Below are 121,896 nucleotides of genomic sequence, written 5' to 3' on the forward strand. Positions count from 1 at the left end.
AGAAACTGTTTGGTGCTTAAATAATATGAACATACATGAAACCTGAGAGACTAGCATATGAAGTGTGTTAGCATTAGCACATCTCTTAGAAATGGCCCTGAGGCAGAATCAAGAGCTGTCCTTCATCAGACCAACGACAAAATATGACTCAAGGCACAATGAAGGTCGTGTGATGAGTCAGAAGGAACTCGTAGGTTCATCTTGACTTCAGAATTATCTATATAAAAAAAAACCTGTTTAGCCAATAGCTTTGAAAGTGGTGTTTCTCCAACACTTGATGTTAATAATTTTTTCAAAATGGCTGCCACCAGGTCCACTTCCTGCATAAAATGTCCCATGATCCTCCAGCTCTCTTCATGCAGCCAGACCACAGGGAAATCTCACCGGATTCCAGCGCTGCTCAGCTGAGTCTCCTAACCAAGTTTAATATTTGATGAAATTAGTTCTGCTCACTGCTTCTGATCTCGTCCGTCTGCTGAACGACTCCCAGCGATAAAATGCAACCTGAATCTTCCTTTGCAGTTAAAGGTTTGTAATGAGTGACAATTTAAAGCTACTTGCAAAGAAAATGTGACCTTTAGAGAATATGGATCGCAGCTGCAGCATCATTCCTGTGTGGATCATTAGTTATTATAAACATATTCATCCTACAACTTTCACAAGATGCAGCCTGTGAAAATGTACTGAGTTAGACACCAGACATGAAACAGCGAGTGTGTGTTTGTATCCACATGATGTTTGTGTGAGAGGAGCGAACATCTGAACAAATGAGCTTTAACTTCCACAGTTTATACATATTCTGCTAAAATAAGAAACACTGAAGACAAAATACATTTAAATTACACCCACACCTTTCCACAGCTACAACAAAATCTGCCTTTCAAAATCTGCACTAACTTAAAATGAAATAAAATAAAAATGTGAGTCTCTATGTTTAAATATAAAAGAACAATGTGAGTTACTGAAAGAGCTCCTCTATAAACACAGGAAGGAGTCTTGAGATTCAGACTAACTGTGTTGTATCCAGGTAGAGGACGTCTTCATCTGTTTCTCACTAGACTTTAATAAATCAGAACTGTCACGGTCCAAACTCAGGTTTCAGGATGAGCGAGAGTTGTAAAAGCCTGATGTTTATTTGGAACTGATTGATTTAGTGTCTCTGAGTGGGACCGAGCTCCGTCCTGCTGCTGTTAACGGCCTTGTTATTGTACATTAGATGAGAGCCATGCCTCAGATCTGTGGAGCAGAGCGGGAACAATGTGCGGTGAACATGTGTTTGGATTGGAGTCCGGTGATTGATGCTCTGTGAGATTTACATACCAACACTTAGAAAGGTTGAACTGCACTGACGACGGCTCTGGAGGACATGGTCAGTGTTACTGCTGTTACTGAGAGACTTAAAGTGTGCAAGAAGCTGAGTTCAAGAAGAAATGCCGTGTTGTTCCAGGAGTGAAGTCCACTTTCTGTATTGTGAGAAAATATCAAATTTCGTCAATGTCAACTTTTTACTTTGCAGCCCCCTTCATGAATTTACTTTTTTTTTTTTTTTGACACTTTTTGAATTACATACTATTATCTTGTTAAAATGGAAACATGCTGATGTTTGCCACGTTTATTGTCTCAGGTTAGCTTAGTAGCCTGTTAGCCTGTGTGTTCACAAAGTGACATTTGTACCTGATGATCAAGCTAATTAGAGGAGTTAAAGGGTAACTCCATCATATTTACACATTCAAGTGTGTTTACAGTTCTTGTGGAGATCTACTGCATATTTACAGTATACAGTCTTTTTGTGGCTCCAGAGGAAGCTGCATGTCATCTGATAAATTGCCTCCAGTGAAGTCACTCAGTGTTTACCTTGCATTGTGAGTAATTAGCATTTCCCTTAGCTAACTCTGCTGGATTTATTACAAACATAAAAACAAATGATCAAATCCAGAGCACAACCAGAACTATCATCTTTTTAATCCATGCATTCTTCTTCCTTTTAATATCTGGGGCCTACATTAACCACAATGCACCCTAGCCACTGAGTGACATCACTGGAGAGAATTTATCAGATTACATGCAGCTTTCTGCAGCAAAGGAAAGTGTGCATTTGATTTACCAACTCTTTGTTGTGGCAGAGAGCGAAATGTGGCTGAATTTGGATCTATATGCTTCGTGTGTGGACACTGTCATGATTCAGTCACTTCCTGTTTCATTTTGTAGGTTTTCTCCTTGGAGCGTCATGTTGTGCTTTAGACTTCCTGCCTTTGTCTTTTTGCTGCCCTTTATCCTGTTTTTCATAGTTTTTCAAGTTGATAACTGTTTGTTGGTTCGTCTCCCTCACACCTTTTCCCCACTCCTGATTGGCTCTTCATCTCATCCTGGTCACTTCTTAGTTTAATTTCATGGCTCTGAGCTTTATGTTATTAAAACTCTCTTTTCTTTTCTTTTCGTTTCATTGTCCATTTTTCACGTGACACCCAGACATTAGTTCACATGTTCACGAATCCTACAGATTATATTTGGGGACTATTTCACCAACTGCACTGAGACGATGGTTGGATTTCTGTGTATTCAGCAAACATTTGAATAGAATTTGAAACGTCTTACTTCAGCTCGATGGACATGTTAAACCGCTGTAACAAGCCACACTCTATTTCACAACGTTCTCGCATTATTCTTGATGTAAACCATCACATCACAAGTCGGAGTCCACGATGTTGAGATGAAATTTTAATATCCTCTCCACTGTTGCCTCATTCCTCACACCACAGAAATAACATGCTGGATGCTCTCAGCCCTCACTGGTGGCAGACAGAAGCAATGTGCTGTCATCACAGTGCTCTGAGAGCCTCTTACAGTCAGGCTACATACAATCTGAAAAGAAAAAAAATCATAACAAAGATGTAGTGCAGAGCGGTGTTCTGGGTCCTGGAGCACATTTGCATCTTCTTACCACAATCTTGATCAACATTTATGATCTCAGGATTTAGACGCGCGACTAACTATTTTGTCAGTCTTCCAAACTTGTAACTTTGAGGTTTGTTTGTTTGGTTTCAATCAGCGAGACATCTCTGCAGAAATATGCATAACATGTGGTGTGAACGCTCCAAATAACCCACAGATGAAGAACAGAGAGGAAAAGCTGCTGAGAAAAGATTAACTAGTTCAGCCCTGCGGCTCAGTCTGCAGTACAACACACATCATCATCCTATAAACACAATAAACACACATCCGCCACAACTGATGACCTCAAACACAACGTTTATGTTGATAAAACTAACACAAATACACAAAAACTGCTAATCTAATAAGTTGAGGTGACCACAGTTCATAGAAAGAATTTACATGGCAGGCATTGGGCCAGGGCCCGATTAGTCAACTGAGTAACATAAACCAACACCTCTACCTCAAAGAAACACAAACCAATGTTTAGGGGACACAAAACTAGATATTAAGATGCAAACAACAGAGACACAAAATGAGTTCAGACACAAATTACCAGCATAAAATATGCATAAAATTACCCCCAGGAGACACAAGGCAGCTACAAAGAGACACGAGACAGCTACAAAGAGACACAAGACAGCTACAAAGTGATACAAGACAGCTACAAATTGACACAAGACAGCTGCAAAGAGACACAAGACAGCTACAAAGTGACACAAGACAGCTACAAAGTGACACAAGACAGACAGCTACAAAGTGACACAAGACAGCTACAAAATGATACAAGACAGCTACAGAGTGATACAAGACAGCTACAAAGACACACAAGACAGCTACAAAGTGATACAAGACAGCTACAAAGACACACAAGACAGCTACAAAGTGATACAAGACAGCTACAAAGTGACACAAGACAGCTGCAAAGAGACACAAGACAGCTACAAAGTGATACAAGACAGCTACATAGTGATACAAGACAGCTACAAAGAGACACAAGACAGCTACAAAGTGACACAAGACAGCTACAAGGAGACACAAAACTGTCACAAATGGACACAAAAGGAATACAAACATACACAGACTATCACAAAGCGACACAGAACAACTACAAACAGATAAATAACAACAGTGAAACAAAACTAACACAAGGAGACACAAGACAACCAAAAACAGACAGAAAACAGCTAGAAGACAGAAAACAGCTACAAAACACAGGAGACACACAACTATCACATAAAACCACAAAACCACTTCAGAGAGACACAACACGACAAAGAGACGCTAAACTATCACAGATAGATTAAAATAACTGTAAGGAAAAACACAAACACAAAGGACCTACAAGAAGTCTGCACAACATCATGACACCATCGCAAAGAGACACAAACCTAAACTATCAATGTGTGTCTTCAGTCGAGGTGCGCTCATACAAAGGAGGGCTGGAGGACGGTGGACACCTCTTGTCTCATAATCCGTCCATGAATAATCCCCGTGATGAAATAACATCAGCAGCAGAATGATTGTTGTCGTCAAGTTGATCCAGATCATGTAAAATGAATTTAACGGTGATGATGTGGTGTTCTCAGAGCTTCATTGAACTTCACACTATGACACAGTTGTTATGAAGTCTTCTGTTTATGAGTGGGCAGCGAGCAGTTTACATTCCAGAGACGCTGCCCGAGAACAGAACCTGAGCAAGTCTCACAGCCCAGCAAAGTGTCCAAACATCATCTCAATTAGCTGGAGAAGACGTCTGCTCCGTGCCACAGAGGGGCCTGCAGGCGGGGGCGGAGGCCAGGATGGACGCTGATCGCTATCAAAAGGCCTTCCTGTCTATGAAATCCTGCTTGAATATCTATACTCATAATGGTTGTAGGTATCACAGCTACATCCAAACGCCATCACGTGGAGCGATCACACACAGAAGTCATACACATTCTCTCTTTACATTTTCAGTCTTCTTCATTTGGTCTCTGGAGAGATTTCAGTTTTATCAAGGGCATCTTCTTTATTTACTGATGAGGGATCTGGGATTGAGGAAGCAACAAAGTAGTTCAGTTAAACACGTCTTTCCTCAGGTCTTTCCTGAGGTCTGGATCTGGTCAAAGTTTGGTATCAGGTTGTTATTTATCAGAAGAGCGTTTACAGTTTTCAGTAAGAGTCAGGCAGCCGGCCAAGACAATCATCTCTTTAGATGATGCTAAACAAACAAGACACAGCATGTTAAAGAGCTTTAGGCTGGTTATATATTGGATATACTGAACTTGTTTGCGCAGACAACCAGCGCATCATTAGAGTAGTAGTTCATGCACTTGTCACTGTATACGACCCATGTTACTGCGTTAAGTGCTGACTGACCCTTTAACATTCCCATACTGCAGACGAGTGGTGTTCATTTCTGAAAATGTGCACAACAAGCACTCCAAACGGACGCAGGATAGGCAAAGTTACCATCATGCGTACATGCAAACACTTAGTTGAATATATCTTTGGACTACGAGGTGTTGGCAGACACGTTGACACTGCCTTGATTGTCCGTACCAAAGACAGGCTAGCTGCTTCATAAAAAACATAAATAAAAATGTAATGATGAATATCATATTCTTTTCCTGCCCCAAGTCATCCTCTTGTAAACAAACTACATTTATTTTTACTCTTATTGTTACTGAACAAAATGTACTGTGTGTGTCTTTAAGCTCAAACAGGTGTTAAGTGAATTTCTTCCAACCTGCATCGTTTATACCGATGTTAACCAGCTTGCAGTCGTCTTTCAACTTTTTAAATTTTTGTATTTCTCAGTCTTTTTTGATCGGACAGTTTCAGAGATGACAGGAAACAGGATGGGGGGACGACGACACAGCAAAGGGCCCCAGACTGGGACTCGAACCCATTTTCTGAGTGCAACACCACTGTCCTGAACACAGATCCCGGGTCTGTCACAGTTTGTCAGACGTAATCTAGCTGCTGACTACAAACACAAGTCACAACAACGTGATGAGTTGAAGTGAACACGTATGTGATGCTGTGATCCTTCTCTCACTGAAGCAACATAGTGCAGAAACAAGTGAAGGGGGGGGGGGGCGGATAAAGAAGATAAAATATTAACATAATGATGCTTTAACATTTCCTTCTGTTGTAATGATAACAATAAGACATGTGACAGTGTGGACTGAGGGGAAACATGCTGCTGATAGTCACAGTAACACATCCTGCAGATACTCCGGGGTCATGTGGAGAAGAAACTTCTTTTACCAGAACTTCTTTAAATAACCTGAAGATTTAATGTTTAATTCTGCTGCACAGTTGTATGAGCAGGCACCAGCCCTCCTCTGGGTAATTACCCTCTTTTCTGCGATTATCTGGTGTTCCTTGTGTTCCCACCCACTTGACGTCCCCTTGAGGAGCTGGCAGCAGACTTTCAGATCCCACCGTCCTCTGTCGGCTGGGAATCTGCTGCCCTTTGGTTTAAATAGCATAACCCTCTGTGTCCCATATTCCATACACAAACAGGAAGTGAGGACCTTATTGCCGAGGGAGGATGTTGTGAAAGTGTTTATTTCTCAACCAGTTAACAGTTGTTTTACATTTCACCTCCAAAATATTAAGAAATCTGCTGGTTTATTGTGTTCGTTTAGCCGCTTCACATAATAACAACCTTATTCACTTCTCATGGCTCCATGTGTAAGGAATGTGCTCAGAGAGGGTTTTTTCACATGTTTTTCCCATGTTGAGGAAAATCTCTGTGGAGTTTCTTTTTTATCTGCTTGTCTCACTTCATGAGAAAATGACTGTTTAAATGGTTCCAGTGGGTCGTTTCTTCAGCACTTCCTCTTGTTAGGAATGCTTAGAGTGGGAGTGTTTCAGCCTAATAGGAAATACTTTGATTTAAGTCTGTTTCTACGAGTTATAAGATCCAGAGCAAGATCATCTCCGTCCTGTCGTTTATCCAAAATCCCAAGAAAAAGTGTGTGAGAAAGACAGAAACCGGCAGACTGCTTGAAGGAGATATTTTTGCAAACATTATTTCACACACAATCTCACAGTAGTTTTCCCCGATCTGGCAGATGTGTCGGAACATTTTTGAGCTCACAGTTTTGTTTTCTGCTTTGTATGAAACAATAAACACAGTCGCTGCTGGCACGCACTCTGTTGTCACTGTAGGAAACATAACAGTCCTGTGATGGAGGAGTGGTGGAGGCATTGAACTGGGGTTACTGTGTTCAACAAATGTTAGGAAGGCAGATGACACAACAGATTTGAGCCTTGAAGTTGTGATGGAGCCGAACAATGATTAAGGCTGATGTGCAACACACAAACACAGCCTGCTTTCAATCGATGGTTTACATCATCACTGAGAAATCTCATTCAAAGGCCTCTGCAGCTGAGCTGTGAACTGATTCTTAAAGTGCATCAGTCAGAGGCTTGATATAGATGAAGTCAGATATAGTCAGTGGTTCACATCTGGACCAGGAGATGATGGAGAGAGGAACGTTTGTTCCAGCTGCTGTGTTTGTTATGACTCATCAATATGGTGTCGTTGGTATCTCAAGCTAAAGAATAGTAATACACACACTTTGTCTTGTGTCATGAACATTTTGCCAAGTTTACACGTGTCCGTTCCTTTACTGGATTGTAAAAGTATTTTTCACAACAGATGTTTTGACATGTTATAGCAGGAGATGCAAGCAGCAGTGAAGTGTAAGCAGCGGTCAGCAAAGATCTTAATCAATTAGTTGATTTAATGTCAGTTATTGTTGAGTGGAGCGAATGGGGAAAGGGTGGAGTTGGGTGGGGTGGTGGGTAGTGGGAGAAATTGTAAAATGAAGTTATGACAAAGTGATGTCATTGTATGTTTCATATATCCTGCAATGTTGTCGTAATAAAAAATGAATGACAAAAAAAAATCAGTCAGTGGCAGGTGATTGTGACCTGTAGTTTTCCCAGTAAACACACTGCACTCTTCAGCTGTTGCAGTCCCTCCTGACTGGCCGGCTGCTGCCCCTAAGCCACTCTTACTCTGCGATTCCACTGGATGCTTGTCCGCATGCAGATGCATCGTGGGCTCGGCATCCGCCAAAATAGAAGTCCAGCCTATCTGCTCCAAATGGGTCCGGACTGCTGGAGCTGGGACGGAGCAGCTACGCAGCGCAGCGGACCCGGTGGAAGTACTTACATATACTAGAGGGAAACCTATCAGCTCCACTGCTGTGACGGAGCGGAGTCAGACTCGAGATGTATCTGGTGGAATCAAGGGGCTAGCTGCCGGAGAGTCTATAGGCTAGAGAGTGGATGTCACCTCCACCAGCAACAGAGACACACAAGCGCACATATATAAATGTCTAAGGTTGCCAACATGCAACCGTAACTCAGCCTTTATTTAAGGACAAATTTTGTCATATTTACAGAAAATTGTAGAAAAGAGTTTGACAGCAGTGTGTTTTGTGCTAACTGGGTTAGCCGCTAAACAAGGATGTTTCTGCTGCAGTGTACATTTATCAGCTCAGCGCCTGTAAACTGTGAGCGCTGCACATTGTTACTCATGAAATCCAACTACCTCATGTCTCATGCACATGACAAAACACCTAGAATTATCATAATGCCAACAGAAACAAACAACATCCCTGCTAAAATAAACAGGAGAGACCAGCACCAAAACACACCATATGCTGGTCTTGCCAGTGGCTTTTCACCAGCAAGACCAGCATATGTTGTGTTTTGGTGCTGGTTTTGATGCTGGTCTACGTTGGTTTTTTCTGCAGGTATGGCTATCGTCAGTACCCACCAAGCCCTAAGGAGGAGAGCCAGGCTTTGAGGCCACTTTACGTAGTGGCCAGACTGTATTATTACATCGCCATGTGATGCACTGGACCCTTTTTCCAAAGGCTAGCATTCAGAAAGAAGCAGCTGTAACATGGTGGAAATGTTTTTTTTTAAAACTGTCACAACCCTCAAGAAATGACTTATTCCAGTGTCATAATATGAGCCACTCAGTCTGATAAAATAGTGAAATTCTAGAAGAGCTGCAAGATTAACTAATTTTATTCCTATTCAAGTTAGCCAGGCGCCAAACCAGAAGTTGTCTCCTCGGTTAAAAGATTCTCTGCGGTTGTTGTAAAATATTAACTGAACTGCTAATGAAACAACTCACTTTCAGCATCATCTATTAAAAATATGTCTCTTGTGAAAACACCCTCTAAATAAGCACATCTTCAACAGAGCTGATGGAAAATGGCAGCTGTGAAACTGCGTTGGAGTGCAGCTGTGACATCAAACGAGAGCAATGCATTAAATTGTTATTTATGTGGCCTGCTGGAATAACTGTGTCCACTGGCCGCTTCCACCAAACTCTGACACTGACTGCTGTGAAGTGCTTTGACACAAGTGACATCAGATTACATTTACATAAACTTCATACCAATGAAACAAAAGCAGCGGTATGTGTGATGCATATATCTGCGTTCAGTATATGAAGGCTGATGGATTTCCAGCAGACGTGGGAGCTCCTCTGCCCTCCTTCTGTCCTTGTCCGCTCTCACAGCAGGTGTGACAATGTCTGACAAGTGTTAGGAAAAAAAAGGCAACAGATAAAATGTGGCAACCAAATGGATAACTGGTGCTATCACCGGCTAATAGAGCATTATAGATATTATTGGTTTAAACCTCAATAAAATCCCTCAGATGAAGAATTCCGGTTTTGTCTTCACAAAGCTTCTGCGGCTGAAAGGCATGGCTACATGCATGTCCTCAATTAGCTTTAATGTATTCATGAAGAGGGCTATTTATTGGACAAAGTATTCACGAAACGTCACAAATGCGCCCCGCGCCTCCCTCGCTCAGTGTGTGGGTGAAAAGGCTTCAAAGTTTCCTAGGACCTCCAAATGGATGTTTGGCTGTACCACAGAGGACACGGAGAACACAAGCTAAGTGCTTCAGCAGCGGGTGATGCTAACGCGGCAGGACAGGCTCAGTGTGGCGTGAAGCAGAAGAGTGCTGTGCGAGGTGACTTATGGGACAATGGGGCCGCTTTTCACAAATAAAACATGAGGCTTATCCAGAGCCTCTGAGCTGTACAGTCTCGGTTTCTGTCAGGTGTTTGTGGGCAGGAAGAGAGCGGGGAAAATCTGATTTAATGCTTCTGAATGGTTCGGATTATCTGGTGGACACAATAAAGGGTAATTCAGTGAAATATATTGTGTAGTTAAGGCAACATGCAGAATCCTGTTAACTCATTTAAATCCAGTTTTCCACTTTGATTTCCTCTGAAGCAGCTTTAATGGTGTTAAAACCTTTTTCTTCCACATAATAGGACTGAATCTTTTCTGCTTCAGCTTCTGATTGAAGCTTCATTTGTGCATCTAATGACTACTTTTTTTATGGCTTTGTTATATAATCAAAATATTCTATATATCCTCTGCATTATTTTATACACAATCCTCCCCAGTTTTGTCCAACATATTAATATCTCAAGGAACGGTGGGATCTGGACTCGAATTTTAAATAAAGTTCTGTGGTTTTGAAGCAATATGGCCTTTAAATAATATCATGATAATATTTAGTTATATCACGATGTAACATGTGTATCAATATTTTGGCATCTTCTTTCAACACAATTCGATTTTTTCAAAATATATTTTCCTCAGAACTTAAAATGCAATTTCATCAAACAGTTTTTTTTGCCATATAAAGTAATGTATTTTCATACACACATACACAGTTTTTAATTGTATGAAACAATTACAAAGTGCTCTCTCTCAGTGATAAATTTTATGAGAAGGCTGTTATATGGCACTATGCGTTACCAACACAATCAAATATCCCAGTGTGTTTGACCAATTACCTGGAGATCAATATTGTAACATGGCTATTAGTGCTTCTACAAAATATGAACAAAATTAGATTGTTGGTAGATTATCATCAGTATCGTGAATAAAGTGACTAAAAGGGTAAAGTCAAGTATTAGAACAAGTAGTCAGAATCACTATACTGTAATGAGCCTTTAAAACCAGGAAACAACAACTATGACATCACAACACAACCAAAAGCCTCATATCACGATAACAATATATTATCAATATATTCACCAGCCCTAGTTTAAACAGCTTGAGAGCACAACATGATGATGAAGATGTTAAAATGTTATTTTATTGATATTGTCTTAAAACATAAACAGTAAAACATGTGAATGCAGGAGAATTAAAAGTAACAGATCACTGGATACGACCCTGATTATGGAGAGCATCGCTTATTAATCTGACATTTTAGAAATGAATAATACTTTTCAATATAAGTAGATTAATTAGGACTCGTTATGGTACAAGGTGAATCTAATGGTCCACAAGCTGATCACCACCCTTCGAACTTCAAACAGCATTCTGGGACATTATTTCCCTCTGATGACGGCTTGTTTATTAAGTTATGGAAATATATCCAATACATATTTCTTAGTTTGTATTCTTACCTTATTAATATTGTAATATTATCTCTATATATTCTTATTCTTTACCAGTGCACCTTTAAGGGGTCAAAAGTCAAAGACAGCACGCTAAACAATAGTATTGAACACAACAGCTTACTGTACTGGCACCATTCAGTCCATCTTTGAGGCCTGTGGGAGCAGCTGTGATGTTAAAGCTGCAGACAGACAACGAGCAGGTCCATGAAAACAGCCCGATCAATTAATGAGAGACCTAAAAGGCCTTGACGTTCTGAAGCAACCTGAAAAGAAAAATTTCTATTGATCATTTCAACTGTACAAACCTAAGGTCTCTTATGCAAGGCCTCTCTGTCGACATTGGGAGCGAAGAGGCCGAAGAGTTTAGCGTTCATTTCAAAATCCAACCAGAGAGACGTATGAATAAGACATTCTGTAGTTCATGTGGTGCATCCACCGAGCTATCTTTGGTTGTGGAGATGGCAGTGACATCTTTGGGCCTAAAAGCTTCAGAACTCCAGTGAGTCATTTCTGCTTTTTAACCGTTCGCCTGCATCACGTTTCACAGCCACTGATTCTTTTAAAGGAATTCTGGTATTTTTAGACGTCTGCATTAAAGAGTTGTGGGAAGAAGCACAGAGTGATGACATGTCACCAGACAAATGCACCAAGAAGGATTTTTCAGGCTGCTAAGATGACAGTTTTAATGACCTACTAAATGATCCGATAAGTCTGAATAAAGTGGCAAAATAAAGAATGTGAACATCTCTACATATGTTGTTCTCAGACAAAGAGAACAAGCTGTTTTAGTTCTGAACAAACCTTCAAAAAAAAGTCTCACATAGTTATGTAGCAAAGGAGCTGGACAAAATCATTGTCCCTGTATCAATAATAATATCTAGGGTAAAATGTAGCACATATTGATAATCAAACACATATTAACAGTAAACTGTGCTGAACTGTTTCACTGTGTTTTATTGTTTATGATTTCAAGCACAAAAACAAACCCTCAGACACAGAAATGTAGATTACCAGATAAAACTAAATCATTCAGAAATCAATAGACAGTATTGAATGACATCCCGTCCCTACAAAGCAGAGAGCCGCAGCTTTACGATCACAGTACGAACATGACTGTTGAGTATGAAGACGGAGGCCTGCTGTGCATTAAGACCTGCTGCACAGACTGAAGTGGCTGTATGTGCTGAATACATTAATGAACACTCAACAGCACAGTCAATATTTCATAGGCAGGAGTGAAATGACAAACAGAGCGTAATATAGGTCCGCAAGACTCAAGTATGGCACGGCTTCAGACTGAAGGCAGATCGCTGCCCATCGACTGTGATCTGCCTTATGAGTGGAAGATAATCAGATGAATCTTTATTGATCATGTGATGGGGAAATGTACGTGTTGTGTCAATGTGTACCTTCCTCTCAATTCAGCTGCAGTCTGAACTTTATCATCCTGCAACATAAAACACAGCAAATATAAAGAACATATCAGAGAAATATGCAGCATCATTGGTATTTCATATAATTCCATATAGAAATCTACTCCAATTAGTCCAAATCTGAAAGAAAAGCAGGTTAATGTTCATTTGAGAAGCTTTTTTTTTAATGACCATAATGATTCATGGTTATTAAAACAGTAAGAGGCTGTGGATTCATCTGATCGACTTCAGTTTCATCTCTCGTCACATTTCATGTACAGAATTCTGGTGACTGTGTAAACGTACAATAAGGGTTTTAATGTAAATGAATGAATGTGAGTCTCTCTGTATATATACTGTATATGTCCCGTTGGGTTCAGTGTGTGCAGACACACAGTGAAAACAGTCCAGCTTCACTATTTTTAGACCACATCAGTGAAGGAGTACAGCGGGAACACGTCCGTCCTCCTAGGCCTCCCCCTCCTCGCCCCGTGGGCCTGATTGTGTTTCTATACAAAGTCAGGAAACTGTCTGGCCTCTGAGAGCTGCGCTGCCTTGTTGTGAGGAAACGCACTGCGGGCTGGGCTCATGTCCAGGGCCGAGCCTCAGAACACAACACGGGCCGCTTCTCCACCCACGGCACTGTTACATCAGCCTGGGACCAGACCAGCAACACACGCAGGAATCATTTACTGTTACATTATTATTCATATAGATTTATGTTGATAATGTCAGAATCAGAACCACTGGCATAAAATCACATCACATGATAGTAATTTTATGTTCTCTGAAGCTCTCTTCTGTGTGTGTGTGTGTGTGTGTGTGTGTGTGTGTGTGTGAGGGTTACATCACAATTAGCTGTTAATAATCAGGCTGAAATTCAAATAGCTGCACAAAACTAATACTAATAATTATGAATTATTATTTTACTAATTCTTTTCATATTTTACTCACCAGAATATTTAGTTTGTTTGTTTTTAACTTCATTTCTTCTGTTTACGTACATTTTTGTTGTTTTTATTTAAATGTTAACGTCTGTCTGCTCGTCTGTGCGAGGATAATTCAGCCCTGATGTGAATATCATCACTTCATATAATCAATGGTATCATTTATCATGTATTATTATAATGTATTATTATCATTATTATTATTATTATTATTATTATTATCATTATTATTAACATTATTATTATCATTATTATTGTGGTTGTTATTATTATTGAGCCTGACAGATATATCAGTTGGCCTATCACTGATATTTCTGTTGGTCTAAGAAAGAAATCGATGCCTGGGCTGATTTATAATTATTCGATTTCAAATAAAGATTACTGTTTTATTTCACTGATGTCCTTTTAGATTATAGAGAATAAGGCTTATTGTTGAAATGTAAAATATCCTGCCTCTGTTCTGTAAGAGAAGAAGGATATTTTCAGCTGAGCTCTGATTCTTATCACTGACTCTTGCTGTTGTCTGAAGTCATCAGGTCACATCTCTGCAGACCCTCACGCCGCGGACACACACTGTTAGGCTCCTCCCCTCTGGTCGGCGTTACAGACCGCTGTCATTTTAGTCTATATTAAATTAAGCTAAATTAACAACAGTTAATCCTTGTTTGGGTACACATAAAGTTGATCTATAATATTATTACCTGTGATAAAATGTGCCACAAAAATTAAACTTCCTTCTTTAAACAGGCCTTACATGCTTTGGGTTAGAAGTAGAAATTCTGATCAGAAGACAAAGATCTTCACTTACTGACAACAACTCAGTTTATACTGGTTTACCTTGCATATATGTGGCGGACCCTGCCACCTCTCTAGCTTCAAACAGTGTTCTGGGACATTACTGTCCTCTGAGAACAGCTGCTTCATTCCCTGATCGACAAAATACATTTTTTTTGTATTGTTACATCATTTATATTTTAAAATCTCTTCTCCAAAAAACTACGAAGTGCCCTTTAACGACTGGAAAACCATTTAAAAAGTTAAAATAAAACAAAGCTCGTTTTATTCATTTGTTCCTGTTGTTGTTTAGTTTACAGTGACAGCGAACATGTAGCATAAAACAACATATTAAATGCTTTAAATGATTAATAACAATAATTTGATTTACATTGTAATGTAATATAAAGTGTAGAGTAACTGAGAGAAGTTATCATTGGCTCCCCGGCGACGGAGGGGCCGGGCCGGGCCGGGCCGGGCCGGGCCTCCTGCAACAGCTGAGGCGGATCTGCAGCTTGATTACGGCTCACAGCGAACTGCGACATAATTGATGACCTAATTGAAAAGCAGGGAGGAGGAGGGGTGGTGGTCTAACTCAGAGAGAGAGAAAGAGAGAGAGAGAGAGAGAGGGAGAGAGAGAGAGACGCTCCAATGAGAAAAGTTTACTTGTCTTTGCGCACACTACGCCGCAGTGAGAGGTTGATGTGAGCGCAGAGGCTTTCTGTTTTTACGCGCACTTCTTTTCCCCCCATCTTTCACCCTCACACACGGAGCACATCCACCTCTCACCTTTAGTTTAGCGGCGTGTCTGTGTTTCTTTCCTTTTCCTTTTCCTCCCTTTTATGAATGATTCTCTCTCGCAGCAGCCAAACGAAGATATCCTCGGATACCTCGCCGCCTTCGCCCGCCGCGCCACGACCTCACCGCCTCGGCACATCTTCTCCGCTCAAGTTCAAGAAGCGCCACCAGGACTTTCACTGCAGCTTCAGACGCACTTGGGGGAAATATCACTCCACGAAGAAAGACTTGATCCTGTGTGCAGCCGCAGCCGCCGAGGCCACCGTCGACATGAGTCTGAAAACTGACGCAGAGCCAAACAACAACGTTTCCATCGAGGAGGAGGTGAGTCGAGCAAAAGTTTGGTTCGTCCGCAGCACCGGACCGTGACCCGCTCAGACACAGCGTGCCTCCTGCCGCAGACTCGGACCTTCATCAGTCTCTGACTTTAGTCTGCGGGGTGAATTATCATCAGCCTCTCAGAGAAACTGAAGCGGTTTATAAAGAATGAGGAAGAAAGTGAGCGAGTCAAAGTCTGCGATTATCTTCACAAATGTTTGCTTTCAGTGACGTCTCTCTTTTTCTTTTACTGATTAAATGTGTGAGCAGGTGTGAAATAACTGACAAAGAGCCACTGAAACAATCAATTAATCTGATAACGTGTTTCTCTCGTGTTTGAATACTGAAGGCCTAAACGTCACGTTTGTTTCTGAGAACAAAGCTCGTGATATTTGTTGGATAAAAAAAAAAAAAAAAACCCCGCAGCAGTATAATTCACAATATTAAATAAAAAAGGATACGTTTTTTAAATGAGTGAAATCAGCATTTTAAAAAAGGAGAATGTGAATTAAATATTTTGCGCCTTTTTTTTATTTTATTTTTTTTTTTTTGATGTGTTTTGCCTCAGCTGCTCAGTGTATTGTTTGCATTCAGGATGATGCTCTCAGAGCTGCAGGTCTCAGTGAGGCTGCAGGTCATCATGACAGGACAGATTCAGGATCTGTCCTTATTTGTAATTTCCAGTTCTAAATAACTCCACATTTTTAACTGGACCTGATTTAATTGGAGTTGAGTGTTTTCCAGCTGCCACTCTTCAGTGCTGTGTGGCCGGCTGCATTTCCTCTGTAATGACTCCTTATGGAGACACACTGAGGGGAGTGCCGGCCTTTTGTTGGTCCTCCTTTGTTCCCAGTGTCTTACAACACAGCAGCGGGAGGCCACTTGACTTCTCTTTGCCTAATTTGCTCTTGTCTTTTCTTCTCGTAATTACGGGGCAAAGATTAAACAAACAGGCCAAAATGCTTTTCAAGAGCTCTGTTAAATCATCAAGAAAAAGTCTTTCCTTGAAACCCACTGAATGTAAACTGATGCATTAAAGATTGTATTAAATCATCAGGTGGACAGATTAATACATCTCCATTGAGTGTGTGTCCTGCTGAGCCAGCCTTCAATATCTCCATGTCCTGGCTTGTAAAGGGCTGAGAATTGCTGCTGTGCGGCACCTGAAAAATGCCGGAGGGCCGGCAGGGTTGGAGCCGCGGGTCACAGGAAGGAAATGGCGTCACGCTGTGCACTGTTGTCCAGTGCTGTTCGTCTGGCAGCCCCATTGTACTGAGGGCCTCCCCACCGGCTGGGAACTAATGGGCCCCGCACACTTTATTTCCCGGCCACGCTGATCTGTACACAGCACTGGCCCAGTGTCTGCTCAAGGCGAGTTCAAGGGTCCTTGAAGGCAATGCAGGGGCCTCCAGCAGAATCCAGAGCCTCTTATGTTCCCTCTGTAGCTCCTCACATGTTGCAGGAGTGATGGATGTCGCCAACTTACTGTTTTTAATCAAATGGTTTTGTTCAGATGAGATAATGAGACATATTAAATCCTGAGGGGATTATTTTGGAATCAGTTTGGGCAAGCGGTCATGTGTTTGAGTCCTGAGAGCCTAAAGCATAGGTGCCCAACCTGATGATCGGCCCAGCTGAGGAGTCGTGGGGTGGTTGAAATGGATTTTTATTGTTGAGGTGTGAGAACGGGGTCCCTCTGGTGAGCGACTTGTTCAGAAACGTTTAAATCTGAGGCACTCAAGAGGATGATGAGTGAAAAAGTAAACATTAATATCTGATGTCCAATGGATCGTAACAGTACAGACATGCCTGCTGGTTTCGGCTGTGGAGGTCTTCATCAGGCCGAGAACAGAATGATTTCTATTGGATTCTTTTAGAGTTTTCATCTTTGCTTGATTACGTAATGGATAGATTGGACCTCTTGTCGTGCCTCTAACTTATTCAGATGAAAAGAAAGCGCTGGTTGGGTGAAGCTGCTCAAACGTTAACTAATGAGGGCTTTCAAGAAGACACGGGCTGCGTTCCAAATCGCATATTCTTCTCGCGTTAAATACGTACAGCAGCCCTCACAGAGGACGTGCTGCCGTGTGAAGTGTACGTTCAATTAGGACACAGCTTCATCAGAACCATGCTCCTCCAAATGTGACTTAACTCGTAGATCCATCAGTCAGTAGCACTATATTAAAAGTGGAAATTAAATGTTTAAACTGTCATTTCTCTGAGCTCTTGGTTCTGCAGTCATTGTCACTCGTCTCTGCTGCACAGAGGAGTTTGGATCAGAAAAGCATTCACATTGCAAAATATGAGGAGCTGCAGCAGGACATCCTGCACATGACCGGCTACATATTGAGGTTACAGAATCTGTTTCTGACACATGGAATGGTTTGATAGGATCGGGATTGAAACGCAGCATTAATTTACAAACTAAAAATAAGGCTGTGCATCAGCGGTGTAAAGGGTTAAACCTCCAGCAGTGTGCATGACGGATTCTAGACTCAGTTCATATGTCCGACTCAAGACACACAGAACCAGACCTGCAATGATGTATGGATCCCAAACTTTTTTTTATTAAACTCAGAGTAACCCACTTGTATTATCAAAATGTTGTGATTCCAGCTTCATGAATGTGAATATTGTTTGGGTTCTTTATTCTTCCGACAGTAAGGCGTTTGTCTCTGTTGTGGACAGAGTGGTAGATTTTTTTTTTTTTTTCACATTTCATAGACCGAACAAATAATTAGTTATCAATTTAAATGTAACAGATGTGTTGTCTTCTGTCACATTTAGATCCTTTTCATCGTAAACTTTAACAAATGAAACCCATGTTCTGTTTGATCTTCTTATATCTCAGTACTTGATGCTGTGAGTTTAAACTGCACATACAGTTTTATGCTCTTAATCCATCAGTGTGGTGTTATTAAGGAGGAATGAGAGGTTGGGACCAGAGCCAACATCCATCTGTGCACATGTATGAACACTGTGCAGGTCTCAGGTCTCCTCACATGATGCTCGTCCTTCAGGAGAAAGACGAGGCTCCACATGAGAAAACCTCTGTCACCTCCAACAGACCAAACGTAGCTTCTTCTCTGTGTTTGTAGGTACGAACACTGTTTGTCAGTGGTCTTCCAGTTGATATCAAACCGCGGGAACTTTACCTCCTCTTCAGACCCTTTAAGGTGAGTTGACACCACACACATATAATTTAATGTTGATCAGGATGAAAAAAACTGAGCGGTAGAATATTGTTTATCCTCACAAGTGACTGGCTTTCTGTCTTTTATCAATTTATAATGATTCTTAGTTTATTTTTATTTGTTTATCCTTTATTTATGCCGGGGGTCTTTGTGATTTTTGTAATTTTAATCCTCTGTTGATCGGGCTGGGTTCCTACCTCGATGCTTTCATGGCACAGACGATATTTCCTCGATAATAATGAGAAACATCTTGTCATTCCAAACCAACTGTCAGTATTTAAGAAGTCACTGTTGCCCTCTGAGACGAGGCCCCCCACAAGTGCGAGTAAAATCTTGTTTAAAGAAAAATGGATTTCATAAAATTGGTCTAAAATGTATTCATGGTGTCCTAGCCCTATATATTCATTATTGGGATAATATTGAGAATCCAGATTCATGACTCGCACTTAAAAACTAATTCAAAGGTACTTAATGTGTGATAGTTGTGGGACAATCAAGTTTCAAGCCACTTCAAATGGTGACAACATTTTATTAAGTGTTCCTGTATTTTTGCAGTATTTTCCTCACAGATTTGTTAACCTAAATAAAACCCTGATAATTCCCTTACTTCAAAGCTCCAGAAGGAACTTTGATATCCAGGACAGTAGTGGTGGTTTCTACTGTTTAACCCATAAAATATAATGTCAACAGCAGAATGATCTGAAGAAACATTTCCTCCTGCTTTTATTTACCTGGCTAATAATACTACTCACTGTAACTCCAGGTCACATGTAGACACAGGCTCTTCTGGTCTGCACGTAGAACTGCTGGCAGAGAAAGCTAAATGATGGACATATAGAGGCCTCAGTATTCAACTGAGACTATTTCATGACTAGTAATCTTCTTTTAGATTAAATGTCTTGGCTGTTTCACAAACAAAAAATGTTTTTACCCTTTAACCAAAGTTTCCTTGTTGCCTAAATCCAGCTACAGCATGGATGTGAAGTGAAAGATTTTCTGTTTAATAGTCTGATGTTTCATTCAGTTAAACGAGGTGCCAACAGTAAAGATGGGTGTGCTAAAAGGCCAAATCTGAGTATTTTTCAACCATTTCATGAGCTATGCTGCATCAAAAGTGTTTTTAAAGTGAAGATCTGCACACAAAAGAAACATTTTATCAAAGTAACGAAGAGACTAAGTGATGTCACTTCCTGTAGCATTTGATGCTTCAGTCCTCACAGTATGCAGTTTAATAAGCGCTCCTTGTTCCTGTAGTTGAATCAAACGTTCCCCAGCGATGGACATCAAGATATTTGCATATATGGAAATGAGGCCACATTATTGTTTGTCCGTCACTGTTTTTCCGACGGGCTCCAGTTCCATAAACACCCCTCCCACCCGTGTCCTAACTAACCAAATTGGAAGTGGTATCCCTCACACATGGATGATCTTCTGGAATGTGTAAATGAGTAGCCCTTGCGATTGGCCAACCAACCCTCTCTGACCCAGCTCGCCCACCGTGTAGGGAAATCTTTATTTCCTCTTGTAACATTGGGAGATTGTGAAACCACTAAAATGTGTTGTTTTCTTAAGTCATTGTAATTCTGTGACTTTGGGCCTTTTGCTCCTGCAGTAGGTAAACACAGCAGAGAGCGTGGGAATGGTTCTGATCCATTAAAGGTTTACCTTCAGCTCTGATCCAAATGAAACCTTTTTCTCTACAAGAGGAACCTTTAATATTTTCTATATTCTACCTTGTGTTTTTCTACCTTGTATTACTGAAGCTAAATCTGGAGCGGATTGTTTCTACAGATTTATCACAACCAGTGAAAGTTGTTTAATTTTCCATGGTTGTAAATCAGGATCAGGAGCGATCCCATCTATCAATACTCTGCTCAGCCCAATTTCCCCTTCGTTTCTCAGGAATTTGCTCATGCTTTAACCAACACTTGTGCTGTTTTTAACTCAGAACCGCTGGCTTTATTTGGGAGTCATGCTCAATCTCTGCTCAATCTCACATATCTGATAACATGTGCTTTCCCCTTTCATACTAAACATGGTCTTCATTTTACCATAACAGCAGTAAGAACAACACTGTCACAGGATCTGTGATGGCAGCTCAGAGCGAAGGCGCACACAAGCAGGTTTCTCTTATAGCGAGAAGTGTTCATGCTTGACTTCCTGCATGTGACTCCTGGGTGGATAATTGGCTATCTTTTTTCCCTGCAGGGTTATGAAGGGTCACTGATTAAGTTAACATCAAAACAGGTGAGATGGCTTCCATCAGTGGAAGAAACTGCTTTAATGCTAAACTGAAATACTAAACAGATGAGCAGGCAGTGTTGTGTTAACTTCAACATAAAGGATGAAGACAGTTAACCTCAAAACCTGAACCAACATCTTCTCTCCCACTTGTACTTCTGTTCATCCATCGACACTGTTTCAGTGTGAGTTGCAGAATTTTGGAGCGATCAGTCGTAGAGATGTCTGCCTTCTGTTGAATATAATGGAACTAGACGGCACTCAGTTTGTGGTGCTCAGCTCTCCAAAAAAATACATTTAAAACATCAGCAGCAGTTTGTCTTCCCAGAAATCACGACCCGGTTACTCGGATGATCCACAGACGATGTTGTGAACAGTTTAATGTTGGCGCTGTTTCCTTTCTGCTGAATTGTTGCCACAAACCACCTCACCAGGCAGAAGGTGCTGTGCATCCACTCATGGACGAGACGCGAAGAGCACCAGGCTTCAAGCCAACTTTAACAGTGGTTAAACCATGTGATTACTGTCCCATGATGCATTGGGGCCTGGACTTTTTTCCCATGAGCTTTGTCGTGGATAAACCCACACGAAATGACCTCATCACTTCTGCTATTGTGTCCAGAATTGAATTGGAAAATCCATGCAGACATTAATTGTGTCCATTGAGGCTGTGCTATAAAGTTGGCTAGCTTAGTAAGTAGAGCTGCAGCTTGCCATTATTTTTATCGTTAGCTGATAAAACCAGAACATATTCATGAGACCAGAACATATTCACACTTATTTAAAAAATGAATTATTTATCTATAAGTGACTCAGAGATTGATAGTCAAAGTAATTGACAATTTTGATAGCTGATAATTGATTAATCGTTGCATCTTGTTGGTTAGCTTAGTTAGCATAGTTAGCCTCTCAACCATGAACTGGTGCATGTTTCCTTCTGCATGTGGAAAACTGCCCAACAGAAGGGCTGTGGATCATCTTTAAGGAACTGGTTCAGGATTTCTGATGAGATTGCTGTTGAGTTTTTCAAAATGTTTTTTTGTGCATCACAAGCTGAATGTGATCGAGTTCCATTATATTGGAGAGAAGGCAGAAGGTGGATGGATGATGTCACTATAGGTGAGAGGAAAGATGTGTTTTCTGGTGAACTGTCCCTTTTTAAAGAGTAAAGGATGGCCTCTCCTATATTCCTGGTGCTATATTGTGGTATGGTGATAAGATTTTCTACCATAGCATGAATATAATGATAATTAGATAATGTAATATTTGACAAAGTGAAGATGTCCTCTGTCATGACGGTGTTTCTTCCCTTTTGCCTTCCAGCCTGTCGGGTTTGTAACCTTTGACAGTCGGTCCGGAGCTGAAGCTGCCAAAAATGCACTAAATGTAAGCACTGCCTGTTTTTATGAATTCATTTCCTATCTTTGAGTTTGTTGCTGTTCGATTTCCCCCTTTTTTTTATTCTTCTTTTTAAATACTTTGTATTTGTTGTAACCTTTGCTGAAACATAAAAAAAAATGATTGGGAGTTTAAAAACATTCTTCTTTCCCTCAAAATTTCTCCAAGCCAACCCATTGTGTCTTTTATAATTCAATGGCAGGGCCATTTTTGGAAAGAGGCCAGAATCCCGTAGCCTTACGGTAGTTTACTTTGACCTTGATACACATCCCTTCTTAGTCTGGTTTAGCTTTTCTTATGTTGCATATCACTGCTTTACTGTAATACTTGTTCTCTAGCCACATGTTGTAGTGTTATTTGGACACATCTTCAGTAGTTAACCTCTTATTTTGTCACCCAGTAGCCCACATTGGCAGTATCTAACACTTCTCTCTCATAGCCTATAGCCTTCCTTATGAGCATCACCTCTTAGACACACCTGCAGTCACACACACAGACACACACATACACCAAAATACTACTCACCTGCATGTGGGCACAACGCTTAGGGCACAAGAACACAAGCAGGGTTAAACCACCTCAAAGGAGTTACACTCATAAGTCTCATCATCGGCCCTTTTCCTCATCTCCCTCTCCTCCTGGCTCTCGCGGCTCCTCCTCCAGTTGCTGTGCTCTTGATTTTGTCATGAGGAAAAAGAGATGCAAGTGTGTTGAGATTTCAGGAGTGTATCCTTCAGTCTGCCCTGCTTTTGTTTATGTTAGTGAAGCAGTCAGGTGGAGAAGGGTGTATCCCACAGGAGGACAGAGGTGTTTATCTCAAGGGAAGCTTGAAGGATACATCCTGAGTATCGAAACATGGCTTTAGGAAAGGAGGCCGTGTGAGACTACTGAGCTACAGCCCCTAAAACTCAGCCCACCTCCCTTACGATACTATGTCCCCCTCCTCCCCTCCTCCGTCTCTTCCCCCAGGGTATCCGTTTTGACCCCGAAAGTCCCCAGACCCTGCGCTTAGAGTTTGCTAAAGCCAACACGAAGATGGCAAAGAGTAAGCTGATGGCCACACCGAACCCCACAAATATCCACCCTGCTCTAGGAGCACACTTCATTGCACGGGACCCATGTAAGTTGTACGGCTGCACCACTCTAGGCTCTCTCATCCACTCTCACCTTGGCCTCTCGCCTTCTTTTTTAAAACTGTCTAAGGATGTTGTGGCATTGAAGACAAATGGGCAGGGGTTAAAAAACAGTGTCTAACCAACAGGACTAACTCACCTCCACATGCATGTGTCATCTCGACTCTAAAGACGGCCGCTTTGCTTCTGTCCAGCTGGGAAATCCTACTCGCATAGGGTTCAGTCAGCAGCCGTTTCTCTGCTCTCTCACCTGCTGCATTCATTAGTTTTGGACAGGTGATGGTTCACGACAGGGTTGAATGCATTCAGACCAGATTTCACCTGGAAATGGTGCGTTTAAGCAAAAACTGTTGGAGCTGCTAGCTTAATAACTGTACCTTGTGTCAATCATGCAGCATATCAATCATTGTTTTTGTTTTTTTCTATTAATTAAAAAAACTTCTTGCTAACTTGTCTATACACACCTGACGGTGAGATGTCGTGACCAAAGATGGAGGATTTATTATTCCATAGCTCTAAGATTTGTTATTAAACATAATGTTTTCCTTTGAACTGTGAGAAACGTCACTGTTGGCGACAACATTTTTGTCTCTTTTGTCTGAACTGTGTGGCTCTACCAGCTGCAGTCTGACATCATCAGTGAAACGGCGTGCTGCACTTGTTTTTGGTCATTTCGTTTTTTGGCCGATCGCAAAATAACTTTTACCAAGCAATAATTTTTGTGATTGAACGTATCATTGGTGAATGTTGAGTTCACAATGTAATGACACCATTAATGTTAAGATTGACTCCATATGAACTTCACTTTCATTGTGTCTATAGAGACAATGAAGGCTGACTGTGGATCCACGCAATAATCTGCTTTCACGTCTGTCACAGACTAAATGAGTAAGGTTTTCTGCTGCATTGTGGGTAGTTGTTAATCTAAGAGATCAGATAAACAAGAATATAGCTTGTACAGTATCCTAACTGACAGTTCCACTGCTCTCACACTGACTGGGCACTGGAGCCTTGGAGTCTGTCCAATCAGATTGAACTGTTTAAAGGGAAGGAGGCAACTCGGTCCTGAACCAGGAGCGAATGTGTCTCCGTCTGTTTGGGGTAGAATTGAAGAAGAAATCTGGTCTGACTGCACCTTCTTGTTAAGGTTAACCATGTTAAGGTTGTAAAAGCTAATTGTTTTGACGGTACCAGTTATTCCTACACTAGAATCTGACTGGCGGTAAACTAAAAGCCACATTATGTCGACACGAAGCAGATTCTGTCTGCAGCATGTTTAATGACAGTTTCTTTCTTGTTTCAAACTGTCAGCCTGTTTACTGATTTGATTACATGATACATGTTCAAGGGTAGGTAAGTCAGCCTCTTGTGTCCTCCCACCCTGTACTTCCCCAGATGATCTGACAGGGGCAGCACTGATCCCAGCATCTCCGGATGCCTGGACTCCTTACCCCCTGTACACCACGGAGCTGACCCCAGGCCTCCCTCACGCTGCCTTCACTTACCCAGCGGCCGCTGCCGCTGCTGCAGCCCTCCACGCCCAGGTGAGGGACCAACCGGTGTGTTTCAACTTCTATTGTATTTCTAGTTCACTATCCTCTAGTTTACGACCAGCTTTGACAGTACTTTGAACCTTTGTGGACACACAGACTGAATGCCAGCACACAGCTACGCTTCTGCACGGCTGCCAGTAAATGCATGATTTGTGTTGAAGTGTGCAGGTGATTTCATCCTGCTCAGTTTGTCCCTCACAGCTACAAATAAGTTTATTCTTGAGGGGCAAATAAAGGATAGACTGAGACTGCAGTGATGCATCATTAAACTAGATAACATGGTGCACTCTCAGGTATCACAGTACAGTACAAAGGCCTGCTAAAGTCCTCCAGATATCAAGATTCAAGTTGCTGTTGGCGGCACAACGTGTGCCCGTTCTTAATATTATAAGTAACAGAATCTGAGTAAAATCCTGAGTTATGTTGTAATAAAAAGATTTGTCATTTAGAAATGGAAAATATCCCGACTGCTGCCATCAGTGAAGTAAAGTGTGCATTCTTTGATGTGGTGTAACCTTACTCTTCACTTAACCCTGAATCCCTCTCTGTGGTTGTCATCTGGCTGTTTCTGGCTCGTGGCTTCCTTCTGTGAAGACATGATGTGTAAATCTTTCCTGTAATGGATCCATGCGTCAGTGTGCTGAAGGATAAAAGCTTCTCCAGCTGATAAAAATGTTTTGTTCTGCAGCAACGTGACCTAAAGAAGTAGAAATCACTTCAGAAAGGCATTTATCCATTTAAGGTACAATTTAAAGCATTCAAACATGAAGTCACCACAATGTGAAGAAATGACAGGTCTTGCATTATGTTAAAGGCTTCTATGATATCAGACAACAGCAGACTAACCCTCCTATCCTGTCTTGTATTGCCACTTTTTACCAGGTAGTGAAGCTCAGGCCTCCTAAGTTATTTTAGCTTTTTGGTCTGGTGAATAAACAGCATTAACTCTCATAATGCCAAGAAAGGGAATATTCTTTCACCTATTTTCCTTTCTACAAAGAACATTCCACCCTTTTTAAATTCAAGTTCTCTCTCTATGATGAGCTTAACTGCTCATCATAAAACAATGTAAACTCTAGAAATGGAGAGGTGTGAGGAGGATGTTATCTTGACAAAAAGCCTGGAGGACTTTGGATTATCGCTGAAAATAAACTCTTAAATTTATGAGATTTTTTCATTCACCAAGAGTCTTCACAGATCAACTCCACTGAACCTTTTATGTGTAAATTTAATCGCTAGAAGTGAAAAGCTTACTTTGGGCTACGAACAGACGACACTGCAATTGCAAGGTCACCACCGCTAAACGTCTTGATGCACAATAAATTACAATGCACATTTTCTGTAAACTGATCAATCTTCAGATTGTTAAAGTTAGAATAGTTTGTAAAGACGGACCAGTGAGTCGGTGAGTCTCTGAGTTCGGTGTAATGGCGTTTAATGTCCGGGACAACTTCTGTAGTGTCATTTAGACACTTGTTAGCTGTTTTAAAGACACAAGCTTATTATAATTCAATTGTGGGACATTTAATGATTTTTGTCGTAGAACAAAACATGTTAATTTAAATGCCTGAAATGAGGTCTGTGGATACCACCGGCTTAACAGAAAACCAATTTAAAAAAACTCAGACTTTGACTTGAGGGAAGTGTATGTGTAAAAGTGCTAACTTCCATGTTTTACTCGTTACTAAACCACTCTGAGATGAATTCTTACATAGTGGCCTTTTTTCAGATGGAGTTTCAACCCAACTACGACAGCTGCACATTAACTTTTACATGTTAACACGCTGGCAGTGTCTCAAATCAATTAAAAGCGTGTTTTATTCTTCCAGATATTAGTTTTAAACATATTACATGGTACAGATCGATCACATGTCTGCTGCTGGCAGTCTAAATGTGACGGCACTGGTGACTACAGTGGGCCGGGCATTTGGTAACAATAGCAATGGAAAATATTTCTCTTGTTGGGTCATTTCAAGTTCATTGTGATCCAACTTCCTCCTGCAACGTAAGAGCAGCCCAGGGGAGTGCAGCGCTGCAAAGTAGGCAGCTATTACATAGACCAGCAGAGGAATGTGAAGTATTTGCTTTGAGAAATTGTCAGACCTGATGTCCTTCTCTGGAGGTGCCAACTTACTGTCCACTGTCCTGTTGGAACATAAGCCGACTGTGTAGCCACACAAAGGGGAAAAAGCCTTTTTAATTGCAATCTGATGAAAGATCCCTAAAATGCCCCCAGTTCTCTTCCTGACTCCGGGCCTTGTTAGTTAGAAAGTGTAACGTCAGGAGGCTCCAGAGGTCTCTAAACAACTGTTGATGCCCTCCTGTCCTGTTCTCATGGTGTTTAGAAGTGTGAGGCGTCGTTCTGCCGCAGGTCTCAGTCACAGGTATGGAAAAGGTAAACTAGCTCTCAGCCTGTGGAAATGTTAAACACATGGAGAGGTTCAACTCTCCACATTTCCATGCCTGTTAATTACTTGAGGACTATTGTACTCAATGCGCAGCGACGTGACCCACATTCCCATGGCTTCAGTGACCAGGGCTTAAAGGGACAGTCCTCTAAAACCTGTAGGTCAATAGTAAATGTCAAACTGTGTCAGATGAGGATTGCAGGACTGGACCTGGTTCTGGTGTGGTGTACATGACTGTGTTTGTGTTTCTTTAGATGCGCTGGTACCCTACTCCCTCTGAGACTTCCCAGCCTGGATGGAAGTCCCGGCAGTTTTGTTAGATATTTAGTGAGTAACCTTTGGTCCAACCGTGTTTATTAGATTTGCAAATCCCCACCCACTGTCTTCTGTTAACCTGATGTCACGCAAACTGAAACCTGCACTAATACAATGTCTGACTGGAAACTACAGAATGTGTCATGTGGATGAAACTGATTTTGTGTTTTTTAAGGTGTCATCGTCGACAAATCCCATAAAATTTCCAAACCAACAGTGTCGGTCTGATGCAACCTGTGAGGCACTCTGCAACAAGCCAAGTTCTTCATACTAAAGAAATACATCTTTAATCAGCCATTAAATGCAGAAGAATATTCATTTGCTGCTCCAGCAGGATGATGAATGTGGGATTGACACAAAATAAACTGCAGTGTTTGAAAGTGAAGGCACTTGTTACCAACAGTGTGGCTCATTGATTAGGTTTCAATAATTTTGGGTCAATGAGTTCCACGGAACAGATGAACAAGCTGTCAGGCTCTGGATACAGTGTGGGTTGAGTCATGGCTGCTGCAGGTAGATGTTGTCTGGCTGTCCAACAGTCACATACTTGAAGCAATATCTCACAAAAGCTTTTTAGGGATTTTCTTCATCTCTGGCACATAAATGTTGGCCGTTAGAGGATAATAACTTTGTTTTGTAGACTAAATATTTGTATTCAAGTTGTAATCAGTAGTTTGTTTGATTCTCCTAATCAAACCTGGGGGAGAGATCATAAACCTCTTCAGGCCTGGAGTTAACATTCTGTTAACGCTCTTGTCAGAATCATGTGGACTGGAGGATGATTAGTGCTGATTAGAATTTATGTGGAAGTATAAACTCATGCCAAATCTCTAACTGGATAAAATTAAGTGATGACGTTGTGTCTATCCCATTGGTCAACTTCGCTGTGACATCATCATAATGTTCATCATGAAGCACTTCTCTGGCCCCTTCAGAGCGCCGTACGTCAGAACAGAAGGAAACATATTTCACATTAGAGACTAAACTGGTGACACTTGTCTTGGGTGTCCACCTTGAAACTGGTGACTGTAGAGAACACATCAGTGTAGAAGTAGTAGACATGGTGATAAGTTCTTTAAAGTGTTCACCACATTATGAGCCTGTAAAGACGTGGATGTTGGCGGTTGGCGGAAACAAGCAACGACAAGGTGTAAATTATAATTTGGCATTTTCATGAATTATTGACAAGAACAACACAGAATATCACCAGATTATTTTGAAGATCGGAATATTCTACATTTTCTTATAGCCAAGGGCGGCATGTTCCTCCTCTGGGATGAAGCTGGGTGCTGTAGTTTATAGGTCAATTCCACATTCAGCATCTATTCTGGTTAACACTATTTACTTCTACAGCTACAGATTTGTGGCCTGTGTTTGATTATCTTGGTTTGGAGCTGAGAGCCACTGACCAGCTGATGATGTCAAAGTATTTTGAGACTAACACGTGTTGTTTTGGGGCTTTCATGGATGAGTTACATTAATAAGAGTATAAGAAGACTTTGTTCTGTGTGTTTGGTGAAATGAGGGTTAATTTGTACTAACTCCTGTTCTCCATGTTTCCTTCAGGCCTCTGGAAACCACACCTTTGTCCAGCTGAAGTGAGGTTTGCCAAGCTCGTCATTAATTTAATCAGGTTTATTTAATGGACAAATATGCATTACTATAAACAAACAGTATTTATATCTCCTCCCGATTGTCTCTGGGGGGAGTGTGAGATGAAACCATCTTTTGCTGTCGACAATCTGAGCTTATCCTGGGCAACTATTGCGGTACCATCTTCAATTTGAAAAAAAAAAGAGAAAAATAAAAACCCTCATGCAAAGCCTAGTCAAACTCATGGGTCATAACTGCTGAGGAGAATTGTCGAATTGAAGCTCCAGTTGTTAAGCTAGTCCTTCCACGGGTGGCCGCTGCTCCTGGGAGGTGTAGAAGCGTTAAGTCGTTGCATGTTAGTCTTTTTGGCATGAATTTAGAACGCAGATTTCTGTGTATCCTAATTTTCTTAGTGTTTGTGTTGCCTCTTTAACTTTGGCCTAGACAGCGAAATGTTTTGTTTTCCTGTAGAACCTTGGTCTTACCTCTGTGAAAGCTAGGCTATTCTGTAAATGGCTTATCTCGCATGGACCTTGTGAATGCATCCCTACGTTCTGACATCCCCAGTCCCTATGATCATATCAATGTCTGTCATTATTTGAGCAAAGGAAAGTACAAATATTTTTGTACTTTTTTGCGTAATGTATATTTATGCATTTTTGTGCAACTAAATAATGAACCTGTATAAGTTGGATGTTTAGTCGTCTCTTGTGTTTTTGGTGTTACTTTTTGATCCTATAATCCTGTTGACGTAGTTTTAAAGAGGAAAAAAGTGCAATTTGTTTAAAGGGGAAAAGTGGGTTATCTGTCAAAAAAATGGTATTCTGAGCGCGGCTTGTGCCATTCTGCTAACATGAGATTGCTGTAAAACGATCTTTTCAGAATGTGAAACTGGACTACAAACGTAAAGGGTTGCTTTTTTTTGTGGGGCCATTTTGAAATGGGACGCAGGATTAGAGCGATGGAGGAATTTAGTTTGTGGTTTAGAACATGTTTGTCTTTGTATCTGCTGTGCATAAGATGTACAAAATATTCCCATCTTATGAATAAAAGAAGTGAATGCATCCGTGTTTGGGCATCTGTCATTTAACAACAGCCAATCACAGCTAACCAACGCTGCAATGCTGCATGCTAACTCCAACAACTGAACTCTGTGGACATTAGATGTTGATATCAATAATTCATGGCAACTTTTCATTTGTAATGCACCGCTGCATTAGTGTCTCTTTGCATCATGCGCCAAGCTGACCTCCACACTCTGCCCTCATGAGCTGCTAAGACGCGCTGCTCATCAGAGCGTGACGGCTCCTCCAGGGACTCAGAGTGGCTCCTCAATGTGACCAGCTGCCCAACTGTGGAGGTGACGGTGCTGCTGGTTGACTGTAAACATACGTCCATATTGTGCCAATTAAGTTATGGTACATTCATCTGATCCAACACTCGATGATGGCTTCATCTGTGTGGCTGCTGTTTTTTGTTTTTCTTTTGTTAATATTTTGATTTTATTATTTACCCTAAGAATACACCACAGATATGACCATAGTAATACGAACAAACAAATGTGTCTAATCCACAAATTAAAATCAGGTTACAGTACAATTAGTAGCACAATATTTGTAAGATATTCCAAGGAACCAGTTGAGATATAACTCTACAGCCTCCTCTAACAGAAGGGAGCTGGTGAATGTTGTATAACCTTTTACTAACAGCAGCTACAGTCCTATATGGAAGGCCCAGATCAGAGACACTGGGTCTGTTTCTTAATCCTTGTCAAATATTCTTTAATCTCATAAAGTATTTCAAACTTGCCACAAAATAGCTTTTTGTTTTTCCAACATGAACGTAAGCACTGTGTTAAGGTACCTATTTCTGGTTTTATATTTGAGACAAAAATGAGAAAGTGACGGGTTATAGGAACGCCTCCGATTAAACGATCTGTGTTCTATGTAATTAAATCTTTACATCGGTTTGAGGTTGACGCCTTAATATAAAGGTGTTTTAGGTTTGAATTAGTTTCATCAGTGAAACATTCTCATGGAACAATAACCAGCTTCAGAAAATATCCCAGTAAACAATAGTACACGATTATTCGGTTACAGTTGCCCTTAAATGTTTCAGATATACATATATACGTATGTGTGTGTGTGTATATATATATATATATATATATATATATATATTGATGAGCAGATCTTTACACTTACTGTGAATTGTCAGACCATGGTATACTCTAAAACTGCTGCGACCCTGGTTTAAATGTAAATGATTTCATTTGAACAATTATGTACATTTTTATTAACATTTCTCAAGATTCAACATACACTCACATAATAACACAAAGACCAATAATCATACAACCACACACACATAAATATGTCATCTGGTCCACGTAAATTGAATATATTACATTTGATAACTAATTTTCTCTGTCATCAACCAACTAAACATTGCCGAGGTTCAACACGTGAACAATACATGTATTTGTTTTCTGTATATCTAGATATTTGACCATTTAATCAAACGTCAGGTGCAGAAGGAGATTAGTGCAGAAACAATAACTTGACTGATTTTGAGAAGTTCAAGTAAAAAGTCAGAAGAACCATTTGTTTTTCAAATGTGGTGCTGAGCTGCTTTTCTGCTAAATCTGACTGTGGACAGAGAATATTTATTTTTCAGATTGTTGGTCAGACGTGAAAACACGACCTCACCCTGATCAACAATTTCACTGTTTCTGGACATTTTCTCACCTGAACTCGTCCACAGATTATTCAGTAACAGAGATGAATCATTAGCACTCTGTGATGCATCGATGGTTGTCGACAAAGTCCAAAAGATAGCCGATCAATTAAATGTTAAACGAACAACACGGTTCAGAAGAAGCAAATATTTCTCCAGAATAAGCCACTTGCCCTTCATGGAGACACGGGTCAGTGGACATCACTTTCTCACAGAATATTTGGATTGACATGAAATCAATACAGAGTGTGAAGACAGGGAAGCTGCGGATTGGACGGCAGGACATTCGCTTCTCTTCACTGTTTTCATCTGCAGATACAAGCTGAATGCCAGGATCAGACATAAACCTAACATATTCTATCTCTTCTATTGCTGAGAGGATTTAATACCTTTTCTTCTGTTGTGAATGTTCCAGAAGAAACATTCACAGTGTGTCATATTCTGTATTAAACAAAATGTCTTTTTATTTTGTATGTTTATCCTGAAGTCCTCCTTCCAGCCTGCAGCATGTCAGCAGGGATCAACATTTCCCTTCAGCAACCAAAATACAAGACGTCCTTGTCAAATAAATCAGCAGTAGATTTTAGAATAGCTGTTTTATGTAAAAAAAAATATATTACAATACATTCCATCTCTTCAGAACCAGAGGGCTCAGACCAACATCTTCTAAGAAGAGCTGCCGGTGTGATATGTAATAAAAGCCTCTGTATTTTATAGATTGATGAAATCTAAACACACTTATAATCCTTGTTTGTCCTGTAGGAGAAAAACAAACATCTGTCTTTTTGTTGTTTTTCTTATATTTCAACCAAGTGATTCTGTCAGCCACACATCTTTGTATATTATATATAAATGAATGTACATTTACATTCTGTTTATTCTGTGTCCGTGTAAACGATGGAAACACTTCATGTGTTTGTCACATTTCTTAAGAACACTGTGTCTCTGGGCCTCAAGATTTTTTAAATCATGAAGACGCAGCATATGAGAATAAAGACAAACGGCCTCTTGTGGCAGAAAGCAATGTGAGGGAGGCCCGGAGATTTTAAAGCAGGACTTTATCGCCCTCTACTGGCCCCACAGCCACAGAACCAGCTGCACAGAGCCAGCTTACTCATCCTGGAAGTTAAAGTCCTCTGCTGTTCAGACAAAGGTTCCTGTTGACATCTGTGCTCTCACAAACATCAGCAATTCAGGTAATGTAAACATTGTAACATATGGATGTCTCAGGTAGGTTTGGAATTTCTACCTGTATTTTAATAACAGTCTGGATTGTGTTATTGAGTCATTTATGCAATTTTATGAAGATCAACATGATCATGTTTTAATTTCTTCGTGTTGCTTTCATGGTAATAAGCAGTGTTGTAAAAAGAAGTAAACATCCTGATATATTCAAATAAAAGTTAAATTCACTCATACACAAACAGTACCTGAGTACAGAATATGGTATGAAGTGCTTCCTACTTAAGTATTAAAAATAATTTTCTGGCTATAAATTAACTAAAGTATCAAAAGCACAAGTAAAAGTGAATTATACATTTCTTCACACATACATATGTACTGTATACTGGGGGTTGACCAATTTTCGACTTTGCTGATTAATAGAAGATGATTTTCTTTTTATCAGATTGTGATAATAAATAAATTAATTTCAAAAGGCATATGGTAAATGGACTCGTATTTCTATGGCAATTTTCCAGTCTGCTGACCGCCCAAACCCGCCTCACAACACTTGCCACAGTCACACACTGATGCCAGAGGCTGCCATAAAATGTGCCATCTGCTCATCATGAGCAATTTCGGGTTCATTATCTTGCTCAAGGACACTTTGACACGCAGCTAGGAGAACCAGCAACCTTCTGATTCCTAGGCGACCAGCCCTACCTGCTATATGTAGTTTTCAAGTTCAGAATAATAACTTAATATAATATATATGTATATAACTAAATATATACTGTTTCAATAAACAAGCTGTCTTCAGAGGAAAACCAGGTCCCAGAGCATTGTCTGAAGCTGGGCAGGTGGCAGGGTCCGCACATATAAACAAAGCAAACAGTTTGTTTATTCAGTTTGTTCAGTCATGAAAACAAAAGTCAAAGAAGACTTTTCTCTTCTGATCAAAATGTTTTCCCCAAAACTACATCCTGCTCCTTTCAGATGTGTTGCTTTGATTCTGATGCAGCATGTAATCTGCAAAGTAACTAGTAACTAAAGGTAACAAATCAATGTAGTGGAGTAAATATCTGCCTCAAAAATGTACTGTAGTGGAAGTATAAAGCAGCAGAAGATGGAAATACTCAAGTAAAATGCAAGTACTTCTACATTGTACTTGAGTACAGTATTTGAGTAAATGTACTTAGTTACATTCCATCACTGGCTGTGTGTTGTTGCTCTGCAGTTTGTGTTTTGTTTGGAGGATTACTGTTTAGTCTTTACACAGTCTTGTCATCTTTCTGGTGTAAATGTTATCACTTGATTTTTTATGACAGAAATCACACCAGAGGACTCCAGGTGAAAATGATGCAGCCGGTTAACGCTGACACATTTACAGAGATGTGATTAATGTGTCCTGTCCTCACTAATAACTGAATGAAAATGAAACATGTGACACAAGTCATCACGCAGCAACACACGACCACATGACGTGTGCAGCAGCAGAAGCACCTGTAACGTCATCCTCTGGGATCTGTTTCTCATTCTGATCTTTTATGTTACCTTTATTGCAGCTCACATATTTGTAGACACCACAGTGACATGTTTGTACTGTTCTCCCAGTTTTTCAACCAATGCTGCCAACGACCAGTTTGAAGTGGAACCAGCAGAGCTTCATCAGAACACATCAAGAGTCAGAAGTGTCTGCACAAACAATAACGTTCCATCGTATCCTGTCTTAAACTCAGTTAGGTGACAGCTCTTACCTCTGATCACATTCTCATAAAGTCGCTCTTAGTAAGTGCCAGCGCTACATGAAGTATAAAGGTCACAACAGTCAGTTAACTGGATGATTTGAGCCTCCTCACACTGAATCTGCCCTGCTGTAACGGTGTGAGGGGAGAGTATCTACTGTGTCCTGTGTTCCTTCAGTCCTGGGGTCAGCACAGCTCTACGAATGTTAACTTCCTTAGAAACCACACAGCAACACATAAAGGATTATGTGGAGCATTTAAGGAGGATTCCCCACCACAGCTACCCTGTCTGACAATAAAGAGCTGAAACTATGATCCAAACACAGAGCTGCTAAACTGATGAGTCACCTGTATCAATGAAAATGTCCACTTTTAAGTTGGTATAAGCCTCTAAGATTTGAACAGGAACACAATATAAGAGGTTCCTTTAGGACCCCCCATGGCAGAAATTCACAGGTAACATAGCAGCACAGAGGGAAACAAGAAGCAAAGAAGAGTTTTTTTTACTTTATCTTGTTGCAGGTGCACAGTACGACTGGGCAGTGTCACCAAGGTTAGAGAAGTCTGGGTGGAGAAAGTAAAAGCTCTCGTTCCTCCCCCCTTGCCCTGAATCCTAACGTGTTCCAGTGGAGCCGGTAGGTGGAGATCAGAACATTACGTTCATTTTATCAGGTTGTGTCAAAGATATCAAGATCTGTTGAGGGCAGCAGAAGAAATGTGAAGAGAGACACACAAACAGAAACATTACAGGCATGAAAAGCTCCTGAATGATAATATAATGAGCAGCACAAAAGTACAAGAAATATTCTTTTAAGAGAATTATCATTAGCATTCACTATTTTCCTTTCTGTTCTCTTCCTGTTTTATTTGACATAATTGCAGTTATTCTTTTGTTCAATTGCTGATATATGATGAACTAATGTAAAGATGTGTAACTGAGTATCTAATGTAACATCCTCTCACACAACAATGTCTGATTGGTAACAGGTCACAATATACATCATCTATAAACAATGAATCATCTGAATCTGCAAAGTAACTTGTAACTAAATGTATTAAATAAAGCAGTGTAAATGGAAATACTCAAGAAAAGTAACTGTACTTTAGAATTTCATTGTTTTAATATTATAATCCACTTTGATACGTGCCTCGGTATTGGCGCGGTGTGCTCTATGATGTGGAGCACGTAAGCCGAGGTGGTTCGTGGAGCGCACGTGCATCACATTGAGACTAATCAGCCTCAGACAGACGTCATAAAGATGAGCTTCCACCGCAGGCAGCGTTGATACTGTGACGTCTGTCAGGCCTTCAGTTCACATCATGGCTTTTTCCCTGGTGAGTAAAACACAAGTTCACCTGTAGACCAGACTACAGGGCCTCGTGCGTGTCTCACCTCGACCTCTACCCTCGTGTGTGTCATTAAACTGACGTGTGAACACTTTCAGTACGACCCTGAAACAACTTAAGCAGAACTGTTAGCAGAACTGTTGTCAGAACCAGGGTCCAGGTGTCCGAGCCTTTAGCCTCGCAGCTAGCAGGCCTGCAGGTTAAGTCGTGTCTTGTGGTTCCTCCTGCAGAGAAACGACCCCCGCAGGCCGGGCAGCCCGGACGCCGAGTCTGCGGCCTTGTCCACCTGCAGCAACGCGGACATCTTCCGCAGGATGAACACCATCCTGGGCAACGCTCTGGACTTCACCGGTGTGTGCAACACCCCCAACAGCGCCAAGGGGAAAGACATGCTGTGCGGTGAGGTGTCGTCCATGTGTCACTGACGAACAGGGAGACGGGTCCAGGCTGCTGCTAGACCCGCTTAGGTTTAGTCCAGGTTTAGAAACAAGAGTAGGTCACATCCTCCAGCTGACCTGAGCACCAATCAATAAAACAGGCTGTAGTTTATATCATCACTTGGGTTTTCTCACGTTTTAATCAAGTGTCTGTAGAAAATGGTAAAACTGTGAAAAACCCTCAAAGTTTCTCAGAAACATTTGACCTCTTCAGACTTCAGCTCATGTCACTTACACAAAGAAGTTCCAGTCCTCAAACCATGAGCTAAAACCATATCACATGAGGACTCTTACCCCCCCATCTGACCTCTGAGCAGAAGTCATAACATTTGTAGATTAGTCTATTTAGGTTTTCATATACTGTGTAACATTTCACATTAAGAGCTGAATAGTCTCAGGTCCACACGTCTTATTGTTGGTTCAACCCAACTGTTCTGTGATGAGCAGAGCTATAAAATGTCAGACTGCCAAAGCTCCTCAGTGACCTCTTCTTCAGATTTCTCTTCTGTTGCAAGAAAAGCTGCAGCTCAGATCTCAGAGCAGAAACCTGAGATGAGCCGGTCAGATCTGTCCTTCACCTCTGAGCACATTGATTATGAAGTTTAATCAAATTACACTTTCTTCAACTGTTTCTTCAATTTAACCATTTGTATGATGATCCTAAACATTAGGAGCCAAATGAGGGCTTATCAGTGTTTTCCCAACTGTTTTCATTTGATAGAATCAATGTTTTATAAAAATGTTAAACTTTTGAAACGGCTGTCTCAGAAACCCATCGGACCTGCAAAGTTCTGTTTCATTTTAATGTTTTAAAAGAAACTTAAAGCTTTGTGCTGCAAACTGAGAATGTTTTTTCCTTGAATTGTTTACTTGGTTATCAGTTTGTTATCAATGATTGGCTAAAGCGGGAAGCTCAACCATTTCCCTTCCAGCCGGCCAAAATCAAACACTAATTGATTTAAAATGACATAACTACTCCATTTAGTGTGAATGATCATTTCAGAATGAACATCCTGATGTGGGTTGATGTTGTGGTGATGATCATGGTGATCTTTTGTCACACTAATATATGTGCTCCTTCTTGCTGTTATTGCTCTTCGACATTGTTTGAATTATTTGTGCAGCCTAGTTGAGATTAAATACTAGTAGGACACTGCTAATTCCAGTGCAAAGTGTGATGCTGCCTGCTTTTTCCTTTTTTTTGTTTCATAAAGAATGCATATAATGAGGGTCTATAATGGAGTGTTTACCTCCCAAAAGTAGAACCTCATTAGAAAAATTTGTTCTCTAGGAGATGGAATGTGAGGGTGAGCAACACTTTGGACAACTGAACAACATGAATATAGAGTCTGAAAAAGGAAGAATCAGCCTAAACATACCCTCCATGTTCTGTGCAGGCTGTAAGTTCAGTACAGAAGATGTGACCTCAGAGTGATGTTGGCTGCTCCTGCTGGTGGTCAGCGCTCAACAGTTTGTTGTAGCTTTACATGTATACCAGAAACCATAAAAACTTGAAAGCTTCAACAATACTTTGGTTAGAATGTTTCTTTTTTTTCAAAGGCTTTAAGTTTCATCCCCGTCAAAGGAGGAGCTTCTTTTAACTTTCTGAGCTGGAGCTTGCAGCTATTAAACCTCCTTCACCTTGTCGTTATCATCTGTGTGCCAGCAGCTGATTCATGCTGCATCGCTGCTCTGCAGCATTGCAGCACTTCCAAGGGTTTTTTTTTTTACCTCAAGAGTAAGATTTGCCAAGATTTAAGCTCAGCACAGTGCCCATGTCCTCTTGAATTAATTAGCTGAAGGCATGTCCATGGTTGTGACTTGCAGTCTTAATCTAGAGGATTATACAGCATGAAATCATATCAGCTGGATCTCAGCAGCAGTACAACTTATGTTCTGACAGTGACACTGAGGTGAATTGTATCTTAACGTTAACTGGGCTGAACTTATGCTGTGGCCTCTCTGCCCCACCAGCCCAGCTTTGTGTTGCTGAATCAGGGCTGTAGTTGGCAGCTGGATGGTTTCCAGGCCTGGAGAGGGAAGGGAGGAGCTGGCGGTGCAAATCGTTCCGTCCTCAACATCTGATCAGTCAGCTGCCTTTGCTACAGCAGGCCTCTGCATGCCTCTTTCTTCACTGTGTGCAAAATAAACACAAGTGATGTGTATGATAGTTATTTAAATCCAGTTTTGTTTGAGCCTCAAGCCTGACGCTCATTTTCAAATGGTCTGCTGAGTCATTCACTCCATCTCCCATGCTGCCTCCCACCATGCCGCTGTAGCTCTGCCCCTCGCCTCCTCCCTCCTGCCTCTGTCAGCTCGCTCAGGAAACGCAGCTACACAGTAAGCAGCAGCGGCAGCAGTGGCGGCTGTCTTCTCCAAGTCGGAGGCGTGCTGTGCTACCAGAGAGGGGAGTACTTCTATCAACAAGCCAATAGCTCCGACAGGAATTTTTCATTACACAGTTGTTAGGCAAGGAAGCAGGGAGGTGGGGGAGAGCTGATGTCATTAGCAGGGGTGTGCGAGTGCATCAGCAGCCATGTCACATGCTGCTAGGTGGGTCAGTGATGCGGACAGAGATGCATGGCAGTTTCACCGAGCACAGAGACAGCAGGTTAGCTCCCCCGTCAGCCAGGGTAGGGGGAGATGTGATGAGGGAAGTTTTTAACAGTTTTGTGTGTCGACTTGCTCAGAGATCGTTTCTTTGTAACAGACTGAAACAACAGTTCTTTTAGCTGACTAACACTTCCTCTCCTCTTTTTCTACATCTCTGAACTGGATCTTGGACCAAAAAGAGTCGGAGCTGGCTGCGGTGGGCAGCAGGAGGATGCTCTTCCCCAACTGTGGCAGCATGCCGGGCTCGCAGGAGATACCGTCATCCAGGGGCCCACCAGGTGTCACAGACCTGGGCCTGGGCCTCCAGTCCCTCCGGCTGTCCGGGTGGGACAGACCCTGGAGCAGCCAGGAGACGGACTCACACACACCCCCCTCCCAGGTTCAGACGAGCTCACCCTCCAGTAAGTACAATCTTTGAGGTCAGCTCTTCTATATTTTATTCCACTTGGTGAGTTGTGCTAGTTGTCTTCTGAAGTGTTAATTTGCTCTCACCATGACTCCGTTTTTATTTTTAACATCATGTAACATCTGAGGTTGAGTGCTTCTGATTTGTGTAGCTCTCATTTCTACTGAAATCTGTGGTGGTGGCTCAGTCTGTGTGGGAACAGGCTGTAGCGTCACCAGGGAGGATGATGTAGCAGTTTTCCTTTTGCTGCGTCTCTAGTAATTCAGTAGGCACAAAAACAGTCTGGACAGTCTACTTTTATTTCCCGTAAACCGACAGGTGAAAGGGTTTTTTTTTATTTATTTTTTTTTTTTTAATTGTAACTGAGAAGTTCAGGCATTCTCTAAATATTGTGTGTGTGTGTGTATATATTTAACCTGTTGATCCAACAGGTTGTTGTGAAGCTATAGTTTTACTGTCGCATGTCCAAACGGACCAGGCACAACTTCATTTAGAGCTTTCTAAACCGGTCCCCAACAAAGTGGGACAGCTTTGAATGCGGCCTACAGCTGAATAATCCCCCTCAGTGCCTCATGTTCACTGTTACAGGCCACGCACTACATATCTGTCAGTTGCCAGCTGACTCACTTTGTTATCAAAAGGAAGATGCTGGTTAATACGTAAGGAATTGCTGCTTAGCAGTCACTGGACTTTGTTTAGAGAAGGCGTCATGGGAATTGGCCTGCAGTGTTTGTGCTAAGGGAAAGGCGTGCAGCTTCTGGTACATGATTGTTTCAGGTTAGTAGCAGCCAAACATGAGAATGCGACCGCCATCGATTCATCAGGCAGGTTGGCTTTGTGTTGGCTGAAATCTCGCACATATATTCTTCTACATGCCAATTTCGGATACAGAATTTTGCGTTTGAGCCTTTCAAGTCTGCGAATTCGGCACACAAACCCAATTTTATTCACTTTGCTCATCCAGATTCCGTAAAAAGCAAAGAAAGATGCACATTTTAGAAAGCGATTCAGCATTGCTTCCTGACAAATCGATACGACTCTGTAGATTCAGCACACACCACATTTCCCTCAGTTTGCTCATCCTCTTGTGAGCATCAAACCAGCTGAGGGTAAATATCACCATGGCTACGTCACTTTGAAATGGCTGAGTCATCTCGTGAGACTGTAAATGGTATAACTGTCTTTCTCTCCAGTGCTAGGTATACTGAACAGCCCCTTCAGTAGCATACTGGGGAAGCCCCCGGGCTACCTGCCTCCTGAGTCCATGAGCATGACTGCTGACTTCTTGGAGAAGTTCCCCAGCATGGCCCGCATGGCAAACCGCCTGGACTCCAGCTCCTTCTTGGACTCTCGCTCCAGCAGTCCTGAAGACTCGGAGACCAGCGGCTTCAGTTCTGGCTCGGACCATCTCTGTGATATGCTGGTGAGGCCATAATGCTTGTTTGGGGGCCAGTCAGGAGGGAATATGTCTGTGACAACCAGGTCCCAATGTGCTGACATGTGGATAAACATCAATGATAAAATGGTTGCTCTGGCTTTTTAAATGAAGCTTGTTAGAGATGGGGCCCATATTCCAAATTTAATGCATACGAGGAAGACGTGTCACTCTTTGGATCTGCTCCTGTTTTTAATTGGCTGTTTCTGCAGTGATTAATGCAACATTTTCTGTCCCAGCTTTCATGTTAAAGTACTTTCACAGCACTAATCCCATCCCTTTATTAAACTAAAATGGGTGTAAGGTGATATGAAAATTCACATCCTGATTATCCTGTCAAACATGACATAATCCCAATAATCATTAAAATATTAAAACCTCAAACAAAACTGAAAATGCAATAAAAATGTACTGGAGTCAATTTAACTTTAACATTTTGTTAAACAACTATCTTTATTGCATCTGATGGGAGACATCTTAAGAATCTTAAATCAGTGAGTCATTAGATCTCCTGCATTGTTCAAGGTTTGTAGTATTGAATCTGTATTTGAACTCACCCTGTTTTTTAATTTGTTTGATGCAATGTGCAAGCGATGCCTTCAGCTGTGAGAACAGGCTTGGGTAACTCAAAATGAAGCGGGGACACCAAAATAGGACTGTACTCTTTCCAAGTCATCCATGTGAGGATATTCACAATTCACCACAATCAACATATTGTGTCCATCACAATCCATGATAGTCTTACTGTCCCTTTATACAGTCATGCCATAATCGGCACTGTTCTGACTTGCACTTACAGAAATATTGTTCAACTCTAATTTACATTTGTTTGTGTTGCACTGCTGTCAATCAAAATGACTTCCTTTTTACAAAAGGTTTTAAAGTCCTTGGCGCTATAAGCCCTCCCTGTCCTGCTAGATTTTTATTATAAAATATCTGCAGGAAGACTTGAGTCTGCCAGTAGCTTAAATTGCAAAATGAAGACAGAATTTCAGTTTTGTGGGTTCAGTAAGTACAGTAGTGTTTAGTGTCCAGGCTCTGACCTCATTGCTCCTTCAAGAAAGGTGAAACTAGACTCGGAGCCTTTAAAATGCTTTACAGATGGCAGCAGTGATGGTAGCAGCATCAGAAACAACTGCCTAGCTGTCAGGTGAGCAGTGAGGCAGCAGGTTGGAGTACACATGATGGAGAGCTTCAGTACATCGCCATGTTTAATAAGTCATGTGGGTGTAACAGCAGATTCAGACTGGCTGCCTGAACCAGCTCGCAGGCTGGACACACTGGATGTCTGTGAGCTGCGTGGCGGCTTCGTTTCCAAGCTGCTGCGTCTCATGTTTGTGTTCATATAGGCATGAGCGCCCGCATGCCCCATGTGTTTAGATGGAGTTTGACCCTAATATCAATAAATATGATGTGATTTTCCTTGACCCTGCTGAAAGAAGAAAGCTGGAGGGGGAGTGAGTGTTAGAAAGTCAGTGCACAGGAAATATACTGCCCCTCACCTTAATTTGCTTCATGTCTGATTCTACATATACAGACATTAAAACTAGTGAAATGCTGGTGTGATGTTCAGCTAAGAACGGCGTGCATGCCGCAATAGAAATGGGCGAGATTCAATCTCTAGATGAGGTGACACAGCAGCCACACTTGACATGTGCTTGAGAAGTGTGTCCAGTGTAGTGATTTGACCTGTTCACTTGGACACTGAAGTGAAAAGCAGGCGGCAACACAGTGCTGCACACACATCCAGTGTTTGCAGCCTGTCAGTCTTTGATAACTGGTAAATAAACCCGTGTATGTGAAGACAGCACAGCGCATTGTGAAGTCACAAGATTTATTTTGTTGGGTATCAGTGATTTTGAATAAATACTTTGTTAGCAAATTTAGTGGAGTTACCCTTTAAAACCCAATCCATCTGTCTCCAGTAACGTGCAGTTGTTTGGACATGTCTCTCTGCAGTCGACTTTGCGGATTTCCCCTCCCCTGCCTTATCTTGCTTCGAGCATGCAGAAGGATCTGCTGCGTCTAGGATCCCGTATGGACCCGCAGGACTCCAGCTCTCCTCTGACCCCGCCATCCAGTGCCAGCCCCGCCTCCTCAGTCATCTCCCGCCGCTGGCGTACTGGCTCTCCGTGGCCTGGTGCAGACGTGCTGGACCAGTCGGATGATGCATTCAGTATTGAGAGGGAGGCCCGCCTGCACCGACAGGCTGCAGGTAAACACTTTAATCCAGCTTATGACTGTTGTAGCCATTTTGATATAGGTCATCTTTAATGGTGAACATGGTGGTACTTTTTGAGAGTAAACATGACCTCGGAATGTCTCTACCCCTCAGCTGTGAACGAGGCCACATTCACCTGGAGTGGGCAGCTGCCTCCCAGAATCAACAAGGATCCTCTTTACTCCTGCAAGGTCTTTCTTGGTGGTGTTCCCTGGGACATCACAGAAGGTAAATGCTGCAAGTGATTAGCTTTGATGTGTTGTGCTTAATTGCATACATCCTAAATTCCAGTTTAGATGTAGCAAGATAAGATGATCCTTTTAATGAGTGAAAGCTTGCACGCTACTGCTGATGGTGATCCTGATGAAGACCTGTGCTCTCAACGCATTGGTCATTTTGTAAAATGAAGGCATTTTAACTTTACACAAACTACAAGATCTTGCAGCGCTTAAACTCAAGTCTTTCACTTTTTTCAGAGTGAGCTGGTCTGAGTTTCAAGTGAAACTCACGCCAAAATGCAACCTAGGCTTTTTTTTTTGTGAATGTATTAGTCAAACCTTCGTATAAAAGTGTAATTACAACCAAAGAGGCACTTCTAAGATTTACTGTATTTTCATTTTTGGGTCAAACACATTTAAAATGCGAGTGCTAGGGTCAAGTTAGCGATGGCATCGCCATTTTTAAAACACTAAGAAGGCTCGACAAAACATGAAACGTCACCTCATCAAAAAGCATCACCAGGGACTCTACACATGAACACAAACATTGAGAACATTGTTTGTGTTCACAGTTTGCTAAAAAGTTTTTGAACAACTTGCATTAGCAGTTGCTGCTTCCGCTCGCAGCTATGAAGTATGCGTCTCAGAATGCAATGTAACATGGACGAGAGTTGAGGAATCTGGCTTTGTGTCAGCTAGAAATTTCCCAGATAATTGGCTAATAATATCCTGATATCTGTCCTGGTATGGTGCATCCCTAAAACTAAACTTTTAACACAGGATTTTGTTATTTACATTTAATGGGTAGGTTTTTATATAAATGGGGCAAATCATTTGCTGATTTCAAGTATCAATTAAAGGAGAAATTAACTGAAAGTGTTGCACAAAAAACTTCAGCCATGTTCACCGACCTACTGCCTTTGTTTTACTAAACATCTGCTAACTGAACAGCTCACCTGTCTCACGCCCTCATTCCTTTATTTCAGCCGGCCTCATCAACACCTTCAGTGGGTACGGCCCTCTGACTGTAGAGTGGCCGGGTAAGGATGGAAAGCACCCTCGCTGTCCTCCCAAAGGTAATGTAGCCAAAGGTAAAAACAGGCTGGTAGGCAAATTTTTTTTTTCATTCTTCACGGTTTTAGGGTGGCACTGTGGTGAGCACATGGTATGCTGGTGAGTTTGACTGCCGACCTCTAGAGCAACTTGGGGTGGTGATACTGGGGTGCAGATGTAGTAAAGACATGGTGTAGGATGCAATGAGAAGTCCTGACTCTTGCTGCATTAGACAAAGTGTCTGTCTGTGGAAGCTGATGACTGGTTTTCTGGTTCCAGAGGTATTTATTCAACTTGCTGGTGTTCAAGGGCGTTAGCCTGAGCAAATATCATCAGTCCACTTGTGACCCTTTTCATCTTTTCTAGCGCACACATCTGAAAGTAGAAATGTCTCAAACTTTCTGACAGAGTTGCAGCCATGTCAGGTAATCATTAGATCAGACAGTGAAGATGTATATTGGCTTGATTGCAAACAAAATGGTTAAACTTCTATTTAGGTCATTTTACAAGCACTGAACTGCTACATTTGTACATTTATCAGACGCTTTCATCCAAAGCGACTCGCAGTAATTCATACATGCATTCACACACTGATGGTGGTGGTTGCCATACAAGGTGCTGACCAGCACATCGGGAGCAGTTTTTGGTTCAGTTTCTTGCCCAAGGACACTTTGACATGCAGACCAAGGGAATCAAACCAGCGACCGATAACAAGATGCTGTCTCTACCCCTGAATTACAGCCGCTATATTATATAACTGTTACTGACATTTTATAATCGTTACAGTGGCTTTACATTCTCGGTCTAAGATCCCTGTAGGGGGCTCATCTGGATCCTAAAGTATTCTGTGTTTAGGCTACGTCTATCTGGTGTTTGAGAATGACAAGTCTGTGCGGGCGTTGCTCCACGCCTGCTCCCAGGACCCGTTTCACCCAGAGGACAACCGGGAGTACTACTTCAAGATGTCCAGCCGCAGAATGAGATGCAAGGATGTGAGTAGAAGCTGAAACCTGCGCTGCAACCATTTATTCTACTGTGAAGCAAGAATTTGACATGGTTATACTGCTACTCTACATCATTCTACTTTCTCTTCATAAAAGATTTCAGGGCTCCAGCTTCTCAAATGTGCAGATTGTCCTTGTTTTGTTGCCTTTGAACTTGAGCTTGTAAACATTTTGAAACTTTAGATGTCAGATATGGTAGCTCCAGCAGTTGTGTATCATGTGTCTGATGCTTTTCTGTTTCATTTAGTGGAAGAACAAGGATGCAAAGTTTGGTATCTTGTCAACCGACTCCTGTGACGCTGGTCACTTTCTCTGTGCAGGTTCAGGTGATCCCCTGGGTGATCTCTGACAGCAACTATGTGCGTTGCCCCGCCCAGCGTTTGGACCCCAGTAAGACTGTGTTTGTTGGTGCGCTGCATGGCATGCTGAACGCTGAGGCGCTGGCCAGCATCATGAACGACCTGTTTGGAGGTGTCATGTACGCTGGCATCGACACGGACAAGCACAAGTACCCCATAGGTGAGAGGGTCAGCTTCTCATTTTGTGAGAGACACATGCCGAAGGAAAATGTCTTTCTGTATGTGCATGCAGTTTGTAGTGGTTGTAAAGTGTTTGTCACTAGTTTTAACTTCAGTATACTGTTGGCCACAGCTGAAGGGTTCAGTTAGATTTGTCTTGGTCACAATGCGTCTTCAGGTTTCTGTGTTCAGTAAGATATTAAGGAACTTGGATAGACTGTCCTAGCAAAACTTTTCTTAAAACACAGAAAAATGTAGATCAGACTTATAAAATGGATCGTCAGACTTGACATTGCTTCACTTTCCCCTCAGAGCTTCTGTATGATTCAAAATGATGACTACAGAATGAGTCATAACAATGTAGGACCGTGTTCAGAGTATTTACTGTACTCTGGGATTCAATTTATTGATTAAACTTTGATGTGAGGATTTGAACCGTGAACAAAATGTAAGACACTGAAGGTGCTGACTGTTGAGGAAACAGTCTGGACCATTTTGGCCTTACTGCTTTTTAAATCTGTTTATATGAAGTTGATGTGCAGATTATTTGCTTTGCCAAACTAAGTGATTGACCTTGTTTACAGGCTCTGGACGTGTCACTTTTAACAATCAGCGCAGTTACCTGAAGGCTGTGTGTGCAGCATTTGTTGAGATCAAAACCCCCAAGTTTACAAAGAAGGTAAGACGATGCTCTGTAATCAATAATTAGTATTTCAGCTATAGTCATTTAATCACAGTCACTCAAAGGCTCTTTGTACTAAGGCTCACATCTTTGACTTTCACTCTTTATAATTAAAGGCAAACTGCTTGTAAAGAGAAAATGCTGTTTGAAAGTCACTGGTGCTGAATCAGCAGGTTCTCACTGAGTGGTGGAAGCTTCTTCTCACTGCAGCTTTGCCCCCCCCCCTTCAGGTCCAGATTGACCCATACCTGGAAGACTCAATGTGTCAAGTTTGCCTTCGTCAGCCTGGACCCTTCTTCTGCAGAGACCAGGTCAGTGGAAACTCACTCTTCACTACATCTTGGTGATGGAGCCCTGCAGGAGGCAGCACAGTTTATTAAAGGGCTATATCATTGTGCTCTGGACAAGATTACCAGTGAAAGCGTGTTTATCGGCCCCAGTGTGTGAAATTGTTGCTAATATTAAGATTCTTCATTCTTTGTACAGCCACAAATTTGTGACGAAGACCATTTGTTTTGTCAAGGACGGTCAAACTTCACAAACACACCAGACCTGCATCATTTTGATGAGATGGTTTGGTTTAGGAGAGGATTTGTATGGCACTTTATAATTTTAGTGTACTTGCATTTTAATTGATTTTGTATGCTTATGAGAAGCTTTTTATATTAAATTATAAAGCACTTTAGGTAAAACTTATTTAAAATTTAAACTAATTTTGCAAATGTAATGCTGATTAAAGTATTTCACATTGTGGTTCATTAAAAGCTTTTGATTGTAGCTATACAGACAGGAATTATTATTATTATTATTATTATTATTGCAAGAAGACAATGACAATTTTAAGATCATGAGTCATTTTTTGATAATGGTACAACTAAGTGCTGCTTTTTTTTTTTTTTTTTTTTGAGGTGCCCTTGAAAGCATCATGATGTCCCAGTCAGCGCACATTTCCCCCAAGCATTGTAGATTTCAGAGTTAAAGACATCTGCCTAAATGCACCATGAAGTCCCTCCAGCACAGACATCTACAAAAGCAATGAGGTCTAAGTGAATATTTAAGTCTGATCCAAATAGTTTCCTCTCCTGTGTTTATGACTTGAATTGGTGGGAAAGTTTTGCAAGGATCAAAGTTCCTAAAATTTGTATCAGAGTTCAGGAATTTGTCTTCTATAAAATTTAAGTGCAGAAATGTGCTCAAGATGAGACTTTAAACACAACAATAACAAATTCAACATTATTCTGGCAACACTTAACATTCAAAAGAATTCTCAGATGGGAAGTCATAAATACAGAAGGGAAATCAGAAATCTGTAATAAGAAAATGGATCATGATGTCAGGAGTGTCAAACACCAGTACAGAGGGAGAAGCAGAGATGAATCTGTCTCTAATGTAAAATGTTATCATTTTTTGTTGCGACTGAAGACTCATTTCGCATTATGTTAAACCAGGGAGTCAATTGAGATTAAAATGCTGAAAGAGACCTGATCAAGATGGCACATTACAGAAATTAAGTTTGGGGCTGTTGTGTTTCACCACATCCTGCATGCTGTTGTATGTCACGGTTGCTCAATCCCTGTCTGACACGCAGGCCTGCTTCAAGTACTACTGCCGCTCCTGCTGGCACTGGCAGCACTCCATGGACATCTTGAGCAACCACCGGCCCCTCATGCGCAACCAGAAGAACAGGGACTCCAGCTAGAGCGGATGAATCCACACACTATGAAGGGCTGGAGGAAGAGTCCCTCTACGGGACGAGGCTGCCCGCCGAGGAGAGCACGAGTGCCGGACGTCCCTCAGTTCGAGGGCACCATGGCACTCCACCAGGCACTGGGGATATCACTGTAGAAATGTTCACTTTTGCACTTGCTACATTTTTGCTGTTCACAGTGGCACTATGCACAGTGACCTTGTTGGGAGAGACAAGGGGCCCTTCACACTTATGCATTTTCCCGGACTAGTGGCCAGACAGAGAGATGGGAGTCAGCCTAAGGTTAAGAAGTGGATGAAAATGCCATTTCTTTTTTCTTTTTGTTTACATGTGTTGCATAGTGAAGAGCAATCACGCGAGTCTCATTGCCGTTCATTGGCAAATGCCATACAGTGCCTTTAACTTTTTATTTTTTTCCCCTCCTCCCTCCCCCACCCCCAGCTGGCGTCCGTTTTTCCTGTGCAAGCCAGCTGGTGTTTCTTACTTTTGGGAGTTGAATGTTGGGCTTCATTTAACCAGTCGCATTTCAGACATTTTTACGCAGTTTTTTACTAATTTGTACACAAACGGTTTTAAGTCATGACATGAAAATTTTGAACAGAATTCTACCAGGCGGCTGTTTATGGGAGAACCCCCCTTTTATTTTCTTTCATCATACATTTTTCTGTGGCTATTTTTCTTTTTTAATTTGCCCTCCCAAATTTCAACTGAATGGGCACAGATGTTGGAAGTACTACTTTAAACTTTGTTAGTCCAGTTATATTAAATGTGTGTAACAATACTACTGGATATGCTTCAACTGACAATCCATCAATTTCTCAAGCAACTGATGGATCCTGTTGAGACCAAATTGAGTGAATGAACAGATTGTACATAGTTTGATTCTTGCACTTTTTAATTTGCACGTTTGGAGAGGTGGCAGTGGTTTTTAATCACTTTTGTACATCAGCAGGGGGACACGCCTATGTTAGAACAGCTGCTTGTTTCCTGTTGAATGTAAGAACTTCCACTTAGCTGATAAATTTAATCTATCCAGAGCTTGAGTAGACCCCAGTAAATGATTCAACTGCTTTCTTAATCCCATTTTGCCTTCCTGTTCCAGTTGGACATAAATGCATAATAAGCTGTGTGCCAAAGACAAAAGTGTCTTTTCTTTATCCATTAGGTTTGTCATGCTGAGCTTGTTGTCCCTTTAGCCCAGCTGCTTTTTAGAGTTTTGAAAGTCTACCTCATTGTGGTCTGCCAAGTTTGCTGCTACTTACAGTTGTGGAGTATGTTCAGATTGGGCACAATAAAGGTGTTTAAGCATTACCCGTTATGTCTGGACTCTTAATCAATTAGCCTTGTTCTCTGTATCATGGGTTTTAATATCCACACAATCATCTGGAAGTTTGGTCTCGGCCGGACCGTCATCGTCCATAATCTAATCTGCCAAAATGAAATGCTGCTTATTTGTTTACAAATGAGGATTACTACAGTATGCCAGTTTAATGACCATTGGGTTTTTACAAGTTTTGCAATTTCTAAAGTTGCATGCGTCTCTCGCTCTCTAAGGGTTTCCTGTGATGAACCAGAAAAGTTTTACGTTCAAGAAGCTGGAATTGGTTTTGACTACTATAAATGCTCAACAATGGCATTTTCATTTTTGGTGCATGTGATCGTCCTTCTGTCATTCTCACCCAATACGTTGCAAAGTCAGATGAAACGTTAGTCCACAGAACATTTCTTGAGCTTCACCGCAAAAGTTCATTTCCTGAACAAGTGAAGGAGCTGGAACTTGTTTCAAAACTCAGACCGGCTCCATACAGCTTGTCAAACATCGTCAGTCTCCAGAAGCTCTGAGAGTGATTTTAAGAGTTCTTTAAAGTGAGTCAACAAGCTCACCAAGGTGTAGACAGATCAGACTCCTCATGTTTTAGTTTAGCAACTACAGTGAAGTTTTTGGCTTCAGGTGTGTAAGTTACGTCTTTGCTACGATCTTTCCAATTTTATTTGCCATGTGAAATATTTGCGCTCCTTTAATGCTGAGCTGTTCTCAGCCCACAGATGGATCAAATGTCATGACGTTAAGATTTTCATGAAGTTTAAATTTATCTGATCTTGTCACAGCTGACAGGTTGTTCAGATGTTTTAAGACTGAATTCAAACTACATCCACAAAAAAAGGTGTCCAGTGTGACTGATTAAAACAAAGTCCAACCCACAGGGCAGCAACTCATGGTGAGCTCTGAGTTGTCGTCAGGTGGAGCACACAGGAAGAAGTCAGTTTTCTTTACGACTGCATCAGCAGCATGTAGCGATCAGTGACATTGAAACAATATCATTGATCGCTACATGCTGCAGTGACAACTTTGGTAGACTGAATAATAACCAGTTGTATTTAAAATGCCAACTCATCCAAAATCCCCCCAGTCCATGTTGTAGCTTTTCTCAAAATAAAATTATGTTGAAACTTTCACTGGACTGGCTTTGAATTTATCCCAACATCCAACAGACTATAAAGACACTTGGTTCTAGATGTGACAGACACGTGTTGCCAACACTGAGTTATTCTCACTGTATAAGGATTATCTAAATTTTGTGTAAATGTACAACAAAGAGCAACACTTGCATAGTCAAGATGATTCAAAGATGTTATACTGTTGGTCATTTTTTTTTTTTTTTATATTAGAAATGTATGTTTCACATGCAGAGGTAGATATTTGTACTGTGTTGCCTGTTTTCATTGGGTTCTGGATATTTTCAAGTAATGTCTCGGTTTGATTGTCATCTTGTTCTGAGTTCCTTAGTTCAATCCAAAAATATTTCACAATTTCAAACTCTACTCTTTCTGACATCTACAACCCCAAAAAAAATAATGTTCTCGGTGAGCGTGGCACCGTGATCTCACCATCACATGCAGCCATTAGATGATGAAATAAACGATCACAATTTTAAAATAATTCTGGTTATACTGTCATCCATAAACCAGTTTGTTTGATTCTGTCAGATTTTTGACAATGTATAATGTGTATTGAGCTGAATGATTCATATTTGGTCCAGACACACAGAACTAGACCTGTATAAAATAGACCAAGCTGCATCTTCCAGAACTCAGCAGGCATCAGACAGACAGGAAACCTTCAAGTTAACAAAAATATCTACCGATGAAATGAAACCACTGAATGTGGAAAGTGTAAAAAAAATTTGCTAATTTCTAAAATTATAAATGACAGTATGAATTTCTCATATATACAATGAATCAATACTTTTACATAAAAGAACATCCTGTTATTAATCTAATAACTGTAACCATTCAGCAACAACCATTTCAACGTAAACATGTTGTCCAGTTTCTTCAGACTCTCTCAGATATTCAGGACTGATTTCAAACCAATCCAGTGAAAATGAGCGACTGTTGAGGTTTAAGAAACACAAAGACTTAGAGGTTTAGCTCTGAGGGCCAGACTTACAGTATTGAGACTACAGTTGTAGGACTTTGCCAGGTGAATTTAACAGAAGTTAAGAACATTAATTTTTCAACAAAGTCCATGAGCTGATCTGGGATTAGATGTTTTGAAACATGGATGAAGAAAAGAAGGACAATCCTTAATAATCATTTCTCTTTATTAAGATGACTACACATGATTTTACAGTCCTCGTGGTGTCTTGAAGTTCATTCCAATAGTTGGCTGAGTAACTTGAAGATTGGAAAGGCCACTGAAGTCCTGCAGGAAGAAGACGTGGCATTAATGATTCAGGTTCATAAAAAGGGATATTAAAGGGTTATTAAAGCTACTTTAAGAAAACCAGTTATTAACTTTGGTCAACATTTGTTTTTAAAAGGGGGCAATAATTAATATTTGGTATGGAACTGGTATAACGAGTCGAATGTGTGTCCATGAGAAACATCTACAGGTTCAGGCAGGGAGTTTAATCACTGAACAGCCAAAGTGAGAATCTTCTTGTTCAGAACTGAGCTCATTAAAGACGAAGCTGATGTCTTACACTCACCAGCATCTTCAGCATTTCCTTAGTGTCTGGATCGACCTCGATGAGCTCCTGGTCCAGAGCAGAAATCTGGAGGAAGAGATCAATAAACAACAAATCAGCTGCCTGAGCTGCATTTTTTTTCTTTTAGAGCTTGAAGCAGGTTAAAAAAGGTGTTTTGTCTGATTAAACCAGCGACGTGTCTGAGTTGAAGGAGTGAACAGACCTCAGGGACATAGTTGTCCCTCCTCTCTCTCTCCTCCTCCTGCAGCTTGATGGAGATTCCTCTGACTGGACCGCGCTGGATACGTTTCATCAGATGTGTCACGTACCTGAGACAAACAGGAACATATGTTTATCACCAGTAACAGAAAAAGTAAAAGATACAAGCTGGTTACACATTACTGAACACCAATCTTTCTCAGAAATATGTAAATAACTGATTTTTTATATTATTATTATTATTATCATTATTATTATTATTATTACTACTACTACTTTGGAAACTTGTGATGGACATTTCATTGACTGAGTTCAGGTCTCCACACTATTCTTTCATCCATTATCATTAAAGTGCACCTCCTGACACAGTCTGACTTTATCTGTTCACGCATCATGCTCATAACTGTCAATGAGAAAAATAATAGAAATACATGAATTACTTCATTTAAATGACATGCAACAAGAATGTGTGATAAACCAATGACAATGTTTAGTTGTTCTTTACAGCCCTGCAAATACTTCTAAAAATCTACATATTCATGGGCTTGTCTTCAGAATTACATTATTGACTTATTGATGTATGAACATGTCCTGTATAACTTGTGAGGTTTTGTTTAATTCATTTTGGATATTTTAATCTAAATATTGAGAATCACAAGTTCATTGTGTGTACTTGGATCATTATGCAATTATTATATCAGCAGCATAAATTGGTCTAAAAATGACAATAATATGGTTTGAATTATTTCTGGGGTCACATATGGTCCAACAGAAAGTAGTTATTGTGACCGATCTAAATATTTAGCAACTGAAAACACTTTTTGTTTCATTTGGAATTTATTTGAGGTTGTGTGCAACTGTTCCAAACTCAAAACAGAAAAATAATCATTAACACATAATGAAATATCAAAGGAAAACTTTCCATTAGTAACCACAAACTGTTCAATATAACACATCAAGTTATGTCTACAGTTCGAGCATCAATGTAGAGCAAAGAAAATCAATGAACTGGTAACAATGATCACTTTGTGGTGTGCCACAGTCTGAGTGTACATAAAAACAGAAACTCCAGCCTAACTGAACTCGAGTGCTCGGTGTACAAGGTCTGCTGAGCATTCACACGACTGACCTCCAGCTGTCCAGACAGAACACGGTGAGGTAATAAAGTCTGCTCCACACAGAAGCTGGGAGCAACTGGACCTCTTTAATCAGAACACATAAATAACTGCAGCAGAACAAGAAGCCAGCACCTGTTTCTTCAGCACAAGCACCAATTAAATTCTCAGCAAAAGTCCTCCATTCCAAGAATAACCTCATTAAAGTGGGTGAAATTGTTTAATTTAGAAGAACAGCTGCAGGATATTACAGCCGTCTGGTCTCTGGGGGAACATACTGCCTGCTGACTCACTCACTTCAACATCATATTCACAGACTTCCTCCTGACATCAAGCCTGAAGGCTGGAGAACTACCGTCTCATTCTGACAGCTATACTTTAGATATTTTACTTTAAGACCTCAGAACACAGATTACACAGCGTCTTCACTGCTCATCTTTTGATCATTGACAACACCACAAGCCTAATATCTTTTAAAAAATAAGCACAAGCCTCAGTAACAAAGCAGGTTGACAAATCTACTCCAGAATGATCCATCATGCTACATGACTCCTCTGTCTCCTCTGAGCCCGGTTTATCCTGCTGCAGAACAACACGGTCAGGTCACCATCAAATCTGAGGTCAACTGGCAAAGGTGAACCAGCCTGGAACAAACAAACGCAGTCGCTTGTTCTGGACTAATCAATTAAAGTGATTGGACCATCTGTTGAGGCCGACAGCAGCGAGCAGGGGTGCATGTTTCTGCAGTACAATTCTACTTACCCTGCAATTTTGTTCCGCAGAGGCTTGCTGGGGATGATGGCGATCTCCTCACACACCCTCTTGTTGGTGTGGAAGTCACTGCCCAGACGGGTGTAGTACTTCTCGATGATGACCCTGGCGGCCTTTTTGATGGTCTTGGTCCTGACTCGCCCCTGAAGAGCAACCAAACAGAGAGACAGTTGAAAAACATGGTGACACAACTACTAACAGGGGGAATCTCATGGAGTACTTGACGTTTTGATTGCATTTTTGGTGGTCAAATTGAAAATATTCTCATCTTAGTATCTGTCAACTAATTCAGTGAATATCTGTCACTAGTTCATTGTTGAATGTGTCAGAAGACCCTCCAGAGACATGAGGCGTTACAGAGGGAATCTGCCACTAGTACAAATCACTGCGTTCTGTTCTGATAACACCCAGGCTGATTCAAACAGGGACATGTGTGTGTCGCAGCAGGAAAAGGACAGTAATAAAACAATAAACAATAACAACAGTTGAAAGCCTCTGCATTGAGCCTTACACACAACCCAACTGCCTTTGTGCATGAAGCACTGTAAATCATGAGCCGGTTATTAACCCTGCCAGTTTCCCCACACGGTCCTCAACACTAACATCACTACACTGCCAGAGGGGATCATCCCTATGTTCCCCGCTGTTCACCCAAAGGGTTAGGGTTTATTAGTCTTAAAACATGAAAAGGGGAACATAGGACCCGGGGAACATAGGTAGGCTCCCCAGCAGAGGACATTTAACAGCTCAGGCTGCCTGCAGGGTCCGACTCACATCCAGCAGGTTCAAATCTACCTGATGGTGACCTGGAGCGCAGATCGATTACGGAGTCAAGAGAAAGAAAAACACCACAGGAACTGGTCAGTTATCATTACACCGATATGACCACTTAACGCCCTCTGCCAATTTGGTAAGAGAAAATGTTGCTTAAAGGAATTCAGTCTGCTATTTTGACCTAATAATTAATTTTAAATAAGCTTGATTGGCGGGTCATGTCAGGTGAGAGCTGTGCTCATATCAAACATTAGCCCCGCTCAGTCTCGACCTCTTTACTATGTAAGTGAAGGAAACAAAGTCACGTATAAAATCGGAACTTCACATAGAGAGCGCTGTGACAGAGTCAGTGTAAATGTTTCTACTTGTGTCCGGTGACACGCACCCGGTTTTCACCCGTTTGGTGGCCGGTTAGCTTTAAACACAGGAACATTAATCCTGTTTACATTTATTTAACTTCATCAGTGTTCATCAAAATCCCGCGTTCATACATCTTTGTTCCGTGTGTGTGCAGACTGACGCTGTTAGCCGCTCGGCGGCCGGACAAACAGTGAGGATTGAACAGGATTGTGACCGGTGCGGTGTAGTGATCGGTTCTGTACCCACCATGTTGACTCGGACCGGTGGAAGAGAGGCACCGGAAGTTCAGACCGGAAGTTTACAGCTGACGGCCGCCGCTGGCACAGCGCTGCGGCCCACAGCGACCACTAGCGGCGAGAGGAGAGAGGCACAGGTAGGAAAGGAAACAAAGCATGGTTTATGTTATTGAGGTTTAAAAGAAGAATATTTAATATATGTATGATTGTTATATTATATTATGTTGTTATTTGTGTATATATATATATATATATATATATATATATATATATATATATATATATATATATATATATATATATATATATATATATATATATTGTTTTCCATAAATTTTTTACCTTTCCTTATGTTTTGCTCTAACTTGTAATCTTAACTATCTGATATTTTTTATAATGCATGTAGTTGTCAAAATAATTTCTACTCACACTCACCCTGTGTTACACTTTGCATTCGAGAAATAAAACACTTTGGCCTTCTTTGTTTTTGTAATTGACTTTTACATACATTGAGTTAACACATGTGGCTGTCAAGTACGTGCAAAAATTTTTTTCAATGAAATACTTTAAGATGAATCAATAGTGTTTATTTATCAAGATGGAATTTAAAAAAATTAATATTCTGATGGACACATTTTGATTTTAAGCTTTATATGCAAATAAACTATGACTCCAGTAAGTGTTACAGGAAATGTACAATATTTCCTGTGACATCCAACACAAGTGGAAAATAATAGTGATCTATATCTGTTTTGTATTTGTAACACTTTTTGATGTCGTTTTTCTTTAAATCATTTTTCTCTCTGTCATTTACCTTAGTTACAGTATGTCACTACAGTGAATCCCGTCTTCAAATGAGCTGGTGATCTTATATACGATACACTGCAATAAATCTTAGTTTATCTCAAACTGTTGATCACACTCCTGTGTATAAAGTATTTTCAGACATCTCCCTGTTATGACAATTGAATAGATTTTTCTAAACTGAAATGCAGTTTCATGAACCGAGGAAGCCTCGACATGTAAACAAGGCTCGTGGATTTTAAGTAATTCACTGATCAGCATGTATTTTTGCTGCCAAGTCATCAGCATTCAACCCTGAGGTCAAAGCCCCCTAAAGGATCTCAAGATAAAACTGGGAGTAATGACATGATTCAAAATAAACATGCACTTGATAGAAACATTGCGTTTAATTTCCTCTAAACTTTGCTTTTGTAACTGTGAAAGACTCATCAGAGACTTTTACGCCTGTGTCAACAGATACTTTTGTATGTTACCTGAGACGAGCGATATTCTTTAAATTTAGACTTTACATTTTCTAGAGTAAACTGCTGTGTTCTTGTCTTGAAAGATTTACTCAATGTTCATGTTAATGGTCCTGATGGTATGTTATATTGAACTCATGAACTCAGGAGCTACTGTGGCTGGTTTTGAACGTGAAGCTATAAATCTACCTTGACATTAAGGTTAATAAACTTGATCCATCACTGCAAGTCTGAATCTTAACGATTAGTACAAAATCATTTGACAGAAGACATTCCCACAAGGTGGAGAGATCTTTTATTTTACATAAAAAAGGGTGCAAACTGGAGTTTCCCTTTAGGTGTGGAGGGAATAAAAAGTGATTTTATAAGGTTCATGTGTGAAACATTGTATTCATATGAATCCAAGGAGGAACAAAAAAAACAAAACAAACAAAAAACAGGCATCTCAGATAAAAAAAAAGGACCTTTTACCTTTCTGTAAATTAAAAATCTGAAACCATAAAAGAAATGTGGGTCCTTCATTCTGAAGCCCTTGACTAACTCATTCAAATACATTTCTGAAGTGACATTCATATTTCAACACAATAATATTTATTTACAGTCTTAAGATTTCTCTTAATCATAGCTCTGAAAAAAGAAAACAATGCCGAGGGGAGGATAAACTCTGGAGCTGTACAATCTGATTTTCCACAGTCTGAGAGGGAAACAAAAAATAATCAAAGAATACATATTTTATATGGAATCCCAACAGAAAGAACAAAGAGTATAATTGTGAACTCTGTACAATTTACAATTTTCAAATAATCATCACAATATTGCAGTAAATGTCACCCTACACCTCTCCCTCAAAGTAAAATATACAGTAAATCCAAGACAATTCTACAGTACAGCAACAAGGAAAAAGTGCCAGAGAACCCAAAAAAGACCGAAGCCATTCATTCACACGTTAACTGTCCTTTGCTTTGATTTACACAGCTTTGACACACAGGAATGTGAGTTACACACAACCAAAGCCATCAACACAAGTCTGACCGAAGTGAAGTTTATCAGAAATAATGGGAACTGAAGTGGAATGTGCTGTGAGAAGACGTGAGGAGGGATTTTACTTTTACATGAGGACTGGAAGCCATAACGTCTCACTGACCCAACAGTACATGAGCCCTACAGGTGAGAAAAGTCAATGGAGTCAGACGGCTAGCTGTCGTCTCCAGATAAGCCATGCAGATACAAAGCACACAGAGTACTCCTATATGGCTCTGTATGTGGCCCAGAGAGTAAAGTAAATACATCAGAGTAATATATCTATATCTACCATTTCAGCTGTGAGCAAAAAAGCCAGGCGACTGACAGTGTGAGGAAGAAGCCGATGTTGCAAAGATGACAACTAACTTTGAAACAATCTCAGTCGATAAAAGTGGTGTTGGTTTCTTCTACAAGAAAGAAACAGACTCAGAACACTTTGTTCCTTCTTCCTGACGCTCTCGAACCTCTCCAACAACACTTCCTGGTACTGAACTGAGCCGCGATTTTTCAAAAGTGACAGTGGACACGTCGAGAACATTAGGTGGAATGCTCAAAAAAAACATTCAACTTCATATTTTCCTGGCACAGGTAAAAAGGCATGGGCTAGTAGTAGTCTCAGGAATGGCACTCGGGGAATTCATGGGGAACATTGAAGGCTATATAATCTGGATATCCATCTCACTACACAGAAATACTTTCAACTGTTCTCAGGTAGCTGGAACGAAACCGTCCAGGTGCCTACTGATGCTTCGTGGGGAGAATCACAGGCAGCAGAAGGTGGTTTTCTTTTGCTTTTCACCAACACAGGATCAAAATACATCATCAAGAATGTTTCACAGAGTCAAAATAAGTGATTTTAACCTCCAAACCAACATCTAACTGCACGTCACACCAGCTAGCGCAGAGTCCACAGGTGAGTCCGACGAGCATCACCTGTCCAACACACTCAAGAGGCACTAAGAGATCTCAAACAAATGAATACCTGTCATTCAAATAGCCTGTTTTCCCCCCGTTCCCCTCAAATCCTATGTGTGGAATTACTATGATAATAATGACCGGGAAAATAAACAAAAAACAAAACAGAAAAGGTCCCGCAGATTTTCATATTCAAGTACTTTCATTAACACAATAACTTAGACCCCGGAGTAACTGACATATCAGGGGGTGAGAAGGAACCAAAAGCTATACAGTGTAAATACACGCAACAAGCAGGTTTACATACTGATTCATCGAGATAGTTTGCAACATCTACAACATTTCTAAAGATGATGGAGCAGGTCCACAAAATGCCAAATCTAACACTCCACTGAGAGCTGATTCATCTAGGACTTGCGTGCGTGCGTGCGTGTGTGTGTGCGCAGAGAGGAAAGGGGAAGTGTCATGGCACAAAAAAAAAAAAGATGTGGGTGGGGGTAAAAATCAATTTAAAGTGTATTCCCTGCACCCTATAGGGAAGAGGCCTAGCATACGAGGCAGCTACAATTAAAGTAATAAGCACGTTTAAAGTACAGTATTAAGAAGGCAGGGTCTCGTCAGGGAGAGCCGGGGTCAACAAATGTAGTGCAGTCATGGTCTCAAGCTTTTTTTGTTACCCTCTCTTTCCCCATAAAACCATGGCTATTTGGAATGGGAAAAAACAAAAAACTGCATTAAAAAAAATTCACATTAGCAAGATATAAAATAAAAAAATAAAACACCTATGTACGGTTTCACTCTATGTTCGGAGGATAGGCAAGGTGACATATCGAGGATATTGTTTCAAGGCAGTCCTCCATGACACGACATTAAAAACAAAATGGTTATGGACACGTTCACTTATCCGCCCGTGAAGGTTTCCTCTCCATCCGAACATAAAACATCGCTTTGCAGCACAGGGGTCTTCAGACTGGACACGCAGGGACGCCGTAACACCTTTACACATTATTATGCCAAACCTTCCATTTGGCATTGCTCTCTTGGGAATACATCAGCGTTACAAGGGAAGTCATTAACTGCTAGCTGGGAACAGTCAGCAACTTTGGGCTTTTATTATACAAGTGAACCCAAAGATTGCGCTGCGAATCTCACAACCATCATTCTGCCAACTTCCATCTGGTGGTGTGGTGTGGTGGTCGACTGGTCGGTCGGGGGGTTAAGGCATTGGACAGTAGCGTTGAGAGGCTGTGATTCAATCTCCAAAGCACATCAGCCAGTTTCTCTTGTCACGCCAAAGCAACATCCCCCAGTGTGTACTGGTGCAGACTCCATCATTAACCATCACATCATTAAAATCATTTAAGAGCCTCCCACCTCATAATCCACTTAGTTTTGGTCTCACTTTTTTTCCTTTTCTAAACATTGGTCTCAACTCCTTAACTGCAATTTCCTTCCCATGCGCATGACAGATTATATAAATGCTCCGAAGTCATTTACTCTTCTGTCCATACATTCAGTGTGTATGTTTGAGAATTAGTAAGAAAACTGGTGGCAACCAAGAGATAAATAGCATAAATAGCATTTTTTTTTTTTTCAGCCCCATCTAAAAGTGTCAGGTTGCCGTTCATGATCGCAAAGCCAACAGGAGCAAAACACTGCATGAGTCAACAGAGACTGTAGTGTGTTTGACAGCGGCGTGGTTAAGTGGGAGTGCTTTAACCAAGCAGCGTGAGCAGAAGTCATCCTCAGAGAACACAGTGCAGGAGGCGTCTCTGGTCTTTCTCTCAGGCCCCGGTCCCAGTGCCAGGTTCCACCTCTGTTTGGAGGGAAAAAAGTGCAGGGGCCAGTATGGCAGACTGATGCTCTTTGTGTGCCTGTATGTGAAGATAGGCAGTGACACTGTTGGCTCCTCTTGTGTTCAAGTTTACATTCAGTCCCACGCCAGGAAGGACCAAAGTGTCTCAATGAGTTAGCAATCTAACCAGGGGGCGAACCATTTGAACTGGGACTTTACGGAAGGGAAATGAAAACATGATTCTGAGAGTCAAACTATAAAAATCATAGTATGGGACAGGTTGAAGGTGGCAAGACTCCACAGGGAAGATCTGGGTCTTCCTTTGCAATACCACAGGAGAGAAACTGTAGCAAAGAATGTGCCAAAAAGAGGAGAGGAAAACATGAATGCTGGGCGTCTTGGGATAGGAAAAAACAAAAACAAGGTTATCCTCTGCACAATTCCAACAAAAAAGGTTCCCCGTTTGGACGACTGGCCTGCAAAACAGTCCCACAGATCTCGGAAGAAGGGGGAAAAAATGACAAAAAGAAAAACTTACAAAAAGGACTCCCATCATAAGACATGAGCGTCTTGTACATCTCAACAAACCATTTTTAATGGGTCCCTCCAGAGGACATTTCAATCAAGGTCGTTGTTGTCTCCCTCTTTTACTCTGAATGGAACCTTATTGATTTCTGAAATCACAATCAACTGAGCCGGACACTTGGAGCGTTTCAAGCCGGTGGTGGATGATCATTTGTGCCTCGGCGTGTTCTTCTTCCGTTTTCGCTTAAAGAAGCAGCAGCACCTGCAGACAGAGACGGACATTAAACCGACATGCAGATGAGAAAAAAGGCTTCAGATGAAGCAAAAAGAAAGAACAAAACATGAGCGGGCTGCTTCAATTAGTGTGTTAAATTAAACTACTTGATTCTTCCAAATCTGGACATGTTTTTGGAATCATAATAATGAGAACTGCAGAACTGCAGCTGGCAAAAGGTTTGATTAGCAAAACATTAGCATCAAGGACGAGATGGATGTGTTCCCATCCACCAGGTGTTTGCATGCTTATTCACCTCCGACCGTTTTTAAGAAGAGACAAACAGCAGAGAAGTACAAACTGCTGCAGTGCCTCTGAAGGAAGGTTTGCTCCGATGCAAAAAAAAGGGGCAGTGCACACAAAGAGCACAAGACACAGTGCGCCTGAACGGTCAATAAAAACATACAGAGACAAGAAAAAAGCTGTGGATCAAGACATAGGACAGTGACTGGGTGCTCTTAGATTAATTCATTAATAATGAATGATGGTGCACCATGCAACAAGAGTTTAAAGACCTTTAATCTGAAGCCAAATGTGCTACTAACAGGAGTGAAATCACAGGGGCTATTAGGACGACATCAAGAAGGAGTTTGTTAACTCATTTCAAAGTTTATTTTTGTGCCCTGATGAGACATTTTCAGATTTCAAGTTAGCTTGGTTTACAGTATTCTTTACTCATCCGTCACTGATCAACATCGGGCAGCGGTGGGAGAAGAAACTTGGTAGCTTGGCAGTACACATAGTAGACAGTGCTCTCAGGGGTTTACTGTACAGTTGCACCAGTGAGAGTCTGGGTCAAATTTGTAAATAACTCCACTGGGCCCAGCCTAGGCTGGTCCACTCCCTGTCCCATGAGTCTGATGTGGACTAGCAGAGAGGGACTCACCACAGGTTGAGCATTTTCACGCAGCTACAGAAGAAGAGAGAGGAAAGAGTGTAAAGAGAAAAGTAAGAGATTAATACAGCAAGACCAAGATGATGGGACTGGGCACATGCACACACACATGCACACAGACACACCGTCAGGACACAGGTGGACACAGAGAGGGACGTCTGAGAGGTTAAAGGAGAAAAAGATTACAGAAATTAACATTTACTCTGCAGACAGTTCTTCCTGAGATCATTCCTCATCTCTGAGAAGAGGCTGTGTGTTGTGAGACACATTTGCACTACAAGTGTGCATTTAACACCCTTTTGAAAAAAATGCAGCTTCCTAAGAAAAAAACCAATTGCTCATGATTCAACTGTCTAATTTGTTGTTTTAAAATGTCTTGATGTTAGACATTGAAAGCTCGTCCGCATCTTGATAAAGTTGGTGGAGTTTGAAAACATAATGGAACGATGGAAATATGTGACACAACTATTGGTCATAAATCCATTACAAACTAGTGTGTGTGTTTTAAGTCCTCTCTAAGTTGTTCTTTTAAAACTGTTTTATAAAATCTGGTTACACCACTTAACATTAAAGTCCCACTCTAGTGTGTATTGCTTCTTAAATGTCTTTTCATGAGCCACACTGTTCGCTAAATCATATTTGACAAATACTTTAATTTTGTGCTCAAACTTTTTAAGCTGTTGCTAAAATGGAACAAAGACACAGTGACCACAGTAGAATGTGGGAGTCATGCGTCATCAAGTTGTACAAGTAGCGTGGCTCCTTTAAGAAGAGTATGTGCAATGTGTAGTGTTTGTGTGAAGGGGCTGGGCTCGGGGCTAACAGCTGTTAGCATCTGGAGAGACTGTACAGTACAGTTTGTCTATGAATCAACTCAGCTGTCACTCAAACAGAAGTTCTTCTTGTGTATTGAGGAGCAGCAATCACTATCCCTGCTAATATTCATGCTAGTGCTTATCCATGCTAATATCGCTGTTCTCACTGATCCATGCTAATATCGCTGTTCTCACTGATCCATGCTAATATCGCTGTTCTCACTGATCCATGCTAATATCGCTGTTCTCACTGATCCATGCTAATATCGCTGTTCTCATTGATCCATGCTAATATCGCTGTTCTCACTGATCCATGCTAATATCGCTGTTCTCACTGATCCATGCTAATATCGCTGTTCTCACTGATCCATGCTAATATCGCTGTTCTCACTGATCCATGCTTGTGGTGTTGATCGCACAAAAACGAAAGTGTGGTTGCGATGTTAACTGGTTAATTAGGATTATTACCACACCCCATCTGTTTGAGACAGAACGTTAAACAGGAACAAAAACTGACTAGAGAGGGACTTTAACGTCTGATCAGGTGAAACCTTTAGAAATGTGCAACTCAGCTGCTGAGTAACATTTGTAGCACCGTCCAATCAAAAGCGGTCACTCATGTAATCAGGAAGTCACTGTAGCATCACAAGCTGTGACAAACTGACATAAAACTTGAAGGCTGTCCTGGCAAACTCAGCAGACACCTGGCAGATACAGGAGCTGATCAGGCTCACCTGGCCCAGGGCTATAAAAGCTGGCCCATGTGTTCACTCTGTCTTCCTTCAGCTAGGATCCATCCCGCATCTCCTCTTTTATGCACCGTAACACAACCTCAGCATTTAAACTACGTATCCATGCATTGCTTGCATTGTTGACATTACTGTTACGCATCACTGTTTAATTGTGCAACCTTTAGTAATCAACCCTTATTTGTATGTCATCTCTTGGTTGAATGCCTCATATTCCCAAATCTCCGTTAAGTAAACAAAAATGTTAAGTGGTTTAATGTGGTATAAAGATGAGAATGTTGTCAATAAACTAAAACACTGTAGTGCCCTATTAGCTGCTGTTATACACAGCTGTAAGATGCATACATGTAATTTATGATTTTTATATCTGTAGCATAAAAAATTCACATAGTTTATCCTCATCCTGCACAGATGAGAATGTCTTTCTATTGTTGACAGTCGAAAGAAAATTTCAGACCATGAATATAAATAAAAGATAAAATAACATGTGATATTAATTTACCATGGAAAACTGTTATTACCTCAAAAGGAAACATAATAATTCAGTCAGTTGCATCAGACATATGATTTGCATTCATTACTTCATGTTCTTAAAAATTCAACATTAACTTGTCTGACGAGGTATCAAAGAGTGTGGCAGTAAACGCACCAATCATTACATCAAACAACAGTGTGAATGGAGATAACAGGAGGAAGCCTGTCATCTGCACAGAAATAGAAACCAGAGCAGATTCAAGTGAATCAACCTCCGGGAGACTCAGGAGAAAATCATCATTTCAGTGACTTTGATTAGACGGTGAATCCCTGTAATGTCGTTACCAGAACTCTAAAAGAGCTCAACTGAAGCTAAATACACTCCAACATTTAGTGCAACAACAACATTATTTATTACAATGCTACAGGATGAAAGCTACTTTAAGATACAGGAGAGAGATCGATTTTTGTTTCTGAATAACTTCCCCCTCATTTTAAATACATATTCTGCTGGCTTGATGATCAGGGATCTGGCATTAATGCTCAATTTATCACCTATTCACTTTCATATGACTAAATAAAAAAAAAATGACATATTGACTACAGCAGAATCTGCGAGTCATACGTCATCCTCCAAGCTTGGTTTATACGAGTTGTACGAGTAGCTTGGCTCCTTTAAGAAGAGGGCAATGTGTAGTGTTGGCCCTGAGCCCAGCCCCCTCACACAAACAGCTGTTAGCATCTGGAGAGATTGTACAGTACAGTTTGTCCATGAATCAACTCTGCAGCTCCTCATTACACAAAAAGAACTTCTGTTTGAGTGACAGCTGTCACTATCCCTGCTAATATTCACAATATTCATGCGACTGATCCATGCTTATATCTACGTCATCACTGATCTATGCTAGTATCAACGTTATCACTGATCCCTGCTTGTGGTGTTGATCTCACAAGAACGGCAGTGTGGTTGCGATGGTAACTGGTTACTTTATTATTAACACACCCCATCTGTTTGAGACAGAATGTTAAACAGGTACAAAAACTGACTGGAGAGGGACTTTAATGTCTGAGCAAGTAATGTGCAATATTTATAAAATATTGTTAATTGAACACATGAACATCTGTTTGGAACATTCTGTTAAATAGAATTATTAAATTAAAGAAATGTTCCACTGTGTTTATTGTTTGTGTTCATCTACAGTCAGTAATGTCAGAGAAAAAAAATTATTTACCTGCTCAAAGTTAAGTTATATTCATTCTATACATTAGTTAGTACTCATTCAGATGTAACAGCACCGCCTGTACACTGCTCACAGTTACATACCCATAGCCCCAACTGAGCTAATACTTTACATCCATTTTCATCATGGAAGTGTTTTTCAGTGAGGCCAGTAAAGCCATTTTAACTGCACCATCTTCATTTTACACTGAAGCCTCACAACAATGGCACTGTTGAGGTCCTGCCTAGAAACAAAGGTGACTTGAGGCCAAATCAGGACAGTCTCCTCCTGCATTCTTGCTGACTGGTTCAACATCAGTAAGAGCGATTGTGTTGGTGACACAAGACAAAGCTTTTGTGTAACAGCACCTCTCAGTGCATGTGTAGCTTGCAACTAAATCTGTGTTCTGGAGTTCAGTTCCACTCCAACATTTCTGTTCATCAAACAAAATTAATCTACTTTAATTTCCAGCAACCATAAATTCCAACTGCAAAGATTTTTTTTTCTCCCTTGACATATTCCTTTTTGTCTCAGAAGTGCTCCACTCAGTTCTTCTCAGTCAGCTGAATAATGTGACATTCAGCCAGCAGCGCAGTTTTTGCACAGTGGGCGTCCAGCCATGCAGCACGCCATCATTCCACTACTGGGGCTGAATATTTGAACCAATAGCTGTTTAGCTGCTGCTACCAGTTCTTTTATGTTCCGTTTGTGACAGGGACAATCTGGTGTAATCTCAACTAGCTGAAGACACACTTTATTATAATCTTTACTGGTGCGATTGAAGACTTGACATCCTCCAGGGTTCTTACACACTTTTTAAAGTCAAGTCAATGATTTTCAAGATCCTTTTCAGACCTCTACAAATGAATGAGACCAAAAAATGTCCTAACATGTGATGAACGACACCTGCTCAGCATGTAAAGAACCCTCAGCACCTCAACCCCTTGTGTTTCTCAGAGTGACACAGAAGTGCTTCATGCTTACCATTGAGAAGTTGTGAGGGATTCAGAGGACGTTTCAGGTGCACTATGTGCAAACAACGCAGGCATTAGTATAGCTCTACTAAAAGCTGACAATGTGACATTTAGTTTTTCTGTGATAAATATATGACATAAGAAACAAAAAAAAGCAACAGGAATTTTTCAGCAGATAACTTGAATAGGTCAATAGAGGTTGTGCACGTGATGTCACAGTAGGTGGAAGCTTCCACTCCTTCAGGTGAAAGTCTGAATGATACGTTGCTGTTTACTACCACAAAAAAAAAAAAAAAAAAAAATCACACAGAGCCAGACACCTGTTCACCAGCTGCCAATTGTAGCTAGTGAACATACTATAATGTAAATGTAATGTAGTCTCTCATTGTCTCATACTAAATTAATATAATACATGCTACTTAAGTAGTAGACAATTGTGCATGACAGTTTTTCCCTGAATCTTAAATGCACCTATTGCAAATTTAGAAGCTATAGCAAATAAAAGACCATTAATGACCTTAATGACATTTAGTTTGTTTTAAGACTTCTGATGGAGCCACAGAAAACCTGTCCTATGTTAGAGTCTGACTGCTCAGGCTACAGATATGAGCAGCAGCATGACGGAGAAGTTAATTTGCATCCGTGTTTCTTTCTTTAAAAAAGTCTTATTAACGGAACAGCAAAGAGACAGGCAGCAGAAAAGATCAAAAACCCACACAGTCAGGCAGAAGAGAAGAGCAGCAGGAGCAGGATGACAGCTGGAGGGTGGGGACAGTGCTGTCACTATTCAACAGCATAGCAAAAATTGAGAGAGATAGAGGTAGAGAGGGAAAGAGAGGAAGCGACAGATGGACATGAGGGAGTGGTTTCGCGGGTGTGTGTGACACATACTTGGCCTCATCGACCACTTCCACCTCTGCCTGAGCCGTGATCGGAGCGTTGGAATGAACTGCCAGTGGATCGTCTGCGTTCAGCTCCCCGTTGGTCGAGCTGACCACCTGCGGCACAGACGGGTGTTACTTCAACAACAGTGGGAAACAAGTCCTGCTGTGATGGAGATTTCGAAACCCATTCACTTTGTTTGATTGTCTCCTCTTTGGAAACACACCGAACAGCTTCAAAGAACAACAACAACACATCATTACAGGCAACACCAGCAAACAACATGAATGTGCTTTTCTTGCTTGCATTTCATATCAGGTAGCTAACTGTCTGTGTATGTGTCTCTTTTCAATACTGTCATAGTCTGTTAAAGTAATTTAGTGAAACCTGAAATGTCCAAAATGGAAACAAAAAAAGGGTAGAGTTTTTGAACCCAAATAATTGTGTATGCTGAAATCAGTAGGCGGCAACAGTTTCATTATTCTCCTAAATATGTGGTTCTCATCAGTGACCACAGCTGAGAGCAACCTCCAGCAGAGATGATGAACCATGGGAGTGTCAGTTTTGCTGCAGCTCCACTTCTAAATCACAAAGCTAGTTTCTTTGAAGGGTGAAATAAGTAAAAGTTCATGTTTAAAACATTCACCTGTGCAGGGAGCTCTGATCTATATAAATCAAAGCAAATACATGGCTTCTTTAAAATTCACTCCCAGGCTATACGCCAGTACAGAGGAGAAAAAAATCATGTTGAGATCATTTTGACAGAAATACTGATATGATTCACAATTAAAGGAAATTGTTATTTTAGCGTCACACTTTTCCTTTTCACTGCAATTTCTTTTCATTTAAAAAAAACATGCTGTGACGTTTGTTGGAACTGAACCTGGAGAACACAGTCTGTAGGGCCGCCATCCTTCCACTGCAGCAGGACTTCATTATAATGCTGTTTTTTTTTTTTTTACATTTATCAAAAAATGCAGTTTCTAGTTTGTGGATATTGCACCTGACCATTCCGTGATTTGGATAAAATCTAGATTAATTGCGCAACCCTTGAGAAAACATACAACTTTTAAAAGCTAGACAGACATGATGGACAATCAGACACACACAGACAAAGAAAAAGATGTGGCTTTCCAAACACTGACGGTTGTTTCATTAACCTGTAGAAGAAATTCATTGTAATTATAGTAAGAATGTGTTCTGTGATCATAAATGCATACAGTGTACAGCTTTGCTAATGTTAGCCAACTTAAAGGATTCACTTCCACTCATGTTGTAGAACACTCTCCAAGAGATGAAGCTGCTGGAAGCAACACACACACTGCTGTTGTAATTACCGGTTTACTCTAAATTTAAAGTTACTGCACCTATATAACCCAATCAATGTATCAGAACTCTGTCTTGGAGGAAAGTGGAGCGAGGTAAAACATGAAAGTCATGTGACTGCTGGAGGTCAAGAAGCTTCAACAAGCACACTGTCTTATGTACTCACTGCCTTTAATAAGAAATCTTATAGATTGTTGCGGTCTGTGTGGGTTCAACTCAGTGTCAGAGTTTACAGAAAAAGAGATAAATCTTTCTCACACCTTTTCAACCTGAATGGAAGTGAATGGCACTTTGGGTAATGGCAAGTTGTCAAAATTACACCAGGATGTTCCTTTAAGCATAACGACCTTTTACGACTTAAGAGCATGCTGAGCCAGGTCACCCTGCCATGCAAGAGGCTTCTTGATCTTGCAAGGAAGTGCCATGAAGAGCTAGTGGACCTGAGATCAAAATGCCACAACCAGGGGTGCTATTTATACAGCTAAACCACATTTTCACCATCTGGGGTGAGTGGCACCAGATGACATGCATATGGTGGTGCAGAAAAATAACATTTCCCAGCCAGGGGGTAAAAGGGTAGGGGAGGTATATGGGTGTAGATCTGTCTCACACACAGGGCTAAACTATAAGATCAATGTCCTGTCCTGGTTAAATGTCTTATCTACAACTGTACATTTACTTGAGAACTAGGGATGGCAGCAATTACATAAACCAGTACCATTTATTTTATGAACAATTGTGAAGTTGTTGTTTTTTTGTTTTTTTAGAGGAACACAAAATAAATGTCATCTCATCTGAATGACCTGGTCAGTATATCTGAAAGTGTTGAATGTAAGAATAGCCTTAAGTTAAAATTAACAACCAAACTCGGCTTTAAAATGTTCTTTAAAAAATATTTTCCTGAAAAGGTGATCGTTGCCTTAAATGACACCTCTGAGAATCGTTAAGTATGTAACTTTAAACATTACGTATTCTTCTGGATTAGATCCTATGAGACAGATCTGACTCCATAGAGACTGGGTGGGGCTGTTGGTTGATCAGGTGAGGGGTGTATACCTGCACTGAGCCCCCGTGCCTGTCCGCTGCCAGGTGGGAGGTCAGATAGGAGGAGTTTGCTTGGCGTGTGGGCTGCACCTCCCATGCTCCTCGTCGATCTGAGACCGCTGTCTGCTCAGGGGCGTCGGTGATGGGAGGGGGGTGCGATGGGAGGGGGTGGGGGTGAGGGGAGTGATGGAATAGTTGTGTTAGGAAATATGGGTAAATGGGTGAGCGAGGCCAGGTGACATGCAAAGCAGCATGAGAAATGGAGAAGAAAAATAAATGTAACAAAATAAAAAAGTGAAATCAAAATCAAAGCAAGGCTTCAGCCAGAGAACTGAACCAGGAACTAATGAGCCTGAAGCCAAACAGAGGAAAATCTCTCAAGTCTCTAACTTTAGCCTCAATCTCATTACACTTAAATAAGACACAAGTTAAACCTGAAGTAGCCGACTGTACTGGATCAATCTACCTTTTTGATGAACAAGATGTTGTTCATCAAAGACTTTTCTTTGAGACAGCAATTAACAAACATAATCCAATGTACATTCAGCAGATAACTCACTGAAACACATGATCAAAATCCCTAATTGTTAGAAAAACAATCACATAAAAAGAATTTGCACCATAGCTTAGAAACCACAACAACATAATAATGCTAAGGGAAACCTCGATCCCTTGAAAATGTTGGAAAACACACCTGCACTTTTTCTGATGTTCTCTCCTATTCAGTCTAACCAAGAAATAATCTGCCTTCATTATCTCTTAATCCATCTCATTTCAATGTAGTACTACAGTATGTGAATGCATATCAGGTATCCTCCTCCAATTGTTTGTGTATTCAGCAGCATGCAGCCGCCTAGAGAAAAATAACTTTTTACTTTTAGTGTTGTCACTATCGCCATTTCTCTGGCAACCAATCATATTTTGTGATGGAACAGTGGGAGAAGCGTGTTCTGACTGTGTTTGTCCATCATGAGACAGAAACACACCAGAGGCAGAATCTCATTTGCAGGTTCTGAACACTGAATATTGCTGGCGAGAGTTGTTTTTTTTTTCCACACTACACATTGTAAGCTTGTAGTTAGCTGTCTAGTCAACTCACTGTTAACAGTGTTGAGTTAGCTACCAAGCTAAAGTGCTTCATACAAACATGTACTACATGTGCTTGTTCCCCTTGACACACACACACACACACACACACACACACACACACACACCTTTTGTCTAAAAACGAAACCTGGCGTACCTGATTTCTGATCGGTTGGTGCTGTGAGGGCCGGTCTCTGTGAGGATGGCTCTCCCTCGTGACTGCAGATGCGCCAGAGTCTATATGAACAGACCCCACTGGTGTAGGCTGACAGGAATGATAATGAGTGAAATGCTGTGCAGTCAGAACTCTTAACAGATTCTGTTTAACAGTTTATGTGCGTCACTTACTATCTGCCTGCCGACCCAGTCGTAAGTGTAGTCAAAGGTGTATCCTTTTCGCTCAAACAGTTCAGTGAACAGAGTCCTCAGATATTCATAGTCAGGCTTTTCAAAGAAGTCCAACCGTCTCACATATCGCAGGTAAGTGGCCATCTCCTCTGGAATACACAGAAAGGAAAGAAAATACTGGTTTAACCTTCATAATGGACACTGTAATTCTAATAATGTTGTGGGATGACTTTTCAAACAATTTTACTTTGGGTAAAGAAAAACAGGTCAAATCACAGCCAGTATCTGTATTGACCATCATCCAGCTTTACAGCCTGGTCGTGAGTATTTTACAGACGTCAATCATCAATGTACCTGGGAAGTTCTCACAGAGGACCTCGATGGGAGTGTTTCGTTTTGTGTCTCCGATCTTTTGGTATCGCTCTTTCAACGTGTCGGCCTGCAGTAGATTTAAATCAGAAAGACATGTGAACCATTTCTGATGTCGAGCACATTCTCATATTCTTTTTTCTTAATGCAGATTGGTTAAAAGAAAATCTTCACTCCTGACTGTGTACTGACTTACACACAGAAACGATTTGTCAGTTTGTACCATTACCTCTTGGAAATACTTCGGTGTTTTTGATATTAACATTGACTCACTTTGAATTCAGAAGATTGATTTTAATGTAAAATTTCAACATAATCTGGTGATAGAACCCTACACGAAAGAATGATACTGTTCTTATTATCAGATTAAGATTTAGAGCCAGACTGTCATGACATCAAGTCAGCTCTGAGTTGTTTTACATTTCTATTGATTTTCTTCTACGGAACACATCCATGTCCTTGGCATACCTTCAGTCCTTGCCACGGTAGACTCCCACGAAGGAAATACATGAACATGTGGCCCAAGGCCTCCAGGTCATCTCGCCGGCTTTGCTCTACATAAGCAGATATATCATAACACTGAGAAAGTGCCAAACCATCTCACACAACATAGACTCATGTATAATGAAGAAAACATAGCTATGGAATGGATCTCACCTTTCCCTAAATGTGTATTGATGGACATATATCGAGCAGTGCCAGTCAAGCTCTTATGCTCCCGGTATGGAATGTGTTTTTTGGTCTCGGGGTCGATGTATTCTTTGGCCAGGCCAAAGTCAATGATGTGGATGATGTGTTCCTTCTTGTTCCCTTGCCGTCCGATGAGAAAGTTCTCAGGTTTGACATCTCTATAGATGAGGTTTTTAGAGTGCACGTACTCCATTCGAGAAATCTGGTGAGAAAGAAAACAGAGTCAGCAAAAAGAACAATGAACACAGATCTGATCAAATCACATACCAGGCGACAAAGTCAGCAAAAATGGGAAACAAGTTCTCAAAAAGACTGTCAAACTGTCAAAAGTGACAGTTGACTGCTGCGGTACGTCAGTCCTCTCATGAGCATTGTAATACAATACTTCCTGAGTGATTGATTTCAGCAGTATTACACATTGAAGGAGCACTCCACTGATTTTACCCAGCAAGATCAATTCAGTAGTCATGGTTTATACCACTCATCCAGCGTAGACAGTTCAACAAGCCTCTGAAAATTACTCAACAACATTTGAGTCAAATCATCATGGAGAAAACAAACACATAACGGAAACCTTCTGTTGCAAACTAGGGATGTCTGGTTTGACAGACGTTGACCTATACTTGTTAGGAAAGGTATGATGAATGATGTAGTTGAGTTGTATTATAAGAAATGTAGGATCCAGTGTTTCCTCACACTAGGGACTGAAAGTCAGGACATCTTGGTCTCTGTCACAGTAAGTCCGACTCATTAACCTCCACCAAGGATGTTTTCTGACCCGAGTCTGCTAGTCGGTTTGAACAGCAAGATTATACAAATAAGGCCTGACACAACAAGAACAGATTGTCAACAATAGGGTCCCTTAACTTTTGGTCCAAGCATATGTTCTCATTTTCATTAATTTCTCTGGGAATAATGCATGAATCTGGATGAAAAAAAAAAAAAAATCAGGCACATTTAGGTTGCTGTTTTAATGAGTGAGACGTAGATCTAAATAAAAATCCAGATCTAGCAGATTAACATATGTTAGGTAGCAGACTATAAACTTGATTGAATTAAAGGGGGCTGCTGGGATTTGTCATTCGAGTTTTAATCTGTCTCTTGTAAATCTGCCAACTTTATGGAAGTACAACACATGAGTACTGGATCCTATTTATGACACAATGACAATGACATCAACCAAGAAATTAGTCAATTACTGCTACGAAATCTTTGTAATTGTAAAAACATGAGACTGACATTGATGATTACTGAATTACTTTGAATACTCATAGCTGCAACTACAACGTAATAAGTATTCTTACCTGATAAATGATAAATGATTTATCCTGACTGACTTATGATTGATTCAGCAATTGTTCAGCACTATGCTGCACAGCCACAGTGTCCCACTTCTATCACAAAGAAGCTTCATGTAGTGGTTAGAAAATCTGGCTCAACGCTAACAGACAGCCAAACCATCCTGCAGGGACCCAGGACTACAAAGCACAGGCGATAATGATCAGAATGACAATGTGTTTAGAATTTAGTAATTATAACCACAAGCTCATAGCGGTGAAAGAGATTTGTAATTGACATGAATGACAGCTCTCATACACACAATGGGAAATACTGTAAGCAATGGCATGAGTAATAAGATCCTTTAGTTGTGTTTGATCTTGAGGGATCCTGATACCCTGAAACACTCCGCCTATTACCAGACCAAAAAAAGAGCTCGAGTAGGAGTATTAGCTCGCAGCACTTATTGTGGGATCCCTCATTTGTGCCAAAGAATAAAGAGGGAAGTCCCATGTGATAAATACAGGAGGAAAAAACTCTCTGTTCTGCAACACCATGCTTATGTTGTGCTGTTTTGTAGGTTTCCTTACAAATTTGCAGAGGCTATCTGTATTACAAGAGCACTGCAGATTTTGTGCTGACAAAATGAAATGTTAGAAATTTGGAGATGTCTCAGGCGCCTGAGAGACTGGGTCCAACCACCCTCTGAGCTGCTCAAACCTAATGAGATTCAGTGATGGCTTTGCTCTTTTTGACAGCTTCCAGCCTTCCTGACTCTGCCCAACAGTATAGATATACTGACAGATTGCTAATTTGCAGACTGGGTAATGGGAGACTGCAGCGGTCACACCTCTACAGGCCTCTGGTCCGGAGGCAGGACTCAACCCAACATTATATGGTGTCTTGATTAACATCACAGTATGTACAGTATGCTAAATTCACCGGGCGAGCCATCAAAATACGATTATTAGGTTTTTATACATGGACTTGCAGATACTTTTATTGGTCATTAACGAAGAATTTACATAAATCTGCCCAGTTTATTTTTCCCATATACATTTTGAATATTAACATACTTCAGTCTTCAGAGGCGACTAGAAGCTGCTTTACATCAACTTCATGTGGCATGCTGCCCTGAACTCACCAGCTGAATTGCGATCATTAAAACAGTCTTCAGTGAAAATGTCCTGTCACAAAGGTCAAAGAGGTCCTCTAGACTCGGGCCCAGCAGCTCCAGAACCATGGCGTTGTACTTCCCACAGGGGCCAAAGTAAAACACCTGGGGAACTCCTTCAGCTGAAACACAAGGTGAAAGAAATTAGACTAGTGACAAACAGACATCCAAGCCAAACTATACATCAGGACATTTGTCACAGCATCCCAAGTCTTTTTTCATCTCCAACGTGTTTACAAGTGCATCACAGATATAGAAGATTAACGTTAATAACTTCGATAATAAATCAGAAACTGCTGGAAAAAAAACAAAAACAAATACTAGTTAGAAGATAATAAAAAAGCAGAATATGCCTCCAATGTGTTGTTTATACTAGTGGGAATTCTATAGAGTCCAGATGTCACAAGTGTTTATTATTCCTGTCTCTCTTGACTAATGACACTAAGTTGGGTCCAAGGTTAACCATAAGAGGCCTCAAACTGCTCAGACAGGAGGAGGGGAACCACAAGGTTACTGAGCAGAGAAAACTTCTCGGTAAACATTAACCTTAAAGTAGAATACAATGCAGTGCCTACAAGCAGAAGTGTGTCACTGAAAACTAATCTTTTCACTGCCTAATATCACATCCTCCCAACTGAATCATTTCCTCTCTGCTCTACTCACTCCAATTGCTCCAAAATCCCTTCCATCTGTCACCTTGGCTCTTATTTTACTTCTTGTCACTGTGCAGTTTAGTCAGTATAAAGTAATGTAGAGTTGTAAAAAAGTTTGTGAGCTTGAATGTATAAGGATGGCAGGGTGTGAACTGTTTTTACTTTTTCTTCATTCATGCAGTTTTAATAACATGACATAAAAGCCCTCCGTGGGAGTGTCTACTTTTGGAACAAGGGCATCGTCGTCCCATATGCACAGTATGAAATTCCTCATGTTTTGCAGGATTTTAAATCGTAAGCAAGTGCAAGTCCAATCAATTTATATTTTGTAATTGGGAATGTCGTCATCCTTTGTTGTCTTCGTGACCACATCCTGAACTTCACTCTCAAAGAACTAGGAAATCAGGTCAAACTGTTAATTGCCTTCAGGGGAGCATGATTCAAAGTTTAGTCAGGGTCCTATTAAAAAGGTCCCCTCAAGAAACTTCAAAGAAACGCTGCAGCTCCGATCATACAGACCTCGCTTGAACAGACTGCCTAAGCTGCGCTCGGTCCTTAGAAATATTATAATTGCAGAGAAGTTTAAAATAAAAAGAAAGGACTTCCTGATTACATTTCATGTCCCTGATTTGTAAGCTAGTTATTGAGGATCTGCTGACTGCAACATTAAAAAAAATCTACTGGAGACAGTATTACTGTGTATTCACTAGTTCGGTTTGTTTCGTATGTGTACTTGGGAGATGATCTGCATTTATGCATGTTAAGTTTGTTTATGTACATTTATCGATTTTGCCATATGATGGCAGCGCAACAAACTATAATCACAAAGAGAGAATTAATCTAAATATCGACATATTATCACCGTATAAAGTTGATATGGTGAACAGGCTAGCAACAGAGCTGGAACGCTGCTTTTAACATCCAGAGGAACCGGAACGATATGACCATGGATCTGAAGATGTTTTCCAGCTGGCAAACGCTAATCCAATATTTACTTTGTTTCGAGCTCAGTTTTATCAGTGAAAGTGAAGGATGGTAAATACAAAATGTTATGTTTCTGGCTGTAAACCCAAAACATGAGCTGACAACAAAACAAGTTAATATGCCTCATGGAGATGAGCAGAGTCTGAGAATTTTACATTCTTTGCACCCTCATTTCACATTACAATAGTCATTTGTTAACATAAAATATTGATTAAGCAATTTGAAAATATTTACTTTTTCTGCTATAGTCAACTTCTTATTTTACCCTGCACACATGCCAGCCCACCATATATTGGTAATGTGCTCAATTCAGATTTTGTGTGCCATTACTAAGGAGAAATTAGTTGTCACAATAAAGTTTAGTAAAGGGATCAGATTGCCATCTTCAACTTATTATTCTGCTCAAGCACTTTTAGTAGAGACTGATAATCAGAAAGATAAATACCGACACTAATCCTGAAGCCGTGTGTTAACGTATTCATGCCAATATGTCGCTGAAGACGTCTGACTTGCCAGCTGGGAAACACACTGCAGTATGAAAGGTAGCGTAAATGCTGTCGGCTAGCATATGGGCATGTAGGAGTCATGCCGAGCTCCAGCCTGTGTTTCTGGACACCATTATGCAGTTCTGTGGGTTGCTAATTGTACCATAGGAATGAGTGCCTTCAAACCCTGGGTGCCTGTGGGAGGCCTTAAAATGTGTCGGATTGGAGATGTGCTGTAAATAAGTGGATAAACGGGTTGTTTGATTCAAAACAAGGTTAGTCAAGCTTTTTTTACCAGCAACGGAAAAGCAGTGATCGCAGAGTCATCATTACCTAGAGCAGAGAAGTCCTCATGAGAGACTGAATCTGTGTCCTCTGCTGCAAAGTATACTCTACAAAAGACTCAAACTTTGATGAAAGCCTTCAATTTTGTAGGTACCACTTTTGACTTCTCTCATTCAATTTTCTTGAAAAATAATGAGAGCAATGCATGGGCGTAGCACTGACTTGGGCTGGAAGTGATTTTAACAGTGATGTAGGCAGGAGAACTGCATGTGGCACAGACAGACAACATTTTCTAAAAAAACCTCACTGGCGGTATGATTCAGTGAGTGAAGGAGCAGAACAACACAGGACAAAAAATAAAGGTTGTTTATCCTCTATTCAAGCAACATTGCAGGTATGCTTCCAAAAACGCTTCCATTCAGACTGTAGAAGATGTCTGCTCAAATTCTGCTCGAACCTTACAGACCTATATAAGCATATTTGAACATAGTTTTACTTATTTAAATGGCCTTAATATGCAAAGAATATATAGTATGCAGTTGTATTGTGAAGGTAACTACACATATTGGATTAAGACATATCATATAAACAGGGTTAGGGAACAATATATATAGGCCCAATACAATCTTGACACGATATTTTGGCACGATGAATTTGGTTTGTGATCCCGCCCAATTAACACAGAGAAGAAGAAGGCAGAGCAATGGGAGAGGAAGGAGAACAAGAGGAAGTACAGCATTTCCAAAATGCCTTTAATGTGCTAAAAAAACCCATTCTTTTTTTACTCTACTGTGTCTTCATCAGAGTAACAGAAGTGTTGAAGCATACGTATGTTTGCACAATTCAAGGCTGTAAATCTGTAAGCGTGCTCCAGTCCCTTTTCATTGCTGAAATATGGAGAAACCGGTTTCCAACTACTACAGCCCCTATGCTTATGACTGTCACCTGGGTCAAGCAGGTGGTGTAGTCCAGAAGAGCCAAACGCGCCATCACTACAGTTTCATTGAAAGACGACACCAGTGAAAGTTTTCCACAGGTGTTTAAAAAGGTGGAAAGGTCTAAAATTTAAAGTGAAACGCGCCAAAATGTAACCTAGGCTTTTTTTGTGAATGTATACGAGTCAAACCATCGTGTAAAAGCATAATTACGATGAAAGAAGCACTTTTAAGATTTACCGTAGTTTCGTTTTTTGGTCAAGCTCATTTTCTCAGTGCAAGGGGCACTTTTACGATAGCATCAAAATCGACATTTTTAAAACACTAAGAAGGCTCGCAACAACATGAAACTTTGCTCGTAGTATCACCAGGGTCTCTACTCATGAACACGAGCATTGAGAACATTGTTTGTGAACACAGAGTTTGCTAAAAATAAAGTTTTTCTAACAACTCACCTTAGCAGTAGCTTGTTCCGCTCCCAGTCGTCATGGCAGCCGAGAAGTATTGATCTCAGAATGCAACCTAACCTTGAGGAGAGTTAAGGTGGACCGCTACTGTCTTCCGGCAACAACCATCCACGCGATATCTCACGTGACTTTTCCGGCTTTTTATTTTAGTATTGTTTCTTATACGAGGCTCCTTTTTCAACGTCAAGGTCAATATTGTTTTTCGCTAACAACAAAACAATGAATTATCCGTGCATTCCACCTTAACTCACCTCAAAGTTACATTGCATTCAGAGATCGATACTTCTCACTGGCAGGAGGGCGCTGTGTGGCAAGCGGAGGAAACATCTGCTCACATGAGTTGTCCAAAAACTCTCTTTTTAGTAAACTCTGTACACAAACAATGTTCTCAATGCTCGTGTTCATGTGTAGAGACGCTGGTGGCTACGAGCAAAGTTTCATGTTGTGTTGAGCCTTCTTAGTGTTTTAAAAATAGCGATTTGATGCCATAGTAAAATGCCCCTTACACTGAGAAAATGAGCTTGACCGAAAACAAAACTACAGTAAATCTTAAAAGTGCCTCTTTCGTTGTAATTATGCTTTTACATGAAGGTTTGACTCATATACAGTCACAAAAAAAGCCTAGGATGCATTTGGGCGAGACTTTCACTTTAACACAACAAATATGAGAGCTATAAAATATTAAATCTATCTTTGCTCTCTACATCTTAAACTCAGGTCAGTTACCAGTTTAAGGTAAAAAAAAAATCCATATTGTACATCACTATCGCAGGTTCTGTGATGATATAGAAATCTTAGGTAATACAGTTTTATAAGACTTTCATAAGTGTAACAGCTCTGTCAACCACTTAATACAACATCCTGTCCTGTGTAGTAGGACAAAAGAATGTATTTTCCTCTGCATTACTGTAATCTAATAGAGGTATTGGCTGCAGTCCTTTACAACAAAAGGAGAAAATGATGAAGATGAATGTGATGAATGAGCAAGACTGAAAGGAACTCGCCCAAATCTCACTGCCACCAATTTCTGTGCGCCATTTTCCCACCTGCTGTCAAAGACTAGATCTTTCTCTGGACTGTGAAGAGACCGGCCCTGAGCTTGGATGTTTTATTTTAACCATCATTTCTATTATCCATAATTTATCCAACGCCGTGACGAGACAGAGGGTTGTAGAAACTCACTCACAGTCTATTTTTAAATGTCATACTTGATTTTATGTGTGCCACTACTCTGAAGACTGATTTCACGCTATATTTAACATCGGAAACGCTAGAGCAATACTACACTGCGTCATAAGGGCTATGACTCAACGAAGATGCTCATGTTACAGGTTAGAAATGGTAATGTTGTCATGCTCGTTAACAAACATACAATTTTTAATAAATGAGTAAAAAAAAAAACATTATCAATTATGTTGGGATAACTGTACTTTCCCTTCTGTGTGGGGTTTGGAGTTTCCTCGTGCCAGTGTGGGATTCCTCCCACTGTCAAAAAGAAATCCTGGTTAGGTGAATTCGTGACTACAAATTGACAGTAGGTGTTAGAGTGAACATGTTACTGTTACCCTGTATGTGTGTGTGTGTGTGTCCGTCCTGTAATAGACCTGTCACCTGCCCAGGGTGTACCCTGGCATACTGCATTGAAAAATGATGACTTTTTTTTTTTCTGCAAAGATTGTGACTGAAGTGACGACATAGAATCAGGAGAGAAGTGCTGCTCATGTTTATTCTGCGTCGGCTCTCCAGAATATTTGATGCCTCTTTTGTGATTGCACGATGCCTGTGACTAGTTTTTTTAATTAAATTTATGTCAGACATATTTGCTGGCTGGCTTCAGTTCAGCAGCTGCACCGCTGGCTGTCAATCTGTTCATTTGTTTGATCATTTATTTGACCACCAGCCATTCACTTACATTCTGTGTATTACAGAGCTGCAGAATCAGAGACAACAAACTAACTTTAATTAACTACAAAAAAAAATTACTTTAAATGTTTAATTAAGGATAAAAACAAATCTGCAACCTTTCTTTGTTTAATAAACTGTGTCCGCAAGTTGCTGTAAGAATGTCGCGGAGCTGTGCATTGTGAGACCCGACCCATATACATGTTGGTTGGCCGATATTATTAGCCAATGTTGGCCTGCCACAGATATATTGGTATCGGACTATGTGTTCATTTTCTACAATAATGAATTATAATTCCCAGTGATGTTTACGGTTTCAGTTGACCTTGTGTAATTTTAGACAATAAGAGTTTACTTTAAATCTGTGAAGTAACCTGCCTCCATTATATCTCCTTGTTACAAGTGTTTGAAAACCACACTTGAGGGATCACTGCATAAACTGTGTACATCAGCTGATGTATCAATATCATAGTATTTCCCTCCCTAATACCCATACCAGCCCTAAAAATCACATATTGGTTGGGACTTATCAGACACCCCGTTCTTTTTTCTGGTGCTTAAACTAAAAGTAATGCATGGATGAGGGCGGTATGATTCATAAAGGTGAACTGAGGGGTTATCTGTACCATCTCATTTTACTATACAATGACAGCTGGCCATCGCTAATAAAATTCTACTTGCTGTTGGCTATAAGTAAGTCAGTTCCAGAAAAGAAACACCTAAATATCACAATGTAAAATGTGTTTTCTCTATAAAAAGTACATACGTAGGACGAGCAGCTATCTTTGAAAACTCATATATCTTTTACTTGGTGCTTACGTCTCCAAACTGATCTCCAGCACACAGCTGATAGCTACATGGTTTATTTACATGATGTAAAAGAAGTGCATATTTAATGGCTTCAGTGTGGACAGAGAGCATCCAATGCCACATGAGAGTCAGAGACTCCTTCTGTGAGGGTTGAAAGAAATAAACATTTGTAATTATATTGTAACTCTGGTGTAGAAACAAACCTTGTACACTATCATTCTATGCAGCACGACAGCTACAAGAGCATTCTGTTGTCTTTGCTTTTCAAGCGTCTGAGCATGTTCAGGAGGATTCTTTGAATATTAAGACTTGCAGAGTAAATGCATTTCTTCAGTGGTCATGAAACACTGTCTACGTGGCACAGGCGAATCATTACATTTTTAAGTAAAGGTGCATGCTCCAGACTTCAGTCAATTAACAGCATGATCTCAGCTTTATCTAATACATACACATCAGCATTCATGTTGTACACCGTATGATTATAATGCCGGATCACATTTCACAAGGAAACGCTGATGACAGACAGCTTAGTCATGATGACTAATGATGCAGCCAAAATGACAGTAGACAACGATGTTGTTATGTAGCACCTGAAGCCTTTCTGTTAATCATGTGACTACAGAAAAAATATTCTCTAGTTCTTTATTAAAATTTAGTTTTAACATGTGCAGTATTATTAACATCCCTCTTGTAATGGCTGATAAAACTGTAGGGTTGTAAACTAAAATACTTGTATATTTACTTGAAGAGTGAACAGAGCACTAAGAGACACTCTATTCTTAACAATGATCCATGTTTTCACATTAGTGGGAAAAGACATCCCAGGTAAGACCTCCAGCCTTTCCTTTACATGTTTGTAAAATCTAGTAAGCTCCATCACTGTGGGAAATGTTTACATCTTGGGATTGTAATGGTCACAGAGCTGGTTTAGAGTTTCACAAGGAGGTCTGGCTGCCAATACCCTCAACAGCTCAATAGTGTGCATCCACCCTTGAACAAACCCTCTTGATCTTCAAAACTGTCTTGTCCTCAACACATTAATGCCTCACGGTGGCTGTCTAATAAAACCAGAGCAGCACTGAAGCGGTTACTGACAGCACTGACAAATATTCTTGAATAATTTCTGGAAGGAGGTGTTTCATTCCTAACTGAATCATCCTCATTAATATCCAGTGACAGTTGGTTGTGCACCAGATACAACACCTGATTGCCTATCTGAGTCAAACCACATTAATTCATAAAGACCCTGTCGCACAGACACTGTGACAACCACATCGGCTGAGAGGAATGTGCCGCAGCACACAGCCAAGAAGAAATGAGGTCACGTTATCCCATCTGGAGGAGAGGACAGAGGCAGGTTAGTACTAAGAGGCAGACCCACTCTCTAAATATTTAATGAGTTTCCGCACAGTTGGCCTTTTCCAGCCCTCGCCTTTGCAAAACAATAGCCATTATATTCCCAGTCTGGTTATCATATATACATGTAGAACTCCAAAAAGCACATCAAGGACCATACATCACTACAACGTAGCTGTTGTGATCTCAATTGTGGCTGAGACCAACTTTAACCTGCAACACTGTGACTTAACTGATTTGTAACACATGTAATAAATAAAGAGCATGATCAAATGTATCTCTGATCAATCAACAGCTCATGTTAAGATACATTCTTGTGACAACCAGCGTAATGTATACATTATTTTTAACCATTTTACCAGAAGAGCAGCGAACAGCTATTAAAAAAGATTTTTCTATTGTTCTATTGTTTGTCATGGTCCCACCCATTTCCTCTGGTACGACGACTAAAAAAGTTTGCCCTCATTTTATTTCTCTGTTGGAGTCATTTCATCCTCACAAGATTGTGGTCAGCGGTTGGTATAACGGTGATGCGCCAGCAGACCTCGACTAATCTTTTATGACAAACTCTCAGGGGAGAAGAGTTAAAGGAAGAGTAGTGGAAAAGCCTTGTCGATTACGGGCAAAAAATGTGAGGATCTGGAAAAGGACAAATACAGTTATGTCTGTATTTGTACCATCAGTGTTGACGTCATTATTCAGAACCATAAATCACACAGTGTTGGAAAGAAACTATTCCCAGTGAACATTTTGTGTCATAAAGGAAAAATAAAAATTAGAACAGTGATAAAAATAACGATTTAATGGAGTGCAGGATGTGCTTCCACATGTCAGGAGGAGCTACATTTCCGACAATTGGGTTGGAACTGAACACCAGAAACAATAAATGAGTACTGGATGGTACACACCAGTAGTGCACTAAAATGATCAGCAGTGATATTTGCTGAAGTGTCCATGAAGTTAATGGTGGCCTGATATCTGGATAGACTTTACAGCATGCATAATTTTAAATATACAAAATAATTACAGACCATCTGGTGACGTGGATTAGTGCCAACCTTTGACCACATGCTCTAGCCTCATGCAGTGACAGTAACTTTGATTCAGTATTCCTGGATGTTTTAATGGAACAACAGAAAGCTAATCAAATAAATCAGTTCCTTCACTTTACACAGCACCATGTCAATGTATAATAGCGGACATATACATCGCCGCAGGCAAATTAAAGTGCAGGTTTTGTCAGATAACTATGCACACTAAGGTCAAACCTCACAGGTGCATTTCCTTGATGTGATTATAATCAACAGTTTTATAATAAGATGGGTCAAGGGACTCTGTCTGATGTGAAATGGGTCGCTTTAGCTATGAACCTGCAGAGAATCATCTCCCAACTCTGCAGCTCTCCGCAGCTATATGGAGCTTAATGGTGACTTTCAACTCATCATTTTGGTTTTTAGAGCCCACAACTTCTCAGAAAACAAGAATAAAGTAAAAAACTAACTACAGGAAACTTGGAGGATAAATCTGCCTTGAGTCGAAAGAGACCCACACAGAGCCAGTGTGACACGCTGAGCAATACAGAAGATGCTGAGGTTATTATCATTGGACACATGCATTAAGGCCATTGCAGTGAGCAGAAGTTACACTTTCAAATAAAGTCAGTAACACATCCTGCATATTCTACCTGACAAAAACAAAAAGGCTTTTCAGTGAATGAGACGATCAGCTGCTGCATCCGTTTTGTGGGTGTTTAACAAACTTTATGTCAACACTGCGCATATTGAATTGCACCGCTGGTACGTCTAATGTAAAGCAAGGTCACTGTTCAACAGGCTCTTTATGCACGTAGCCATTCACGCACTTATATACACAAAGTCCTGGAGAGATTAAAATGATTTGCTGACACAGCTTCATATCAATACGTAACCCGAGTAATCCCTTGTTGTGGAAATGATGCAATCTTCCGCACTGATCTTCCAAAACAGTGAAATCGTTGTGATGCAGTCACACAGAAACACCACGAGGAACCACAGACATCTGTGACCTTACCTGTAGTTCCCAGAGTTTTGTAGAATCGGTACTCTAGATGCAACTGTGGCGCCCTCGACTTGACTGGTTCCTGTACAGTGGACACATGCAGACCACAGCTCAGTTAATGCCAATAACCTCAGAAACTGATGTATCAGTGAAAAAACTGCTAAAACAGAATTGATACATTAAAAATCAGAAAGTAAATTCATGTTTTTTCATTTAGAAATTAAATGTCTTTTCTGTTTGTCAACTATTTTTGATGACTCATTTTACACTCCAGGGCACTGACAAATTTCCAATGAAACGTGATACAGAATTTGGCATGAAACAAGAATTCCCTCCCACTGTGTAACATTAGTTGGTTTCGTCTACCAAAACAAACTGGCAGTATGAGTGTTTGTGTAGCTTCCATACACATCACCAGCAGCTCATTCCTCTATCAAAAGCTCAAATACATAAATGATGTCCTGGACTGAAAATGTGTCATCTTTGTAATCTGAAATGGTCACTCTCAGCATTTTTCCAAAAGTTACAATCACCAAAAACATCGCAATGTGAAAAATGTCAATCCCCCAGAAAAAACTGATAATAATTTTATTTCAGGGACAATCCAGCATCACCTGGAAATAAGTCGTTACTGTCCGTTATGATGTTTGGGAAACTGACTTGAGTCTGAACTACAGACACTCCCAGATTTTCTAGAGTGTCGATAATGCCCCCACATACTAAAATATCTTCCCAGTTACCTCGTGTTTTGAAACAGAAACACATTTTAGTGAGGCAATTCTTTATTGTTTAAAAGCACTACATCTGTGTCAGCACACCATGAGCACTCTGTGGTTTGGTAACCTCAATACTTTGATACTGTTGTAGTGTGTATTACTCTCTGGTGAGCAATAATAAAAGCATGAGTCACGAGTCATGATTTCCAGTCCAACAGCCACTGGAAAGACACACCTAGCCAAGAATCTACACCTCATTCATATTTCCAGATCAGTCCCGTATGACAACCATCTCAGCAAAACCTTCAGACTCATACTTCTGGAAATGAACGCAAATGGCTTTGAAAAACATGTAATTCACGTCTAACTGAAGCTGAACCTTCAAATATCTTACATTTGTACTTTATTATGTATCAGTGTTTTAACGAGGAGAGGTGGAGAGTAGGCCCAGTCTTGTCTCTTTAGAAACTAACGTTATATCATTTTGCGCTATGGACGCTTCATATCCAGGTCAATCACACATCTGTTTTTAAATGATTAATGAAAATAAATCACGAACCACACCGGGCCACCTATACAGACTATGAAGCCTGTTACGCTTTTTCTTGCAGCCGTTTAGAATAATGAACTTTAATATAACAATTTCGGCTGCCAGTATCCATGGTTCTATTGTCATATTATTCTTGGCAACTATCATTGTCATTGTTGGTGATGCGTCGCACTAAACTCCGCTATTCCGTGCCGTGCCGTGCCATCTCTTAGCATACACCACAACGGAGGTAACATTAGCGCCAGGTTTGGAGAAGGTGCAACGAGAAACTTTGAATTTACTTGATAATGTCAGCATAACGATTTTAACAAGCACCAGGTAGCAAGCAACACTGATCACGGATTCAGGATTATCATTCGGGGTAGATGGATTTTGTGACTCCGCGTTCCAGTGTACTTTTTCTAGTAGGAGGTTGGAGATTTCCTACCGTCTCGAACGCAGCATTACCATGCAATGTGACGCGTGAAAGCTGTCAATCTCAAATTACTAGCCTCTTTCACACTGCCTTTTGCATGCGGGGATCCTGCGCCAATTCTCCGCACCCTCCTCTGTGTGAAAGTTTCAGATGCGGAGAGCGGGGAAATTTCACTCCGGCGCTGATCCGCCTCTCGAGGTAGTATCAGGGCCGCATTATTGGTGAGTCGTCCCAGTGTGAACGGAAAAATCCGGAGGCGCGGAGCGGGGGGCGTGTCGGTCTGACAGTCTGATAACTGCACAGGTCCTTAACTCAACTAAATACAGAGAAATGTCCCACAAAGCAACGTTACAGGACCGAACAACAGTAACGTAGTAACTGTAACTGTCTTTGGCAACTTGTATGAGGAAAACAAATCCCACAGCTGTACGTGGAGAAGTTTCAGTCCCCCCGCCTGTCCTACTGACTCACATTTCTGCCTGAAAAACGGCGTCTGTCACCGGCAAAAAACTTGAACTCACCGAGTGTTTGTGATAAATCACCGCGACCGTCAGCCCTCCGGACCGAGACTTCAGGGAACTTTCCCCCAGAAAACAGCCTCCATCCCCGCGAGTGACAGAGTCAGACAGCGCCCAGTTTACTGATGGTGATTATGTAATTTAGAGTGAAAAACGTAACTTTGGCTCTTTCCAGGATGTTTGGTGGGTCAGGATCTCAATCACTACACATTATAACAGCATTCATATGATTATAAACTATCCGCGGGTTTAGATTAACTGGGGAACACCTGGGGAAACACCGACGTCATCAACATGACGTGTACCGTCACGCCTCTTTAGGAGCCGCAGCGCCGGCTTTCTGTGTGAATTACACAAGTGAAGGCGGAGATGCTAGATTACTTCAGAGGCACAGATCTTTTGGATTGTTCTAGTATTTGTGTTATGTGATTTTACTGTATATGGTTGGGTGTTAATATATTTTTAGTTAAATTATTGTCAGTAATTGTTTTAAAGATTATACTTTTATTGGATTCAATAAAAGTGTATTTTCCTAAAGCTTGAGACACCTCATATGTATGATAGACAGACATTTCCCCTGGTGCTGGCAGACACATAGAAACCTCCCGGCAGGGTGCACTTTGCACTTTACTTTTGCACGCAGGCGAACACTCACCTCCACTGCTACAACTCCATCCTAGGGGAAACACTGTGCATTTTATGTTTATACCAATGACCTCTTTCACTTCCTAATTTTTGCTAACTACTTCTTTCAAACCCACTCATGTATATCACCTGAGTAATAATGAATACTCAGATTCTTTACCGATCAAATTGATCCTGATTCTAAATGGCTGCCACTTTGTTTGAAATTGGACATGTTTTATCTAACATTTCGCGAAGGATTCTTTTACCAGCCGAGGTAATTAAAGCAGCAAAAGATAACTTACCAGTTTAATGGCTACATACTCATTGGTGTACAGATTTTTACCTGAAAGAAGACAGAAATAAGCACATATTAGACACAGATACAGTGCCCCACTGAAAGCTTTATAACAGATTCATCAGGAAATAAGATTTTCTTATTCAAATGTATGTATAAACGGTCTGTGCCAGGAATCTATCACGTCGTTCCTTTTCTTCACTTGTCAGTTGCCCAGGTACACTTAACTAAAAAAAAAGGAGTCCAATACAAAAACCCTGAGAAAAAAATGATTTGTATTTCTAAATCTCAAAACAGTTCTGAGAGGTTTCATCATTTGCCATTTGGTCAGTGGGCAAAAAAGTCAAGTTGCACCCTAATTAGTTCAACAGCACCACAAACTACAGCCTTCAAAAACAACCTTCATGTAGATATAGTTCACCACAGAGCTGCATTAGTGTTGGTTAGGTGAACATGGTTAACTGGTGAACAAGTGTAGTTTCACACAGAACCATTAAGAAATGTCATAAAAACTCCCATATTCACTTTGTGAACTATTCCATTTTGTCTTGAACCATTTAACACAAGATTAAGACTCAACTTACCGAGCTTCAATTCACCAAAGTTTCCACAGCCGATCTTCTTGCCCACACGAAAATTGGGACCTACCATGAGTACCCCGGAGGAGCTGGAGGAGCCAGATGGTCGGGACGAGTGTCCGCTGCGGCTTCCCTGGGAAACTTTAGCGGCCCTTGCAGGCCGCTCGCCATATTTATCTCTCTGTTGATCCATGGTGTGAGCAGCACAGGTCAGCGGGAGCCAGGAGTGATGTACAGAAAGGCCTCCTGGGCCGGGCCCACCACAGCCACAGCCCTGGTCACTGGCAGTGCCTGGATGGCACAGTCACTCTCATGAGACACGACCTGGCACAGCTAACCGACACTCCTCCCCGTCCTCACCCTGTCACCTCTAACAGCTGTTGAAGAGGCTGATCTCTGCTCTCAGCATTTGTCACAGGAAGGAGAAGGTGGATGACCTGCAGCAAACACAATGAAAAATAATAAAGAAGCAAGACATAAACTTTCCACAGAGAGCAGCACATGGAACATGGCAGTGTGGTTTGGAGGAGTTCTCTCCATGTTAGTCTGATAAAATGTTGGCTTTAAAACATTTCAAGATGTAAGCTGATGTTTTTCAGTGAGCTACTCCTTTAATAAAAAGCTGAAAGTGTACAAATACCTTAGTAGAATTAAAACAATTACCACAAAATGATGACATTCAAAAATACCTTTAGATTACAATTCCACTTGAAAGGAATAGATATTGCCACAACCGGGTTGATAATAAAAACACAATAGTACAGCCTCATGAAAACAAGGCAGACCTAGAAAATTTTAATATCTTAAAAGTGGTTCCACATTTAGGCCATTTCAGCCACTTGAGTTTTCAGGAAGTGAAAATGAGCTACACAAATTAAAATAAACCAGAAATCAGGATCAACTCATGCTGAAAATATTCAGTAATCATCAAGTGCTTTAGTTGAGAGCAGTGGCAGGAGAATGGCAGATATTTTGTCATTCAGGTTACATTACTGTTTCATTATGCATCTCTAGAACGCAATGCACATCTCAGCAGAGCTCATTTTGCTTCTCTTAACTCTTACAAAAGATTTGGTATTTCAAACGAAGAATCGGGACCACCTATGAAGTCCACCTGTAAACACTTGTTTTACAATCACACATTAACAGCTGCACATCTTCTAAATTTAACTTCACCACACAAATCTTTTATGGAGCTCATGAGTCCTATAAATGCTTGAAATCACTGTTTACAAGGATTGTAATAGAGGACAGGACTGGCTTACTCTAACAGCACTGCAGGGCTAAAGAAGAGATAGTCATCAATTCACAGTGGTCACAGAAAACACAGAGGCGAGTTTGAACATCAACACAAACCTTAAGTCAGAGTTTGTGATCATGAAGCCATCCAAGACTGTTCAGCACCCACAGCTACAGCCTGGCAGACAATGTCAGCAGGGAATATTATGTAAACAATTATATAAAGCTACGTCTGCTCAGAAGGACACCATAGGTTGGCGCGCAGGTGGTCGAGTGGTTAGAGCGCATGCCATAAACGCAGCCGACCCCAGTTCGATTCCGGCCGGAGGTCCTTTGCTGCATGTCACATCCCCCTCTCTCTCCCATATTTCCTATCTGTCTACTGCTTAATAAAGGTGTCTATGACAAAAAATCTTAAAAAAAAAAAAAGAAGGACACCATAGCTTAACTTGATCGACACTGGTCCGATTCTGTCAAACACTCAACAGAATGTTTTTGGCTCCACTGAACCCCTTGAACACGAGCAAGGATTATGCAAATATTAAATTATGTGATTATAAAACATCAAGGCAGTTTGGTGAATGATTCAGCAATCCCTAAGACACATGATGTTTATCAAGAGCAGGCCTCCTCTGGGACTTCCTATTCTGGAAGTTCGTCTTCTGAAGCTGCAAACCAAGTGTTGACTGTAAATGCTGCAAACACCAGTTTCACCCAAAAATATACTTTAAAAAAAAAATATATATATATTGTTTTCCATTAAAACACAACTTGTTACACTTTCAATAAAAACAACAACAGCTCTACTAATGTGTTCATGACGAGCTCTGAGCATGGAAAGGCTGCTGCTGAAAGTATTTGTGTGTGGGCTTCCGGATGACTCATGCTCAGTATTGCCTGCACAGATCTCAGCATCAAAGACAGCTAGTTTGCTCTCAAGGGCAACTGTGCACTGTTGCTATTACATAAAACCAGGAACAGAACAACATGGCTATAAAACAGGTTTGCTGCATAGACCAATGTGAGCTGTAATAGTTTCCATTGTGCAAATAATCATTTGTAGGCCTCTCTAATCCAGGGTGCACCACTGTTTAGATTAGCTCAGTGAGGTGTTCCTCCTGATTGAAGACGGTGGACGCAGCATAATAAACACAACCTGCGTTCAGTCCGGGCTCAGCACACTCTGCTGATGACTTCCTGACTGCTGCTGTTCACCTCAGAGCCAGACTGCAACCTGAACCTGTAACGCTGCTAGACAGAGCTTTGAATTTTCAGTTTGTTCACATCGTTTCTACAATAAAATGGATACACCTGATATTAAATGGGTAATGTGATGCCATATTTCATTTGAGTATGGGCATCTGTTCAAAGACACTTGATTAGCACTGTTATTTCTGATTATGTGCTTTCTCCCTTTAAATGGCTGCACACTTTTATAGGTGTTAGTTAAGAATGATCAAATGTTTCAAAAGCTATTTTTCACACCAAAGACACTTAAAACTTCTTTACATAAAGACTGTTTTGCCTTTTTTTAATACTTATTTTGTATTGATGAATATTATAATGCAACACTCAAGGCACACAATTAGTAAGGGATAATGGCCGACGAGGTGTCCATTATCAGGAATTAATGGATGCTGCAGCGGTCTAAGAACCGTCCTCCGCTGCGCGTCGGAAGGTTGCCTCCCCGAGAGCTGTTTCTTGCTATAGGCGGACTATGCGGGTGCATGGGGCCCTCACACCATTAGGGGGCCCCCTCAAGTTGCAAGTCCGGTCTCAATATCTGAGGAGTGACCCGATGGAAAAGGTTTGAAAAGTACCTGGCCTGCTGATTGGTCAGATCTGGTGTCTATTGCGCCCTGTTGCTATGACGACCAGTAAAACTAAGCGAGGAGAGGCGAGGCGAGTTGCGCTGAGCCGCTGGTACTGGTCATTTGTGGCATGGCGTCAAAACGTCATCAGAAAAATGAAAGAAACTAGATGAAGAAAACACTCACAGGATAAAGGTAAGGTTTGTTTTCATGATGTTGGGTGGAGGGGCTAGCTTAAATGCCGAATGTTTAGCCATCTTAAGTGTTTGCTTTAGGAAAGGGCTAATTATAGCAGGTCCAGCGTGTTGGGATTACATTTGTGAGGGAGGGTGTGTTGTTAGGCAGAAGTCTGTCATGTCTGCTGGATCCTCGTCCAGTGGAGCTGCTGGTCAGTCATAAACCTCCTCTGATGTTAAACTGTTGCCATATAACATTACTTTAGAAATTTTTTTTATGATTAATTTATCAATTTTTGTGTTCTTAGATAATAGGTCTCTAATGTGAAGTGTGCTAAACAACACACATATACATATTAGGTCTACTGTGGATTATTTTGGACTATTGTGGGAGTGGATTATTGTTAACTCTACTGAGTTAGTTGTGTCTTTCTTTACCACATTTATTAGAATATCTATTGTGAAAATTTCTTTAAACAAATGTGCCTACATTCCTTAAGTCTAGTTATGTTTTTGACGTATTCCTTTGTTTTATTTAAAAGAATCATAATAACACAACTTGAAGTAAATTTAAAGTAAACTATACTATATAGGACCGTTAGTTCTGCCCACAGAATATAGGATAAGACCAGATCATCAGTTAGGCACAAGTAGTCCACTTTGTAATACCCGTGAAATATACACAAAAATATTCCTTCAGTTTCACAAAGTGCTCATCAGTCATTTATCTTGGTTTATAACTCTAACAAGTACAATGTGTTGAAAACTGCTTTAAAGTGACAACTTTGAAACTGGGTGCATGCTTTAAAGGGACACTGTACTGTATATTGCAAAGTTTAATATGAAAACAATTTATGTACAACATTAGGGTAACAACTCAATTATATATTATGAATATTTGCTTAGGATCTATTTTGCTTGGTAACCTGAAGAGTTTTGTCTTTGCAGGAGCAATTCTGAAATATTTTGGAGCAATGGACCAGGAAGCAGCACGGCCATCTTCAGCACCACCAGACCAAGATGTTTTAAAATGTTTTTAAATATTTTTGGCGAACACTGCATCAGTTTCATTTATTAACCTATGGAGGATCCCCATTGTTTACCTTGTATTACCATGTTCTATCGGTTCAACTTGCTTGGATGGGTCAATTTAAGATGTTTGATTTTAATTTAAGAGAGATTTTCATGACTCTAACCTGTTTTCCTCTTAAAATGTAATAGACTGTTGCATCTTTGTGGATCACCGAAAAGGGTTAGGAGATACTTTGACAAAATCAGACATCATCGGGCATTATCCCTTACATATATCAATATCTGAATTAGTTTCTCTCCAATATCAGTATCAACATTGATCCAAAAAATCAGAAATATGTTGGACTCAACTGACAACTGGCCTGTTCCAAACTCTTCAGGTTTTAGTCAGGACAGTTTACCAGCTGTACTTGTTGTGTGATGTTTTCACTTCACATTCAGATAATAACGACCAACATTTTAAATTATTTATCTTTTCTGGACACAAAACTGAATGTAAAGCTCCTTTGCCTGAGTTTATCATCTGCCATGTGTTTTACTAGTAAGATCTCCACAGCCACATCGTATCTTAGACATGTCCAGACATGCCCCTTCTGAGGATCAGGATGGAATAATGAACTTTAAAGTCAAGTAAAGACAAGAACTTAATTCAGACTGTATACCCCATGACGGGAGGCAAAACATCTGCATCTGCAAATGAGGTGAATCACACTGTAAGCTGTAATGAGCCAGCAGGTATTATTCATCTACTTGTGTATTGTTCCTAAACTAAGTCATAAAGATCCTGTCAGATAACAGCTCACATTATGGAAGAAAAGAATCACATCTACAGCTGTAAAATATAATGATCACCAATATGAGAGCCCTACAGTAACTACTGTTATTAAAACTGCTTGGGAGTTCATCTTCAGGACATGGCAGTATTTCAGTAGGTTGCATTATTTTAGGAGGGAACACTGGACCTTTGTTCGTCTTGTGTGTGCAAGAGGTATTTGCAAAATATTTATTAGGTAGCAATCACAAAAACTTTATGACATTGGACGGACGTTCAGACCGACCTAATAAAGTGAAGAACAAATTTAAGCTCTCCACTAGATTGTTACATAGAACAGAACACGTTCTGTCGTCTAAACAAAAGGCTTCTTCAGGTTGTATGTAATGTGGGGAAACCCCGGGCTTTATCCCTGTGCAGCCGGTGCCGTGTCTCCTGATAGATGACTTGGAGGATACACACCTTTTGGCACCTGATAAAGGTAGTCAAGTTTCTCTGGAGGAGAAGACATGGAAAGATTAAGATAATGGACCTTTTCTGCACCGATTAGCTATTCTTTTTTTGACGGTAATTAAAAATGTTGTGCATTGCGGACAAATGTTTCAGAATTGGTTGTTTTTGCCAGACTTGCTTCAACTACTCAACAAATACACCATGTGTCCTTGTTCAATTTTGTAAAATGTGTACATACATTTAAAGAGCCTTTACTTTCATACTCTGGTTCAGGTCTCATATTAAAACATGCTGACGTATACGACAGACTAATAGTGGCATTTGCTTTTCTTTAGCTAATTACCCAATTTAGGTGAAGTGGAATCAAGTAGTAGAATATTCTCAAAGGCGAAGCTGACAGATGATAACAAATGGCAACCCTTGTTTATCTTATGTAGACCGACTAAAACAAGGGTTGAGATACCGTCTGCCTCCTTTTGGACCGTACGAGCTCCATTAAAGCGGGAGGTTGATTTATTATCATTTAGGCTAGTCTTTCTTTCCAGATTAGGATAAAGCAAATTGTATTTATCTCTGAAAAACATCTTTTATTTTCTTTCTGTTTGTTGGCTGAATCAGCTGTTCATTCAATGTCTGTGCACAATTTTGTTATGTATGTTAAAACTATAAATAAATTTTAAAAATTACATCCCGGTGTAAGAAATGTGCTGTCACACAACAGTGTCGTCACACCACGCAAATTTCTATTTTAAAACAATACCTTGAAAATTATTGATGCTCGTTATCATTTTTTTGATACCACCAGGAAAAATTGATTTGGGGCAAAACATTTTGGATTTTTTTTTTAAAAGATAAATATAACAAGACAGCGAAATACGATATTGTTTTCTAGGCTTATACAGAACAATGGAATAATTATAGTAAACACTGAGTATCACAATTACACACACAAAAAATAACAATACTGCCGAAAATGAGTATCGAAAACGTTTTAAATATTCAGAATCAATATTTTCGAATTTTTTTACAAAACTAACCGGCAATCAAATCAAAAGAAACTGATATAATTAGAATTGCACGACTACTAAGTCAACTAAACATGGGGCTAAAAAGTGCCTGTGTGAAACAGGATCAACTGTTTTCTCACCCAACAACCACAAAAGCAGTTTACAACACTAGCATAATTCACTCATTCACACACACACACACATTCATACACTGGTGCCAACCATGCAAGGTGCCACCTGCTCGTCAGGACCGATAACCATTCACACACACACTTGGGGTTCAGCATCTTGCCCAACAACAGAGGGGGACAGGGATCGAACCACCGACCTTCTGTTGGTGGAGGAACACTCTACCAACCGAGCCACAACCACACACTCATGTGAACACAAGCAGCTCGCTTCAGCAGATATTTAACCCAGCGGTTAGCAGAAAATGCAGTGGGAAAGTTATAGCTTTGACTTATGTTAACTCTGGGTGAACAATGTGTGTGAAAAGGGGTTAAGCTATCGCAGGGTCAACGCTTGGCTAAGAATATGTCGTGTGAAAAGCCCATTAGTTGGGTTTTGTGCTGGTCTAGACTGGATAAGTGTTAAATGTGGCTGCCTGTTTGATGGTGGTATAGATTTATGACGGTACAGCCTGATGCTTGATGCTCATTTGCATAATGGCATTTAATTTGAATCTGGCTTGGCCTGTAGGAGAGCTTAAGGAATATTAACATCCCTAAGCACATTAATAATTTACATATTTAACATTAAATGCAGGAAAAACACAAATGTTTTACACTCTTCACACTTGTTTTTCGTTAAAAAAGATGCAGACATAATCTAATTTATGGGCTCAGCTCACTGTGTACAAGTGGCCATAAACTAAGACACCAGGCAATGATGATGGTGATTACAATACTACTAATAATAATAATAATAATAATAATAATAATAATAATAATAATAATAAGAATAATATTTTGATAATTCACACACACTTACCAGGATGTATTTTTATCTTTCTTTTAAAGAAAATGCTCTACTTGCTGTCTCTGCTCTGAGGAGATCCCATTTCCCACTGTTAAATGAAGCTCATGCTCGTGAGAAGAGGATCATGTTGCTGAAGACGCTCTCCAAACAGACTACAGACAGTAACTTCTGCTGATCTCACATCTGTGTCATCACCGATATGTATCAGACTATTCTGTTTCATAGTTCTGCTCTGACTGGAAATGATGAAGCAGAATGTGGTGTTTGTAGAAACATATATAAACAAGGCATTTTCAATAGTATTAGCGTCCCAATGGCTGCTGTTATAGTATCCTGCTGAAGTGTGAATAAAGTATCCAACACACACAAACACGATTGTTTACTGTCTAATCATAGAGCAGCAGGGCTGTCTGACGAAAGAAAGCAGCTGAAGGGTTTGTTTAATGATGCTGCCAATCAAAAATTCACATTTCAGGACTGTTAATGTAATTGGTTAATAGCTAGTTTTAAAAAAGCCGCTCCATTCAGGCTATATTTCACTCAGTGACACACTATGGTGGCACTGAAAAGGTACCCACTCCAAAAACCTTGATTTACAAACACAGATTTGCCAGTGAAAAGATCTGCACAAACTGAGACACTACTAGCTGATTAGCATCTATTGAAAATGACTAATCTGTTGACATCTTTTCATTTTTACACTAACATAAAGGCTCTGAGAGGATCTGAGTGATTAACCTTCAGTGGAAAGATCAGCCTGAGAGGGGGCCTGCCAATAGTGCAGACTCCTGCTGTGGCAGTGCCAGCTAACAGCTGCCTCCTTCCTTAAAGACAGATCCTGTGAGCGCCAACTGGAGGGGATTTAAACTATCCAGTTTTCCCTTTACATAAATTCACAGAGGAGGACAACACATGCTCGTTTCATCAGCAGAGGTTTGATTCAACAACTTTAAAACTTGTTGTACAAGAAGCAGAAACGTGTTTTTGAAAAGACAACTTATAACTCACTTAACTTAAATGCGGTAATGTATATGATGTAATAATCATCTGCACGTATGGTAAAGACAGCTTTGTCATTAATTACCTGCAATCTGTAATGATTATAAATGTTCTAAATAAGATGAAAGAAACACAAATGTAGTCAGTCAACTTATTACTTCAGTGCAGACTTGTTGTCTGATTTGCTTTAGCTTCATACTTTTGGATTTTTAGTCACCTGGTTTTAGTTTAGTGCAGAGCCCAGTTAATATACTGGCCCATCATGTGGTATCAATATACATGTTGTCCTACATGAAAAGTTGATTTTATAGAATGTTATGCAAAAAAGATGCTTGGTGAAATGTACGATTGTTAAATCGACAATTAAATGTATTGTTTGTGAACTGAAGGCAGTTTTGGACAATAAAGTTTATTATTGAACTGTAAAATATCCTGACTCCAGTATCGATGTCATACTCTCAAGTGTCTGATCACCACATTTGAGGGATCACTGCAAAGCATGCGTGTCTACATACATGTTTTTTGTGAACAGAATGATTCTCGGCCCTGGCAAATTATTAGGGCTGATACTCAGCATCTTATTGATTATCGGTATCAGATTTTCTGTCAGACTGCTGATATAATAAACTAATTCAAAAATGTGCTGCTGTGGCTCAGAGGCAACGCGCTCTCACACACTGTCCCACTCACAACCATATCTGATTGGTCGCAAGTCACAACAATCTGCAAAGTAACTCAAGTTGTCAGATAACTGCAGCAGAGAGGAAGTTTAAATAGCAGAAAGTCGAAGTTTCAATACTGAAACTTAACTTCAGTATCCGTACTGAAAGGCCACATAGGCCAGCCCCTGGTGCATTATAAAATAATATAATATTATACATTACATATTTTCCTCCCTGGTATCGGCATCAGTTGTATATTTGCCTTACGTTGTTTTAACTGTCTTTTAACTTATCTGTATAGTATTTTACTTGGGACTGCGTACAAGGATGCCATCAGATCTCTACCATGGATTCAACTGCCCTGGTTTGGGTACATGTTTGGTTTCACTGCTCTCCTACAGCAGGCCACTGTGTTATTTAGTGGAAAACAGGGGAATCAATTCTTTTTACTAGATGGGGGGGTAAATGAATAGGAGCCCTGCTGTATTGATTCAGTAATAATCCATCTATGCAGTTGAGCAAAGAGGGTTTACATTGTGTCTGTGCCTCTGTGGCCACGAGCAGACAAATGTGCTCCTAACCTGCCTCCTCACATCTGGCACACATCAGCCTGGCAGCAGTTAGCTGGACGCTTCAGTGTGCCCACAGTGAACAGGCTGAGCAGGCTGAGGAGGGGCCTCCGACACATCCATCATGCTCTGTGCCAGCCTGTGTTTGCTGCCTTATCCTGCTCTGAGGAGCGGTGATAATACTCCAACATGAGGGGAAGTGTTGGGCTGAGGCAGCTGAGGCTAATAAAAAGATGATCGATCCTTTGTACGCAGGCCTCCGGATGAATCAAAACAAGGAAGCGAGTTGGCAGTTGAACGCCAACGTTTCGTGGACAAAGCTGCCCTGTCAGTCTGCATCGCTGATGGTCCCATCGATCAGCAGGCGAACTAACCGATGGCTAAGTTAGCTTGTCAAGATAAAACTAGACCAACAAGCCACAAAGCTAACGTTAGCCAAACATTATGTGAGCCACAGTGGCTGCTCTGGCTTTAAATATATTCAGCCACAAAAAAAGCGATACACACATGTAGTCTTTATCATCATATTGAGCTGGTTAACGGATAATAAATAAAGCAACCAGACTCGTCGCTTGGTGTTAACGCCTCGGCTAACACCTACTGATGGCTAGCTGACAGCTGGACCGAGCGCAACAAGGAAATTAGCTCTGTTAGCATCGAAAATATTAGCTACCAACCAGCAGCCTGCTATCAAACGTTGGTTTGCTAGCTCATCGCAAACAAACACAACAGACTCACCTTCGCTGTGATGAATCCAGAGGACCAGGACACGGCTCGGGTGTTCGTCCTGCTGGTTGTAGGCTGATTCCCGGGTCTTAACCGGAGCTTGTCGGTGTGACTTGTTGTTGCTGATGCTTCAAGCTGACGGAGGAGCCTCGTTAGCGGCTCTCTCCATTCTTCGCTGCTCGTCTGTCTTTGCTGCTCGTGAAAGGTTCGAACACACCGGATATAGAAAAACGGCACCGCCCGCTTCACGGCGTACACTTCCGGGTCAGAAACGATAATCGACTCACACACCATCAGACACATCATATAATAATGTGTTTATGTTGTTAGAAATCTACAGTCACATCTGGAAGTGAGTCTGAATGTGAGCTGTGGACACAGTGTTGTGTTCAAGGACCTTCTTTAAAGGGGCACTAGATACATTTATAGCACTAACACACTCAGAACTTTAATATTTACAACATTAATCAGGAACTAAAACAAACTCAGAGAGGTATTTATGAACCAGCTGTTCCCAGATGAAAATAAGGTCCCAGCATTCTCTTTGGAGCTAGAGAGGTGGCAGGGTCCGCCACATATAAACAACGTAAAACAGTATAAGCTGTGTTGTCCTTTAAGATCAGTTTGTTTATTCAGTCATGAAACAGGAGAGTTGTTATATTTGTTCATAGGAATATAAAAACATATCTTTTCTCTTCTGATTCAAATGTCACAACATTGTGAACCTGCAAAAGCTCAAAAGCACTTAACATTGTTTTATCATCTGAAGGCATCATGACATTGATCAATTTTCTAATGAATATTACTCAAACACATGATTTTGAACTGCTGTCATGTTCCAGAAGTCATCTGCAGACAATCACGCTACGTGTGTTTAGGCTTTGGAGAGCCCAACTGTGAAATATGATTCAATCTAAAGAACTTTAATCTTCCCTATCAGTGATTGACAATATTGTTGTTTACACACCATCATCCCTCAAAATCATAAATATGTCTATTTGTTGTGTAACTGGAGTTTGGGTTGTTGGTAAGAGGTCTCACAGGGAGTCAAACACAAATAATATGTACGTGATATTGAGATATTTTGTTATCAATTAAAAACCTTCCTCCTTGTTGGGTCTTAATAAGGTCAGAAGAGGATAAAACACAATGTTAAACTAAATGTTAGCTTGTTGATGAGCGTCATGATAAGATCTGTGAGTCACACTGTAGCTTCAGCTGTTCAAGACTGAACTTCAAAATGATTCACTTTGGAAACAACAGCAGACAAAATGATCTCAAGACCACTTCGTATCTGTTCTGGTGCTGTTGGTCATATCACATAAAAACCATCAGCAGACAGTCATGGAACTGTCAAATGTCCAAATAAATTTTGCCTCTGGGTAATTTAAAGATTTTAAAAAGGCTTCAAATCTCAGTTCATTTTCAATTTGGTCCAGAGCTGAATTCATTTTTGATTCTCCTCGATTGCTTGTGTTTCACCAGCATCTTAGGATGTGCCGACCAATGTCTGACTTATAAAAGGGTTCAGTATGTGAATCTACTATCAAAAAAAACTGTTCTGGGAGCAGATGAAGAAAAATACTGAAGTTCAGCTGCAATTTTCATCCGGTTACCCTACACTTTGTTACCGAAAGAGACAATAAATTAAATTTTCTATCCCAGAGTCATATTGGTTTATACCTCATCAGTGAATTGACCTGAAAAGTGAAATCCAATCAAACACAAAACAAGGCAAACTAACAGAAACCATGACAACAGAACCCAAAGCTTAACCAATCATATTTATTTTGTACATCTACCTGTATAGCATTTCCAGGAGAATGTGTGTGCTAATGCAAAGTGGTTACAAAAATAAAGCACATTCTTACGTAAATATGACATGACGGGAAAACTACGAGTACAAACGCTGAATAAGAAAATAAGGACCGTATCACTTGAATGTCTATGCCTCTCAGTCATTGTTAAACCAATTTATCAAAAAGAAATGTATAATCACCAATAATATCAGACAGTAGTGGTGTGATTCAATTCAAGTATTGTTGATAGTCATTTACATGGGCAGTTAATAATCTCTGCAGCACTTCCAAACGAGATCCTTTGGGCCTCAAACAAGAAATCTAAGTACTTAAATGTGTTGTAAAAGAGATGGATTAATAGAATAAAAATGATTCTAGCAAATACATCATCGTAGAAAATACCAACAAAGCAGCGATTGCATTTTCTCAGCGTGCACTCACTGAATTCTCTCATATCTGTTCTCATTCTGTAACAACTCTGACAAGCATGTAACCTTGTCAACTCTGAGTTTAATATGACCTCTATGATTTAATATTCATTGTGATACACTGTAACAATGTGCTAATACTTCAGATAAATGACCTCAGTCATCAATAGTGGTTTGTCTTTTTACAATGCATTTTAGTGCTTCAAACATTATCTGACATGCATCCATCAACATAAGCTGTTAGACACTGGAATGACTTACATATTCTCCTAATGTAAACTATAGACAATGTTATTCTAGGGCAGTACCTCAGTGTGAACACTTTTTTACCGGTTAAAGCAAGAAACATATATCCAACTGACAGACAGTGGGCTTTAAAAATACTACAGCCAGGATCATCACTGCCGGCTTCCTGCTTCATACCATCTTTAAGTCAAGAACACAAACAAGAAGTTATGCCAGAAAAAATGTTGTGTAAATGCGGCAGCTTAATATATCAAAGAACTGTACAAGATTAAGAGAATACACTATGGTTAAAAAGACAAAAGAACAAAATGGATGGAAGTTTCTTGTGTGTTTCAAAATTGTCCTCTCAGTTCCTGGTCAAGAGGTAAAGTGTTCAAAAAAGGCAGTTGGGGTCTTTAAGACTTCTCCCTCTTCATTAAGCTATCGCCTTTGCCTCGGGCAGGAACGCCTCCCAGAACTTTATAAGCTGGAACACAAATCGCGATAAAATATGTTGTTATAGTGCAGTATATCTTTAATCATTTTAACATGCGTGCTGAATGTAATTCCTGAAATAGTCGAATGATTACCCGTTGTTGAGACTGCAGCATTGCCTCCAAATACTTGATTATCTGGCTCTTGAAGTCCTTGGCTTTTTCTTTCTGAAAAGACAGAAGCGTTGTCACGTCTCCAGCTCTTTACGAGGAAGGAAAAGCAGCTGGAGGGATTTCTGGCAGACCTTCATCTATTTCCAAGGTACACTGAGAACAGGAACAACTTAACTGTGGTACCAGTATGTTTCAGCTTGTGGCCTTCATCAGGGTCATCATAACACACATTTAAAGAAGAAATATTATGCTAATTTCAAGGTTTATAATATCATCAAATAAGTTTACACGCTGTAATGCTCAAAAACATGTATCAGTTCTCTTTTACTGTCCATGCAGCAGCACTGTATTTTCCCTCTGTCTAAAAACCCTCTATTTTAGCTCCTCCCTCCTGAATAACCAGCCTCCTCGGATTGGTCAGCTCGCACATGCTTGAGCACGTGTCTCCGGTCGGCTCTGTCATGTTTTCAGCTTCCAATAAGCTTCGCTTCTTCCGTCAACATAGAGATAAAATACGCAAATGTATGACATGTTGACGCTGTGTGATGTCAAGATGTCACAAATTAAAAGAGAGACTGTTCATATGGACTTTGGGCCTCTTAACGTCTAAAGACCTTTTACATGCACACAAACCTTTAAATTAAAACCTGACAGAAAGCGGAAACAATAAAAAGCTTCTTTAAAAGGAAAATTTAAATAGGAAGAGTTTAATGGACCAAATGGTGTGATGCCACATTTGGTCTATAAACCAGTAAAAAAAAAAAGAATTTCCTTGATATAAATGAAACCAAAAAGACAGCTGGCACCATTTTCAAACTGGCACGACACCCAGCGTTTGAGTGTTGGTATTTTCCTGACTTTGAAATTTTGCTGTTCCTGTCTGTGTGGTATTTTGGTGCCCAGCTTAGCACGCATGGTGCACAGGTTGGAGTAGAGTTGCAAACAGTGGGAGTTTCATTCAAATAAGACAGCGCAGAGTGAGAATAGAGAATAGATGTCTCAGAATCACGTCTGTTTCTGCTGTTTATACATTTCTGCAGCCATCAGAAGGCAGCAGGACAGACATGTTGATAATCTGTCGACAGTGACCATTTCACACAGGTGTCTAGTGTGTTTACTGTCATCAACTCAAGTGCAAATGACACCAGGCTGCCATAAAAAAAAAACCTTCATAACCTTCATGTGCTTCAGAAGATCAGATGAAAGTTTGTGATAATTAATCACATTAAATTCAGTTTCTACTGAAACATGAGCACTTTTGACTTGTTCTAGTTATTTATTTTTTTTGTAATTTATTTTTAATTGGTGTTCGTCATCAAGGCAGACATGCCTCTTCACGAAGTGTATTTCAAATATCATATGCATTATTCATATATTCATGTTTGCCACAATTCTCAGTCTTTTTGTTTGTGTATATACACATAACAAACAAACAAACAGAGAAAAGAAAAGTCTTCAAATCTCTGGTCTTGCGCTGGTCTTTCTTTTCTAATGAGTGTTTCTCTTTTAGGGTTTCAAAACTGAGCAGTGTCCTTTCTTTCATTACATTACATATGGCTGTTATTCCTTTAGCTGTCCAGTCCTTGAATCTAGTATCCAATTGATTGGGTGTAAAGTCTGAGTCGTATGTGCACCATTTAAGGATTGCCATATCTCCCTCTAGTTTATATTCTTTTATAATAGTTTTCCATGTTTTAAGAGTAAATTTAACCCATGGGTTATTAAAATTTTTTTGTGTGACTGTAGATTATTATTGGCTAGGATTGCTTGTATTGGAATGGAAGATACCCTGTCCTCAATGCCTTTCCATTGAGCAATATATGATGGGTTACACCAGCATGTCATAGCTCTCATCGCAAAATAATAATCTCTAAAAGAAGGTAGGCCCGATGCCCCTTTTTCTTTGACTAACTGTAGAGTTTTGAGACGAACCCTGGGTCTCTTCACCTTGCCATATATATCTTGATAGCATTTTGTCCCATTCATCAAATTGTTTTTGGGTGAGTGCTATTGGTAGGGTCTGGAATAGATACAACAGTCTGGGTAATATGTTAATTTTAATAGATTCAACTCTTGAGCTAAAACTAAGGAAAGGAATTAAGTTCCACCTTGCTATGTCCTCCTTGATTTTTTTTTGTAGAGTAGTTGCAATCTGATAATTTTGCAAGGTCTTTTGGTATATTAATGCACAGATACTTGAAGGACTCTGTTTGCCATCTCAAGGGGTACCTGCTTGTAATTTCACCCGTTGGGTTCTAATTGTATGAAAGGAGCTCGGTTTTACTTATGTTAATTTTGTATCCAGGGGCGGCTGTGGCTCAGTGGGTAGAGCTGAGGACTAGTGACCGGAAGGTCACTGGTTCAAATCCCTGGCTCCCCTGGGCGGGACTGAGCTACAAGCCGAAGCATCCTTGAGCAAGATGCTGAACCCCAACACTGCTCCTGATGTGCAGTTGGCACCTTCGTGGCAGCCACTGCCATCAGTAAGGGCCCTGCGATGAGCTGGCGTCTCATCCAGGGAGTACCCTGGCCTTCGCCCATAGAGCCACTGGATTTGGCCCCAGTATCCCCGCTCCACCTTGAAAAAGGTGGTATAAAAGCGGTAACATCACCCGCGACCCGCATGGATAAAGCGGAAGAAAACGAACGAACGAACAAATTTTGTATCCTGATAGTTGACCATATTGTTCAAATGACTGCATCAATTTAGGCATACAGTAGACAAAATGTTGTCTGCATAACATGCAAATGTGTGCTCTCTCCCTTTAATAGTGATTCCCCTGATATCTTTGTTTTGTCTGCTGTATTGGGCGAATGGTTCCAAATATAATGCGAAGAGTAGCGGTGACCATGCACATCCCTGTCTCAACCCTCTCTCTAGGGTAAAACTATTAGATAAATATCCATTGATTTTAATCCTGGCAGTGGGATTGTCATACAGTGCCTGTATGGTTTTAATAATTGTGTCATGTAGACCAAATCTATGTAGAACTCCATAGAGGAAATCAACGGAATCAAAAGCCTTTTCAGCATCCACACTTACCACTTTTGCCTCAATATGATTTCTTTCTATACGATCCATAATGTGTAACATCCTTCGTATATTGTCTTGAGTTTGCCGTTGTTGTATAAAACCTGTCTGATCATTATGTATCAGTTTGGGTAGGAACTCCTCTAATCGTTTGGCCATGATGGAGGTAAATAATCTATAATCTACGTTGAGGACGGATATTGGTCTAAATGACCCACATTCCATTCTATCTTTGCCTTCTTTTGGTATTGCTGATATTATTGCCCCTTTCCAGCTGGGAGGCGTTTGTGCCTTTTTTAAAGCCCAGTTTAGTGTGTGGAGTAAAACTGTTGTTAATTCTTTCTTAAATTCCCTATACCATTCTGCTGTATAACCATCTGATCCTGGTGACTTGCTTAATTTAAGCCTTCTAATTGAGGCTGTTAGTTCACCGTCATTTATATGAGCAGTCAGCACTCTGATTTTATCCTCATTTAAAGTAGGTAAATCTAGGGAATTTAAGAAAGTGTCGATTTGAGCTATGTTTCCCCCTGGGACTTTTGACGACTTGTTCTAGTTATAAATAAATATACATACCTCAAACCGGAGCACCTCTTTACGTACAGTCATTCCAATTCGGTCGAAATCTCTCTCGTACTGAGTCACCCTCGACTCCCACTGAGGACACACAGAAGCAGGATTAAAAAAAGGATAACCCCAAACAGTCTTCTAAACAGTGAACAAAAACACATCGGCTGCTTCTAAAGGGATTACAGACACCTGTTACACAGGATGTCCTCGTGTAAAACAGACGTGGCTCTGACGGGTTTCTGCTGACTTAGTTCTGAGACATCAGCAGAAGAATTTGGTGAAATCACAAAAGAAACAGTTTTATTTAAACACTACACTGATGGAACAGCTACATCAGTGTACCGATACTTGATCTTTCTAGATTCTAGATTGGCTGCCCCAAAAATATTTAATTTAGCAACATAGTAAACAAAGAAGTAGCAAATCAGCACTTTTGAGAAGCTGATATCAGCAAGAAAAAATATTTTTTGCTTCTGAAATAGCTGAAAAAGATCATTAAAATTGTTGCTTGTTGTTTTTTGCAGTGAAGGTTTGGCTGTTAACAATATAACACCCAATATATAAAATATCACAATCTTAATATTTGACGAGCAGTCAATACTCAACTCCAGTAACGACCTCTGAGCTGTGTGGTCAGTGTGTGTGTGTGTGTGTGTGTGTGTTACCTCAGTGATGTCTTCTTTGGCCTGCTGCAGTTTGTCAGGCTTGTTGGCCCACAGCAGCTTGGCCTCGGCCTCTCTCTTCTTCTGGAGTGTGCTCTGAGCCTCTTGCCATCGCTGCCACGCTCGCATGCGCTGGTCAAAACAGCCCTGTGGACGTCCACATAGATCACAGTAGTGACACAACACCTGATCAGTCCATGTACCAAACAGAGAACAGGTGCAACCGACACCTTTCTGCAACCGAGCTTTGTTTCTTTATTTTAGTCCTGATATCAGGAACAAGCTTTCTGCTTCTGAAGAATCTTTACTTCTTTTTACTGTTTAGAAAGCTGCAAACATCAGCTGATTAATCCATTATGATGGAAAGTTTGCACCCTAAACTGATAATCCAGAAGCTGGAACCAGAAAATGTTTGACATTTTTGCTTGGAAAAATTTCATCAATCAAGTTTTTGACATTCTAGAGAGTTATCAATTTAAAGTGAAAATAATCAACAGCTTAATCACTAATGAAAATCATCTTCAGTTACAGCCTTACTGATATCTACCATTGTGCAGCTGCTAGCATACCCGCATAGCGCCCAGCAGGCGGATGTAGTCGGCCAGCATCTCCTCAAAGATGAAGAAGTCACTGGCTGCCTGCTCCTGATGCAGCTGCTCCATCTTATCCTCCACCTCTGCCAGCTGGGACAGGGCCCGGGACAGGGCTGTGTTGTCCTCAGAGTTACCCAACATGGCCATACTTTTGGCAAATACTGCCGTGTTCCCACACAGCTCTGGTGTAAGTGGAGGAAACAAAAAACTTATTCAGTGTACTTTTTTCACCCTAAAATAACAATTTGATATAAAAAACTGGGTGGACAAAGACAAGTGAGGAAAGTCAGATATAGCTTACCCTTCCTGTGATTGACCAGGGAGTCGACCACGGCATGAAGCTTCCTCAGCTGCTGCTCCTCGTTCTCCACCTCCTGGAACTTGTCCTCAAACCACTGAGACACGCAGCACAAACAGAACAGTATCAGAACAATTACTCAACCAAACAACCTCATCATATCTTGAATATAAGGCAACACATTATAATAACCCATATATTTAGTTTGTTTCAGTTTAAACTATAACACGTATATTGCATTTAGTTCTCTGATTCGAAACAATTATATAATTCAGTAAAGATATCAATCAGCCTGTCCTACTTACTATAAATAACTAAATATTTACTAAAAATGTAGAGATTAAAAAATAAATCAGGATATATCAAAATCATTTTCTTCTCAATGGTCCATTTCTGTTCAAATCTCCCACAGTTCTACTTCTAAACACTGATTGTATTAATGTTTACCGTTTACTGTCCAAATCAGGTGTGTTTCATTCCAACCAAGCAAGAACACACCTGGTTTGGATCAGGTGTGTTCTTGCTTGGTTGGAATGAAAACCCGCAGCCACATGGCCCTTTACTGGATCAGTTTGACACCACTGGTTTAAATGGTCTGGTGCCTACACTGATCTCTCAGGTTTTATCCAACCATTGATTTTTCCATGTCAGAATTATAAAATGTGTTTCTATATACAGGCCACATGTGCAACAGTGGTTTCCTTACAGTGTCAGACTCATTCATCTTGATGGTCATCTTGTTGACAGCATCTGATGCCTTATTGATCATTTTGAGGAAGCCAGCTCCACTCAGTGCCTGTGTGTTCACTGCTCTGGGTAGCTGAAAACACACACAGTTCAAAAGTCAGCGCGTGTTATTTTGGCAGTAAGAATCTAACATTTGCTCATCATAAACAAAATTAAAAATTATTAGCTTTCTGCCACTAGAAAATAGTTTCTTCAATGGACAAGTTTTTCGCTTTAACGTATCACTCTGAAGTTAGTGCCGGTTGCAGAATGTAATGGCTACACAATGATGATGCCAACTGTGCTTTTATTGATTCTCTATAAACTTCAAAGTGAAATTTCACAGAAAACGAAGGCTGACTGGTTCTGCTCAGACTGGCAGCCTGGCACCATTTCTGTCTGCTTTCATGTCTCCATTATAGAAAACATGTATGAATGTTTTGTCCTCCACCAAACATCTTGTTTTTTCGATGTTGCTGGTAACTGTTACTCTGAGTAAAGCTGAAACGATCCAGTTGTCCACTTGGAAACTCCAGGGGGGAATGTTGTCTGTGTCCACTGTAGAATACTCACATCTTCTCTCTCCAAGAACTCACGGACGTCAGGATCTTGTAGTAACAAAGGATGAGCCACTATTCTCTGAAGATACCTACAAAAACCATGGAGGCAGAAAGATGAGAGTAAGAAGTTAAATCAACATAAAACACACACGGACCTGGGTAGAAATATACTGATAAAAGACCTTAAAAGGACTGTAAAAGCACCTGCACTTAAATTAGTGCATTTTATTTCTTTTATTTTCCATCTGTTCTAATCCAAGTCAGATCTGTAGTCCCATGGTCATTGTGTGTTATGGTTAGTTTGTCTTAGGCCACACAGAGCTCTCATTTAGAGAGGACTGTTGACTGAAGCAGTATGAGCACCACTGCCTACAAATAACTGTGATAACTATTCAGAAATAGACACAATCTCACTGATAGTTTTGTTTCCTCCTGTTGGTATTACGGAGGCATCAGCAACAAACTGAGACAGTTTCAAAAACAATAAAAAGAACTCTTTGTAGTACATTTAAACATTTATTGTAGTTATTCATTTTGACACTTGTGTTTTGCATTGTGTCTTCTTGTTTTCACTTCTCCTTAGTCTGGGCTTCCTTCTGTTGGACTGTTTAGTATTTATGCTACTTTAATGTCTTCCTGAAAGTCCGATATTGCTTTGTCTGTCAAAGCACTTTGTAAACTCTATTAACAGAAATAAAACAAAAAAAAATGTAAAACAGGCTCAGTATAATTAAAACTATTACTATGATCTTGTGACGAATGATTACTGAGGTGTACAGATCCTTGCCTCTCCAGAGCTGCTCTTCTTCTCTCCACAAACTCAACAGATGATGGGTCGTCCATTCCCACCTTCACTTTGGTCATTCCTGTTGATGCACATGACAGTCACAGAGGGCAAACAACAACTCAGACTTAAAAACGTGGAAACGAAAGATGTGGGCACCAACCTACAACACTTTTCTCAGGTGGTGGTGGAATGATGCAGCCCAGGAGCGACTGCTTGACGGACAGCTTCTCATAGAGACCCAGGAAGTCACTATAACGCCTCCTCGCAGTGAAGGCTTTACTCCTGAACATGGGCAGGGACGTCTGGAAGTGGATACATGGACACTAATGAGGCACTAACAATAGTGAAGATTTAGGCATATCAGCAGGTTTAGGAGCCGGGTAAAAGTACATCAAATATATGTATCAACACAAGCTTTATACAGACCCTGGTGGAAACTTTGTAGGCCACATATGCATTCATGCCATCTCCTAGGAGGACAGGAACAAAACAAAAGTTTAGAATTAATAAGGTTTTAGTCTGAAATGAATGTGACAGTGTATTTAAAGAATTTAGGTTGCAACCACAATACTTACCTGTCTGAAGTTTTAATTATCTTGCCATTTACGAAATAAAAACCTTTTACTGAACAGGAAATTACAGAGCTGTATCATAGTTTTAACATACGTATGAAAAAAGAGACTGACCGACTTTCTCTGGGTTGGTGACGGCAACATCCACATCAAAACTGTCCTTGGCCTCGTCCTCCTCCAACTGCAAATAAAAACAAGAACACACCTCTAAATATCTGAATATTACAAAAGCATTCCAGGCGTGCAATTAATTGATCGATTTAGTGTGGCCTGTACCTGCTCCAAGGAGGTGGGCTGCATGGCTGCAGGGCCCTTAGTGAAGGAGGAGGCAGGACGGGGGCCAGAGGAGGTGGGAAGCTCCTTCCTATCAGAGCTGCCGGGCTTGTCTGGGCTCGGCTCCACATTTGCCTCTGGGGAAAGAGAAGATTTTTGATTAATGTATGACACTCAGTATCCAAAGATACGAGGAAACACAAATGACAAATATCAGACAGGATCCCTCACCATGTCACTGAACAGCACCACACCTGGTTCATCCACAACACTAACTAGTGCTCCAGTGATTATAACCTCACTGCAGAAAAACTACAGTTTACATGACCAATGCATTTTGATTTATTATTGATAAAGGACGTGTAATAACTCATTACAGATTTCAGCTTTTCTCAGTTTGATCTTTGAGAGCTGACAAAAGTCAGGGTCTGGGAAAGTTAGCTTTTTTCAGTATTTACTGATGTTTTATGAACTAAAAAACCAACAATTATTACTGGTGATACTGCATATGTGGAACCAAGTAGTATAAAGCTTTTTGTGGATCCAGAGGCAGCTGCATGCAATCTAATAAAGTGCCTCCAGTGATGTCATGTGATGGCTAAGTTGCATTGTGGGTAATGCAGGTGCTAGGTTGTGATAAGCAGTCCACTGATCTATCACGGCACATCTACAACACCAATACCCTTATTGTTCCACTCCCTTACGAAAACCTGTACTACTGTCTTCCAACATGTACTGAAGAATATACAGCCATGGACGAAAGTATTGGCACCCCTGGAACCTTTCCAGAAAATGCACCATTTCTCCCAGAAAAATGTTGCAATTACAAATGTTTTGGTATACACATGTTCATTTCATCTAAGTGCATTGGGACAACACAAAAAAGAACAAGAAAAAGCCAAATTTGACATCATTTTACACAAAACTCCAAAAATCGACTGGACAAAATCATTGGCACCCTATTAAAACTGTAAATAATTTCATTTCAAGTATGTGATCTTCGTTTAAAACTTACCTGTGGCAAGTAACAGGTGCTGGCAATATGGAAATCGAAACATAAGCCAGTTAGAGTGTATAAACATTGACTCAACCTTTGTGTTGTGTGCCTGTGTGTGCCACACCAAGCATGGAGAAGAGAAAGAAAGAGTGGAGAATTGTCTAAGGACAAAACTGTGGAAAAATATCAACAATCACAAGGTGACCAGTCAATCTCCAGTGATCTTAAAGTTCCTTTGTCAACTGTGCGCAATATAATCAAGAAGTTTATAACCCATGGAACTGTTGCAAATCTGCCTGGATGTGGACGGAAGAGAAAAATTGATGAAAGAATGCAAAGCAGGATAGTTCGAATGGTGGATAAACAACCTCAGTCAATTTCCACACAAATTCAGGCTGTTCTGCAGACTCAGGGTGCAACGGTGTCAGCTCGAACCACGTCGTCACCTGAATGAGATGAAGCGCTATGGCAGGAGACCAAGGAGAACCCCACTTCTGACACAGAGACATAAAAAAGCCAGACTGCAGTTTGCAAGAACATACCTGAGTAAGCCTCAATCCTTCTGGGAGAATGTTTTGTGGACAGATGAGACTAAGGTAGAGCTTTTTAGCAAAGCACGTCATTCTACTGTTTACAGAAAATGGAATGAGGCCTACAAAGAAAAGAACACAATACCTACAGTTAAATATGATGGAGGTTCAAAGATGTTTTGGGGTTGTTTTGCTGCCTCTGGCACTGGGTGCATTGATTGTGTGCAAGGAATCATGAAATCTGGAGACTATCAAAAGATTTTGGCCCGTAATGTAGGGCCTAATGTCAGAAAGCTGAGTCTGCGTCAGAAGTCATGGGTGTTCCAGCAGGACAATGACCCAGAACATACCTCAAAAAGCACACAGAAATGGTTGGAAACAAAGCGCTGGAAAATTCTGAAGTGGCCAGCAATGAGTCCGGATTTAAATCCCATAGAACACCTATGGAAAGATCTCAAAATTGCTGTTGCAAGAAGGCACTCTTCAAATTTGAGAGACCTGGAGCAGTTTGCAAAACAAGAGTGATCCAAAATTCCAGTTGAGAGGTGTAGGAAACTTGTTGATGGTTATAGGAAGCGATTGGTTTCAGTTATTTTCTCCAAAGGGTGTGCAACCAGATATTAAGTTGAGGGTGGACAAGTTGAGGATTTTGTCAGACCCAATTTTTGAGTTTTGTGTAAAATGATGTCAAATTTGGCTTTTTTCTTCTGCTTTTTTGTGTTGTCCCAATGCACTTAAAGGAAATAAACGTGTGTATACAAAAACATTTGTAATTGCAACACTTTTCTGGGAGAAATGGTGCATTTTCTGGAAAAGTTCCAGGGGTGCCAATACTTTCGTACATGACTGTGCATAAAGACATTCTCAATTTAAGTATAAGTACCTCAGACTTGTACAGTACTTGAGGAAATATACTCAGCTAAATTCCAGCATGATTATGCCTCATGACCCATAAAATGAAGTGTAAAATCAGTGGAATGTGCTTTTATTATCTGCACACATAAATACCAGCATGATGACCATGACCAAAATAAAGAGAAGCATCTCAGCAGACTTTTCTCCTGTACAGTCACATTAACACTTGTTGGGATCAAATGAAGAGAAACATTTAATAAAACATATCTCCTGACCAGCAAACAGGTCGTTGTCATCATCAGAATGAACTCCGTTGGATTTGGCCAGAGTGCTGCTGGCCTCCTCCTCACCGAACAGATCTGGAGCCTCTTCACTGGCACGATCGGGCTGAGAAACTCCTCGGCTCACCGCCACAGGGTCACTCTGCAGACAGGAAGGACACAACACGTAGATTAATTAACAGAGAGAGATAAACACACAGACAGGGAGGACACAACACATGCAGGGAGGACACAACACAGACAGGGAGGACACACACTGACAGGGAGGACACAACACGCAGATGAACACACTGACAGGGAGGACACAGACAGGACACACACAGACAGGGAGGACACAACACGCAGATGAACACACTGACAGGGAGGACACAGACAGGACACACACAGACAGGGAGGACACAACACACACAGACAGGGAGGACACAACACGTAGACTAACACAGACAGGGAGGACACAACACTTAGATGAACACAGACAGGGAGGACACAAAACAGACAGGGAGGACACACACTGACAGGGAGGACACAACACGTAGACTAACACAGACAGGGAGGACACAACACTTAGATGAACACAGACAGGGAGGACACAACACAGACAGGGAGGACACACACTGACAGGGAGGACACAACACGCAGATGAACACACTGACAGGGAGGACACAACACGTAGACTAACACAGACAGGGAGGACACACACTGACAGGGAGGACACAACACGCAGATGAAACACACTGACAGGGAGGACACAACACAGACAGGACACACAGACAGGGAGGACACAACACGTAGATGAACACAGACAGGAAGGACACAACACAGACAGGGAGGGCACAACACGTAGATGAACACGGAGACAGTGAGGACACAACACGTAGACTAACACAGACAGGAAGGACACAACACACAGATGAACACAGACAGGAAGGACACACACAGACAGGGAGGACACAACACAGACAGGGAGGACACAATATTTAGATGAACACACAGACAGGGAGGACACAACACGCAGATGAACACACTGACAGGGAGGACACAACACGCAGATGAACACACTGACAGGGAGGACACAACACGCAGATGAACACTCTGACAGGGAGGACACAGATAGACAGGGAGGACACAACACGCAGATGAACACACAGACAGGGGGGACACAGACAGACAGGGAGGTCACAACACGCAGATGAACACACAGACAGGGGGGACACAGACAGACAGGGAGGTCACAACACGTAGACTAACACAGACAGGGAGGACACATCACGTAGATAAACACAGACAGGGAGGACACAACACAGACAGGGAGGAGACAATATGTAGATGAACACAGACAGGGAGGACACAACACACAGATGAACACAGGCAGGGAGGACACAGACAGACAGGGAGGACACAACATTCAGATGAACACAGACAAGGAGGACACAACACACAGATGAACACAGGCAGGGAGGACACAGACAGACAGGGAGGACACAACATTCAGATGAACACAGACAGGAAGGACACAACACAGACAAGGAGGACACAGCATGCAGATGAACACAGACAGGGAGGACACAACACAGACAGGGAGGACACAATATGTAGATGAACACAGACAGGAAGGACACAACACAGACAAGGAGGACACAGCACGCAGATGAACACAGACAGGGAGGACACAACACAGACAAGGAGGACACAACACGCAGATGAACACAGACAGGGAGGACACAACACAGACAAGGAGGACACAACACGCAGATGAACACAGACAGGGAGGACACAACACAGACAGGGAGGACACAATATGTAGATGAACACAGACAGGAAGGACACAACACAGACAAGGAGGACACAGCACGCAGATGAACACAGACAGGGAGGACACAACACAGACAAGGAGGACACAACACGCAGATGAACACAGACAGGGAGGACACAGACAGACAGGGAGGACACAACATTCAGATGAACACAGACAGACACGATGGAGGACAGCAGGCGTCGCGAGCTCTCTCCTCTCAGGACCGTTATGACGTTGTAACAGTCACAGAGCAGCCGGTTCGGTCCGGGCGGTCCTGTGAGGTCGACACGAGCGACTCTGCACTTAAATTCATCACAATAGTCACAAACACAGGCGGTTCACTCAGAGATCGAACCGGAGCAGCTTTAAATGATCGATAAGGCAGCAGAGCAGGCCGACACAACAGAATGTGGAGTTTATCGATGTACGAGTCAAAAGTGTTTTTTTGAGCGCTTCAAACTAACTTCGTCTAAGTTTATGAATGAGTTCTGTCGCTTTTGTATGAAACCCAGGAACATGTCTCGCCTCTCCGTCACTGGCCCAGTGATCTGAATGCAGGTCAGAGAGATAAAGAGCAGACTGATGACTGCTTCATGTCGAGAAGATTAACCCGCCAGTAACTTCATAACCACGCGAGTCGGCGGTGAACGTACGTTACTGACGAAGATGTCCTCTCCCTCGTCACTGTCTCCGTCTGCCATGTCAGACAGTCCGGCTCCGGGCTCCTCTGTGGCAGGGAAAGGAGGGGGATTCCGATCTGAGCTGGCCGCCATTATTCCGTGTTGTGAGAGAGTCTGACGTAGGCGGAAGTACACAGAGCGAGGAGAGTGGAAGCTAACGGCGGCAGCGACCCCTGCTGGTGGCCGCGCGATGGTACTGGTGACAGTATACACCATTATTGATATACCTCACTTAACAAAGGCAGTCAGAAGCATAGACATATACACAGGTAGATACACATATAACTTATTTTTCATAATGCTAACATACTGTAATATTTACACTTCTCTTAGCATAAAATTCTTAATTTAAACTTTATTGCAGACTTATGCTCCGGACAAAAGACAAGACGTTCCATAAGATAAATGACGTACAAACTCAGAATAGAGATCATAGTTTAAAAATGACTTACATTACACAGAGCCAGCTGTACCAGTGTCTCCACACCTCTGGACTGGACGTGTGTAGTGCTGAACCTTATGTTTGATAAAACCACGATGGTTTCATTTTCAGACACATCGAAGCGACAAATAAATGGATACAAAGTATTTCTTAAAACAGCTTGGAAAGTTCTGACTTCTGCAGCAAACTAACATTGAACTATTCCATCTAGGTCTCTTAAATAATATTCCCCAGGCATCATTATAAACTGCTTGGGGTCTCCCTTTGCTTTTCTGTACTTTGACCACAAGCAGGGCCGGAGCTGCCCCTGAGGCCCCTGAGGCCCCTGAGGCCATGTCCTCTATAGTGATATCTTATACATATATATTTGGTAAGGCTTTATAATATCTATCACATCATTAAAATAAACAATTATATATGATTAATTTATTTACACTATTTCACTGATGACAAGCAATTGCGCTTCGTAAAGTTGCAGTTGATGTTCATAATAATAAATACTGTGTGGTTCATTTGTAAACATTATTTGGATGAGTTGCAGCTGATGTTTGTAACCTTCATCATGATCCATTCATCATCTTAATAAATGTTTTATGAACCATATTATTGTTTCTTAACCGGGGGCAGGACCTCAGTATTTCTCAACTCCTGTTCAGACCTACTCAGTTGTGTTCACATTGTTTATGTTCTTTCTTATATTCATACATCTCAAGTCACTTTAGTCAAGTAAGCTGTTTTCCTCTGTTTGCTTCTGTAGAACTACACCCATTTGTACAGTAAAGAAGAGTGTTGAGTTTGTGTGTCCTGACCGATAACTAACCCCTCATATTAGGAAATCTAATAATGTAAATCCCCATCAGTCCCAAATGTGTTTTTTATTTCTTGTTGCTACAGTTGAATGTTTGAACTTCACTGTGTAGACTAACGTACGTGCAGAGTTTTACACTAGAAGGCTGTTTTTTTTTCACATTCATGACTGAAAGTGAACAGTAATCACTGAAAATCAGATTTTTCAAGCCTGGTTCAAAATTCAACATACACAAGTGTGGTATGGAAACCGAAAGCCTCCAGTGCACACAGCCTAAGACAGGACTTCACATATATTCATGTATGTTCATAGATTGTGGAATTCTAATGAAGTAGAAAAGCATTTTTGAGAATTTTAATGTGGTAAATATAATTTCTTTTGCAGAAAAAACAGACACAGATTATTTTTCCAAGCCAATTATTTGTACATGTCCAACTACATGACTCGAGGGAAACTTTCAGAAACATTACTGCCTCAGTGAAGCTTTTAATGTTGAATTTAAAAGTGAAGCTATAGCTTTTTAATTTGTTCTTAATTGTATCATATTGTAAGGTGTCCATGTTATTTTGTCCACCTCAGATGTCCTCCAAGGAGATCTCATTAAGGCGTTGAACTAATCCTGTTGAGGATCTGGTTTTCTCACACATCAAATTCTCCCCGTATACAGTGCCTTGCAAAAGTATTGACCCCCCTTGAACTTTTACACATTCTGTTAATCTTTAACCACAAATGTAAATGTATTTTATTGGGAATTTACACAAAGTGGTGCATAATTGTGAAGTGGAAGGAAATTGATACATGATTTTATTTATTTTTTCAAATAAAAACAGAAAAGTGTGGTGTGCAAAAGTATTCACCTCCCTGAGTCAATACTTACTGTATACTGTAAAACTACCTTTTGCTGCGATAACAGCTGCAAGTCTTTTGGGGGTAAGTCTCTACCAGCGATGCACATATGGAGACTGAAATATTTACCCACTCTTCCTTGCAAAATAGCTTAAGCTTAGTCTGATTGGATGGAGAGTGTCTGTGAACAGCAATTTTCAAGTCTTGCCAGAGATTCTCAATTGGATTTAGGTCTGGACTTTGACTGTGCCATTCTAACACATGAATATGCTTTGATATAAACCATTCCATTGTGACTCTGGCTGTATGTTCAGGCTCGTTGTCCTGCTGGAAGGTGAAACTCCGCCCCAGTCTCAAGTCTTTTGCAGTCTCTAACAGGTTTTCTTCCAAGATTGTCCTGTATTTGGCTCCATCCATCTTCCCATCAACTCTGACCAGCTTCCCTGTCCCTGCTGAAGAAAAGCATCCCCACAGCATGGTGCTGCCACCCACATGTTTCACGGTGGGGATGATGTGTTCAGGGTGATGTGCAGTCTTAGTTTTCTGCCACACATAGCGTTTTGCATTTAGGCCAAAAATCTTTGGTCTCATCTGACCAGAGCACTTTCCTCCACATGTTTGATGTGCCCCCCACATGGTTTGTGTTTCAGCAATAGCTCTCTTCTTGCCACTCTTCCATAAAGGCCTGATTTGTGGAGTGCATGACTAATAGTTGTCCTGTGGACAGATTCTCCCACCTGAGCTGTGGATCTCTGCAGCTCCTCCAGAGTTATCATTGGCCTCTTGGCTGTTTCTCTGATCAATGCTCTCCTTGCCCAGCCTGTCAGTTTAGGTGGGCGGCCAGGTCTTGGTAGGGTTGTGCCATACTCTTTCCATTTTCAGGTGATGGATTGAACAGTGCTCTGTGAGATGTTCACAAGCTTGGAATATTTTTCCAGATCCTAATCATGGTTTAAACTTCTCCACAACTTTATCCCCGACCTGTCTGGTGTGTTCCTTGGGCTTCATGATGCTGTTCATTCACTAATGTTCTCTAGCAAACCTCTGAGTCTTTCACAGATCAGCTGTATTTACACTGAGATTAGATTACACACAGGTGGACTCCATTTACTAATTAGGTGATTTCTGAGGGCAACTGGTTGCACTGGATTTTATTCAAGGGTATCGGAGTAAAGGGGGGTGAATACTTTTGCACAACACACTTTAGTTTTTTATTTGTAAAAAAAAAAAAATTAAAACTATGTATAATTTTCCTTCCACTTAACAATTATGCACCACTTTGTTTTGGTCTATCATATTAAATCCCAATAAAACACATTTACATTTGTGGTGAAAAGGTGACAAAATGTGGAAAAGTTCAAGGGGGGTGAATACTTTTGCAAGGCACTGTACATCGCAAATAATTGTAATACTTACACCAGTTATAAAACAATAAGACATATAACATGTGTCAGTAGGATGACACTGTTTTTTTTGCAGTTCCTCCTTTTAAAAGAGCTTGAAGAGCTTGAGAAGCACTTCAGGGATCTTCTCTATGTAAGCCGCAGGGTACATTCACAGACTGATAGAGCTACATTATATGATAACTTACACTGTATACATATGGAGCACATTCCTTGGTTGTTTTACAATATAGATATTTCTAAAGTACAGAAACTAAAACGTAAATGTAGGATTCACGTGTGAAGCATCTTAAAGTGGGACGAGCAGATTTCATGTGATGATTTTAAAACTTTTATCTGCAGCTTCAGTTTAAAAATAATTCAGTGAATACTTGTTTTAATGTATTTAATACATTCAGATTGTTTAACTGTTGTATTTAATGACACTGTTAGAAGGCCTGGACTGTAATAACACTGTGATATTATAGTAGCTCTTACTGTATATAAGTCATGTTACCTGATTGCCATCGCTCCGTGTATTCAGGCCGATGCTCCTCCTACTGTCGACTGAATGAACTCCTCTGGTAGACAATTGGAAACTGAGGCTCAGCGGCTGGAGGGTGGCTGAGTTTAGGGAGCTAATCCAGGTGGTGTTGTTTGTTCATGAGTGTGGAGTATATGATGGTGTTCTGTATGCTCAGTGCAGAGACATCTCCATCTGAACACACACTACACACTTGTGCACACATCTTGTGGCGTTTATGAATGTCATCATCATCATCATCGTGTCAGAGATATTTAATCTTATTAGAGACCTCAAGATTATTATCAGACAGATTGAAAGACAAATAAAAGTAAATAACATATTCTAATCCTGGTTCAATCATGTAAAACAAGTGCTGTATAAATAAGGAACAATATAATAATAAGTATTGCAAATCCTAGCCAAAGTCTCGATGAGTTATAATTTATTAAGTCAAAGGGGCACTGTGTAGTTTTGGAGAAGAAATCCAAACTCCGAATTTTAATGTTTACAATATTAATTAGTTAGTAAAACAAAATCATAAATATTTCATTTTTCCATAACTGAGTAGACAAGCTGAGGAACATAAGGTCCTGTGAACACAGTCTGAAGCTGGACAGGTGAAAGTCAAACACTATAAACTGTGTCGGCAGTTTGTCTTTTCAGTTTATTCATGAAGATGCAGAATTAATTTGTTTAGACAGAAAAAATATTCATTGATAAAGATGTCTCTCTTCTGAGAAAAGTCTCTTCCCCACAACTACATAATGCACCTTTAAACATAAATCTGAGATACTTGTAGTTGATAGAAGTATTTCTATTTCATACTTATTCACTGTTACATTTTACAGACATTGTTCTATTCTCAACGCTGATTTGGCGACCTGACAAAGTGGTCAACGACCCTCGGGGCTCCTGCATGTTGGAGACTCAGGCTCACCGTTTGATTGAATTATGTCATGCTTATTGTGTTAGGCTAATTGAACATTTGTCTGGTAATGTGGTTTCCTGCTTGGAGAACATGGAATCATCACCCGCGTCTCAGGTTTGTTCAGAAATTCAAATGAAATGGAGATTCACTGTCATCGGTCTGGAAACATGCTCCACTACAGCAGCTTCATGTGTTCCGACTACTGTGTAAACACTTTTAAACAAATTATGATTTTGTGTACTGATAATTGTCCAACTGCAGACAGCAGATAAAACTGACAAACACTTGATACAATCCTCCAAACCTGAGCTACAAGTTAAAGTCCTGCTTCCATGTTATTACACCAGTAACCTGATGTGACGCTCACAGAGGACATACGTCCGCAGTAAGAGTTTACATCTGGTACTTGAAGTTAACGGTCCTGATACTCTTGGAGTATTTTTACATTACATTACATTATTACTACTTTATTTCAGTAAAGGATCAGATCAGCTGCCTCCTCCACCTTGCAGAGTTGCTACAGAGTTTAATATTGGACTATAAAAACAAGACTTCATAGTTTTATGTAACAAATGACTAAATGTGTTCATGAGTCTGAGGATTTTATCTTCAACTAATTTACTTTTCTTTCATTTACTCATCAGTTTCTCTGCAACTTACCTGAAGAGACAGGCATTTTACATAATGACAGTTTAATTAGAACCCCTTAAAATTGGCTGAGTCTGATCTACATCTTATACACAAAATTCAGAAAGAGTCATCTCCAGCAGTGAGGTCAAACTGGTGGTCAGACTGCAGGCAGTAGATTAAGCCCTATATATGGATTCTTTTCCAGATGTACTGAGGTGAGGTCATGTTATGATCATATACTGTTCAGGTTCCTGACATGGAGCTTGAGGTGATGTTGACTCAGTGACACACTGATGTTCAGGTTGTGTGTGTTGTTGGCGTCTCTTTTCCATCCGAGAGTTTTCAGCCATTCTTGATGAACAATTAAAAACTGAAACTGCTTCATGAATCCAAACATGATGTTTTTCAAATAGTCTTCACATATACAACACTTCAGCGTGTCCATAAACCTTTGTTCACTGAACTCATTTGTGCATGTCAGTGTTTTTAAATGTCAGCGATTATGACATCAGACGCAGATTCATCAACAGAGCCTGGTATTTACTCCGACTGGCAGCCAAATGCCGAATGAGTCAGCTCCATCAGCCGCTCAGGCAGAGAGACAGGTTTGATCTGGTTTCATATGAAGACTACGGTGAGAAAACATCAGCAAGAAATCTGATCAACTATTTTTTATCTTGTACTTGAGGTTAGTCAATCAGTGTGA

The 121,896-nt window shown here is 40.6% G+C and overlaps 5 protein-coding genes across 20 annotated transcripts; 2 read left to right on the forward strand and 3 right to left on the reverse strand.

The window, feature by feature from the left end:
- Positions 1-15,114: 15,114 nt before the first annotated feature.
- On the forward strand, positions 15,115-30,534 carry LOC115580293 (RNA-binding protein with multiple splicing 2). 6 transcript variants are annotated; one of them, XM_030414507.1, is made up of 8 exons: positions 15,115-15,641; positions 18,734-18,811; positions 21,038-21,076; positions 22,394-22,456; positions 23,438-23,588; positions 24,997-25,160; positions 27,817-27,889; positions 28,053-28,262. In XM_030414507.1, exons 1-7 carry the CDS (start codon positions 15,366-15,368, stop codon positions 27,880-27,882), a joined length of 837 nt encoding a protein of 278 aa, XP_030270367.1. In that variant the 5' UTR covers positions 15,115-15,365; the 3' UTR covers positions 27,883-27,889; positions 28,053-28,262. The 6 variants fall into 6 exon arrangements, with proteins under 6 accessions (XP_030270367.1, XP_030270366.1, XP_030270370.1 ...); XM_030414506.1 differs by lacking the exon at positions 28,053-28,262 and adding an exon at positions 29,444-30,534 and having other exon boundaries at positions 15,116-15,641; XM_030414509.1 differs by having other exon boundaries at positions 15,117-15,641; positions 24,997-25,145.
- Positions 30,535-36,316: 5,782 nt separating this feature from the next.
- On the forward strand, positions 36,317-50,065 carry cpeb1b (cytoplasmic polyadenylation element binding protein 1b). Of its 4 annotated transcripts, none has more exons than XM_030415258.1 (12): positions 36,317-36,447; positions 36,690-36,858; positions 39,689-39,910; positions 41,109-41,338; positions 43,310-43,565; positions 43,686-43,799; positions 44,776-44,880; positions 45,698-45,834; positions 46,167-46,365; positions 46,949-47,043; positions 47,277-47,357; positions 48,635-50,065. In XM_030415258.1, the coding sequence occupies exons 1-12, from the start codon at positions 36,433-36,435 to the stop codon at positions 48,743-48,745; spliced, it is 1,734 nt and encodes a 577-aa protein (XP_030271118.1). In that variant the 5' UTR covers positions 36,317-36,432; the 3' UTR covers positions 48,746-50,065. The 4 variants fall into 4 exon arrangements, with proteins under 4 accessions (XP_030271118.1, XP_030271119.1, XP_030271120.1 ...); XM_030415259.1 differs by having other exon boundaries at positions 44,776-44,865; XM_030415260.1 differs by having other exon boundaries at positions 36,690-36,810.
- Positions 50,066-52,341: 2,276 nt separating this feature from the next.
- Positions 52,342-56,353, reverse strand: LOC115579804 (40S ribosomal protein S17-like). The gene is made up of 5 exons (XM_030413483.1): positions 56,211-56,353; positions 54,822-54,973; positions 52,949-53,054; positions 52,747-52,812; positions 52,342-52,460 (listed from the first exon to the last, which is right to left on the reverse strand). The coding sequence occupies exons 1-5, from the start codon at positions 56,211-56,213 to the stop codon at positions 52,383-52,385; spliced, it is 405 nt and encodes a 134-aa protein (XP_030269343.1). The 5' UTR covers positions 56,214-56,353; the 3' UTR covers positions 52,342-52,382.
- A 1,388-nt stretch (positions 56,354-57,741) lies between these two features.
- Positions 57,742-99,715, reverse strand: csnk1g1 (casein kinase 1, gamma 1). Of its 8 annotated transcripts, none has more exons than XM_030414008.1 (14): positions 99,371-99,715; positions 88,941-89,371; positions 88,364-88,404; positions 85,248-85,317; positions 75,292-75,443; positions 72,837-73,071; positions 72,648-72,733; positions 72,165-72,252; positions 71,811-71,959; positions 71,620-71,727; positions 70,389-70,499; positions 68,016-68,122; positions 62,884-62,907; positions 57,742-61,985 (listed from the first exon to the last, which is right to left on the reverse strand). In XM_030414008.1, the coding sequence occupies exons 2-14, from the start codon at positions 89,125-89,127 to the stop codon at positions 61,931-61,933; spliced, it is 1,413 nt and encodes a 470-aa protein (XP_030269868.1). In that variant the 5' UTR covers positions 89,128-89,371; positions 99,371-99,715; the 3' UTR covers positions 57,742-61,930. The 8 variants fall into 8 exon arrangements, with proteins under 8 accessions (XP_030269868.1, XP_030269869.1, XP_030269872.1 ...); XM_030414009.1 differs by having other exon boundaries at positions 72,165-72,249; positions 99,371-99,713; XM_030414012.1 differs by lacking the exon at positions 70,389-70,499.
- Positions 99,716-101,125: 1,410 nt separating this feature from the next.
- snx1b (sorting nexin 1b) lies at positions 101,126-115,756 on the reverse strand. The gene is made up of 15 exons (XM_030415363.1): positions 115,602-115,756; positions 113,148-113,295; positions 110,494-110,627; positions 110,332-110,398; positions 110,072-110,115; positions 109,806-109,947; positions 109,646-109,724; positions 108,872-108,947; positions 108,279-108,392; positions 107,576-107,669; positions 107,251-107,456; positions 106,685-106,828; positions 106,026-106,106; positions 102,401-102,472; positions 101,126-102,297 (listed from the first exon to the last, which is right to left on the reverse strand). The coding sequence occupies exons 1-15, from the start codon at positions 115,719-115,721 to the stop codon at positions 102,247-102,249; spliced, it is 1,572 nt and encodes a 523-aa protein (XP_030271223.1). The 5' UTR covers positions 115,722-115,756; the 3' UTR covers positions 101,126-102,246.
- Between the last annotated feature and the right edge of the window lie 6,140 nt (positions 115,757-121,896).

Source organism: Sparus aurata, chromosome 4, assembly GCF_900880675.1.
Source record: "Sparus aurata chromosome 4, fSpaAur1.1, whole genome shotgun sequence".
Lineage (NCBI taxonomy): Eukaryota > Metazoa > Chordata > Actinopteri > Spariformes > Sparidae > Sparus > Sparus aurata.

Excerpts from the sequence above, each read along its gene's own strand:
- LOC115580293 (XM_030414507.1), top strand. The coding sequence starts at position 15,366 with ATGATTCTCTCTCGCAGCAGCCAAACGAAGATATCCTCGGATACCTCG. Across the intron at positions 15,642-18,733 it reads ACGTTTCCATCGAGGAGGAG|GTACGAACACTGTTTGTCAG; the intron begins GTGAGTCGAGCA and ends CTGTGTTTGTAG. Across the intron at positions 21,077-22,393 it reads TTAAGTTAACATCAAAACAG|CCTGTCGGGTTTGTAACCTT; the intron begins GTGAGATGGCTT and ends TTTGCCTTCCAG.
- cpeb1b (XM_030415258.1), top strand. Across the intron at positions 39,911-41,108 it reads TCAGACGAGCTCACCCTCCA|TGCTAGGTATACTGAACAGC; the intron begins GTAAGTACAATC and ends CTTTCTCTCCAG. Across the intron at positions 45,835-46,166 it reads GCAGAATGAGATGCAAGGAT|GTTCAGGTGATCCCCTGGGT; the intron begins GTGAGTAGAAGC and ends TTCTCTGTGCAG.
- LOC115579804 (XM_030413483.1), bottom strand. Across the intron at positions 53,055-54,821 it reads CTGCGGAACAAAATTGCAGG|GTACGTGACACATCTGATGA; the intron begins GTAAGTAGAATT and ends TGTTTGTCTCAG. Across the intron at positions 52,461-52,746 it reads AGGAAATGCTGAAGATGCTG|GACTTCAGTGGCCTTTCCAA; the intron begins GTGAGTGTAAGA and ends TTCTTCCTGCAG.
- csnk1g1 (XM_030414008.1), bottom strand. The coding sequence starts at position 89,127 with ATGGATCAACAGAGAGATAAATATGGCGAGCGGCCTGCAAGGGCCGCT. Across the intron at positions 72,734-72,836 it reads CAATACACATTTAGGGAAAG|AGCAAAGCCGGCGAGATGAC; the intron begins GTGAGATCCATT and ends CTGCTTATGTAG. Across the intron at positions 72,253-72,647 it reads TACCGTGGCAAGGACTGAAG|CAGGCCGACACGTTGAAAGA; the intron begins GTATGCCAAGGA and ends TTAAATCTACTG.
- snx1b (XM_030415363.1), bottom strand. The coding sequence starts at position 115,721 with ATGGCGGCCAGCTCAGATCGGAATCCCCCTCCTTTCCCTGCCACAGAG. Across the intron at positions 108,393-108,871 it reads AGTTCTTGGAGAGAGAAGAT|CTACCCAGAGCAGTGAACAC; the intron begins GTGAGTATTCTA and ends GTGTGTTTTCAG. Across the intron at positions 107,457-107,575 it reads CCTGGTCAATCACAGGAAGG|AGCTGTGTGGGAACACGGCA; the intron begins GTAAGCTATATC and ends CACTTACACCAG.